The sequence below is a fragment of the Eurosta solidaginis genome, chromosome 2 (genome assembly GCF_040869045.1).
Source record: "Eurosta solidaginis isolate ZX-2024a chromosome 2, ASM4086904v1, whole genome shotgun sequence".
Taxonomy (NCBI): Eukaryota; Metazoa; Arthropoda; class Insecta; order Diptera; family Tephritidae; genus Eurosta; species Eurosta solidaginis.
In genome coordinates, this window is record NC_090320.1 from 305,264,732 (window position 1) to 305,408,910 (window position 144,179).

Genomic DNA, 144,179 nt, shown 5'->3' on the forward strand with positions numbered 1-144,179 from the left:
AAGGTAACCCTATCGCCGGGGCAAAACTAAAAGACTTCAGAAAAATGTGCAAAATCTGGTTGTATATTTCTTTATAAAAATCTAAAGGGCAACAGTGACGCTTTACCCGAACCCAACATTTCAGAAGATTCTGATTCCAAAAATAAGAACTAGTTCTAAGTTTGCAATAATATCTTAGATAAAAACACATTAGTGTATATGACATTTAATTTAATTTCTAACTTTTTTCATTTACATACTTTCTATAAGTCACAGCCACGGACGTTTTCCCAAGTATTGTGATGCTATGAACCCGAATACGCCAACGGAATTGGCCGCAGAAATTTGTTTACGTCTTTTGAAGTTAAGGCCATACCATGACCAGTTGGGCCAATTCCTATAGCGAATTCGGACTCTGCGCAGAAAAAGACACAAAAGACATGAGCCGCATTACGTGATCCGACTACTTTGAATTTTTTTGTATAGCCGTGTTAACAAAAAATTAGATCAGTTTTTTAAACTTTTGTTGTGCCAGAAAAATGAATGTGCTAAATCTCGGAGAATAAAATGGATGCGGGCAAAACAGTTATATCAGGTTTCTAAGGCGCGTGATTAGAAGTTTTATGCAAATTTTAACGACTGCTATGCGGAAAAATAATTTACATCTTCACACCAATTTCGAAATGCATAAAAAAGAATGAATTATTAATTATAATATACAGACAAAAATAATATTTTAAGTGCAGCAAAATCCGAATGGAATTCATTTTTTTTTTTTTCTTTTCAAAAATTAATCGATTCGAATAATGCCGCCCCTCAATATTGCCGCCCTAGGCTCTAGCCTATATGGTAAATCCGCCACTGGATATAACTACCATATACAAATATTTACACATATGTAAATATGTTTGTATGTATAAGAAAATATGTACATTAGACCGTATTATACAAATAATACAAAATGTTTCCCCCTCAGTTGAAGAAGTTTCTTGTGATTATTTTAAAAATTGCAACGGAAACTAAGCGTTTATGAAGGTTTTCTTTTGCAAAAACAACACTCTCTATTGAAGGTTTTTTTTTATTATTATTAGGCCTGAAAGAACTGCGACCTTTATGTAGATCTATTGTGCATGACCTTTCTGCCTAATTTTGTACATATGTGGAGGCTTTTAATGTATCTAAGTACCTCTTCAGGCGTTTTACTCCATATCATGAGTGGATTAAGAGTCACACCACCTAGATGGCAGAGTCTCTGTCTTGCCAAAGCGATGTAATCGCAGAGAATGTGAACCGGCGTTTCATCCAAGAGCTCACAGAAACGACAAATTTGAGTATCGCATAGATTTAACTTACTTAGGTTATATCGTAGACCACAATGTCCCGTATAGTACCCAGTGAGAGTTCGTAGGTCCTCCCTGCTTAGACCCAACAAACATTTAGGTTAGAAAACGATTAGAAGACGAATCGAATTCTAATGTATTTCTCTAAGGTAGAAGGTTAGAGGACGATTTGCGAAACTGTCGCGAATTATAGCATTCTCGACAAAAAGGGGACTTCGTTCTCGATATCGAGAAAAGGGTTAGAATTCTAATCGAATTCTAACGTCAATTGCTAATGGGTTTCTAATGAGAATTTTTAAGTGATGCGCAATTAAGTTCAGTTATTTAAAATCAGCGAAATTTTCATTGTTTCATTATATCAGATACTTTTATTTGGTTATAAGCTTATAAATTATAATAAAATAAAAATAATTAAAAATCCTATCGTATGTTTCACAGTTTTCAGTACTAGTTATTTATTATGTAGGAATTTTCGCTTCCACTTATTTCCTCAGGATTGAGCTCGGCATTGGTTTGAGGTACGGATGAGGAAGCGTTTTCTTCATGCCATTCAAATAGCCCTTTTTAACTTTCTTGCATTCATTTTCACTTACTAGTATTTATTATTATAAATAGAAAAACTTATTTCTCAGCTTATAATATTTCCACACAACTTTTCACTATTTTTATTTTTTTGTATAACACTGTGACTGGTCATGTCGTGCAAATAATCGATAACTGTGACAGTAATCATAACATCGCATTTCTAGTGTTATTCGAATCGTTTCACAGTCGAATTCTAATCGAGTGCTCTAACCTAGTTTTCGATTCGAAATGCATTAGAGAACTACATTAGAAGTCTAATGTAAAACTACAATATTTCTCTAACGTTAGAAACTGTGTTTGCTGGGGATTAATGAGTTTGGCTGATACTTTCGTTTCAGAAATTTCAAACAGTTTGGTCTGTCTTTGCCCTGGGTAGTCAATCCAGTGACATCTGAATTGTTTTGTTTCCCAGTTACTTGTGGTTTCCCTGGTGTGTGCTTTTTTGTGTCCACATAAAGGCTCTGGACCATAGAATGCTGTTGCAGCACCCTGCTTTGCTACGTAATCTGCATGTTCATTACCTTCATGTCCCTGATGTCCGGGAAGCCATCCTAACAAAATCTTGTTTATTGAAGATACATATATAAACTATGTGCACAATGGTGGTGGAAAAAATAGCTGTGTTTTGTTTTCATGCATATACATATGCACTTAAACTTTATATGGGCTGCTTGGTGCATAACTTTATCAACACTTACGAAATTGTTGCGCAAAAATTAGTACAGCTAAATTTCAGTATGCATTATGCTCAGTTGCAACTTAAATGTGTCTCTCCATTTTATCTCTACACTATTCTCCACTTCTAAGTGATGATAAGCGTTGTTTCAACGCGCAAATATAGGTGTATATACATGTGAAAAAACACCCCTATTATATAACGAAATTTGGCTTTTGCTTTGCTTCCTGTATAACAATATATCATTTATGGATTACGCCGTAATATGCTTTAATGACATTAGACTGGGTCGAAAAAAGTAGCAAAAGTCTATGCCTAAATTTCAAGCGTTACTGAAATATTTTAAGTTAAAACACTGAAATTGGTTTTTCCTTCATAACTTATCAACTGATCATTGATTTCAATGTGTGGCACACTGTTGATATGAAGATATTTATTCCGAGTACAATTCGTTCCAAGAAGTCAGTAACCCATTTTCCTACTTTTACTTAAAACCGCCACCCTTTATAAAAAAATATTAGAATAAAGTAAAAATAGATACAGATTTAATTATCTGAGTGAAAAATTAATACAGAAGATGTAGAGCAGAGGTTAATTTTGCTGCTTTCACAGGGTGCCGAATTATAATTTTTTATAAATTTTGAACTCTTCACACGGTAAGTATCAAAACCCGGGGGTTTATTTCACATACAGCAGAGAAGTGTAGGATATTCGGCATTATTTATTGGTCGTCTTCAGAATTCGTATTGGATCTTTTCAGAATGGCAACTTTTTCGATAACCTTTTTTTATCGACGATAAATTTATAATATTTGGATAATAGATCGATAACTATCTGTACCTCGCCGATAACAAGCCGATTGCTCTTCGATGATAAATCGATAACTTTCAGCTAGAAAATCGACATATTTCGATAATTCTTCAATATCAAATGGATACATTTTCAATAACAAACCGATAATTTTCCAAAATCTAACCGAGACAATGTTTTTTATCGATCATAAAGTTATAACACTTCGAATAACAAACCGAAAACTTGACGAAAAGACAGGATAACACGTCCATAACTCGCTGTTAACAATCCGATAACTCATTGGATAACGGTTGTTATCGTTAACAAGCCATTAACACATTGGTAATAAATCGATAGCACGCAGGCTCCGGTTTCCGTTTTGGTTTCTCATCTCTCCTTTCCTCTCCTCTCGTTTTCTTTTTCCATTGCCTCCCACTACTACTACACTATGTATGTAAGTTTACACAAATAGTGTAGTAAAAATATTCGAAATGTAATTTCCATAGAGCAAAAAGAGATAAAAATATACAATTTAAATATATATCTCATAATGAAACTATTATGCGAATTTTTACGTATGTGTGTGTGTGCGTGTATTTCTACACTTTTTCCAAGAATTATTCTAAACTTGAAAAATTCACAACCAAAACACGCAAATAGTTATAAATATTGTATCTAACTACATGTACCGGTGTCCGTATGTACATATATATGTCTGTATGTATGTTAAGTATTATACTTTCATAATGCGGGAAATGTGAATTTGTTCGTGTCACGCAATGATTCCATTTTCATCATTTCTGTCATAAGATATGGACTTGCATAAATTTGCCCCTACTTTGCATACAAACAAGTGTTGCTTCTGCCCATTCATATGAGAGTATGTGTGTGTATGTATGTACATATATGTTGCATGTTTGATTGCAGGCACTTTGGGATCTCGTAACCAAAAGACTATCTTTAATTACTCAAAGAGTCCGACTGATGACTTGCGCGCGGCGCTACAAACCAAACAACTAACCCGGACTGCCCCTTAGCTCTACAACAGACCTTGGGAGATAATGATCGCACGCCGATTGCTCGCAATTGATACATATGCATAATTAACTTTATATATGCACACACATATGTATGTACTTACAAATATTAATTTGTTGGAGAATATGCAAAAATTTATGAACGTACAAGCGATTTGTGTTTGTTTACGTTTGAAGTAGTCACATTTTATATTTGCATAGCACTTTTGCAGGCCAACAGAGTGAAACGATCTTAATGAGCTTGCTATTGAAACCCCCTATTATACTAGTAAACATACATACATACATACATATGCACATATTTACATACTACATTCAAGCTTATGAACATTCATAAACTTTGTTATTTTTGCATAAAAAAAACTGTGTATTTATGTGTACATGTAAGTAAACACCTTCCAAAAAAAAAAACACAGGAAAAAATGTTAGCCTTTAATAAGACTTATTTCAAAGCGTATGGCATCAGACCTTAATTCCATAAGGAATATTAGTTGTATGGCGTATTCCTTTTAATACTCCTTAGTTTTCTATACATTTGTCATCAAGCATAAGGTTTATCTGAAAGATACCGTTATGCCTAAGGCTTATATGCAATGCAAAATAAGTCTTATATAAGGAATTTGGTCATTAGGTAGAATATAACAACCTTATGATAAGGCTTATGGACCATATAAAATAACGCTTACATCGCAATGTAATGAATAGTCATCGGTAGTGTTGTTCCTATACGAGTAACCTTGGTCAAGTACCGAGTATTTTTCGAAGCCGATTACCTCGTACAAGTAATTAATTTAGTGACGAGTACGTGCGCACAGGATCAAAGAATCGAATACTCATGATAATCACCGCCAAATTTAATTTCGAATACTTTCACTCGATATTTTTTTATTTCGATTAATTTCCCCGATTCTTTTAAATAAGTACAGGGTGGTATCGGAATAACATTAGTCATCGGTACCATACAACCAATGGTTCGGGTAATAAGATCAACGTCGTAACTCCCTCACATTAATTTTCTAGGGTCATGGAACTTTTTTGGGGATTTATCAATCAATTATATATTTGAGATTTGTTGAAAATATCGCTAATATATCGAGCCATAACCGCAGAAAGGGCTTAACCGGCATAAACAAATTTGTTCAGTAGACGCTTTTTTTGTATTTATATTGCGATTACTTTAGATAGTAACGTGAAAGTTGGTGTGTATATAAGACTATATAATTGACGTATACTAATGTGAGATTTTTTTGCATTTCTTTAATTAAAATGATGCATTTGCCGCTTACGCCCTTTTTGCTTTCCAAAAAAAACAGGACATTATTACTTGAAAATGTTGGTTGAGCGAAAACTAAAATACTAAAAAATACACATTTGAAAACAATAAAAAACAGTGGTTGGTGATGCAGATCAATATTTTTATTCAGATTTCAAGACGGAATTCATATTTAAAGATGCAGACTGGTTAACAAATATTTTAAATTTACAACTAAACTCAGTTTTTCTAAATAAAAACTATATAACTAAGGTACAATCAATTCATTTCACATTGCCGTCTTCTACATCAGTAACTGGTAATGTATCTGTGATAAAATAGTTGTGTTTTAAGTTGAGGTACTCTCTGTGGAAAATTTCGGGAATTATATTTTTATCACAAAGTGATTTCAAATCTTAATAATTTAATTTATCTCTGTAAACTCCTGTATTAACTGAAGTAGAAGGTCCCTACTTTCGTAGAAGTCTTTTGGGTAGTGGTTTCGGGATTCTCCTACCTCGTTTCCCAACACAAATATCTGCTTCAACTATTTCCTCTGAAGAATCGGTGTCGCTGTATGGAACTAGTGCAGCTTTATTTGAAATCTGCAACAATAATTTGGCTTATTCATTATAATCCTTATTAAGAAAAATTTTAATCTAAAAAATAATCCGTGGTGTGATGGTAGCGTGCTCCGCCTACCACACCACAAAGCGACATCAAAATTTTAGAAATAAGGTTTTTCAAATTCAAATTTTTCTAAGCGGGGTCGCCCCTCGGCAGTGTTTGGCAAGCGCTCCGGGTGTATTTCTGCCATGAAAAGCTCTCAGTGAAAACTCATCTGCCTTGTAGATGCCGTTCGGAGTCGGAATAAAACATGTAAGTCCCGTCCGGCCAATTTGTAGGGAAAATCAAGAGGAGCACGACGCAAATTGGAAGAGAAGCTCGGCCTTAGATCTCTTCGGAGGCTATCGCGCCTTACATTTATTTTTTATTTTTAAAAAATAATCACCTGTGTTTGTAACAAGTCCAAATTTAAATTAAAAATTACGAAATATGCATACCAAAATGTAAAAACTTTGTATTAAAATGAAAAAATTTTCTCGGAAAAAAATATAAACAAAGTGATTTGTGCACTTGAGCCAAATATGGCTTATCTATAACTTCGTATCGGTATTTCGTAGGACTTTGATTTTTTTTGGAGTTGGTGCATATGGTAATGGCCTTTCGGTTTCCATCAAAAACAAAAAATCAAAATTAATGACGCCCTTTGTGCGGTTATTGCTCGATATGTTCAAATGTGGTTTTATGAAATTTCAGGATCACAATCTTCGGCCGTACACTTATTTATTGTCATAAAATTACCTTTCCTTCGATGAGAGAAGCCTTGATAAATTTAATACATGTCCATGGATTTTTTTCATGATTTTATTTTACTGCAATAAATTTACTTCATATATATATTTTTTTTTTTTACAGAATTAATTATTGTGAAGATTTTTTAATAAACCGCTACTTATTATCACAGTATTAAAAGAAATAAATATGTATACACTAAATGTTACTAACTTAATTACTAAATATATTCACTTACAAACAAACGTACATATGTATGCATGCATGTTTACTAAGATCATGGTCGGGCACAGTGCACTAAATCGCCTAGCCGGATATTGTTAGCAGAGATCTCCCGCCTAATATGAGACTCACTTGTTTCAGCAGAATTTAATTTTTTGTGAAATGGTACAGAATATTTTAAGTTCAGGTGAGCATTTGAGACGTGAGTTGTTCCATGTAGACTTAGTATTTCTAATTCTGGAAGTACTTTGTTAGTGTAGAAGAAGTAGTGAGATGCACTGAGCTATTTCGTGCACTATGCGCTGCTATGATACGGATGTACTATTTTTTAACTTACGCTTAACTTGACTATATTGATTTTTGCTTAAAACTTAATATTCAAATAGTAACTTCATTTAATGCGCACATTTTATTTATTCCATATTTATATACATACATACCCTGTTTGATCCAGAAAATTTGTTTTTTTTTTTTTTGGTTGATTTTTATTATAAATCTAAAAGTGTTGTCACAACATACATAACACCGGCTGACATTGTTTGAAGCGTAAAAACTTGTCGACAATACTTTCACAAACGAGCCAATCAAATCTGTGGTTCTTATGGCGGCAGTTGCTTAGTTTTACATTTGCCTGATTTTCTGCGACACATTTTATTGTAACATACGAATGTACTTACATATGTAAATACGTATACACCAGTAAACAAACAACCACTTATATTAATTAAATAAACTTAGTTTGCTAAATTTGCACACAAGGAATATATCAGCTAGTTTTCTGATATATCTAAGTATAGGATATAACATATCGACAGTGATGAGTGCAACATAACTCTATCTCAGCTGCCGTTTCGAATGCGCTCTATATCAAAATACTTTTCAAAAACGTACGATGCATATTACAATTCGGTTGAAGAACGTCCTGTCTCTGATTTCAAAATGAATAGAATATTTTATTAGAGAGGGTTTTTGAAACAAATTCCTGGTTAAAGTCTGAAACAGGGCCCCACACAGCATTTAGATGATAAATTTTTGAACTTTCCTTCATATCAATACAATTTGACTACTCCTTGCGAATAAATACTGAGTTTTCATACAGTTGAACAAAATAAATAATAAAATAAGATTACTTTTAATGATCAAAAACTGAAAATCATTTTTCGATCACTTTTTGAAATAATTTTCGAATAACTTTGATGAATAAATTTTAAGATTTTATAAAAATGAACATAGAGAATAATAAAACTTGTTTGCTTTTGATGATCAATAACTGAGAACAATTTTTCAATCACAATTTGGAATCATTTTTGAATTTAATTTCTTTAACTTCGGTGATCAAAAATTTAAAATCATTTTTCAATCAACTTTCTTAATATTTGCAGACTACCTTTCTTAAATAAATGATGAATTTTTTACTTGTTAAAGCTATACTTCTCATTGAAAATTTTATTTTTCTTCATTAGCTCACAATTTTTCAATCATAAAATCCAAAAAAATTACAAATATACAACACATATTCAAGACTAAAAGTAATATAAATGCTGCTGCTAACCTAAGATGTCTTCTAGCATTTTTCTAGATGCGGCTTCCCAGAAAAGACATACTGGATGGAACCGATGTACGGAAGTTGAAAGCTGTTTAACCGCTGGTAAGTTAAGCTTGATCGACACGCCTGGACCCGGCTTCAACATCCTCCATGAGCTTTGATTGTCGAAGACATCTAGTTATATTTAAAGAATGATATGAGACATTGTAAAATCGTGATTTTTAAAGTGACATCGTTACCATGATCTAAGATGATGATCATAGATGATGTTGGATGTTGTAGTCGTGTGTGTGTACAACGGTCAAGTTAATTACTACCTGCGGTTCAAAAAGCTTACTTCCGAGCTTCCAAATGCTTTCACCCCCTGATGAAATATGATCTTTATATAGTATTTAGTTATGTATTAAATATGATGGAAAAATGAATCACAATCTTATTCACAAATGATTCCAAACCATCATATAATATGATTGAAAATTGTTCTTAAATGTGATCAAAAAATGACTGTGAAAAGTAATCAAATGTTATTCCAAAAGAAGTAAAGTACAATCTTCCAGTAATATCAAGTATGATAAAAAGATGAATAAAAAGTGTTTCGAAATATGAATCATAAATGATTATTCAAGAATAATCACATTTATGGTGCATTTTTCTCCCGACGATACGTTAATTTTCGAACAGAAAATGATTTTAAATTTGAGCGTTTTTAATCATCTTGGGGTATGATATTTGAATATTTTTTTATCAAAATTTTCAAAAAATGCTGGCTGGGGCGTTTTGTTTAAATATTCTAAAATAGGGCGTATTCGAAACGTCAGCCTAGATAGAGTTGCGCTCAGCTGTCGATATATTTGCGTACTCAAAAGTATTTTGGATTCAAAAAATTACAGAACAGCAGCTTAGAACTCATTGTTGCTATTTGAACTTCGCTGTAAGCAAATTTAATAGCAAATTTTGACATTTTATAAATTACTACATAGTTTTTATAAGAAAAGTAAGTATAATTTTACAATCTTTAAACCTAGCGTTGCCAACCAAATTTTATTTATTTATTCGATGCATCAGACGAGGCACCCGGATGCCGGATGTTAGAAGGATGTGAAGCTAACCTACAGCAATTAAATTGTTAGTTTCCTGTGTAAATAGAAAAGTAGTAGTGTAGTGCACCACTATGTATAGTAAGCATTAGGGTGAGCAAAAAAACCAAATGAAATTAATGCTGTAGAAATTAATACTTTTAATTTAAATGTTAAGAGGAGCCTGTCGCGATTTTCCTTTTGCAATATACATAAGTTGCAAGGCGAATTTTAAGTTTTTGTTTGACGTTTTGTTTCTCTCCAACATAAGAACTGCGGTTAATACCCAAAAAGTTCAGTTTTAGCCTCAAATCAGTAAATTAGTAACTTAATAAATAAATAACTAAGAAAATATGCATTTCAAACCTTTTTTTTTTTGTAGGTAGTTCAGTTTCCTACAAGAATAATTATTGTTTTCCATGACAGCACTATTGGTCAAAGCACAAACAAATACAAGATTGGCACATCGAAAGGCGTAATTAGGTGAATATTACATTTAAGAGCTGTCATTATCACAGACCGCCTTCTTGAGTGTTCTGAACAATATTTTCAATATACCACAGGAAAAAAGGAAGCATTCACTATTAAGCTCACTCTAATACATTCGCGGTCATCTGAACCCTTCGAAGAAAACTTGGCAAAAATCAATACGAATTTTGAGAGACCGATAACTTTTAGTTTGGTTAAAATAGATTTGGCTGTAAAGCTGCATATACAAAAAAATTCTTAAAACTCAAAATAAAATTTTCGAAATTTTCTTTAAACTATTTTGAACTTTCGAATTTTTGAAAATTTGTTTACATAGTTTACTAAGTTTCAAAATTCATGCAAGTTCTTACTTCAGATATCGAAAATAAATAAATAGGAGCTTGAAAAATTTGCACCTGCTATTTTCGTGTCCACTCTGTTGTTGTAGGGCACTAAATTTCTTTTTCCCCAACCATTTAAAATTGTTTAGCCCACTGTACGCAAATATGATTTCTGTAATAATTGTGGTATTCAGACACCCGAGTACCTCATTTGGATTCCCTCTCCAAATGAGCAGTTATTAGCTAATATTCGGTCAAATGTACATATAGTCTGAAATCCAGGTATTTATATTTTCAGATCAATGAAAAAAATTTGTTGCTCAAAATAAGTATTCGAAACACATACAAATGCACAAATGGAGATTTTCTTGTTGTTAATTTTGCTTTAAAATTATTGCATACCGACAGCTGAGTGGAATACCACACTATTTCAGCAGCCAGTTTGAAAAAGCTCTATTTGAGAAAAGTTCTCAATAGCACCCTATATCAGAATTTGCTTCAAAAACGCCATATCTCAACATTTTTTTTTTTTTTATTAACACCCCATCTAATGTTAAAATATATTGAATTTAAGTTTAGATAGGACGTTTTTAAAGAAGAAAGAAATATGGTGTTATCCAAAAGTTTTAAGAAATAGAGCTTTTTCAAAACGGCAGCCGAGATAGGGTGATGTGGAATCAGCAGTCGAAGTACATTCAAACAAAAACTTGCTGTCCTAAATGGGAATATTTTTTCGCCTCATGAATGTCTCCCTTTAAACAAAGAAATGTTTCTTAATACATTAATAACTGTGTTATAAAAGTGGACATTATTTTTATTATTAAAAGTTGCGTATACTAAATTGGGAGACAAATTTCTATGGCGAAAGACCAAACCCTCCGAGGAAGTGTTTTTGAGTGTATGCAAGTAATGTATTTTATTTATATGTACATAAAATCGGTTTTGTTTTTAAATATATGTATTTGTAGGTTTATTCTAAATCTTACTTAACTTCTTTATTGCAGTTCTTTCTAGTGCATCATCATGTACGGTGATTCGCTGCCATTGTCACCAGTTGGACTATCCATTGAGGGATTGATCCGTTTCTCCTTTTGGCGTCGATTGCAGAACCACACGCGAACAACTTCTTTTTCCATACACAAACGATCGGCCAATTGACTGATCTCTTCACTGGTCGGTTTCATATTCATCATGAAAGCCTTTTCGAGTGCGCCACGTATCGAAGTTTCGATGGATGTACGCTTTTTTCGTCGACGGCCCATGACTTCGGGCGTACTCACCGTTTGCAAGGCAGCAGGATCGAAAACTCTGTGAATAAACGAAAGCAGATCAATCAAAAATATGAAAACTTCATAAGGGAAAGATAAGATGAAAAAGAAAGAGGAAGTGACGCAATAGGAAGCGAGAAAGTATGAGCAGGAGATGGGGAGGTTTACTGTCGCATGAAAACAAGATTTACTTACCCTCCAGTCGCCTGTATCGTCCGATCTGCATCTTCCAGCCATTTCTGCAGCAGTGGCTTCAATTTGCACATATTCTTAAAACTCAGATTCAAAGCTTCAAAGCGCGAAATCGTTGTCTGCGAGAAGTCATTGCCATACAATTTGCCCATAGCCAAGCCAACATCGCCCTGCGTAAAGCCCAACTTGATGCGACGCTGCTTAAAAGTCTTAGCAAATTGCTCAAGCTCTTCGAGATCTGTAGTTTCCTCAGGTGACGGTTCACCACCCAAAAGCTGAGCTGCGCCCGCATGTTTGAGCATTTGCGGTGTCTGAGGTGCGCCACTAATTGTATTCGGTGTTAGAATACCACTCACTTTCAGACTAGAACCCGAATTAGGTGGCGTTATTTGACTGTGCGAACTCACATTGAAATTAGTTTGCAGCGGCAACGGCGACGAAGCAGGACTTTGCGCTGGTGTGTGAGGAGTAGGCGTTGAAGTGTGCACGCTACGAGATTTCGGCGTTTCATCTAGTTGATGTTGGTGCTGTTGCTGTATTGGCAGTTGTAGTTGGGTTTGCTTTTGCAACTCTTGCTGTTTCTGCAGTGACTGCAATTGTTGCGTTGCCTGAGTGAGCGCTTGAACGCGACTATGAAATAGGAACTGTGCAGCGGCGATTTGCGTCGCTATGCTCGGATCATCGGGCGCTATACCCAACGAACCGCTACGCAATATATCAATATAATTTTGGAACTGTTGATGCAATGTTGTTTGTTGTTGTTGCAGTGCGTGCTGGAACTGTGTGAATTCTTGCGTTGATATCGATGTACTTAGGGGGAGAGGAAACAAAGGCGTGCCGAGCCCAAGACTTGTACTAGCTGCCATAGCAAGTTGTGTATGTTGTGAGGATATATTTGGCATGGGATATGTTATTGCGTTGGGTAGCGCGTGAGACGCTGATGGCTCTACGGCGACGGGCAACATAGGCGATGTGCGGCAAGCACGCAGTGATTTCAACGAAGGTGAAGGAGATTGCAAACTTTGACGCAAACTGTCACTGGTTAAGTTTAGAGCGCCAGACTCAGCATCCTTCATGGGATCGACGTCATGCGTGTCAGAGAATTTACATTCCATCGCATTTTCACTGCGATGTAAAACGTCCAACAAATGTGATTTCAGTGCGGGCAGTTTGTTATGTTGTTGGTGTTGTTCATCTGGCGCAACAAATACTGGTGGACTTTGTGGTGTTAAGCAGCGATCGCTTGAATTGCCCGTCACTGAGGTGTTGTCCCCACAATCGGAAGCTGAAAGGGTAAAAAGCAAAAAAAAAAAAAACATAGGAAATAACGGTTTAATTTATGCTTTAACTTAACAAATAAATATAAATGCAAATGCAAATAGCAATGAAAATGGAAATTGTAACAACAAAAAAAAATATACTTGGAAAACCTTTCAATTCGCACGTGGCCCCTTTGATGATGTGAACTCAATCGAAATGTTTACTTATGCTGAACACATACAACAATTTTTTTTTTCCTTCGTCGTCGGCCTTTGGTTACTTTCTTATAAATGACCATTTTGTGTTAGTTTAACGCTTCATAAAAATTCAACTTAACTATGCAAAATTGTCTAAAATTGTGGGAGCCGAAATACAAATACGTTCCTATGACGTGTGTGTACGTGTGTGTGTGCATCGGTAACCCACACATGGGACAAGTGGTTGAAACGTCAAAGCTTACACCTTTTGCATAATTTTAGCATAAGTAAACAAAAATTTCCCTATGCGAAATACGGGAAAAGGGAAAACTACAACAATTCTTTTTTTTTTGCTTCTTCTTAAATGTGGTCAATTTCATAGTCCACTGAGTTTTCCACTTTAACCCTCCCCTATTGGGTGAGCTATGTCATAAGTAAGTGAAAATCTCTTACAAATATCCAAAATAAGTTCAAAACCAACTGAGCCCACACAATCGGCAAACGGCAGTTGTTTTGTGAAAATGTGCATATTTTTAGATTTGAGCTTAACTGAATTGCATGGATAATAGGGTGGTACAAAACGCAATTTTGGAAAAAGCAATTTTGGAAATGTTCTCTGATATTGTTGTGGTTGTAACGATACGGACACTTCCCGAATGTAGTGGGGAGTGTCATCGATGTTGATGGTCCTTTGACGGATATAGAAGTTTACAAACGGCGATGGTTACTGGGACATGTTTCTGAATTTCACTTCTTCTGAGTATTGAACTCGAATTTAGGCCAAACCCTCCCTCCCACCCCCTAGAACCATGAGGAACTTATGGTCGGCAGCGCCTCGGCTGCTAAAGAAACAGGATTTTCCACGGATAGGTGAGGTTGACAATTGTGTTGAAGAACCTATAAATTACGCTGGCAACCTCTTGAAAGGCTTGCGCTACACATCCCCCCTTGAATCAATTTGGTAGTTTAGTCACCCCTTACGACAAGCCTACCTTCCGCGGGTATAATCTAAGGCCTCTAACCCTTTCTGCTCAGTGATTTGACGTAAAAGGTTCAGTTCCCGGCTAAAGCAACACCAAAAATGTAGAAATAAATTACAAACAAGGTTTTCGGGGGTCGCCCATCGGCAGAGGTTTGGCAAACACTTCGAGTGTATTTCTGCTATGGAAAGCTTTTCAGTGAAAATTCATCTGCCTTGCAGCCGCCATTCGTAGTCGGCATAAAACATGTATGTCCCACCTCGCCAATTTTTAGGAAAAATCAAAAAGAAAATTGTAAGAGAAGCTCGGCCTAAATCTTCTCGGAGACACATCGCGTCAAGTACTTATTATACTCAGCTGAGCAGAACTCACGGAGTATATTAATTTTGTTCGCATAACGGTACCCCGCAACGGCATTAACTAATCGATATAGATATAGACTTCTATATATCAAAATGATCTGGGCGAAAGAAGAAATTGAGGGGATGTGTGGAATAACGGTATAACTCAAGAATCAACCTTTAGAGAAAAGTGAATAAAACTTAACAATGCAGGCAAAAATAAATTTGTAATAATCCTACTCGATATGATTTTGGATAGTATGATTCTTTGATAAGAAAAGTAACAAATTTTATATATAATAATTTTATTAGAAGATGGATGATTTCTTTTTTTTTTTAGTTATACCGTTGTTCCATAGATCGAATATCAAATATTTTGATTGAGATACTTTATTAAACAAAATAGTAGGCACATTAATAACCATTGTTAAATACATTTTATTCTATTATTTAGATGTGCTAATAACTATTTGTTATTTCCTTTTGTTGTTTTTAGCAATCTTTTTTTTACTAGTTTTATCATTTTTAAACTTTTTCTATTTTTAACAATGGAGTTCTATGTCTGCTTAGTCGTTTTTGAAACCACTTCAATTCCTTTATTTTTCAGTTCTTTCTGGTCTACGACATTGAACTTATTTTCATGCCATTTCGATGCTTCACCACTGCAAAATTTTATTAGAGAGTTATACCGTTTTTCCATAAATGAAGCTAATATCTTTGTTAAATATCACTATTACTTTCTAAGATTAATATGGTATATGTATGTAATCGTGCTCTTTTTATTTAGTTGATTTATGAAAAAACGGTGTAACTCGACTTATACCATTATTCCACACACGCCTCAATTCATTTAGCCATGTCCGTTCGTCCGTCTGTCCGTAAACACGATAAATTGAGTAAATTTTGAGGTATCTTAATGAAATTTAGTATGTAAGTTCCTGGGCACTCATCGCAGATCGCTATTTAAAATTAATCAAATCGGACTATAACTACGCCCACTTTTTCGATATCGAAATTATAGAAAAACCGAAAAAGTGCGATTTTTTATTACCAAATACGGATAAAGCAATGAAACTTGGTAGGCGGGTTGACATTATGACGTAGAATAGAAAAATAGTAAAATTTTGGACAATGGGTGTGGCAGCGTGGCACCGCCCACTTTTAAAAGAAGGTAATTTAAAAGTTTTGCAAGCTGTAATTTTGCAACTGAGTATGTAATGTTCGGTTACACCTGAACTTAGCCTTCCTTACTTGTTTTTATTTTATTTTTTTTGTATTAAACTATAAAGCAGAAAATTCAAAATGCATGTATGTTAGAGTGGCTGTGTAATTAACTACCTTTTTGAAACACCCTAATGACTTCAAATTGGTTGCCAGCGATTTAAATGTTTTCTTTTCATTTCGCCATTCGATTCATGAGTTTCTTGAATTTAAAATAACTGTAGTATAAAACACATGATTTGTATAAATTTGATGGCTAAAAAAATGCTCATATATTTTTGTGGTACTTTTATATGCATATTTTTTTATTACAATCACATGCTTATGAAAAAGTACGTACGGACATCTTCGCCGAAATATATGTGTGTAGTAGGCCGGGTCGATTTGTGGGGAGGCAAAAAAATCGCACATTGCTCTGTGAAAATCATATTCTAGGGTTCAAAATAAGAAACTTTGCCGAAGGAACCATACCTCTAAAACGAATTCTGATGGCCCCCCCTTTGGGCCGTAGGGGCAAAATTTGAAAAATCCCACTTTGAAATGCCTATGTTTTTTCTTTTTGGAGTTTAATTTTCTCTTTAGAAATTTATTTAGTCAGCACATATGTTAATGAAAAAATGAATTTAACTTAGTAATAGAAAAGAAATTAAAAAAAAATTATTAGAAATTAGCGTTTTTACAACCCCCTTTTAAAACCAAGGCATCACTGTGATGCATTTGCATGTCGTAAACATAGTTGTGTAGGTTTTTATATAACCATTTTAAAAAATGAAGGTATCACTGTGACACAATTGCAGATCGTAAAATTGCTTGTGTTGTTTTTTTTAAGCCACCACAAGACACAGCAGGTAGAATTGAAATTGCCCCTACCCAAAAGTTTGACCCAAAGGGGGGGGGGGGGGGGGGGGGGACATCAGAATTCGTTTTAGAGGTATAGTTTCTTCGGCAAAGTTTCTTATTTTGAACCCTAGAATATGATTTTCACAGAGCAATGAGCGATTTTTAAATCGAGCCGCCCTAGTGTGTAGGTATAATATTTGTATAGATGTGTATGTAATTTTAAGGTGGTTAATTTTTTAAATTCAAGGATCAAATATTTGTATTTAGGGGTATTATCCAACTGAAGAAAAAGGATTGAACTTCCGTAAAAAATTTAGTGACACAAGTCAAAGTAACCCTATTATTTTGAGGTAAAACACCATACATCAGCTCTTGTGTGCTGCGAAAAGCAGCTTCGCATAAGAACCCAATTGATAAAATGGTTCAATTCCCATTAGTGAAGCTTTGAAAAACTGAAATGTTTTGGAACATTATCAAGCTCATTTAAAAGAGTCCAAACGTAATGGAATCAAAATTTTCTGACTGTTGAAACAGTCAATTCAGAATTAACAACTTGTGCGAAGTTTTTAAAGCGAGGGATAAAAGGTAACAGAAATTTCGGTTGATTCTACAAACATTTTTCTTTCAGGGTACATGGTAACAAAAAAGTAGTGGATAACTGTTCGAAATATATCACCTTATGCTGATTCTATCCAAATCCATGAGAAATTTTTGTAGGAAGTACTATTCACACATACATATGTACATGCAAATATATAATTTATTATTTTCATCTTTTTCTCATGTCTTATGAAAGATATTTCCATTCTGCATATATAAATTTACAAACATTCACACGTACATATATATGTCATATGCAAGATAAATCCTTTTTAGATTTGATGACTTACTTGACCAAATGTCCGAAGTTGCTTTGAATGCTGAATGGGATGAGTGAGTCTCATATGTTGTTGGACATTTGGAAAATTTTTCTGTTTCTTTTTGCATATCCAAACGTACGTGCAATATTTGGTATTCAGATGATGTGCAAATTTAATATGCTGAAGAAATAAAGACAGAGGCGGCACTTGTTCTATGCAAATTTTGCCTTCATTGAGGTTCCTTTTGCTGAAAATTGGAAGCTCAGGCAAGAACATTTTCATATTGCAACTAAACAGGCTTACTTTATAATATTTCCTTACAAAATGCTTGAAAACGAGTTTTCCAACACGCCACTGCATTTTGTACCCATAAAATCAAAGATTGGTCAGTGCGAGCAGAATGTGGCCGAAGTTTGCAGCTCGAATATTTCAATGGAGTTTGTGCAATCGTAAACGAAGCTGGGGAAAAAATATGTAAATTTGATCACATAGCAGCAGAAATTGCCAAATCTCTGCTTGTGAGGCAATGCAAAAATGTCATGATTACAAATGTATCCTAACTAAACATATGTAAGTATGTATGTATGTATGTATGTATGTAAATATTGGCGTATGCTGATATGAAAATGTACACGACTCCATTCCAAACTTACTGCCACACGCACAAATAAATGTAACTACCCAACAAGAAAGGCTGTAAGCGATGAAAAGTATTAGAAGAATTAAAAACAAGTAAGGAAGGCTAAGTTCGGGTGTAACCGAACATTACATACTCAGTTGAGAGCTATGGAGACAAAATAAAGAAAATCACCATTAAGGAAAATGAACCTAGGGTAACCCTGGAATGTGGTTGTATGACATGTGTATCAAATGGAAGGTATTAAAGAGTATTTTAAGAGAGAATAGGCCATAGTTCTATGGATGGACGCCATTTAGGGATATCGCCATAAAGGTGGACCAGGGCTGACTCTAGAATTTGTTTGTACGATATGGGTATCAAATGAAAGCTGTTAATGAGTATTTTAAGAGGGAGTGGGCCTTAGGTCTATCGGTGGACGCCTTTTCGAGATATCGCCATTAAGGTGGACCAGGGGTGACTCTAGAATGTGTTTGTACGATATGGGTATCAAATGAAAGGTGGTAATGAGTATTTTAAAAGGGAATGGGCTTTAGTTCCATAGGTGGACGCCGTTTCGAGATATCGCCATAAAGGTGGACCAGGGGTGTTTCTAGAATGTGTTTGTACGATATGGGCATCAAATGAAAGGTGTTACTGAGCATTTTAAGAGGGAGTGGGCATTAGGTCTATAGGTGGACGCCTTTTCCAGATATCGCCATTAGGGTGGGCCATGGGTTACTCTAGAATGTTTGTACGATACGGGTATCAAACGAAAAGTGTTACTGAGCATTTTAAGAGGGAGTGGGCATTAGGTCTATAGGTGGACGCCTTTTCGAAATGTCGCCATTAGGGTGGGCCAGGGGTGACTCTAGAATGTGTTTGTATGATATGGGTATCAAATGAAAGATGATAATGAGTATTTTAAAAGGGAGTAATCCTTAGTTCTATAGGTGGACGCCTTTTCGAGATATCGCCATAAAGGTGGACCAAGGGTGACTCTAGAATGTTTGTACGATATGGGTATCAAACGAAAGGTGTTACTGAGCATTTTAAGAGGGAGTGGACATGAGGTCTATAGGTGGACGCCTTTTCGAGATATCGTCATTAGGGTGGTCCAGGGGTGACTCTAGAATGTGTTTGTACGATATGGGTATCAAACGAAAGGTGTTACTGAGCATTTTAAGAGGGAGTGGGCATTAGGTCTATAGGTGGACGCCTTTTCGAGATATCGCCATTAAGGTGGACCAGGGGTGACTCTAGAATGTGTTTGTACGATATGGGTATCAAATGAAAGGTGGTAATGAGTATTTTAAAAGGGAATGGGCTTTAGTTCTATAGGTGAACGCCTTTTCGAGAAATCGCCATAAAGGTGGACCAGGGGTGACTCTAGAATATGTTTGTACGATATGGGTATCAAATGAAAGCTGTTAATGAGTATTTTGAAAAGGAGTGATATTTAGTTCCATAGGTGGACGCCGTTTCGAGATATCGCCATAAAGGTGGACCAGGGGTATCTCTAGAATGTGTTTGTACGATATGGGAATCAAATGAAAGGTGTTACTGAGCATTTTAAGAGGGAGTGGGCATTAGGTCTATAGGTGGACGCCTTTTCGAGATATCGCCATTAGGGTGGGCCATGGGTTACTCTAGAATGTTTGTACGATATGGGTATCAAACGAAAAGTGTTACTGAGCATTTTAAGAGGGAGTGGGCATTAGGTCTATAGGTGGACGCCTTTTCGAAATGTCGCCATTAGGGTGGGCCAGGGGTGACTCTAGAATGTGTTTGTATGATATGGGTATCAAATGAAAGATGATAATGAGTATTTTAAAAGGGAGTAATCCTTAGTTCTATAGGTGGACGCCTTTTCGAGATATCGCCATAAAGGTGGACCAAGGATGACTCTAGAATGTTTGTACGATATGGGTATCAAACGAAAGGTGTTACTGAGCATTTTAAGAGGTAGTGGACATGAGGTCTATAGGTGGACGCCTTTTCGAGATATCGTCATTAGGGTGGGCTAGGGGTGACTCTAGAATGTGTTTGTACGATATGGGTATCAAACGAAAGGTGCTACTGAGCATTTTAAGAGGGAGTGGGCATTAGGTCTATAGGTGGACGCCTTTTCGAGATATCGCCATTAGGGTGAGCCAGGGTGACTCTAGAATGTTTGTACGATATGGGTATCAAACGAAAGGTGTTACTGAGCATTTTAAGAGGGAGTTGGCATTAGGTCTATAGGTGGACGCCTTTTCGAGATATCGCCATTAGGGTGGGCCAGGGGTGACTCTAGAATGTGTTTGTACGATATGGGTATCAAATGAAAGGTGGTAATGAGTATTTTAAAAGGGAGTAATCCTTAGTTCTATAGGTGGACGCCTTTTCGAGATATCGCCATAAAGGTGGACCAAGGGTGACTCTAGAATGTTTGTACGATATGGGTATCAAACGAAAGGTGTTACTGAGCATTTTAAGAGGGAGTGGGCATTAGGTCTATATTTGGACGCCTTTTCGAGATATCGCCATTAGGGTGGGTCAGGGGTGACTCTAGAATGTTTGTACGATATGGGTATCAAACGAAAGGTGTTACTGAACATTTTAAGAGGGAGTGGGCATTAGGTCTATAGGTGGACGCCTTTTCGAGATATCGCCATTAGGGTGGGCCAGGGGTGACTCTAGAATGTTTGTACGATATGGGTATCAAACGAAAAGTGTTACTGAGCATTTTAAGAGGGAGTGGGCATTAGGTCTATAGGTGGACGCCTTTTCGAAATGTCGCCATTAGGGTGGGCCAGGGGTGACTCTAGAATGTGTTTGTACGATATGGGTATCAAATGAAAGGTGGTAATGAGTATTTTAAAAGGGAGTAATCCTTAGTTCTATAGGTGGACGCCTTTTCGAGATATCGCCATAAAGGTGGACCAAGGGTGACTCTAGAATGTTTGTACGATATGGGTATCAAACGAAAGGTGTTACTGAGCATTTTAAGAGGGAGTGGGCATTAGGTCTATATTTGGACGCCTTTTCGAGATATCGCCATTAGGGTGGGCCAGGGGTGACTCTAGAATGTTTGTACGATATGGGTATCAAACGAAAGGTGTTACTGAGCATTTTAAGAGGGAGTGGGCATTAGGTCTATAGGTGGACGCCTTTTCGAGATATCGCCATTAGGGTGGGCCAGGGGTGACTCTAGAATGTGTTTGTACGATATGGGTATCAAACGAAAGGTGTTACTGAGCATTTTAAGAGGGAGTGGGCATTAGGTCTATAGGTGGACGCCTTTTCGAGATATCGCCATTAGGGTGGGCCATGGGTTACTCTAGAATGTTTGTACGATACGGGTATCAAACGAAAAGTGTTACTGAGCATTTTAAGAGGGAGTGGGCATTAGGTCTATAGGTGGACGCCTTTTCGAAATGTCGCCATTAGGGTGGGCCAGGGGTGACTCTAGAATGTGTTTGTATGATATGGGTATCAAATTAAAGATGATAATGAGTATTTTAAAAGGGAGTAATCCTTAGTTCTATAGGTGGACGCCATTTCGAGATATCGCCATAAAGGTGGACCAAGGGTGACTCTAGAATGTTTGTACGATATGGGTATCAAACGAAAGGTGTTACTGAGCATTTTAAGAGGGAGTGGACATGAGGTCTATAGGTGGACGCCTTTTCGAGATATAGTCATTAGGGTGGGCCACGGGTGACTCTAGAATGTGTTTGTACGATATGGGTATCAAACGAAAGGTGTTACTGAGCATTTTAAGAGGGAGTGGGCATTAGGTCTATAGGTGGACGCCTTTTCGAGATATCGCCATTAAGGTGGACCTGGGGTGACTCTAGAATGTGTTTGTACGATATGGGTATCAAATGAAAGGTGGTAATGAGTATTTTAAAAGGGAATGGGCTTTAGTTCTATAGGTGAACGCCTTTTCGAGAAATCGCCATAAAGGTGGACCAGGGGTGACTCTAGAATATGTTTGTACGATATGGGTATCAAATGAAAGCTGTTAATGAGTATTTTGAAAAGGAGTGATATTTAGTTCCATAGGTGGACGCCGTTTCGAGATATCGCCATAAAGGTGGACCAGGGGTGTCTCTAGAATGTGTTTGTACGATATGGGAATCAAATGAAAGGTGTTACTGAGCATTTTAAAAGGGAGTGGGCATTAGGTCTATAGGTGGACGCCTTTTCGAGATATCGCCATTAGGGTGGGCCATGGGTTACTCTAGAATGTTTGTACGATATGGGTATCAAACGAAAAGTGTTACTGAGCATTTTAAGAGGGAGTGGGCATTAGGTCTATAGGTGGACGCCTTTTCGAAATGTCGCCATTAGGGTGGGCCAGGGGTGACTCTAGAATGTGTTTGTATGATATGGGTATCAAATGAAAGATGATAATGAGTATTTTAAAAGGGAGTAATCCTTAGTTCTATAGGTGGACGCCTTTTCGAGATATCGCCATAAAGGTGGACCAAGGGTGACTCTAGAATGTTTGTACGATATGGGTATCAAACGAAAGGTGTTACTGAGCATTTTAAGAGGTAGTGGACATGAGGTCTATAGGTGGACGCCTTTTCGAGATATCGTCATTAGGGTGGGCTAGGGGTGACTCTAGAATGTGTTTGTACGATATGGGGATCAAACGAAAGGTGCTACTGAGCATTTCAAGAGGGAGTGGGCATTAGGTCTATAGGTGGACGCCTTTTCGAGATATCGCCATTAGGGTGAGCCAGGGTGACTCTAGAATGTTTGTACGATATGGGTATCAAACGAAAGGTGTTACTGAGCATTTTAAGAGGGAGTTGGCATTAAGTCTATAGGTGGACGCCTTTTCGAGATATCGCCATTAGGGTGGGCCAGGGGTGACTCTAGAATGTGTTTGTACGATATGGGTATCAAATGAAAGGTGGTAATGAGTATTTTAAAAGGGAGTAATCCTTAGTTCTATAGGTGGACGCCTTTTCGAGATATCGCCATTAGGGTGGGCCAGGGGTGACTCTAGAATGTTTGTACGATATGGGTATCAAACGAAAGGTGTTACTGAACATTTTAAGAGGGAGTGGGCATTAGGTCTATAGGTGGACGCCTTTTCGAGATATCGCCATTAGGGTGGGCCAGGGTTGACTCTAGAATGTTTGTACGATATGGGTATCAAACGAAAAGTGTTACTGAGCATTTTAAGAGGGAGTGGGCATTAGGTCTATAGGTGGACGCCTTTTCGAAATGTCGCCATTAGGGTGGGCCAGGGGTGACTCTAGAATGTGTTTGTACGATATGGGTATCAAATGAAAGGTGGTAATGAGTATTTTAAAAGGGAATGGGCTTTAGTTCTATAGGTGAACGCCTTTTCGAGAAATCGCCATAAAGGTGGACCAGGGGTGACTCTAGAATATGTTTGTACGATATGGGTATCAAATGAAAGCTGTTAATGAGTATTTTGAAAAGGAGTGATATTTAGTTCCATAGGTGGACGCCGTTTCGAGATATCGCCATAAAGGTGGACCAGGGGTGTCTCTAGAATGTGTTTGTACGATATGGGAATCAAATGAAAGGTGTTACTGAGCATTTTAAGAGGGAGTGGGCATTAGGTCTATAGGTGGACGCCTTTTCGAGATATCGCCATTAGGGTGGGCCATGGGTTACTCTAGAATGTTTGTACGATATGGGTATCAAACGAAAAGTGTTACTGAGCATTTTAAGAGGGAGTGGCCATTAGGTCTATAGGTGGACGCCTTTTCGAAATGTCGCCATTAGGGTGGGCCAGGGGTGACTCTAGAATGTGTTTGTATGATATGGGTATCAAATGAAAGATGATAATGAGTATTTTAAAAGGGAGTAATCCTTAGTTCTATAGGTGGACGCCTTTTCGAGATATCGCCATAAAGGTGGACCAAGGGTGACTCTAGAATGTTTGTACGATATGGGTATCAAACGAAAGGTGTTACTGAGCATTTTAAGAGGTAGTGGACATGAGGTCTATAGGTGGACGCCTTTTCGAGATATCGTCATTAGGGTGGGCTAGGGGTGCCTCTAGAATGTGTTTGTACGATATGGGGATCAAACGAAAGGTGCTACTGAGCATTTCAAGAGGGAGTGGGCATTAGGTCTATAGGTGGACGCCTTTTCGAGATATCGCCATTAGGGTGAGCCAGGGTGACTCTAGAATGTTTGTACGATATGGGTATCAAACGAAAGGTGTTACTGAGCATTTTAAGAGGGAGTTGGCATTAGGTCTATAGGTGGACGCCTTTTCGAGATATCGCCATTAGGGTGGGCCAGGGGTGACTCTAGAATGTGTTTGTACGATATGGGTATCAAATGAAAGGTGGTAATGAGTATTTTAAGAGGGAGTAATCCTTAGTTCTATAGGTGGACGCCTTTTCGAGATATCGCCATTAGGGTGGGCCAGGGGTGACTCTAGAATGTTTGTACGATATGGGTATCAAACGAAAGGTGTTACTGAACATTTTAAGAGGGAGTGGGCTTTAGGTCTATAGGTGGACGCCTTTTCGAGATATCGCCATTAGGGTGGGCCAGGGGTGACTCTAGAATGTTTGTACGATATGGGTATCAAACGAAAAGTGTTACTGAGCATTTTAATAGGGAGTGGGCATTAGGTCTATAGGTGGACGCCTTTTCGAAATGTCGCCATTAGGGTGGGCCAGGGGTGACTCTAGAATGTGTTTGTACGATATGGGTATCAAATGAAAGGTGGTAATGAGTATTTTAAAAGGGAGTAATCCTTAGTTCTATAGGTGGACGCCTTTTCGAGATATCGCCATAAAGGTGGACCAAGGGTGACTCTAGAATGTTTGTACGATATGGGTATCAAACGAAAGGTGTTACTGAGCATTTTAAGAGGGAGTGGGCATTAGGTCTATAGGTGGACGCCTTTTCGAGATATCGCCATTAGGGTGGGCCAGGGGTGACTCTAGAATGTGTTTGTACGATATGGATATCAAATTAAAGGTATTAATGAGAGTTTTAAAAGCGAGTGGCCCTTAGATGTATATGTGAAGGCGTTCTCGCGATATCGACCAAAATGTGGACCAGGTGATCCAGAAAATCATCTGTCGGGTGCTGCTAATTTATTTATATATGAAATACCACTAACAGTATTCCTGCCAAGATTCCAAGGGCTGTTGATTTCGGCTTGTAGAACTTTTTCATTTTCTTCTACTTAATATGGTAGGTGTCACACCCATTTTACAAAGTTTTTTCCAAAGTTATATTTTGCGTCAATAAACCAATCCAGTTACCATGTTTCATCCCTTTTTTCGTATTTGGTATAGAATTATGGTATGTTTTTCATTTTTCCTAATTTTCGATATCGATAAAGTGGGCGTGGTTATGGTCGGATTTCGGCCATTTTTTATACCAATACAAAGTGAGTTCAGATAAGTACGTGGGCTAAGTTTAGTAAAGATATATCGGTTTTTGCTCAAGTTATTGTGTTAACGGTCGAGCGGAAGGACAGACGGTGGACTGTGTATAAAAACTGGGCGTGGCTTCCACCGATTTCGCCCATTTTCACAGAGAAGAGTTAGCGTCATAGAATCTATGCCCCTACCAAATTTGAGAAGGATTGGTAAATTTTTGTTCGACTTATGGCATTAAAAGTATTCTAGACAAACTAAATGAAAATGGGCGGAGCCACGCCCATTTTGAAATTTTCTTTTATTTTTGTATTTTGTTGCATCATATCATTACTGGAGTTGAATTATATTAAATTAAATTTTTTGTTAAAATTTGAATTTAAAAAAAATGGGCGTGTTCTTCATCCAATTTTGCTAGTTTTTATTTAGCACATATATAGTAATAGGAGTAACGTTTCTGTCAAATTTCATCATGATATTTTCAACGACTGCCAAATTACAGCTTGTAAAACTTTTAAATTACCTTCTTGTAAAAGTGGGCGGTGCCACGCCCATTGTCCAAAATCTTACTAATTTTCTATTCTGCGTCATAACGTCAACCCATCTACCAAGTTTCATCGCTTTAACCGCCTTTGGCAATGAATTATCGCATTTTTTCGGTTTTTCGAAATTTTCGATATCGAAAAAGTGGGCGTGGTTATAGTCCGATATCGTTCATTTTAAATAGCGATCTGAGATGAGTGCCCAGGAATCTATATACCGAATTTCGTCAAGATACCTCAAAATTTACTCAAGTTATCGTGTTAACGGACAGACGGACAGACGGACGGACGGACGGACATGGCTCAATCAAATTTTTTTTCGATGCTGATGATTTTGATATATGGAAGTCTATATCTATCTCGATTCCTTTATACCTGTACAACCAACCGTTATCCAATCAAAGTTATTTGCCCTTCTGCTAAGTTCGAATCACTAAACTGTTCAATAAATTACTCCAATATTTAATAATGCAAAATGGCCTTTATTAAAGTACTTCACAATAACACTCAAACTTTGCAACGAATAGCTTGCTTAATAACCAAACTGATTGATAGCTCAAATGAAACTCTACTATTCAAAATAATACTGCTCTTGCTCGCTAGATAGCGTCTTAATCGAAATCTCAAATCAAACGCCTCTACAATTGCCGCCTTTTATACTCTTTGATTTCAACCTTCTCATCTTCTAGGCGCTTCCAGAATCTACTAGTCCAGTAGCTCTCAAACTTCTCAGCTGTAGCTACAATTGCACAATTTTATAGTTTTTCTCATTGCATACTTATAGGAGTATCTCAGATATATGCATGTGTTTGTGCATTGACTCTCCGCTGCTCGTATACGTACATGGTACATATGTGTAGACGCAATTATTGTTTCGTTTATGTAGATACATAATGATTGATCTATGGATGTGAATTCACGTCACTGCTTAGCATCGGCTTAGAGACGATAGCATCACCCCTTAGTTTTGCTAATATTCGTAACAATATATAAATAAATTAGCGGTACCCGACGGATGATGTTCTAGGTCACCCTGGTCCACATTTTGGTCGATATCTCGAAAACGCCTTCACAAATACAACTACCACCACTCCCTTTTAAAACCCTCATTGATACCTTTAATTTGATACCCATATCGTACAAACAAATTCTAGAGTCACCCCTGGTCCACCTTTATGGCGATATCTCGAAAAGGCGTCCACCTATAGAACTAAGGCCCACTCCCTTTTAAAATACTCTTTAATACCTTCCATTTGATATACATGCCATACAAACACATTCCAGGGTTACCCTTGGGTAATTTTCCTAAATGGTGATTTTCCCTTATTTTGTCTGCAAAGCTCTCAGCTGAGTATGTAATGTTCGGTTACACCCGAACTTAGCCTTCCTTACTTGTTGATGTTTGCTTTTTAGCGTGCAGTATTGTTTTTTAATGGTTTAAAAATATAAAAAAATTGATATCGATCAAATATTAAGTGAAATTTTTCCCCGGCCTGATTTTTGGATGTTTTTCCAAATTCATTTGTGTTAATAATTGCATTAATCACACTAGGAGAAACAAAATACTCTTCATCAGATGAATCCATTTCTATATACAGAAATTTTATAAACACAAATGAACAACAAGACTAAATGACATAAAAGCCAAACACATAGAATAAACAGAATTTCAGCGCTGATTTTCGCATTCACTTTGTTATATAAAAATTTTCTTCCCGCATGAAAATAAGCGTCAATAAGCTCGGCTCGGCTCGGCATCAGCGCTTACTCTGTTCGCACCTTTAAGCTTAAAATATTCAAGAAATAAGTTTTGATTTTACAAAACGAGCTCCAAGGCATTTTGTGGTTTTTTCCTTTTAAATTTCTATAGTCTGGTGTGTATTCTGTTCTTCTATCCCGATGAATCCGGCCAATCAAATGTTTATGCCAAGATATTTTTTGTCAAATGCTAAAAAATTTTAATTTGGATTTAACAAACCATAGTGAAGTTGAGTAGAGTTTACGATTTCTCGACTTTGTTCGAGAACAATTTTCTCACGTGTGTCGGCTTCTCGCAAGATTCTTGGATCTCGAAATACTCGTAAGGCTCGCGAGTTTCTAGACATTCTACCTAATCAGTGCATCGGTATTTTTATATAAAGCTTAAAGCTCCGTCACATAAGCAGTTTTTCATACAGATGCGTTTAACAGAATGTTATGCATTATCAGTAGATTGCACGTATTTTTATGGAGAACGATAGATTGAGCGACACTGGCACCATCTGACATGAAATAATGGCCAACTTCCAACTTTTGTTGCAAGCAAAGCATAAGAAGAAGAATATGACATTTTCTTTGGCCAAGGGTGCTTTCACACTTTGCAAGTGAATTTATTATTCAAACTTGTTGCTACCTTTCTAAAATGTTTACACTAAGCTGAGCAGAGCTCACCGAGTATACTAATTTTGTTCGCATAACGTTACCCTGTAACGGCATAATCTAATAGAGATAGATATAGCTTCTATATATAAAAATGATCTGGGCGAAAAAAGAAATTCATTTAGCCATGTCCGTCCGTCCGTACGAAAACACGATAATTTGAGTAAATTTTGAGGTATCTTAATGAAATTTGGTATGCAAGTTCCTGGGCACTCATCCCATGCCCATTTTTTCGATATCGAAAATTTCGAAAAATCGAAAAAGTTCATTACCAAAGACGGATAAAGCGATGAAACTTGGTAGTTGGGTTCGCCTTATGACGCAGAATAGAAAATTAGCAAAATTTTGTACAATGGGCGTGGCACCGCCCACTTTTAAAAGAAGGTAATTTAAAAGTCTTGCAAGCTGTAATTCGGCAGTAATTGGAGATATCATGATGAAATTTGGCAGGAACGTTACTCCTATTACTATATGTGTGCTAAATAAAAATTAGAGAAATCGGATGACGAACACTTTAAAAAAAAATTTTTTAAACTCTAATTTTAACAATAATTGAATATCTTTACAGTATATAAGTAATTTATGTCAACATTCAACGCCAGTAATGATATGGTGCAACAAAATACAAAAATAAAAGAAAATTTCAAAATGGGCGTAACTCCGCCCTTTTTCATTTAATTTGTCTAGAATACTTTTAATGTCATAGGTCGAACAAAAATTTACCAATCCTTGTGAAATTAGGTAGGGACATAGCTTCTATGCCAATAACTGTTTCCTGTGAAAAAGGGTGAAATCGGTTGAAGCCACGCCCAGTTTTTATACATATTCGACCGTCTGTCCTTCCACGATAACTTGAGCAAAAATCGATGTATCTTTACTAAACTCAGTTCACGTACTTATCTGAACTCACTTTGTATTGGTATTAAAAATGGGCGAAATCCGACTATGACCACGCTCACTTTTTCGATATCGAAAATTTCGAAAAATGAAAAAATGCCATAATTCTATACCAAATACGAAAAAAGCGATGAAACATGGTGATTGGATAGGATAGGGCGCAAAATATAACTTTAGAAAAAACTTTGTAAAATGGGTAATATTAAGTAGAAGAAAATGAAAAAGTTCTGCAGGGCGAAAACAAAAATCTTTGCAATCATGGCAGGAATACTGTTCGGGGTATTACATATATAAATAAATTAGCGATACCCGACAGATGATGTTCTGGGTCATCCTGATCCACATTTGTGTCGATATCTCGAAAACGCCTTCACATTTACAACTGAGGGCCACTCCTTTTTAAAACCCTTATTAATACCTTTAATTTGATAACCATATCGTACAAACACATTCTAGAGTCATCCCCGGTCCAATTTTATGGCGATATCTCGAAAAGGCGTTCACCTATATAACTGTGGCCCACTCCCTATTAAAATACTCTTTAATACCTTCCCTTTAATACCCATGTCTTACAAACACATTCCAGGGTTACCCTAGGTTAATTTTCCTAAATGGTGATTTCCCTTATTTTGTCTCCAAAGCTCTCAGCTGAGTATGTAATGTTCGGTTACGCCCGAACTTAGCTTTCTTTACTTGTTCACAGTTAAGAACTGCAATTTAGCAAATGAATGGGACATAAATATGTAAGCAAGTATATTTCTTTTATAGTGAGAATGATTATAATAGTAATTCGCAAAATTTTGTACGTGAATGGGCAAAGCGAAATAAACGTCTGAAGTTCCTTCATATTTACAAACGTAACATCTTGGGTGATTGTGGCGATGTTACTGGAATGCATAAGATTGCGTTGAACGCTTCTGTATGAAAAAAACTTCATTGTGTCTCAGCCATTACGACTTCTTCTCGCTTGTCTCTCTCTATATATATGTATATAAGCTGTGTTTTCTTGTACATCTATAAACATATACGCTTAAAGCAGAAAATTAGTACTCCTAAATTTCAATACGCATTATACTCAGATGCAACTGAAATATGTGTATACGAGCCGGACCCGTGTGCATCTTACGCAACCAATATAAAAGATCAAATAATAACAGAAATCAGCTGTTATCTAGCATATGGCATGAACTGCCGGTAATGCAGTGCAAATATTCCAATAGTGCCGTAGTACAACTAGGTATCTTTGTGTGCTCACAATCGTTTATTTTTAACAAATTATTTTAATAAAATATAGCTAAACAAAAGCACTACGACGGAAATTGCCCAAAGCTCGCTAATAGCCCGAATCTACATATTTACAACCAAAGCTTTATTTATATATTTGCATTCCAAATAAGAGCGAAAAAGGGACCCATACAGCAATTAGAAATAATATATATGATGTGTCACCTCTACACTACCTCTATGTATTACCTCTACAAATGGTGTGTGTCCACTATTCACCGCAACCGATTCAGCTATGGGTCATATAAGATATGAATGAAATACTCGTAAGCCTTATGGAAAAGTGTAGACATTTTAAGTTTGACACTCAAGGACATATAAAATAATCAATCCGAAGCAACGTAAAGAATATCCAAATTGGGAAATATCACATTTGCTTATGGAAACGCAGCCAAGTGTGAATTGCAAATTCTTGACCCCAGACACATACAGGCACAGGGTTCGGTTATGAATAATAATGAACCAATTGAATATTTAATTTACATACAACCATTTATTTAGTATATTTACATATGCATTTCTAACTAGTTGATTATCTACAAATGTACATATATATTAGGGTCTTCGATTATTCAACTTTTTTTCTAAAACAGGATGGCGAGTTTTTCGCAAATAATTCAAATTCAAAGGTGTTCGAAAAGTACCTATGTCTGACTTGGAATACTTATCTATACATCAGTCAGTATGTTTTTCTATAACAAAAATTATTTTGATTTATACAGATTCGCTGCACAGAATTATCCAAAACGGAGTGCAGTGTTGGTGCAGGAAATTTCTCTAAGCTATGCATGTACCCAGATAGACTAGCAGGTCTCATAGCGTGAAATATTCATGGGGGATCTCTCCACAGACGTAAGAAGGAGATTGATTCACGACTAAGCAAACTTAACAATCATCACACTCCATTTATGGCAATGAAAAATGGGATAAACTAGAATGGGGGCCCTAGCATCGTTAGACATCACTGAAAGAGTCTCTTGTTCACTCCGATCAATAAAATTTTACCTGCATAATTGATAAAAGAAAACTGTCATTCGAAATATGTAGGTACTCTACAGAGACCTATAATATACCCAAACACACTTGGACTAGAATAGAACATAGAGTTTGTTAAGTAAATCATGCAAAGAATTGTTTAGAATTAGAGCCATAACTACGGGACACTACCGGTGGAGCGTGCACACGCAAAGCATTGGAGGCCCCTTCAATGACGGGTGTAGGAACGTCGGACAAGAGGGTTATAAAGAAGCTCTCACCCGATTTAGTGAAAAAAAACCAATATTATATGACTTTTATTTTCTTCATCGTTTAAATTAACTTCGTTCAGCTGACAGAAGTTGTGTGTAACTACATTTGTATTTCAAAAATCAAATCGGCAATGAATTTTGTTCACTGAGCAATTAAATCTTAATACGGGATACAAAAACGAAAACCATTGTGGATAAAACAAGTGTGATATCTTATCCGTCAACTGCCTGACAGGATGTTCAATATGGCTACTTTTTGGCGTTTTGGCAGCGTTTTAACAGGATGTTCAATATGGCGGCGCATACGGTCGCCTATTTGCAGCGGGTGATAGAAATAGATACAGGATGCGAGCACGATTACTAATTACCCCGTAGGAAGGTCAGTAACTAGTGATGTAAATATGTGTCTTATTCAGAACTTGCCCTATATAGTAGGTTGATTTTCACTTCTTCGGAACTATAGAAAAGATAATGCAGCGCGGGATGATTCCCACCGCCTAGGACGGTGCCAATTGAAAGCATATAAAAGAGATTTTGGGTTTCAACTCGGAAGCGTCAGCTATCCACAGCTAAGCAAAAAATATGTTTAGGCTTGGTTTGGTTGAGCTGGAGGGATGTCTTGACGCTCCCTTGTTTGAGAACGTGGGAGGTTGGGATGGGCAGAGCATTCTTGGGCCTGTCTTAAGGATAGCCTTTGTCCTCCCAACATGAAGTGGCAAATAGTTTTGAAATACGTTATACTGTTTTTGTGCCTGGCGCGGTGCCATTTAAAAACCAAAAATTAAGATTGTTGCGAGAAATAACGGAGTTTAAATATTATTGAATAACGGAGATATTGTGAATAACGCAGGAACATGTGAAATGAAACGACAATCTAGAAATGCCATTTTGATTTTGTACCTGGCGCTTTGGTCATAGAACCTTGCCATTAATCCCAAAAAAAAGAGATTAAGGGCAAACTGGTGTTGGTACCGAATGCACTAGAAGCGCAACGGTTTGGAACTAGATATTTTCCGCACAGGATAACTGTGACATTTTCTGCCCTGCACTGTTTCACATTCTTTGTGCACTAATCGAATATAAGTAGTATTTTATTATATGGTTGAGAGTTGCGGAAGTATGCAAAGTAAAGAAAAATAATAAAAATAATATTCATAGCTTTAAATATGCGTTTAAATTTAAAAATTGGTTATTATTTTGATAATCCTATAAAATCCATTATGAGATTAATTTGGTGCATGTATGGTGTACGGTTTTTGTTTTTGTAACACCCCTTCGCACAAGCACTCTGCCTGTTTTGGATAAAATTATAAAATTTCAACACAATTTAGTTATAATTTTTTTTTCCTTAATTTGTTTTCGTCATCTCATCTCCGCTGCATTGCTTTTGGTGTTGCTGTGGACAATGCATTCTGATGTGTGATAAATTTACGATTTGTCTGTTCAATCCTACACCATATGAAAATGGTAAACAGACCTTCTGTTGCACGGAAAACATCTGCTTTAATACTTATTCTTTCACGATACCAAAATTACATACATATATGTACATATGTATATGTATTAATGTTTGTATGTAGTCAGGAATGGACTTTGCGAGGGCTCAAATAAAATCGAAATGAATCAATTTTTGTAATTCATATTGTTTTTAAAGCTGAATGGATTCATGTATTTATTTTGTAGTATCAGTTTTGGACTTGTGTGTGTGTGTGTGTTTGTGTACTACACGCAGATGTGCACACGTACTTAAAAGTATTTATTTACTGACTTTTCAACCCTTGCTTAAAGTACCTACAACACAATCGGAGTATATGTCTATATTGTAATAAATACTGCAGTAACATATAAACATACATATATGAAGGGTTTTGGAATATTGGCTGGACGCCTTCTGTTCTCTCTTAAATCGTCGTACAGGACACGCGTCTTTCGCACTTTCGATTTAGCACTCGGTTGTTCTTGGCAAAAGGAAATTTTATGTTTCTTTGTTTAATGTGACTTTAAGAAGGTTTAAATATACAACATACTTCAAGTACAAGTAAATAGGTATGTGCGGCTGTGTGTGTCCTCATTTTGGGTTGATTAAAAGATGTTCTCGTTAAGAGGCATTAATCGTTTTTAGGTTGTTTAAGAGCTTAACACACATAACCCCATTGTTTAACTAATCAAGCAGTAATATTTTCTGTTGTTGATATTAGAGAAAAGTTACAAAATTTGCATTGGTTACTAGGACATGTTTCTGAATTTCAGCTTTTCGGGTGCTAAGTTTTGAACTCGAGTACATTCTTATTGTTGTTAAGTCATGTCCAGCTGCTCGCTTTACAGTTTGTCTATAACTTTTGTCATTCGGTCCATATATACAACATGTTTTTAAGTCAAATTATGTGGAATATTTTTCGTCGATCTCAACAGACCTTAATCAGTGACATTGGTTTTATGGAAATGCGATGTAAGCTTTTCACCATTATATCGAAATTATTTATATATATTTGGTTAATTCTGTGGGCGCGGAGAAAATTTATATGAAGCAAAGAGCCTATCTCTTCAGTCAAACAGTAGTATTTAATATTTCTCGTAACTTTGTCCTGCAAGTGTTACTCAAACTCGTAAGTTCCCAACATACCAAAAAACTGCTAACTTTGTTCTGTTTTGCCACAGAATAGGTGACATAATTGATGGGGTCTTCCTGACTTGGTTAATGGATTATACTAGTCATTTAAAAGTAGTTAGAATATTATTTCATCAATAGAAATTTTTATTTTTAAATGCATGGCTGGCAATAAAAGGCAGCCTTGTATTAAGAGTAAATAAAAAAAAACTTAAAAAATACACCGCAAAACAAGGATACACAATGAAAAGCAGTGAAAATGAGATAATCCACTGAAATCTTTTATGAAAATTATATATGGGGTATTCCATTTTTACAGAAATGTTTTTATGTCCCCTTTTCTTTATAAGAATAAGTGAAGAAATTATGATGGAATGTGAAATTCATATTTTAAAGCACTTTTTTAACTTAAAGAACTTTTAAAGATAAATGCCCAATGAATATTTTGGCTTTATGCACATAAGATCTGAAGTTAATGACATAATACCTCCCAAATCTCAAGTATTGTTTCTCAACAATGACTCAACTTGGAGTTCATAGCGTTCTCAACAAAGAGTGCACTTTTTTTATATGGCAAATATGTATGCTGATTCCCATGTTCACGAAAAAATCGTTCTGAACTTGTAATTGGACTTAAATATAAGATTCCAATACTAAAGTATTTTTATAAGAATAAACAAAACATAACTTGTTTACTAACAGTAAACAGCTGATGGCTTTTATGATGCCTCCTTGGAGAACTTTTTTATTTTGAACTTCACCTCAACTCGAATGTGGAATATCAACTGGAGAAGTGTTCTGGATATAGATTTGAGAACTATAAATGTCTTAAAATTTCTCTAAGGTTGAAGGATGATTTTAAAATGACGTTGGAGATCAACCCGGGAACTTCAAATTTCACAAGGATGAGAGAACTTTATATTTCTCGAAGGCTGGAGAAATATTTTTCGATGTTTTTTGGGTGTATTAGTGTAAGGTTTCTCAGAGGGCTTTCCAAGTTTATTTCGAGAGCTGTTTTAAGTTTATTCTTCCTATCCTCTTAAAACAGAAATATTTAACTAATACTATATAATGAGGTCATAACTCACCAGCATATTGGAGTGGCGAAGGCGATCGGGTCAACCGACTAATATCTGAAAATGAGAAAGAATTTAAAATTAACGAATTACGTATCAAACTTTTTGAAAGATCAAAATGCGATTATATAGTCAGAAATTTAATGTTCTTGCGATCTTTGGACTGCGCAAGCAATCGAGAAGTACAAATATCTTAAATATTATCAGTCAGTGTCCGTTGAGTTCACCATAAATTTCTTCGAGAATGAATATGCTTTTTCTTATTTATTTAATCACAGTTTTTTTCGAAAGCTTACAAGTAAACCCACTATTGCGAACATTAACGACCGAGGACACTTTAAAGGACACCGTCCAACAAATCTACCTGAAAGCATTGCTGTGATTCATCGCAATAAACATTTAAATATGCAACTATGTAAATGGCAGTATTAACAAAGTATTTTACATTTTTACGACCATTTTGGAGTGTCCTACAATACCCGTTAAAATATGAATGTCTTAGCCTTCGCAGCACAAAGGACTAACAATGTTGCCAATTTATGACTTCCTTCGAACCAACAAATACAAATACAACTTATGAATATAAATGTTCTTCATCATATTTATGTATGCTTCGATGAGTACTAAAATTTATTGCTTTTCAATAAATTAGCTCAACTACTTCCATTTGGTTATTGCTTTTACAGTTGTAGTTTGAATAAAAAATTTGAATAGCTAAAACTCAACAGTGAGGGTGATGGGAAAGTCGACTTCCACTACGAGGTTATACGTAAAGTCTTACGTTTAAAACCAGAGCGATTTGGACATTGTAAATGAGTTATTCTATTTAATGAATTTTTGAGGCAATAAAAGATAAAGTTAGTTTGGGTTTTTCCTATTCCATCGATTTGAGCTGTTCTGGGTTTTTAGAAGTGCGAAAACTATATAATTTTAGACCGAGTTTTTGTTGCAATTTTTGGCGCGATATCTTTCAAATATTTCTGCAAATTGATGGGACCTACATGTTTCATGGCATCTGTATCATATTGTAACCCAAATTTCATTTCTACAAAATCAAATTTAAATAGAACAAACAGAAAATAAACAAGTAGGGAAGGCTAAGTTCGGGTGTAACCGAACATTACATACTCAGCTGAGAGCTTTGGAAACAAAATAAGGGAAAATCACCATTTAGGAAAATGAACCTAGGGTAACCCTGGAATGTGTTTGTATGACATGTGTATCAAACGAAAGGTGTTAATGATTATTTAAAACGTAGTGGGCCTAAGTTCTATAGGTGGACGCCTTTTCGAGACATCGCAATAAGGGTGGACCAAGGGTGACTCTGGAATGTGTATCGTACAAACAATGGGTAACAAATTAAAAGTATTAATGAGGGTTTTAAAAGGGAGTAGCCCTTAGTTGTATATGTCAAGGCGTTTTCGAGATATCTACCAAAATGTGGACCAGGGTGATCCAGAACATCATCTGTCGGCTACCGCTAATTTATTTATATATGTCATAACACGAACAGTATTCCTTCCAAGATTCCAAGGGCTTTTGATTTCGCCCTGCAAAACTTTTTCATTTTCTTCTACTTAATATGGTAGGTGTCACACCCATTTTACCAAATTTTTTTCTAAAGTTATACTTTGCGTCAATAGACCAATACAATTACCATGTTTTATTCCTTTTTTCGTATTTGCTATATAATTATGGCATTTGTTTCATTTTTCGTAATTTTCGATATCGAAAAAGTGGGCGTGGTCATAGTCGGATTTCGGCCATTTTTTACACCAATACAAAGTGAGTTCAGATAAGTACGTGGGCTAAGTTTAGTAAAGATATATCGATTTTTGCTCAAGTTATCGTGTTAACGGCCGAGCGGAAGGACAGACGGTCGACTGTGTATAAAAATTGGGCGTGGCTTTAACCGATTTCGCCCATTTTCACAGAAAACAATTATCGTCGTAGAATCTATGCCCCTACCAAATGTCACAAGGATTCTTAATTTTTGTTAGACTTATGGCATTAAAAGTATTCTAGACGAATTAAATGAAAAAGGGCGGAGTTACGGACATTTTGAAATTTTCTTTTGTCATTGTATTTTGTTGCACCATATCATTACTGGCGTTGAATGTTGACATAATTTACTTTTATACTGTAAAGATATCAAATTTTTTGTTAAAATTTTACTTAACAAAAATTGTTTTTTAAAAGTGGGCGTGTTCGTCATCCGATTTCGCTAATTTTTATTTAGCACACATATATTAATAGGAGTAACGTTCCTACCAAATTTCATTATGATATCTTCAACGACTGGCGATTTACAGCTTGCAAAACTTTTAAATTACCTTCTTTTATAAGTGGGCGGTGCCACGCCTATTGTCCAAAACTTTTCTAATTTTCTATTTTGCGTCATAAGGTCAACGTACGTTCCAAGTTCCATCGCTTTATCCATCTTTGGCAATGAATTATCGCACTTTTTCTGTTTTTCGAAATTTTCGATATCGAAAAAGTGGGCGTGGTTGTAGTCCGATTTCGTTCATTTTAAATAGCAATCTGGGATGAGCGCCCAGGAACCTACATACCAAATTTCATCAAGATGCCTTAAAATTTCCTCAAGTTATCGTGTTTACAGGCCGACGGACAGACGGACGGACATGGCTAAATGAATTTCTTTTTTCACCCAGATCATTTTGATATATAGAAGTCTATATCTATCTCGATTAGTTTATGCCGTTACGGATTACCGTTATGCGAACAAAGTTAATATACTCTGTGAGCTCTGCTCAGCTGAGTATAAAAAAATATTAAGCATTTCCTTCATATAAATGGACAAAATCAGCGAAAAATTTATCCCTAATAAAGACATATATAAAGGCACAGAAATTTTAAAAATATTTATGAGAAATAAAAATATAAAAGTGGAGCGCACATTACTTGGATTGGAAAGTTGGCAGAAAAGGAGTCAACTTATCAATTTATAGTCAATTAATTGTGCTCCACCTTTATATTTTTATTTCTTGTAAATATCTTTACAGTTTCTATGTCAAAATTTTAAAGTCAAAGTTCAGCAAGAATATGTCTTTATATAAGGACACATTTTTCGCTGATTTTGTCCATTTATATGAAGGAAATGTTTAAAATTTTTTATTTTCTTTTTATTTTCTACTTTTTAGTTTGTATGTATACAATAAAGTACATATCAGAGGAATACATAAACTACATTAGTTTTTAAGCTACTTGAAAATTGTCCATATATGCCAAGCTTGAATTGCTACAAGTGAGTATGCGGATGAAGTCCCAAGATTGTAGCTCAATGGGAAGCCTCTTGAAAATTGATCGCAAGATTCCCACCGTTCCGTACGTATCCCAATTCGTGCGCCCCTATAGAAACTTTTTGTATTATATTTTATACTGCCATCGACCTCTGAATTAAGTTTCTAATTATTTCGATACGTCCACCACCTAACAGAACTTTCCCCTTTTTATACTCAGCGTGCTTTGCACACAGAGTATATTAACTTTGATTGGATAACGGTTGGTTGTAAAGGTATAAAGGAATCGAGATAGATATAGACTTCCATATATCAAAATCATCAGTATCGACAAAAAATTTGATTGAGCCATGTCCGTCCGTCCGCCCGTTAGCACGATAACTTGAGTAAATATTGAGATATCTTCACCAAATTTGGTACACGAGCTTATCTGGACCCAGAATAGATTGGTGTTGAAAATGAGCGAAATCGGATGATAACCACGCCCACTTTTTATATATATAACGTTTTGGAAAGCACAAAAGATCTGATTATTTTGTAAATAATACACCTAGAATGTTGAAATTTGACGCGTGGACTGATATTGAGACTATTGATAAAAATTTAAAAAAAAATGTTTAAATGGGCGCGGCAACGCCCACTTGTGATAGAAACAATTTTCTAAATATTATGAATCATAAATCAAAATTCGTTAAACCTATCGTAACATAGCTCGGCAGAAAGGAATGCTTTGAAGAAAAATTAACGAAATCGGTCAAGGACAACGCCCACTTTTATATAAAAGATTTTTAAAAGGGTCGTGGACGAATAAAATAAGCTATATCTTTGCAAAAAAGAGCTTTGTATCAATAGTATTTCATTTCCCAAGTGGATTTATAACAATAAATAGGAAAAACTTCAAATTTTCAAAAATGGGCGTGGCACCGCCCCTTTTATGACTAATGTTTCGGCAGCAATAACTCGAAGAAAAGTTAACATATCGTAATGAAATTGTATACTTAATCCACTTGCTGCTTCTGGATCTGACAGCTGTATCACTTCTAATAGCGGGATTCTTAGCCTGGCAAGCGCAGGGCACGAGCACAGAACGTACTCGATCGTTTCTTCCTCCAGCCCGCACTTCCTACATCTACTATCACTGACCAAGCCTAATTTAAAGGCATGTGACGCCAGAAGGCAGCGTCCAGTCAGAATACCCGTCATGAGTCTACAGTCCTCTCTTTTTAATGATAGCAGCAACTTTGTAATTTAAGGTTGTAAGACCTACACATAATCTTCGACACTTTACAGCCCCGTGCTTGAACCCACGCCTTTCCTGATTGGTCGATCATGTACACCTCTCGCCTTCGCTTAATCTCGGCCAGCCTAATTGGGACGTCTACGGAGCAAGGTTCAAGGAATGCGCCCTTTTTAGCTAATTCATCCGCTTTTTCATTCCCATCTATTCCCATATGCCCTGGGACCCAATATAGATGTATACTGTCCCGATTCTCTCCAGGGACTGCTTACATTCTAACACGCATTTAGATGCTGTGATATGCGAGATTATTGCCTTAAATGCTGCTTGACTGTCAATATAAAAGTTAACTCGATTGCAGCTTAAGCTATTCTATTCTACGGCTACTATTTCCCATTGGAAAACGCTACAGTAATCCGTCAGCCTGTAGGATCTGTTTATTTCCGGATCAGCACAGTATACCGCAAACCTTACTTCTTCCACTATTTGGAACCATATGTGTACACATGTATAGCCTCGTCCGTCATTTGAGCACCCTTGCGCCAACCGCCCACCTCTATTGTGGCCTTAAGATCTCCCTCGAAGCGCAGATAGGGAATCAGGTAGTCTGTTCGTTTTGTGATTAATGACGCTATACTACTATGGTCGTATGGTCGGCGCTCATGCTGCCCCGAGGCACCGAGCCTGGTTGCAGGTGTTAACGCTATGTTCTTTGCTACCAGGTCTACAGGTGGAATGTGCAGAATGGCATACAGTGCAGCCGTCGGGGTTGTTTTCAGGGCTCCCGTAATACTAAGCAATGATAGTCTGCATACCCCCTCTAATTTTTTGAGGTAGGTTGCTTTTTGTGTGGCTGTCCACCAAACTAGAACTCCACATTATAGAACAGGTCTTACAATCGCTGTAAAAACCCAATGATAAAGGGAGGGGATAAGCCGCACGTACACCGCAGCATTCTTTTACATGCATAAAGTGCCGTTGAAGCCTTCTTCACCCTCTCCTCCACGTTGAGCTTCCATGACGGCTTACTCTCTAGGATGATTCCTAGATATTTTGTGCAAGGTTTCTCCTGTAGGGTCACACCTTCTAACTTAAGCCTGATCCAATTTGGGACCTTGTGCCTCTTTGTAAACAAGACCATATCCGTCTTTTCCGCGTTGACTTTCAACCCGGCATTTGGTGCCCAGGTATGAATATCCCAAAGCGCCCGATCCATCAAAGAGCTAATCGTTGGAAGGCACTTTCTCCACTTATGACAATTGCAACGTCATCTGCGAAAGCCGTAAGTTTTACGGGTCTCTCATCGAATCGCCTGAGTAGTTAGTTCATGATCAGCCTCCACAGCAGAGGTGATAGCACCCCTCCCTGCGTCGTTCCCCTGTCCACTGAATTCGTGGCCTCGTACAATCCCCATTGTGATGTAATCTTCCTGCAATTTAACATGCAGCCGGTCCATATCGTTAAGGCTGGATGTACTTAGTGTAATTAAGACCATTCATAATCGCCCATTCATAAGCGGCCACCGTGGTGTGATGGTAGCGTGCTCCGCCTATCACACCGTATGCCCTGGGTTCAACTCCCGGGCAAAGCAACATCAAAATTTTAGAAATAAAATTTTTCAATTAGAAGAAAATTTTTCTAAGCGGGGTCGCCCCTCGGCAGTGTCTGGCAAGCGCTCCGATTGTATTTCTGCCATGAAAAGCTCTCAATGAAAACTCATCTGCCTTGCAGATGCCGTTCGGAGTCGGCATAAAACATGTAGGTCCCGTCCGGCCAATTTGTAGGGAAAAATCAAGAGGAGCACGACGCAAATTGGAAGAGAAGCTCGGCCTTAGATCTCTTCGGAGGTTATCGCGCCTTACATTTATTTTTTTTTTTTTTTATAATCGCCCACTTAGAGACATTATTGAAAGCCCCGGCAATGTCTAAGAAGACTCCTAGAGCCCTTATATTCCAGGGATTTCTCTATGCTTATTACCACCCTATGCAATGCGGTGTCTACCGGCTTGCCTTTGGTGTTCGCATGCTGTGTTGTGGAGAGCAACTTTTCATCCACGTTGGACCGTATGTACACATCTATCAGCCTCTCAAAGGTTTTGAGCAGAAATGATGTTAAGCTAATGGGTCTATAGTCTTTGGAATACATGTGACCGATCTTCCCCGCCTTTGGTAGAAAAGCTACACGAGCAGTTCTCCAAGAGTGCGGTACATAATTCAGTCTTATGCACCCATCCAATATTATTTTAAGCCATTCCACGACCGCCCTACTTGAAGCTTGTAGCATGGCCGGGAATATACTGTCTGGGCCCGGCGATTTAAACTTCGAAAAAGTTTTCACTGCCCATTTGATCTTGGTATCGGTCACCAATCCCGGCACTACCCGCTCCTTGATCGAAGTGTGAGTGCCGTCTGCTGGCTCTTCTAAACCATCTCCCGATGGGAAATGTGTACCGAGAAGCACCTCAAGGGAGTCCTCACTATTACGTGACCATTCCCCGTTCTCCTTCTTTATTAGTCCCTGAACTACGTTTCCCCTTGCTAGGACTTTTCTCGCCCGTGCTGTTTCGCTGGTGCACTTTATGTCCGTACAGAAACTTTTCCATGAGTTTCTCTTCACATAATAAGCTATAAATTAGCAAAAAATAATTTTGAATCAATGATATTTCACTTATCAGGTTTTACTGTAAGAGGAAATGGGGAGACATTTTTATTTTAAACGGGCGGTGCCACGTGTTATGTAGAAAAGTAGTTTATCTGAAATGAATTGTACAATTGAAGCTCACACTGAGTATATAGTGTTCAGTTACACCCGAATTTAGACACTTTTACTTGTTTTGCATTGTCTCGGTGTCTTAACCTATATGTGAAGTTTCACGTTTGTAGCTTAATCGGAAGTTACTTAAAAATCGATTGCAACAAAAACAAAAAAACATATTGAAAATGCGTACAAACATTCAACCGACATAATATAAAGGAAATAATAATAATAATATAGGAACTTTGCTATCGATTTTGACGAAATCTCTCTTTGAGCTTTTCATATGAAACTGGAGCTCAGAATCCGGTTAGATTGTAAAATTAAAGTGGCGCACGGATCGAGATATTTGGAAAATCGATTGATCTTGCACTAAAGTTTCCCGTTCAGTTCAGATCCCGGTGCAATAGAAACACAAAGGAGACAAATTTAGATAGATGGCGCACGAATCAAAATATTTTTAAAATTCGATGTAATATTTTTGTCGGAGTTTTAGTAGTTTTTCAGTGAGGTAGATATCTAAAACTTAGACAATCGTTCAGGACTTTGGAATAGCGCCAAATGTGACAAAGTTTAGTAAAATGTAAAACCGACCTCTTCTATTAAAAAGGTCGCTACTTAAAAGTTTTGTTAACGACTAAGCATCTCAGTAATTCTATTTCAGGAGACCAGTTAAAACGGTTGTAACTCAAAAATTAGTTTCGTTACAGGAAAGATTCCTTTTCACATTTTGTAAAGGACTTAAGTCGATAAAAAAAAAAATAAAATAAATGTAAGGGGCGGTAACCTCCGAAGAGATATTGGACAATCCCCCCCCTCCCCCCGGGATCATCGGTGTGGTAGGCGGAGCACGCTACCACCACATCACGGCGGCCGCCGACATTATAAAAGATATATGTATGAAGATGATATGAGATGGTTCTTATTTTCAAGTCTCTCCCCTTAGAACATATACATTTTGGTCCCGACAAGAAATAGCTAAGCAGTGTCGCACAGAGACTTAAGTAATTTCAATATATCGAGTCTTCATAGGGCAATCTAGGTTTCCAATGGGGCTCAAATGTTATGTGTTAAGTCTCAAACTATAGTATTATCGATTTTCGGTATTGAAAGTAAAAAAATGTTATTTAAATTCAATTATTTTACAACATGTCTCTGAAGTTTTCATGATAGGTCTCGAATAATTGATGAGTAGTTTGAATCGAAATGAGATTGAATTTTGGAATGGAATTGGTGTGCTTTCTTACCAAATTTTATGCCTGTACCTTTAGTAATTAACATCTAGAATTAATAACTCAAAAAACCTTATAAAGGCGTTAAAATTAAAAAAAAAAAAAAATCAAGAAACAAGACGAGAAACATTATGAAGTGAAATAGTTCTTGAATAGGATGTCCTTATAAGGCGTTTTTAAATCCACAACTAATGTAAAATGATGTACTACTCAACAGTGGACGTATTGGAAATTCTTAGACTTGGGAAAATCGAACAGAGTACACCTAAAATGGAAGGCGGAAGAAGTAGGATTTCTACACTAATTATGCTGGAACATAACTGATTTACTTAAGTGGCACTTAACCGTTTAACTAGTTATGGTAGTCACATAAGGCGCACCAGTCGCTTCCACTCTGTGCTAACTGGCGCCAATTGGTCATACAAAGGAAATTCAAATCGTGTTTCACCTATGTTTCCAGAGGAGTGGGAGCCGTCCTCTTCCTCTGCTTCCATAGGTGGCTTCCGATAAAAAATACTTTCTTAGCAGGACCATCATCTTCCATTCGCATAACATGGCCTAGCCAGCGCAGCCGCTGCGTTTTAATTCGCTGGACTATGTTGGTGTTTGCGTAGAGCTCGTACAGCTCGTCATTAAATCTTCTTCGGTAGTCGCCATCGCCAACGCGTAGAGGTCCATAAATCTTTCGAAGAACTTTTCTCTCGAAAACTCCCAAAGCCGCTTCATCTGCTACTGTCATGGTCCATGCTTCTGCCCCATATGGCAGGACGGGAACGATAACTGACTTGTAGAGTATCATTTTCGTTTGCAGAGAGGACTTTACTTTTCAGTTGCTTACCTATTCCGATGTAACATTTATTGGCAAAAGTGAATCTTTGCTGGAACAATTACTAAGATGGTATATTTAAAAATTTAGCACAATAATTAGATATTTCCGATAAATGGAAACAAAGTTAAGTGATTAAATTTACCGTTGTTATCTTTCATTAATACACTTTCATTGAGAAGTGTCCAAGTTTTTATCTTTGTTATTATTATTTACAATTAAAAAATGTGATTAATTTCACCAAAGAAATATTATTTACTTGCAAAGTGTTGCTCCTCAACTTCAGCAAATTTAACTGGAAATCCAAAAAATTGTCAAAATAAAGACAATGAACTAAAATGAATTTATTATTAATTGAACTTATCATTTACTGCATCAAATAAACCAAAAAGTAAGCTAAATGAAAAATTTGATCACTGCTACATATTTACACAACGATTGCTTATTTTAAAAACCGCATAACTCAACAACTCAAGTCTGGAGAAAAAATCCATAAATGAATACAAAAAAAGCCGAATTTGTTGTTAAAAAATGTGCTATTTTTACCTAATTTTAAAAAATAGAATATTTATATTTCTTTTTTAATTTTGTGGTTATAATTTTTTAATTCTCAAGGTTAACAAATAATATTTTAACATTTAAGTTAAGCCAATAAAGGCAAACAAAAAAAAAGACAAGCATACACACAGAATGATTACTTTTTTAAGATTTTTGTTTTTCATATATGGAAATCAACCCCTAAAGCCCCGTCACATAAGCAGTTTTTCATACAGATGCGTTTAACACAATCTTGTGCGTTATCAGTAGATTGCACGTATTTTTATGGAGAACGGCAGATTGAACGGCACTGGCGCCATCTGGCATGAAAAAGTAGCCAACTTTCAGCTTTTTTTGCAAGGAAAGCATAAGAAGAAGAATTCTGCATTTGCTTTGGCTAAAGGTACTTTCACACTTTGCAAGTGAAATCATTTTTCCAACCTGTTGGTACTTGAACAAGACGCAAAATGTTGTATGTGAAGGCGAATTAAACTTCAATTGCCAAGTCTGAAGTTCCTTTATATTTACAAACGCAACATCTTGGTGGAATGCATAAGATTGCATTGAACGCAGCCATATGAAAAACTTTATTGTGGCTGGGCCATTAGGTTAAATAAGCCTTCAAATGCCCGATAAGAATATCGAGATTCATTTAAAAATTTTTATAAAAAAAAAAGATAAGTACAGTTAGTTGCGCGTACGTGTGTGTGTGTGTGTTTACGCGTGCTCTAAATGAAACAAATGACAAATGACTAACGGTTAAAGTAATCTTAATCATATTGCACAAAAAGTGTCAACACATATTTTTTAAATATTGATTGCTCATATTTACAATAACAATTGAAGCTCTTTTTATGTATTTTTATTTATTTGGTAATTGTCAGATATGGCACACAGCAGATTTCTGTGGTCACAAGCCATAACAGCCTAAGTCTAAAATCACGCCATCGAAGAGGTTTTAGAAAAGGCTTCAAAACTTCAATATAAACATTAAATTTACAGAAATAATATTCAATAGTCCCAATAAGGACCGTTAAAAATTTATGAAATCTGACATCGTTTGTCTTTATTTTGTAGGTAGAAAATACAATCAAAAATTAATTTTGCTAATAATCCCACATCGACTAAGGCGATTATGACTTGCGACCATAGAATTTATTACTTATTACTAAAATTCAACAAATAGTCAGTCACGTTAGACTGTTTCCAAGTGTTTTGAGTTACTTATAAGTTGTTACCTACCGAAGTATGGACTCTTATAAGCCTAAGTACCCAAGGTACAAACTCTAGACATCTCTTCCAGTGACCCTATATATATCTATTTTTATACTCAGCTGAGCAGATCTCACAGAATATATTAACTATGTTCGAATAACGGTAATCCGTAACGGCATAAAGTAATCGAGATAGATATAGACTTTTATATATCAAAATGATCTGGGTGAAAAAAGAAATTCATTTAGCCATGTCCGTCCCTCCGTCTGTAAACACGATAACTTGAGTAAAATTCGAGGTATCTTGCTGAAATTTGGTATGTAGGTTCCTGGGCGCTCATCTCAGATTGTTAGGTAGGTACGTTGGCCTTATGACGCAAAATAGAAAATTAGAAAAATTTTGGACAACGGGCGTGGCACCGCCCACTTTTAAAAGAAAGTAATTTAAAAGTTTTGCAAGCTGTAATTTCGTAGTCGTTGAAGATATCATGATGAAATTTGGTAGGCACGTTACTCCTATTACTATATGTGTGCTAAATAAAAATTAGCGAAACCGGATGACGAACACGCCCACTTAAAAAAAAAAATTTTTTTAAAGTCAAATTTTAAAAAAAATTTTTATATCTTTACTGTATAAAAGTAAATTATGTCAACATTCGACTCCAGTAATTAATATGGTGCAACAAAATACAAAGATAAAATAAAATTTCAAAATGGGCGTAACTCCGCCCTTTTTCATATAATTCGTCTGGAATACTTTTAATGCCACAATTCGAACAAAAAATTACCAAACCTTGTGAAGTTATGGTAGGGCCATAGATTCTATGACGATAACTGTTTTCTGTGAAAATGGGCGAAAACGGTTGAAGCCACGCCCAGTTTTTATACACAGTCCACCGTCTGTCCTTCCGCTCGGCCGTTAACACGATAACTTGCGCAAAAAACGATATATCTTAACTAAACTCAGTTCACGTACTTATCTGAACTCACTTTGTATTGGTGTAAAATATGGCCGAAATCCGACTATGACCACGCCCACCTTTCCGATATCGAAAATTACGAAAAATGAAAAAAATGCCATAATTCTGTACCAAATATGAAAAAAGAGATGAAACATGGTAATTGGATTGTTTTATTGACGCGAAATATAACTTTAGAAAAAACTTTGTAAAATGGGTGTGACACCTACCATATTAAGTAGAAGAAAATAAAAAAGTTCTGCAGGGCGAAATCAAAAGCCATTGGAATCTTGGCAGGAATACTGTTCGTGGTATGACATATATAAATAAATTAGCGGTACCCGACAGAAGATGTTCTGGGTCACATTGGTCCGTCCACATTTTTTCGATATCTCGAAAACGCCTTCACATATACAACTAAGGCCTACTCCCTTTTAAAACCCTCATTAACACCTTTAATTTGATACCCATATCGTACAAACACATTCCAGAGTCACCCCTGGTCCACCCTTATTGCGATATCTCGAAAAGGCGTCCACCTATAAAGCTAAGGCCCACTACGTTGTAAATAATCATTAACACCTTTCATTCAAACATATTCCAGGGTTACCCTAGGTTCATTTTCCTACATGGTTATTTTCACTTATTTTGTCTCCAAAGCTCTCAGCTGAGTATGTAATGTTCGGTTACACCCGAACTTAGCCTTCCTTACTTGTTTTTTTTAGGGTCTGAACGACTCAGCCATTTAAAAAATCAATATAACAGAGGAATTTATTTTAAGTCAGAACCTGAATACGGAATTTACCTATTTGGCGAAAGAGTAAGGGGTACTTGAATTAACAGCACACAGTGGTTAGGAGGAGGCATGGTCTCTTATCACAAAGGTTCTAATAGCCAAGTCATCAAGTAAGTAAGTAAGTGCATCTACATATATTACCTCATCCGGAATACAACGCCAAATTAACGTGATTATAAACCGTTTGATAACTAAAAGACCTCAGCGATTACCTATAAAGATTTAATAAACTATGCGCTATATTAGCTTAGTGCAGGCATAGACATCAACGAATCATAACCAAGCAACTGAACTGGTTATGCGTTATGTTCTTCGTCGGAGGGACCATTAGGCGAATTCAGTAGTTTTTAACGGGGCTTGTCAAAAAATTGTAACTAGCGATTTTTCACTTTCGACGACGATTGTGCTGTTTACTTACTTAATTCTGACATCGCTATCGAGGTGACAATTTTATGGAGATTAGATGGAAGAAATGCGGCTTCATATCAAATACCGTTGAAAAAATTAAATAGCTAGACTCTTAAAGCCACAAAAGAAGTGGATGGTTGCCTCAAGGGTGCCCAAATGGGAGACGAGGCGATGCACGTGTACACGGATGGTTCCAACGTGGTGGAAGAAGTAGGGTCTGCGGTATACTGTAGTTTTCCAGAAATAAACCAATCCTACAAGCTGCCAGATCACTGTATCGGCTGAAGTAGTTGCCGTAACCAAAGCAGTAGAAAGACTGTGCGAAAATAGCTTAAACTGCAGCCTCTTCAGTTTTTATATTGACAGCCAATTAAGGGAATAATCTCGCATAGTACAGCATATAAAAGTGTGCTAGGGTGTAAGAAATCCCTGGAAATAATCGGGACAGGGAGAAGCATATATCTTTATTGGGTCCCAGGGCATATGGGAATAGATGGGAATGAAAAATGCGGATTAAATAAGTAAAACAGGCGCATCCCTTGAAGCTTGCTCAGTAGACGTGCCAATTAGAGTGGGCGAGTTTAAGAGAAGGCGAGAGGTGTACGTGATCGACCAATCGAGAAAACGTGGAGCCAAGCGCGAGGCTGTAAAATACCGAAATCCATATGTCGGTCTTACAACCTTAGACTAACAAAGTTCCTCCTATCATTAAAAAGAGAGGACTGTAGACTCTTGACGGGTATTCTGACTGGATCTTCTCGCGTGACATGCCTTTTAATTAGGCTTGACCAGTAATAGCAAATCTGGCGAGCTTCTCCACATTCAATTTAATCACAGTATTAGTTGTATTCCATATATTCCGGTTGTTGTGTTAACAGTGCCTCGCCCCATTCAATGTGTGCAGTTTCAACAGGGGCAGATCGTAGGAAGTTTGGTGTTAAAGACGTAGGTTCCACATTACAATTAAAAAGATGGTTGGTCATGTGTGGGGACACATCGTATACATCACGAATGTCGGGGTTGATTCTGGACAAGTTCGAGTTTATCCTCGTGTCTTTCTTGGTAGAGTGCCATCTTCTTCTGCAAGAGTAGCACAGCGCGTTCTGACAAAAGCGTTTACCGATGCTGTGTGGATTTGGCCTAGCGCCTTCTCGTGTTCGTCTGGTTCAAACGCCTGTGTTGGCAGGAGCCGAATGTCATCAAAGTGCTTATAGAGATGTTCCCTTAACCGCCGTGGAGGTGGGACTAGATCAAGCAGTTGTATGCTGGGGTATTGTGGTTCGTGCCTCGCTATGTAGGGGATATTCAGGGGTCAAGAGGAGACGTCCCGTGGCAGTTCTGATTGCAGCATTTTGACAGGCCTGCAGCCTTTTCCAGTATGTGTTTTTAAGACCAGGCGACCAAACGGGTGACGCGTACCACATGAGCGGCCGACCAATAGCTTTGCACTTATAACCAGCCACCCTGGAGAACACGTTTAAATTCAATTTCACCTCAACTCGATAGCTAGATATAAATTTGTGAACTATAAATTTCGCAAAATTTCTCGAAAATTGAACAATAGTTGGAGAATCATATTGGATATCGAATTGAGAACTATAAGGTTGGAGAGTACAAAGATAATGATGTTTATATCAGCTCTCGAGGGCTGGAGAAATATTTTTTCGATCTTTGTGGGATTAGCGTTAACGGCCCCAACTATTTCAAAATAGATCAAACGATTGGTGTAAGGGGCTATATATTATCTACTTAATTAAAGGTCAAGCGATTCTGATGTAACACATTTCTTTACCTAATTTTGAAGACCCGCTAAAATGTGGCGGCCCCATTATAATTTTGTGTTAACCTATCGTAACAACCCTGCAAAAAACGCGATTAATCTTTTGTCGATTGTGCGTCCTTTTGCTTTTAAACTACTACGGATACTGTCGGCTAGCTTCCTTTTCCACTCTCCTTTATTACCTTACGAGTACTGTTCGACACGTCCTTTTTATACCCCTACGGGTACTGTCAGACAGATCCTCTTCGTAACCCTATGAGCACTGTCGGACAAGTCTTTTTTCCACCCGCAATCGAATACAATATATGTAACCCGGTCTGTGAAAAGGTGGCTTATGGCTTAAAAAAGAAATTGCAAGAAACAGCTGTTAAAGATAAACAATGCATTTCTTCAGTTTCTTAGTAGTTTTTCTTTTGCATTATGAACAGTCATGCCCTAAAGGCAAAGCACAAACCAGTTTCTGCCCGATATTTTGGCTCCATTGCCATCGAAAATAATGCTATCAAAAAAATCTGAGGATGCTTCACCAGCCACGAAAGTGCTTCATCGTCTTTCATTTGTGCTCTTCTTTTTCTACATTTTTAGTACACTTCTAAGCAAGTTAGGACTTTCTAGTTTTCACCACGTGAAAGAGCGTCTCAAAAACTTTCGAAACCAGAAAAAAGTGGAAAAAATTGTTTTTAGTCTTAAGCCACCTTTTCATAGACCGGGTCACATATATGTTTTTTTTTGTACTGGTATTCTAGAAAAATAAAAATTAAACAAATACTACGATAGTGGAATTTATGATCTAGTATTTTAGGTTCGGTGTAGGGCCTCGCATTTTTCTTAAATAATTCGCTTCAACTTCATAAATATTTTTTTATTTTACCCATGCCGTTTTTTTAATGTTTCTTAAAACTGGCTACATAAATTTGAAACTAACCATTCTCAACTGTACATAACTAAGAAGGACTAGAAGCCATCTGTTATGCCCCAATATAGACAAATGAGATCAATCGCAGAACACTCCCCTTAGGGACTAATCGCACAATTTTTTGCAAGGAATATATCAGCTTTGTAAGTTTAGATTGGAACAACTGCCAATGAGCTAAACCGAATCGATCGATGTCAAATTTACCCACGGGCCTTTGGCTTTGTTGAGAAAAATAAATGTCGCTGCTGTCTATTATGATCTAATAACAATTCAAAACTTCACATTCTCTACACAGTACATATACAAGAAGTATACAAGAAATAAAAAAGTGCAAATGTGTTTAAGATATGTCCTTAATGCATCATATTTGTTCTATCCGACCTGCTTTGCGAAGTTTTTGACTTTTTTTTCAAATATTAAACAAAAAATTTTTACGATATTTAGTAAACACTTCCATATATGTACATACATACATATTTACTTACATCTATTCTGCATAATATGCCCACTTGTTGGTGTTTTCAACAAATCATGATTCAAAGAATTATTATTGTCCTTAGGTCCCGTACTCCAACGTAACTCCGACATAACCATTTTAACAAATTATTGAATACCGAAATATTTGACTGTTTTTCAATTGATAAAATTTTTTTGCTAATAAAATATTTACTTAGTCTTGAAATAGTTGTTTGCACTGATTTTTTGTTACATTAATGTTTATAAGCGATTGAAGAAATTTTGTATATTTTTTCATTGATTGTTTTGTTTTTTCAACTCACTCGCGTAGTTTCTAAGTTTTAACTCAAAATTCGGCTGTGTGAGTTGCGCTCTTCGATATCGGGCATGTCCTAACGCACTAATTGTACACAGAAAACTGAAAGGCCGATAAGATGCGTTCCCATAAAAAACCTCAAAACCATCGTTGGCTTTAACTACGATAATGTTTACTAATGATTTTTTTGTTGTTTTTTCTGTTCAATTTTTTCTATTATTTTTTGATTGCCGTAATTCTTTATATTTTGGACGGTGAATGAAATGCGCGTTACAACGGATCGCATCAGATGGTAGAATCAATTTGTAGGCAGAGACGGATATGTTTTTAAATAGTTCGGAGTTTATTAATGTGTTTGTGTTTATGTGTGCGTTTATAAGAAATACCAGCGCAATCACTTCCGGTTGCTTTGCACGCTCAGGTTGCTTTTGAGATTGATATAGTTTTATTTATTTATTTTCAACTAAATCTTTTATAACTAAATTTTTCTTATCTTAATGTTTTCAAAACCCAATTTTAAATTTTTATTCAAAATAAGTTGGCGTCCGCTTCAAGTATTCAACGTTCTGTTATGAAGCGAGTTTAAATTGCAACTGTTTTGTTGGCCGGTCTTCTATTCTGATTGCCATAAACTTTATTTCTTGGCTTTGTACTACAATTTGAATTAAATGCGTATATTGAATTGTATGTTTGGGCGTTTGTGTGCAATCGCATTTGCATTTTTTCCCACTTGATTGAACACTTTCCGACTCGTTGGCTTTACCAAATTCTCATTTCTACCCCAAAAAATTAGATTCACCTTTTCCCAAACGATTTTACTCTTTCTTTCTTTTCCTTTCTTTGTTTGCTTTTGCTTTCTTTCTTTAGCAAAATTTCATCGTATTCTTCAAAATCAAGTCATTTCATGGGGAGAAAGAAGCATCTCCGTGTGCGAGAAGTTCTATTTTTCGGGGATGAAATCCACAAAATAACAATAAAAAAAACAAATAAAATTGCGCTCACAACCGGCGTACTACACGAGTGCTAAGTTGCTCTGCGACTTTTGTCTTTGCGTATTTTCGTTGAGAATGCGCGTCACACAATGCGTTTAACTGGTTTAGCGATGTAACCCCAACTGAAAAGGTGGCTTTTGAAATACTCCACATTGGTGCAGTGAATGAATTATGAGTGTATGTATGGGTAAAGAGGGTATATCCTGATGGGAGCATGAAGAGCGAATGAGTAGCAGCGAACGGAATTTAGCATTACAGAAACATATTTTTAATTAAACAAACTTGAATATTTCAGCAAACAAATAATCGCCTTTTAATAAAGGAATAAGAAAACAAATACTCATTAGATGTAATCGTCTCCATATAACCTCCATCACCTCTCTGACCAAACAGATTCCACATGCACAGCAGTACAATTGAGTGAGAATACTCAGAGCATACAACTTCCACGTCGAGCATTTCATTGCATTTGCGTCTGAGTGCATTTCGTGTACACGAGTGCATGAGTGAGTCAAATTTTAGTCGTGCTCCCATGAGTCGAAAGAAACGCCAACAACTTATATTAGTTAGTATCTCTTTGATTTTAGAGCTCTCAGCAAAATATGCAATATGAAACCGAAGTTTTTTTTGTTTAGCACGGCATTTGTTTACATGGATGTTTTTGTGTTTGTGTATGTGTGCGTGTGGATTTATGCTCGTGTGGCAAATGAGATTGTTAAGCACGCGCCAACAACATTTTATACATTTTAAAATTTTACTATACCCATTGGATTGTGAGGCCGTTAGCTGACACAGTGGGTGTGGCTTAAAATTTAAATTTACTGATTTTATTTGCTGAGGCTGTTTGTGCGCACAATGCTACATATCTACATACACACATACAAACATATATGCATACATAAACGGAGAACAAAGAATCTTCAAAGCGGAGCTCACCAACGCCATTCGCCATGTACGTTTGGAGCAAATGGGTAGTGCTGTTGGGAGGGGTACTTAGTGTTGTTGTAGTTTGTGCACTTGATGTTGCTGCTGCTGCTGCCGACGGTGACGGATAGCTCGGTGGCTGGACGGCGGTGTTGTCGCTATTTGGGGCTGTATTTTATACTTATTTACATACACATGCCTATTTGTATGCATATTCGCATACACTAACCCATGCACACACACCCAAATATGTATGCGTGCATTTACCTATGAACATAAATGTGTAGAATCTACACCGTAGATATGTATGTATATTTCGCATTATAAAAATTGTCCTTAATATTTATCTACATTTATATGTATACATATGTATGTACTATGTAAATATAGCTACCTCATAGGAGCTTTTATGTACAGCAAATACATGTATGGGATTAATGTACTACACTAGGGCGGGTCAGAAAAAATCTCTTTCTTTTTCAAATGGGTATAATAAGAACGTTTTGCTAGATATCTACAAAATATACCTACCATAAGCCGGATCTTAATACTAATGAAAATGATACCGCCGCGAAAACTAGCGGTCCTCCCGACTTTACCTAATCGGAGTTATTCTAGACAGGAAGCTTGACTGGAAGCGAAATGTGGAGGAACAATCCAGGAAAGCCACAATGGCTCTCTACGCTTGTAAGTCGGCAATGGGGAAGAGATGGGGTCGACATCTTGCGTTTCATTAGTCAAACGCGCTGGTTTAGCCTCACTGGGGTCTAAACTTTCTTCTTCTTCGAAAGTAGGGTAACAGGAAATAGGGCCCCCCGTGTGGTAGCACAACGGGCCACAAAAGCCTACGTGAGTCTCCGCTCGGACAGCGGAGGCAGCCACTTTAACCTAACCTAACCTAACCCGACTTTACCAGCAATGAGTTTTGACTTTTTCCATGTGTTAAAATGAAATGTATATTCTTATGATAAAAAATTTACCTACATACATTTATTTCGCCTGGAGATTCTAAAACTCCTCAAATTATAACCAAACGCAACAAAACGCATTTTTAACTTATTTTCGCTTATAACTATTTGAGTATTATGATGGCAATACGGCTTCTATGAAAGAATTGTAGATGTTGCCATTGCCCAAAAAATTATTTTTAACATATTTTCATATTCCCTTTAGCTCACGAGATATACTCCAAAAACGACCCGCCGTTATTTTCAGGATAGCGACCTCGGCACACAAGATCTGGCTTCGAAAATAGAAATTTAATCTTATGTTGATGAGTTTTAGCGAATGCATAATAAAGTCGTTGCCTCGTGGAAATGCAAACTTAGTACATTTTTCGGCACCTTTTTACTGAACTTTAGATAATATTTAGAAATAGCAACTTTTCACATTTTTACGTACTTATCATCTTCAGTAAGCTTATTATTATGCCTGTCTCCTCTTGTTACCTCTTTCTCCCTAACTAGCTCACTTTGATCCTTCCTCTCTCCATAGCGCTGATCTACCCTCACCCTTACGCCCACTTGCACGCCCATTTCCACACGCTATCCCACTTTTTCTTCGAGTTTCACTACCGCTCTCTGCTTCTAATCATACCTCCCCAACACAATGTGCTCATTTAAAATATTTATAACAAATATTGGATACCGCCTTCAAATAATTGCAGGAATACAGCAAATTTACCCTTTGCCTAATAGAGGGCGGCACACCGTCTACTTTTCTAAAATTTTATACAGATTATATGGCCTGGAGTCGAAAGAAATCAGCTGAGGAATATTTTATTGGCAATATGTATACTACTTTTCTTGTAACCCTTGAGCGAAAGTCTGAAACTGTGAAGGTACATAACCTTCACATTTATATTAAATGCCCATATCTCAGGACTATATTCTAGAGGAACCTAGGGACAAGTTTTTTTTTACTTATTAAGGAAAAGCCTCTATTATTTAGACCCACCTTAATACACTTAAATACATACATATGCATGTAGGGGAGGTATGATAGGCATGCAGAGACTCATATGCTTTATACTTATGATCATACTTGACACACATGCATATGTTCATGTGATTTTCAAAATGTATATAACCCAGCTTTAGTTATGTGTGGAGACTCTCCATTCGCACTGCGACTGAGTTTTTCATTGGTTGGTATATTAAATTTTTCAAATAAGGCAAAATTCTTTTTTTTTTTCAATTTTCTATTTTATGAATTTCAGATTGTGCTTGGCATTTCAGAATTATTGATTGTGTGTTACCTCATAAATTCACAACCTTTAACATATTTGCACTCAAATTGTTAGATTTCATATTTTATTTTCAAAAAACTTCGCTTCAAAAGTTTACACTGTTTTATGTAAATATTTGTAGCCAAAGTCAGTGCCAGATATAAGGTATGCGTTAGATTCCGGGTTCCAGGTCCCCTTGAGCTCTGTATGAAAAAGTTGCTGATATAATAATGAACAGTGCACAGATCACACTTAAAGCTCAAAATCTTTCTTAAAATAAGAAAGTTTCCAAATCAGTTAAAAATTACAACTTTCAAAGTTAAATTTATACTTATACTAGAAGAAACGGCAGACGTTGTCATGCCCTAAATTTGACCAATCTGCATACATTTTAATAAGCTTTTTCCGTCTGACTCTGCCCTCCCCCCTCTTCACTTTTTCCTAATCCTTTTATTCACTCCTCCCTCCGTCTTTTTCGCTTCATCTATCTCCATCTTCATCTCATTCTATCCCTTTCACAATCTCCTTCTCTTTTTTCTCTTTTCTCCTCTTTCAATTTCTTCTCATTATTCTGCATCCCTTATTGCCTGTCCCAGAAGGTGGTATGTATTTTATTCCAGTCCCAGTCCCAGTCCCATTCCGAGTCTCAGTCCCAGTCCTAGTCCCAGTCCGTCTCTGGATAATATATTAACTCTGTACTAAAGCACTCATCAGCAGCTTTAATTTGATATCTACATTCTATAAACACATTCTAGGGGTACCCAGGTCCACGTTTTGGCCTATATCGCGAGACCCTAGTCACCCAGTCACCTATCCTATATTTCAAGTTAGATCAAACTACACACGGGGTGGAAAAAAAATTCAAAATCGGTTCAGTAGTTTAGGAGTCCATTGGCCTCAATTATGTGACACGTGTTTTTTATATATTAGGATACCGGCATCAAATCTGTGAAATATTGCAATCAAGTTTGATTGCAATCACAAAGTACAACGAATATTGCAATCATATTTATATAATTTTAAACACTTGTGCTTGTATTTTTAAATTATAAAAAGTACAACCTAAAATCACTTGCGAGTATTTGATTGCAATCACGGTTTGCTTACAATCGTTCAATTGTGCCTAAAATAATTGGTTGTATAGAATTACACTTCGATAAAACTACATATCAGAAGTTCAGAAAATATATCCGTATTCCAATTGATTGCATATTTGATGAGTGCAATCATAGTATTTGATAGCGTCTCTAAATTGATTGAAATTAATTCGATTGCAAACGGCGTGCTTACCATCGAGTTGATTGTAGATTATAACTTTTATTATGACAGAAAAGCAAGTAAATTAGATTGCAACATTTGATTGTAGATTGTAAATTAAATAATCACAAAAAATCAATTAAATTTGATTATAATCAAGTAAGTGGGGCATTCAAAGTGATTGTGAATTCCTGCAGCTCTTGTTTCTATTCTATTTTCGAAGAGCTACATCGACTTAATTTTGCAACTATTTAGGAAACTACAGATTGTTTTTATCGATTAAAGAATCGATGACAAGCGTGTACCATTATTTTTAAAATCAAACCACAAAATCTATCGTCTGTATGTTAAGCAAAGAGAAAATATTTTTAAATAGTAGTTGAAGGAAATGATTTTGGTATGCAAACTAAAAAAGTCATTTCCATTCTATGACTTATACGTTCTTTTTTTTTTGTGATGTGTCCATGAAAAACGCAAATCCAATGGCTAATTCTCTTTCATAGAACTAACAAAAAAAAAGAATGACCTTCAGAAACTAGTGTTTGTATGCTAACAAATTTCACGACACCAAAAAAAACCCTACTTTTTATTCAAATAGACCTAATTGGACTTCAAGCGAAATGCAATAAAAAAAGAATGAGCAACAACAACATACGTACATATCTAATTGTAAAACAACGCCTAAAAGAATTCACGCTAGAAAGTCACTTTTTATTATATTCACCTTTTTTATTTAGATTTGTTTAACTTGTAAATGTTTTAAGCAAAAAAAAAACTAAAACACAAACAAAAGGAATTGAAATAAGTGAAAAGATTTTGGGCCTGAACTATGCAAGAATCGTAAAAATTTCCAGAAGCCATAAAAACTGACTTTCAGTTGCAGGTAAATTGTTGGTCAACCACGACGAAGCATCCTGTGCAAATCCATTTTACTAACTACAAATACAATGCAATGAATGCGAACACATACACATATATACCTGTGCATTACATGGAGGTACGTGCGCACGTGTGTTTGTTGCTAGGCCTAGTCTGCTATCTAATTTATATACCAACAAGTAAGGAAGGCTAAGTTCGGGTGTAACCGAACATTACATACGCAGTTGAGAGCTGTGGAGACAAAGTAAGGGAAATCACCATGTTGTAAAAGGAACCTAGGGTAACCCTGGAATTTGTTTGTATGACATGTGTATCAAATGGAAGGTATTAAAGAGTATTTTAAGAGGAAGTGGGCCATAGATCTATAGATGGACGCCATTTAGGGATATCGCCATAAAGGTGGACCAGGCCTGACTCGAGAATTTGTTTGTACGATATGGGTATCAAATTAAAGGTATTAATGAGGGTTTTAAAAGGGAGTGACCCTTAGTTGTATATGTGAAGGCGTTTTCGAGATATCTACCAAAATGTGGACCAGGGTGATCCAGAACATCATCTGTCGGGTACCGCTAGTTTATTTATATATGTAATACCACGTACAGTATTCCTTCCAAGATTCCAAGGGCTTTTGATTTCGCCCTGCAAAACTTTTTCATTTTCTTCTACTTAATATGGTAGGTGTCACACCCATTTTACCAAGTTTTTTTCTAAAGTTATATTTTGCGTCAATAGACCAATACAATTACCATGTTTCATCCCTTTTTTCGTATTTGGTATATAATTATGGCATTTTTTTCATTTTTCGTAATTTTCGATATCGAAAAAGTGGGCGTGGTCATAGTCGGATTTCGGCCATTTTTTACACCAATACAAAGTGAGTTGAGATAAGTGCGTGAACTGAGTTTAGTAAAGATATATCGATTTTTGCTCAAGTTATCGTGTTAACGGCCGAGCGGAAGGACAGACGGTCGACTATGTATAAAAACTGGGCGTGGCTTCAACCGATTCCGCCCTTTTTCACAGAAAACAGTTATCGTGCTAGAAGCTAAGCCTCTACCAAATGTCACAAGGATTGGTTAATTTTTGTTCGACTTATGGCATTAAAAGCATCCTAGACAAATTAAATGAAAAAAGGCGGAGCCACGCCCATTTTGAAATTTTCTTTTATTTTTGTATTTTGTTGCACCATATCATTACTGGAGTTGAATGTTGGCATAATTTACTTATATGCTGTAAAGATATTAACTTTTCTTTTAAAATTTGAATTTTAAAAAAAAAATTTTTTAAAAGGGGCGTGGTCGTTTTCCGATTTTGCTAATTTTTATTAAGCAGACATAAAGTAATAAGAGTAACGTTCCTGCCAAATTTCATTATGATATCTTCAACGACTGCCAAATTACAGCTTGCAAAACTTCTAAATTACCTTCATTTAAAAATGGGCGGTGCCACGCCCATTGTCCAAAATTTTACTAGTTTTCTATTCTGCGTCATAGGCTCAACTCACCCACCAAGTTTCATCGCTTAATGCGTATTTGGTAATGAATTATCGCACTTTTTCGATTTTTCGAAATTTTCGATATCGAAAAAGTGGGCGTGGTTATTGTCCGATATCGTTCATTTTAAATAGCGATCTGAGATGAATGCCCAGGAACCTACATACCAAATTTCATCAAGATACCTCAAAATTTACTCAAGTTATCGTGTTAACGGACAGACGGACGGACGGACGGACGGACATGGCTCAATCGAATTTTTTTTTTCGATACTGATGATTTTGATATATGGAAGTCTATATCTATCTCGATTCCTTTATACCTGTACAACCAACCGTTATGCAATCAAAGTTAATATACTCTGTGAGCTCTGCTCAACTGAGTATAAAAATTATGAGTTCGTGAAAATCGGCAAAACGCTCACACAAAAAACCAACTGTTGGTCTTATTTTATGACTTCTCTTTTCGCTTTACCAATTAGCTCTATGAAAAGAGCGAAGGATGTACTAAAAAAGGAAGCCTCACATTAACATTTAATAGAATGGTTATAAAAGAGTTTTCACACAAATGTTCCAACTCATACGAAGTCAAATCGTTGTGTGTGTAAAATGAAAAGATAACATAAAATAAAATTTTGTGTTTTCAATGATATCAAACGGTTATTAACGGGAAAGTAAAGTATAAATTTATAAGTCCGTTTCTTTTTTCCTGAGGAATAAGTGATTATTGCAATACATAGTAGGAATAGATTCAGCCTATTTTTGCTATCGAACTGTTTAGCCAATCAAACCTAGCTTAGGCCACTATACAAATTTTGAAAAAAAATCAGAAGCTACGAGTTCTATACTTCATGCTATAGCTTACGATTCCATATTAAACACAAACGATAATTTCGAGACTCGAGAAATTAGCTTTCCGTCTGGCTCACAAGCTTTCAATATTCAATTTAGTTAACAGTACAGACTGCTCTCGGGAGAGAGCGCGAAATTTCCTCGCGAACAAATTCGAGAAATCGTAGCTCTGCTTCATGCTTTAATTATGTTAAAAATGCAAGTCCACACTGCACTTCGCTAAGAGTAAATCGCCTGCCCTTCCCAATTCATTTGTCATTGGTCTGGCAGAAGCAGATCTAATAACATCATCTAAGGTCCACTTCCAAACAGAAAAGTGAACTTCTTTTCTCAGAGGTAATTTTAAAATTTGTCAAAAATGTATGAGTTCTCATTCTTAGCTAACCCTCTGAAAAAAGTTTACTTTTTGTTTTGCCAGTGGGCCTGTCAGATATCGATTAATTTCAGATAAAAATTAGAGAAGTGATCGATTTATGGTTAGTTCGCTTTTGGATTGGGAGTGGAATTTGACATAGACAGTTCAGCTCTTGGCTCAAAACTGAATAAAGAATGAGAGATTGAACTAAGAATGAAAGTCTCAGTGTGAACATACTATAAATAAAGGAGTGTGATACTGGGTATATAAATACAGTTCAAAGAGGACATGTTTTAATAACCGTAAAGAATAAATATTTTTGTATTCGTAACTTAGAAACCCCTTTTTAGACCACCCTTCAAACCATAGATCCCTATTTTATCTTTGCGGCGCACTTTTCTGAAATTTTGTTCGACTTCTTCTCGCCGAGATTTCGGATGTTGAAAAAATTATGATATTTGTTTATAATCATCAGAGCTGGGTAAATTCAATTCCATTACATTACCCATTACATTCCGCAGTAATTGGAAAAAGTAATCAATTCCTTTCCTCCACGGCAAAGGAATTGATTACATTTCAATTCCTCAAAAAAAAATACCAAAATTAATTTCGTTTTTTGAGGCTCAAGTACAAAAAATTGTTTGCTTGTAATTGAAAAAAAAAATACTTTGCTCAAATGTAATTTCTGCCCCAGTACTTTCGAAAGGAATTGCAAATGTAATTGAAAATTTTCCAATTACATTACAAGGAATTGAAAAAGTAATTTCGAATTTCCCATTCCATTCCTCAAAGGAATTGCGAAAGTAATTGAAAAACTACAAGTGTATAGGAACTTACGCGGGTTGATGTGGGTGACTTTTCGGGTCACACTTTTCATTATTTCATCAGATTTTTCTTTTGAGTGGTAACTGGTAAGGAATCTCCTCTCCTTCCTCCGCTATCAAAGGGTAGTGGCTATAGGTAAGCAGCATACTTTTCAATTCTCTTTGATTCATTCGGCTGGCATAACGTAAATACCAATAATGTTCTGGAAAACTTTTTTCTCGTATTCTTGATCTTTTGATCCATCAATAGTTGCCTCTTCTGAACCATATTGTAATAAATAATATTAAAGCAGACAATGACAAATCGTCCGTATAAACGTATAAAACTTCAGAAGCATTTGAGGTGAAGTGTAGCTAAGGTATAGCGGCACCAGGCGCTACTAAATTTCTCAATGCCAAATGCTTCTTAATATTTAAAAGTTTGCTTAGAAATGGTGCATCCCTTCGCCTCCTTGTTTGAAAAGTTTAGTGGTCAGATGTTCTTCTGTGCCTCATTGATTTTAAGTCGGGATATTTGCATTTCCACCTCCTCACAGTACGATGTTGTCCTCGCTTTTGGCAATAAAGCGTTACGCAAAATTTGTGAGTTTTTAAGTAAGGGTATCCCCATTCTTCCAGGGGCTGATACTGTTATTCCTTTTATAATATAAGTCCTTGCAAAACTATTAATTTTGGACTTTAAACATATTTGGATGAAGAAAAAAATTATTTTTGGGGTTTTTATTTTTTGAATCCGATAGAACTAGTTAAACTCGGACTTTTAAAAATAAAAGTCCCGATATAAAAGTTAAATCAAGACTTTTATTTTTTAAGGCCGAAATAAAAGTCCCGCTTGATAACGAAGAAACGACTATCCGAATTAAAAAAATTTGGTACCAGTCGATTATCCTGGATTCCTAAAATTTAAAACCTTATGGACTTTTGAAAATTTCTGTTAATAATACTAGAAATTTATCATAAACAAACTAGATCGAAAATCTCGGTATCTGGGTCTGAATGTTGGTTAAATTTTGTCGGCCTGTGTAATTTATCCATCGCCTGGCGATACAACTCTTGTGACTCGAAGAGATGCGTATGCGGTTTTTGCCGGTATTTTTTGATGCCCGGAATTTTTAATTCCCCGGATGAGGTGAACATAGACACAAACACGACGTGTGACCCATTACCATCACCGCACAGAGGTTGAAGAATCATTGAAAAGAGCCAAACCTTCTAATTCAATAGGTCCAAATGGAGTAGTCATGCCAATGCTAAAACATCTTGGCACTGAGGAAGAAAGCTATCTGACGCACGTTTTCGAGCCTGGGAAACCGGCTAACGAAGGTGAGTTATAACGACCGGTATTACTCTGTTCGCCAGTAGCGAGGACATTAGAAACCTTCCTGCTCCGTTTAGTGCGAATCTTCGCCTAGCCACTCATCAGCATGGCTTCCGCAAAATATATAGCACTACCAGCACTGTCAAAAGCTTTTGACACAGTCAACCACGGTACTATACTCCAAGATATAGAAGATTCACCCTTACCCCTTTGTATAAAAACATAAACTGCAAATTATCCGAACCTAGCCGACCAAATCCACGGTCACTGTTTTGCGACGAGGAATATTGGACGTTGACGTCGATGGTGTTGCGTTACCGATTGTCAGCCATTAAAATATCTTAGGAGCAACATTCGGTCACACTCTTACCTTCAAGAAGTATGCCATCGAAGTTGTATCTAAAGTACAAATCCGCAACAAAATCCTCAAGTCGCTTGCCAGTAGCACTTGGGGAAAAGATGAAGAAGCATTGCTAGCCACGTACAAAGCAATTGGCCGGCCATGCAACAGAAAATCTAAAATACTGTAACGAATTTACTTGCAAATCCTCTTATTTGCAATCCTCTGCTAAGTTCGAATCACTAAACTGTTGAATAAATAACTCCAATATTGAATGATGGAAAAATGGCCTTTATTAAGTACTTCACAATAACACTCAAACTGTGCAACGAATAGCTTAATAACCAAACTGATATCTTAAAGGAAACTGACTTTAAAAATAATAGTGCTATTGCTCGCTAGATATCGTCTTACTCGTAACTGCTTGACAATTCAAATCAAACTGAATTACTTCTTACTCGCTGGCGCCGCTTTTATAGTTTACGCTGCATACTTCTAGGCTCTTCGATTTCCAGAAGTTACTAGTTGTTTCGGCTACAAAATCGCCAGCCACAACTACGTGCACAAATTATTGCTCTCTCTTGTGACAACTCAGATAAGGTATATGCATGTGTTTGTAGTTTACAGTCTCCCGCACACACATAAGCGTATAAGTAAATTCATCTGTGTGTGACATCTCATCTTTCGCTGCCTTGTATGTAAATGTTGCTCGTCGGAATGTGTACATATGTGTAGACGCAATTATTTATTCGTTTATGTAGATACATAATGATTGAATTATTGATGTGCATTCACGTCACTGCTTAGATCGGCTTAGAGCTGGCAGCACTCCTTAGTTTTGCTAATATTCGTAACAATACGATGATACAATCTTACCATAACCCTCCTCATATATGGCGAGAAGAAATGAATTGCAAGTCACTGAAGGCAGTGCTTGTGTTTTAAAAACATTTTGTTATGGTCCAAAAAGTTACAATGGCCTCATAAGATCACCACTTGAATCGCAAAAATATTTTTTACACTAAGAATTCTTCAATTACTTTTGCAATTCCTTTGAGGAATGGGAAATTCGAAAGTACTTTTTCCATTCCTTGTAATGTAATTGGAAAATTTTCAATTACATTTCCAATTCCTTTCCAAAGTACTTGGGCAGAAATTACATTTGAACAAAGTATTTTTTTCTCAATTACAAACAAAAATTTTTTTGTACTTGAGCCTCAAAAAACGAAATTACTTTTGGTATTTTTTTTTTGAGGAATTGAAATGTAATCAATTCCTTTGTTGTGGAGGAAAGGAATTGATTACTTTCCTCAAGTACATGTAATGGGGAATCGACGGGTACTGATTACCTAAAGTAATCATTACTACCCAGCTCTGATAATCATCGAATTCTCATAGAAAAATAAGGTGAGTTCGAAATGTTTACTGAATTCTAATAGAATAAATAGTCAATTTAATGAAACAAAACTATAGAACATGTGGAAAAAATATTTTGATTATTCTTGATTAAAAACATCTATTTTTGAGATACTCCAAAAAGACTTCTATCCGAAATACCGATGTCGGGAAAACACGGCGTGACGAGTGGAACTAAATGAAATTGAGTAAGGAATTTGCGAAAAATATGGCAAAAACAAAGCCACTCAAACTGGATCTTAAATGAATATGAAGAGAAATTTCGCAGGAAGATCTCCAGCTATTACTTGCAATAGTGGGAATAAGTTGTTATTAAAACACACAGTAACTATCACAACTTTTGAAAAGAGAAAAATTATACTTCAAAGTTTCTTCATATCTTTAATCCGTACAGTTCCGGACAAAAGTTATAACTACGAACACATTACCTTAATTACATTCTAAAAACATGTTTTTTTCCGGACGAAAAGCCATTTCAAAAAACAAAACCTTAACATATTTGTATACACAAAAAGGCTCCGGGTACTAGGAGCGGTAAAGTTGCCAGATCTGGAGGCAGCAATTAAACTTGGTCCTAGAAAACTTCTAGTATTTGCCAAGAGTACGGATAATTCTATAACATAAGTCTTGGTGCCTAATTGAACCTGTCTGTATGAGGTCTTTATTGACCAGCCAGCTCAACCTAACCTAAGGCCTGAACACATTGGACTTTTGCGTCGCTTTTACGCTTACGTTGCGTCAATAGCTGATTACGTATGTACGCGTCTTAATTGCTATGTGCTGAGTGCAAAGTAAGTTTTTGAACTCACGTTTTCGCCTGCCTTGTCGGTTCGTTTTTTTTTTTCAAAGTTGGAAAACTTCTTTCTACCTCCATTTCTTTTAACGAAATATCTTCATTTTCCAACTGAAAAAATTGTTATTATTTTTTTTTTTATTGGCAAAAAATCAAAATGTGAATTTTTTGCGTTCGTTGTGATAACTCAAGAGGGTCGAGTAGGCTGGATTATGTACTTCCTCTTCGGTAAAAGCTGCACATGATTTAGAGCAGAAGGTATGTGGAAAACCTTATACGCCCGGTGTGTCACTACTTTTGAAATATCCCTAGTCAACATTTTTCAGATCCGTTCTTATATGCGACTTCATAAGCTATGTACGTGGCTTTTGTACCATATTCGACAATATGCATAGAAACACAAACTTATGTAATAAAATAAGTAACAACTCTTGATAATCATAATTTTTTTATTAAGTAGAGAGATAAACCTTCATCGAGAATATTATCCTGCGCTAAAGAAAAAAGAAAATTTATGCCGTAAAAATGTTTGGGATTAGTGCAAGGATTTAAAAATCGACATAAATTACAGACGAAACCCATTTTTTTCTTTTTTCATTTTGTGGGCATAAAACCTAAAGAATCGTGAGAAAAGACGTTAAAAAATCATAATAAAATATTTTCAGTAGATTTTCTACCTTAAAGGGACACAAAGACATTAAATGAGAATAAAAAACGGTAAATGCAATCTATGCATTTTTCGCCTTCTAAGACATACATACATACATACATACAAAAATATCCACACACACACACGATACCTACTTTGTCGACAAAATGTAGCAGGACAAATGCATAAATCTACCCTCTGATTGTGTAACAACAACTGCAACAACAACACAATCAGCTCTAAAACAGCGCTGCTCGTCAACGCTCTGCTCTAACTGAAATTGTGAGCCCAAAAGTGCATAAATGAAGAAGCCAACAAACAAAAAACGACAAAAAAAAAACAAAAAAAAAAAAAATAGACACAAGAAAAACTCCGCAGCAAATTTCAGAGAAAATTGCAATAAAAAGCAAATCAATGTAAACGCTGGCAGTTAGAAGGAAAAGCGTTCATAAAAAATGAGCCATGAAAAAAATTTTAGTTTCTTAAGAAATTTTAATGCCAATATGATGATTTTCCTCAGTGCCGTCACGGTTGTCACGGTCGTGTTGTTGTTGTGGCTCTGCTACTACCTGAGTTTGTTAGAACCGTTAAAAAATGCTTCTTCTGCATTTACATTCCCTTTGAACTGAATTTTACTTTTTATTATGAGTGCAATAAACGCACATATACACACACACACACACACATTTACTGACACACATATATATGCATGTGTGGGTAAAACCATGCAAACGTAACTAATGACGAAAAAAATGCAAAAAAAAGGTGGTAAAAATTGATGAATAGTCAAAAATAAGAAACAAAAACACAAAAAATTGCAAGTTTGCTATGTAAAAAACAAAAAATTAAGGGTAGCTTTCGGGAATGACGAACGCTCGCTCGAACTATTGAGCCAGCAACAAAATAACATTTTTTTGATTAAATTTTGCGCCAAATTTCATACAATGCACTGATATATTAACTGATTTCAATATGCATGTGTATGTGTGTGCACGTGTGTATGTGTAAACTTTGCGAATTCTTCCATAGGTTTCTTTAGATACAATAACAACAACAAAAAAGTGTTATTTAAGGCGCTTAAATCTCAAGTGGTTGTGCAATGTAACGGAATATTTCACACACACACACACAAGCATACACGCTATAATACATTTGTGTGTATGTTTGGTGTGAAAGTAAATACTCAAGGGGTTTATCGAACACGATTGAGGTGTTGGAAATTTCGTTTAATTCAGTTGCAAATAAAGTTTTTAGGCAGCCATCGATATGTTAATAATGCGCAGCGTGAATATGGCTGTGCGCCTTTATGTATACATATGTACATGCGAAGGCAAATGCGATGAATTGAAAATATTATTGACGTTAATTTTGACATGCAGTAGTAACTCGATTCGTGCACATACTCGGTACTTGCACACCTCGATTCTTCCAACATAGAAAATAATTTATCCTTTACATACTCAGTACTTGCGACATCCAAAAATCTGAACTCGATACTTGCGACATTGCCTTGTTTCTTTTGGTAACGGTTCCTTAGATTCAATAAAATTCGGGGAAAGCCCGATTTATTTCGCTAATGAATTGCTGTGATTGAATAATTCTCTTACGCACGTGTATTTTGGGACATTTGAATCAATTTTAACTGGCGTTTTATTGAGTGGTGCGGTCTCATAATAGCAGTGAAAAAATTTACGCTGACATTTTATCGAAGCTAAGTCGGAAGAGACTAGATCAGCATGCAATACTTGCTTAGAATGGGCTGATCAAAATAACGCATCTTTAGACGATATTATGACGCTCCAAAGACCTATTTTCCAACCAAATTCTTTCATAAAATTGCTTTTTATTCCATACGAAAAAAACACTTGGTACTTGCGACAACCCCGAAACTTGTACCGGGCCGGTTTCCATTACGTGCAAGAATCGAGTTACTACTGTATTTTTCAGTTTTCTATACGATCATATTCTTCAGTAAGACCACCAATCTCCGATTAGGAACATCTATATATATAAAATTCAAATTATGTATGTATGTATGTATGTAGGTATAGATCGGGTTGCGTCCTAAAAGGATCGACCGATGACAACCAAATTTGCACAACCCACTTGAAACCTTCCAGGGACGGTCATAGGCTAAAAATAATTTCGATATATAAAAGGGGCGTGGCACCTACCATACAAATGGAATCTTTGATACTGCATAACTCTGAAGGTATTCAAGCTAGAACATTTAAATTCAGTAAGGAGTTATATGAGGTTAATCCCTAACACCACCAAGAAAATGTGGAGTGAGGGAGAAGGGGGCGTGGCACCTCCCATACAAATGGAATATATCATACCTTATATCTCTGGATGTAGTAATGGTAATGTAATAAAAATTGGTAAGGAGCTATATGACGTTAAGTCCCAACACCTCCAGTAAAATATGGAATTAGGGAAAAGCAGGCGTGGCAACTTCCCCACAAATCGGATTTTTGAAGACTATGGCTGCCGTACAAACTTAGGTTATTTTAACAGCTAAAGTTTAACTACAGACTTGAGTTTGACTGTTATTCCGTTTGGACGTTTAGTAATCTGCCGCCGTTAAAATTATTTGTTAATTTCAGTCTGTCTACATCTTCTATATCTATATAAAATTCAAACAAACGATATTACTTATCAATCCATTGACACAGTCGTGGAAGAATCGCAAGCTGTGTATTGTCCGGTTGAATTTCTTAAATCTTAGGGTCACCAGGAATTCCTCCTCATCGATTGATCCTTAAAAAAGGGTCCATAATATTATGCTTCGTAATTTGGATCCTCCCAGCTTATGTAATGTGACAAGGCTTATCATCTCAAAACTTCCAATGTGATTTAAGTAATGATTTGATCGTGAAATTTCGAAAACGGGTTACCCCTTTTATCCCCAAATCAAAATCCCCAAATCAAAATCCCCTAAATCAAAATCCCCTAAATCAAAATCCCAACACGAAATCCCCATTTTCTGTGTGAAAAACATTCAAATTAGGTTTAAAATCGCGGCGATTTTAACACTTCAATATTGATGATTTCACAAATATTTAATGGGCACATTAAAGAAAATACACCGCAACGCAATAACTTATAAATACAAATAATACAGTATTTACATTAAAAAAAAATTCAAAACTCATTGCATTGCAGATAAACACTGAAACATTTTTTTTTTTGTTTTTACAAATTATAAATACATACATATGTACATACATATATTTTTATGTACAAATTACATTACAAAACCCTGCCAGCAGTTTTCTGATAATTTTATCGTCTATCGCCAAGAAGTAACTAATTCGATACATTTTGCAGTTGATAAGGCGATAGAAATTCATTTGACAAACAAAACTTATACTTTAACGGAATTTTCTCTCCAATAAGATATTTAGGCGATGGAGATCTGTAACGTTTTGAATTTTCCTTTTTTCAATTATTTTGAGAACTTTTGCAGTTTGCTTTCGTGGTTTCCTTCTATTCAATAGCTATGTTAATGATATTATGCTAATTTTGCGATATTTTCTCATCGTCGTAGCAGATCTAAGTTTTTCATTTAAATTTTTTAATATTTTTTGACATTTTTTTTAATAATTTTAATTTTTTTAATTTAAAATTTGGGGATTATGTATTTGGGATTTTTTTTACCAGGGGATTCTGTGTTTGGGAATTTTTTTTTTGGAATTTAGGGGCACTCCCTTCGAAAACAACTAAGTTTTCATACCAAGGATTCAATTAATATACCGACAGATATGCCTTTAAATTTCAAGCGCCTCAAATTTCCTATTAGGTTGGCTTTCACAGGGTCTATCAATAAAGCTCAAGGACAGCCACTAGCTGTAGTAGGAGCCAATCTTACCAACTCATGTTTCACCCATGGCCAATTAAAGGTAGCCTACTCCAGACTTGGCTCATCAAAAAATCTTTTTATTTATACTCCAAATAATTTACAAAAAATATTGTATATCCTATTGTTTCAACAGTACCTAAAGTCGCAAATATACATCATTAGAATAACTTTAACTAACCCACTTCAATGAGTAAAGTTTGGTAAAGTGAATGGCTTCCTAATGTGCATTTTTTAAAGTGCTGCCGAAGTCCAAAGTACGTTTAAGGTTTTTTTATTTTGTTAATAAGACTCGCTTTATTGTAACAAATAACACGTTTACAAGTCGTTCATTGAATCAGTCCATAGTGTTACCAGAAGTTTTCTCAACGGCCAAACTGACAATCCCTACAAACAAAAACCAGAGCCTGCGGTTTAAAATGAATCACTCCTTTTGGCAAATAGTATACGCTTTCTAGGGCATATGCTAATTGTTGCTTCTAGACCTAATAGCTGTGTCACTCCGAATGTCTGGAGTCTTATTCTGTGGGGTGCAAGATACGAGTGAAGTCGTTTACTACTCTAACCTCCACTTTCTACTGCTGATTTCACTGATGAAACCAAATTTAAAAGCATTTTACGATATAGGAAGATCATGGGCCTACAGTACTCTCTTTTTAATGATAACAGTAACAATACATATGTTAGTCTCATGTCGTAAGACATGCACATTATCTTCCACACAGTGCTGTTCCGCGCTTCGTTCCCCAACTTTCCTACTTGGATGATCATATATAGTTCTCACGTTCTTCTAATCTAGCTATTTTCCTCCAGTGTTTCTAATGCGACACAGTTCAGTTTTATGTCCCCGTCGAATATTATGTCAAGCCATTCAACGATCACTGTACTACTTCAATACTATGTGACCAATCCCTGTTCTCTTTCTATATTAGCCCCTGGACCGAAGCATGTTTGATAGGAAGTTATTGGATTATTACAGTTCTTCTATAGGGGGTTGTCCCAGCGTTGTTTTCAAATGTTTATAGAATTTGGTCCAGCTTTTTGATTTTAGGTTTCTATAGGTTCCTCATTTTTCTCTCCTCTTTAGAAGCTGAAATTAAAGCTCCACCCAGGAAACTAAATTCTAAAAGATTTATTTTATTTCGAAACCTGTTGACTGACCTGCAGCTTTACTAGACCAGAACCAAACAATATTTGTTAAAACACCTCACGTTTCATCAAAAACGCTGGCTGATTCATTGAATATTTTCACATTCATCATTTCAGACAAGGGAAAAGCAGAATAACGGAACAGAAAGTGGAATCGATGATTGTCCTTTTGAAAATTCTTCATTGTCGCTGAGTGGACAAATATTGCTGATGTGAATTGTCAAATAATATTTTCTGCTTTATAGCTCAGCAAATTCAAAATTCAAGCTTTAACGTTGAGCATTGTTGTTGTGATAGTTTGTCTGAAATCTTTGTTGGGTTTATACAACCAAAAATAATTTAAAACAAAATTAGTATATTTCTCACAGTAGTGTAAAAAAATGTAATTGACTCAAGTCTTAAATCATCATAAATTCGGCCTAAACTCCATTTTGAAATTGTTTTCTTTTTTTCAAATCATAACAAACCCAATATGTCGCTGAGATTTCAACTTTAAATGTGTGTGTATGTATGTAGTTATGCACTTCTTTGCGTGCGTTCCACATTTATGAGCTCTTAAAAAGCAGCCAATCACCAAGTTTCATATATAAATATACTCATACACATATTCAAATTCAAGCAGAAGGGTTGAAAATTTACATAACCAAGAAATATTTATTCACGCCACTGTCATACGCGCACATCCCAACAAACTAATGACTACAGTTTTTTATTCAAATCACAATCAGACGTCGTCTCTTTCACGTGCCATAAAAAAGCAAAGCAAAAAGGATATAAACCCTTTTTTGCATGAATGTGCGTTTGGGGAAGTGCACACATACATCTACAAATACAGCCACATATAAAAAAAAGTACGCAAAGCAGAGTCGGGTATATTCCACAATGCTCTCCAAAAGCCTAAACGCGCTATGGCCGCCCAACTACCCAACGAAAAAAGGGGTTGATTTACATATTTACATATTCACATAAAAAAGCCTAAGTATGTGCAGTAAAAAAGCAACAAAACTCATCCCTGAAAGGGTAAAAATGCTATCAAATCAAGATCGAGCGATAAAAAACTCCAATCAAACGACGTCCGCCTCACAAATACTTACACATGTTTATGCGCCTTGAAATATGCATGTGTATGTGTGTGTGTGTGTGTGTGTGTATCTATGTGAATTATGTATGGGAGTAAGAAATGGCATAAAAATTTCAAGGTGGCGACGTTGCCGTTCAAAAGTTAGAACATAAAATTATATATTTTTTAATTACATTATACAACAATTCTGAGTAATTTGTTATGAATTCGGGCGTTTCTTTCCGCTAACCGCTTTTGATTTAATTTTTTATTGAAATTCATTTTCGTTGTTTAAAGAAAGTGAAAACAAAAACCGAAAAATCTCTTTTGACCCCCGAATTCAGCTGCTGCTTTGCTTTTGTTTTCGTTGACGTAAAATTAAAAATCATCGAATAGATTTGAGACCTGCAAAATCAATTGCACAGAACTGCACACATACATACATAAAAACCCCATAAACACAAAAGTAAACACAATTGAAAGATTGCTATTAATTTGGTAGCATAAATAATGCAAAAGGTCACAATGCGATTACAACAAAGCCAACAACATTTACTTGGTTATGGCCAGGTGTAAATCAAAGTCAGCAAACCAAATAATGATAGCAGCAAAAAACAAAAAAACTGCATCGAAATTGTAAAACAACAACAACTCAAACACAATTGTCAGCTCGTAAATGTAGCAAACACCTTGTCAGCGTGAGAACGGCAGGTCTTTCTTGAAAGACAAAAATTGGGAGGAACCTCAACGAAACGCACACGCATGCGCACTTACAAACGAAAACGCATGCGTGTGTATGTGTGTGTGTGTATGTGCATCTCATGTTTACTTTTGTATTTTGCACTTCTATTCATGCAGCAAATGATTTACTCCTCATATTATCCTTGCTTTTGTATATTTTTCTACAAATATCCTGTTCTTACAGTAATGCAGGACAATGGACAATGCAAAATACTTTGCCTTAGAATATTATCAGGTGAATTTTTTAAATGCCTGCAATGAATTTTTAAAAATGTTCTCACATTTATTACGCAAATTGTAAGATTTGTCATTGCAGTTCATTATATAAATGTAAGGCATAATTTTTTTTAGCAATCTGCATGGATCGGTCCCAGTTGATTATGGAATGATTGACAGAAAATATATATAAAAGTATATCTACCGGAATGTGTAATGTTTAAATGCTATACACTGTATAATGGAGAATAAAAGTATGTTATATGTAGACATTTATATTGGGTCCCTACGCAAATCAATAGACGTATGAGCTAGCTAAGCAAGGCGCATCCCTCGAAGCTTGTACTTTAGACGTTCCAATTAGATTTGGCCATATCAAAAGAAGTCGAACATGGTCGACCACGCAGAAAAAACGTGAAAGCAAGTGCAGGGCTGCAATATGTCGAAGAACAACAACAACTAAGGCATGACGTAGCTGAATGCGTTTCAACCATCGTAGGAGTGCGGGTTCGAATCCCACTCCCGGGAGAAAAGGCTTTGAAGAGATTTACAAGGTATAATCGAAACAGCTGTCGCCTTGTTCGTCTTGATGTCACGTTGTTTAAATTTTTTCCCAAATTATTAAATAAATTATTAAATAGAACATGTGCAGGGCTTATAACCGCACGAGTGCATGCCCGAAATGGTCTTTGCTCAGTCCACAAGAAAGTCGGCGCCAACTATCGCTGAATTAGCTTTCTTAATATCGCATATAAGGGCCAGTTAAATATATTTTGCGAAAGGTTGAAGCTCACCATGCATCGGCTGACTGGACGTTATCACTGCGGCTTCAGACATGGTAAATCTACCATCAATTTTCACAATGCGCCAAATCTTGGAAAACCCCCGCGAAAAAAGAATTGACCCACATCACCTTTTCGTCGATTTTCAAGCCACCTTCGACAGCACGAAAAGGAGCTGCCTATATGCCGCTATGTAAAGCTTATTCGGCTGTGCAAAATGACGTTGAGCAACACCATCAGCTCAGTCAGAATTGGGAAGGACCTCTCTGAGCTGTTCGAAACTGAACGAGGTTTCAGACAGGGTGGCCCCTATCGTGCGATTTCTTTAATTTGGTGCTATAGAAAATTATACTAGCTGCAAAACTTAACCGCTCTGGAAAAATCTTCTATAAAAGCGTGCAATTACTGGAGTATGCTGTGGTTAACTTGCGTAAAAAGTTTAGTTTCAACGTTCTACATTTTAAACGACTGAACTTAGCAAATAATAATAATTTAGGACGATTTTTTTAGAGCGTTAAATTTTATGTATGTACACTTCATTGCATTTCAATTTTATCTCAAGTATCTATGCTAAAAATGGAGCTGCAAGCGCTTGCGTAAAACTTCCAGCTTTAACTTGGGATAAAGCTTGATCCAGATCATTTATCGATTTCTTTAGGGATATTTATTTCTCATTATTATAAATTAACTTTATCAATAGAATTTTCGGAACAATATCAGGACCACTCTGGGACTATTTGAAAATCATTTCGGGAAAGCTTTACAATCATTTCGACACTGTTTCTGTACAATTTTGAGACGATTTCGGGATTATTTCGCGAATATTTTAGCGAAGTCATTTGCGTTCCTGAAGTCATTCCGAAACGTTCAAACATTGAATGTACTATTCAATTACAGCTCCTACAAAATATTAAATTTTTGCTATAGAAACTTGAGCCTGAGCCAATACTCGCGTTTTATGCATAATGCCCAATATTTGTCTCTAAAACTTAAAAGTTGGAGGACGTCTCGTAATAAATTAACAATATGGTCTCATTAAGTCTATGTGAGGTCCTCACAGAGCGGTGAGTTCAACCTCGCAAAAAATTCTAATTTGATAAATGGCGGACACCCTATCACTCAACTGTACATGTTTAAACAGTAGCAGCAAATAAATAAGTAGCGAAAAGGTAATATAGCAGCATGTTGTTAAAGGCGCATCAAAATTTACAAATATGCAAAATGTTGAGCTACATACATACACACACACATACATATATAATCTTACATATGCCTATGCATGTTTTTATAGCTGTTTTGGCGTAGTTAAAAATGCATTTAGTGCATAAATTTATTGCATTTATGTTTGTACCAGCCGTCCACACTCAACGAAGCGCGATTTCATGCGTGTTAAGTCACAATAACTTAGTGCTTTTGTTGGACTTTTTTTTTTTTTGCTAAGCCGCCGTTTTTTTTTTTTTTTTTTGTTTAGTCATAATGCGAGTAATGAATATAAGAGAAATTCGAGACAGAGAATTAAAGTTGTTAGGGACGACCATTTCTAGACAAAAATAATTAATTAGCTTTTAGTGGTTTAGAGGCTTATGAACTTACACGCACACGCGCACACACACACACATACACAAGGAAATGTTTTTAGAGCTTTCTATGCAAAATTATTCAAACTCTACGCTTTCATAATCAAATCAATTAATCAACAATAAATTTTTCATAAAATTTTATATATATGTGTGTGTGTGTGTGTGTGGTTTGGTGTTGTTTTGTACGTGTCGTAATCATGTTGCATATTTGGTTTAACGCAAAATAATTTGAAATGAAATTTGCTGTTGAAAATGTGCAAATTTAAACAGAAAAAAAATTGGTTTAATATTCCGCAGGCATATGAAATTTTGTAAATTTTCTGTGTTTTCTTTGCTTTGTTTGAACTAAAGAAAAAACAGCATTTGCGCATGCGCAGCTAAATGAAAGCAAAGCGCAGCAGCTGCACAATAACTCATTTGATGAAACTAAAATAAAAATGGAAATGTTTTAAAAGGGTGGCGTGGAACCACCCTTTCTACGAACATTATATCAGCCGATGAAAATCAACCCTACTTTGCATTTGACTCGGTGATTTTACTTGCATACTTACGCACATATTTACGTACAAAAAAAAGCATAAAAAATGCTGATGCAGCGCAATTTGAAAGGATTTCCATTGCAAATTGCAGCCAATAGGAATTCAAAAATTAAAAAAAAACACAATGCTTTCTGTGCATGTGTTAGTGTATGTTAATGTGAATGTATGCGTATTGGAACCTTTTGTACGCAAATCGGCAGGCAATTGCATATCTCAACATTTGAAATTTTTTTTTTATATTTTGAAATCGAAAATTTTTGATTGAGCATGCATTCAATACTAACACCAAAATTCAACACACACACACACATACACACATCCTTTAAATACCAAGTTTAATATATTTTACCCTTTTGAATATGCGCAGTGTTAAATGATCATTACCCATAAATCTTATGATTGCAACAATGTTCAAAGCGCACGACAAGATGAAAAAAGGATTCAACAGCAGCACATAAAAGGAAGCCAAACCAAACAACAGCAACAAAAGACAACACACAAACAAAAGACGAATCGAATAAGCATCGTACGCGCGTCTCCAACGCTTTGTCACATATCTACTCTCATCGTTGTTGCTGCTGTTGTTTGTTGTTGATGCAGTGTTAGTCGCGTGGTTCCTGTGTACTCGCGAACCAGAGATGCGATCATTTGAAAAAGTATTGAACTCGTATTTAAGGCGTATTCAGAAAAGGGAAAACCACTTTTACTATCAAACAAAAATTTTAAACTCATCTGTACCATATGTCAACACGATCGCAAGGATTTTCAAATGTTAGCCGATGCAGGCTGGTTTGCCTTGTGCTACGCATGCGCAACTGTTTGTTCGTTGGTTTGTGTGTATAACCTTCATATTGCTAGCTATTATGTAACCCAATACGTTGCGCACGCGCTTTATTGACTATAACTAAATACCACATTTCAAGGGTTACTCGCCATTCATTTAACGTCATTGCGCATGTAACAACAACAATATAACAAACATAGCAAAAGCGAAACGATAAAAAGGAGTAAAGGTTTAATGAAACCAAAAGTGGATACAACGTGTATCGTCCATACATATGTATGCATGTATGTGTGCATGTATGTTTGGCATGCTTGTTTATTTCTATAGGCGCATCTTCATAAATGTTTGGACGTATATGTGTGTGTGTATGAATTCAATTGAATGCATTCTAAATTTTATATTTTGGCCATTTATCTTCATTTAACGTATGCCACTGTCTATATAAGTATGTAAGTATGTACATATGTGCTTATTATACCTTATGACGTTCACATGTGAATGTAGATATGTACAGTAACGAAAGTAGTTTATCCTTGGTATCGTCTGTGGCGCGTGCTAAGCACGTAAAAGGATTGTGCTTAGCATCCTTACAAATACAAAGTAGTACATGTAAATATGTACTTATGTACATCCAGGCGTATTTATAAATTCTGTTATTTGTACAGCAGTGCTTTATATACTTCAATGCAGATGGTATTTTTGAGATTGTTTGCATAAGTATTAAATTTCGCGCACCAGAACTTAACACGAAAAAATATTAGATTTACAAACATTTATACATATGTATGTTCTTGACGACAATGCAACGTGAAGGAGAAAACTGTCGCTAGGTGGAGCAGGTGTTGTGATATCGAAAAACTCGTTGGAATTTGGAAATTTTACGGTTGAGCTTTAAGCAACTTCCCGATAAGCTAGAGACTTAAAACTTTGAATAAAGAACAAGATAAAAATGCAATATCTAGTTTACAAATATCTTCTATCTTCTACATAGAGCAGGGATTGAAATATTTAGAGGCCTTCAGAAGACCCATACAGAGCAGGTAGAATTTTAAGTTATTTCCCAGTGGGTCAGAGACTGGAAATTTAAAATGTACCACAGAAGCTATGCTCACAGCATTAGGATGATCGAATTTCGAATTTTTCTTAAGCTCAATACAATTTGATCACTTATTATGGCTTAAATTTGAGTTATCATACAATTAAACAAAGGGAACAATCAAATATGCTTACTTTGCCAAAAACCAACAAATTAGTGATTTTTCCCAGTCCCTTTAAACGATAATACCAATGTTGAAAAAATTATACATAAATTTTGGTCCCCATTGGAGACAGTTAAATGGTGTCGATCAGGGGTCAAAGTGATGATTTCTCTATAGAATATCGATAATATTATAGTAGGCGATATCATATATACATTTGGGTTACGATTGTATACGGTTAAGGGGTTGGAAACGGTAAGGGGTATTTTAATATATTGAGTTTTAAAACGTAATCTGAACTTGAACGCCCGACACGCCTTAACCGTTTTCAATCGGGCCTACAATTTATATGCTGACGACGTATTATTAATGTTGGCTTGAAAAAAAAAAATAACAACAAATTTGCGCATAGCAAACTCTCGGAGTCATACAAGAATCAAAAAGTAATTCGACCTGGAGCGTAATCTCCTTATGAGCTCATTTTGGAGTTTGATATGAATGTTGTTTTTCTAGCGATAAAGATACTCCCGAAATTTTTTGGGGGTGTTATCGATGTTGATGGTTCTTTGCCGGATATAGATACGGTAGGTTCCTGTAACAAACACCAATACCGTACAAGCTCGACCATCTCGGGAACGATTTAATATGACAGGAAAGAAGAAAACTACGAGAATGTTTGCAGAGAAAATTAAAAAAATTTCAAATGAAAAATATTTTCCAAAGTAGAAATGAAGATGTATGCGACATACCGTTGTTTCCAATGGGATATGTCCTGAGAATATCGCCCTTTACCCATACCTTGTCAACAAATTCGGCTACCCATGTACCTTAGCAGAGCTGCAAAAGTTGGAGCTACTTGAACCGCAGGTAAGTGGTAATAAGAAACTTGGCCGGCATGCGTGGACTTCTGCTCTGAACTTCAACATTCCGCTTCAGCTACGATCAATTAAACTATTAAATTATGATTAAAACTGATAAGAAACATGGGTAAACTTGAAACCCAAATTGGTATCTTAACTTCAAGACTAGAATATTATGGTTTACGGCGTCAAAGGCTTTGATAATAAACACAACGGATTAATACCCTCCAAGGACCGCCCAACCGACACGAGGAGCGCATCCGCATGACACACGAATTTGTTTTTGCCGAGTTGTTTATAGCCGGACGCTTGTTAAGCGTCGAGATCTAAAACTGCTCAGCTATAGAATAAAAAATCATCAGCTGAGCATTATATACATAACAGTTGAAAATTATACATACAGTAAATTGTTAAATAAGTTAACGCTTTTAGCATATAAAGATTTTTATTTTTTATTTTTATTTTGTTACGAGTTAAGATAGGATAGGACAGTTTTCCTTATAGTAAAAAGTGAATCCGTTATATTAAATGAATTCGAATGAGAATGACACAAACACCGGAAAGGTTCATTTAATTCGAAATTAGTTCTGCACTGCCTCAAAAGAAGAGGTTTGTAATCTCTTGACGCTCGTGATGGGACATTGAAGTTTACTTCGTTCAAAAGAGAGGGGCTAGAAATTATTCCATTCAGTAGTTTAGCCATAAATAATACGCCTAGCATTTCTCTACGACTAGCCAGAGTTGGAAGATTGATAAGCTTTAACCGACCAGTATAAGGTGGGAGATTATACGCAGAGTCCCAATGAAAATTTCTTAAAGAAAAAGGTAAAAATTGCTTCTGTATTGACTCAAGCCTATCTGCATGAACTTGATATCGCGGATTCCAGACTATTGATCCGTATTCTATTATCGGTCTAACTAAAGTGGTAAAAAGGGCTTTGGTTACATAAGGGTCACTAAATTCTTTAGACCATCTCTTCACGAATGATAGAACACCTCTAGCCCTATTGGCAGTAGTCACAATATGAAGGTTGAAACTAAGTTTAGCATCCATCGTGACTCCCAAATCAACAAAATAATTTACTGATACAAGATCTCCGAGAGAGGCACATGACCTTACATTTTTTGAGGTTCTGCGGCATTGAATTCGCGTTGCCCCAAGCAACTAAGCAGTTTAAATCCGCTTGAAGCAAGGGACGTTCTTCAATAGACGCATAGGACCTAAAAATTTTACATCATCAGTATACATAAAAATTTTTAAATATTTTATTATGGTACAGATATCATTAATATATAGCAAGAACAGAATTGGACCGAGATGACTGCCCTGCGGAACATTAACGACATCTGAAAGAGTATTTTTAACAACTACTTGATGCGTTCTACCGCAGAGGTACGAAGATATTCACTGAGTGAGACCAGGTTGGAAGCCAAGTCGATCCAGTTTGTGGATAAGCAATGAATGGGAAATTTTGTCAAATCCTTTACTGAAATCAGTGTAAATAACATCGGTGTGAAGATTTTCTCTAAATCCATTAAAAATATGAATTTTCAATTCAAGTAGGTTTGTAATGGTAGATTTGCTCTTAAAGAATCCATGTTGAGCGTCTGCAATCAATGCAGAAATGGAAAATGTTAGCTGATTGGTAAAAATGGCTTCAAATACCTTTGGGATGGCAGACAATTTTGCAATTCCTCGTTAATTTTCTACACATGACCTACTGCCGTTTTTGTGGAGGGGTATTAGAAAAGATTCCTTCCAAGCAGCAGGAAAAACTCCATGTTTTAGGGATATGTTGAATAAATCAGTTAGGGGCTGATAAATGTGTTCTGCGCATTTTTTGAGAAAACATGTGGGAATTAGGTCAGGACCGTACTTATCAGATTCCTTCAAAGAAGGTAAATATGTGAGAACCTCTTCTGGAGATATTGATGGAATATTAATTGCGTTAAGTGAGTTAAGTTGATACGGGCATTCATTAGACAAAGAAATTAATTCAGCGGAATTGTTAGATTGAAAAATTGTGCAAATATGTTAGCAATATCTTGATCGTCGCTAGAGAAATCATCACGGTATTTTATACCGAAATCATAGAAAGCTTTCGGATTGCAAGTTATTTTCTTTTTCATCGCACAGAGATAGGTACTGTAACACTTTTTATTTAATTCAAAATATTTATGACGCAATATAGAGTACTTCAAGTAGTCGGAGTGTGAACCCGTCTTCTTGTACAGCTTGAAGGAACGCGATTTTTTGTTTTTTAAAGATTTCAGTTCTTTGGAGTACCATATTTGGACTAGTTCAGTGGAAACACGTTTGCGCTTAGGTACATGTCTTTCCAGGATAGCGCGAATGATGGCATTGAAGTCAGAAAAGTTTTTGTTAATATCTGCGCCATATTTGAGCCAAACTATTGTAGATAAAATTTGGTTGAGTTTATTAAAATTAGCCTTTGCGAATTCGAATCTAAAACTAGAGTCGTTTTCTGTGGTAGTGCAACTCCGAGAACGTTCTTCCAATTCGTAAACTATTTCCAGCGAAGGATGGTAAGGGTCCTCAGGTACAGTAAGAGGTTCACCCCTCCTAAGGATGGATTTTGATGTATCATCAACAAATACCGGATCAAGTAGGTACCCTCCTTCGAGAAATCGAGGAGCATCAAAACCGTAAGTAGCTTCCGATCAAATGAAAAACGGAAGTCATTTATTACGTATAGCAGTCTAGCAACTGCGACCCCCCGGAATAAGCGAATTATTAACTAACTTGTTGGTAAAATCATCTTAAGTTGCCAAGTGGAGCTTAGATAATGACAGGAATGCATACATACTTATATACTAACGGTTTTTAATTATTGAAATGAAAAAAACTGACTTGCCGGTGCGTTGGAAGGCCCGTTTCCCGTCAAGTATGTATGTATCTTTCTAATACTTTCCTACCAACTTACATATTGACAAACATGCACACAAACATACATAAATAAATAAGTGCATTCAAACATGCCCGCACAGATAAATATTTGCATGTACATACATAGATAAACTGCAACTTAGATTGTATTACAAAAAAATTCTGGCAAAAACAAAAACAAAAAAAGAGTGGTTGTTGTATTCAAGACTGTTATTTTACAATTCGCTGCACACATTTTACAAGAAAAGCAACGCACATTTGCTTTCAGGGTTAAATTTCATACTTTTAATTACTAAAAAGGAAAAACGCATCTAAGTATCTATGAACATATGTATGTAGATATGTGTGTGTGTTTGTGTACGTACGTATGTATTTACGCTAAACAAAGCAGCGATTGAAAGGCGTACAACTTATTGGCGGTAATTAGCATGCAAAATGATTAACATATAATTAATTATAGCGGAGACGAGAGCTACTCAAGTGGCAGATATATGTATGTACGTATTAGTACACAAATTAATACCCATCAAAAATTGTGTAAACAATTATAAGAATACAGACCAGTCTTGCCATCTTGGTGCTTTTATAGCCAGATCTAGCCCTTTTTTCTTGCGTTTAGCTCCAAAAATTCCGGTTTAGGCCCTAGCTCTTTTTTTGGTCCTCTTTAAAATGTTTTCCCCCTTTTTGGTCCAAATCTATTTCGGCAATGCGTATTGTGAAATCTGTAATGTGTTTTATGTGTTTCGAAGTTTTATTTTATTTGTTTCGTTATGTATGATGTGGCAACTCGGTACACAACTTATAAAAAAAACTTTAATTGGTAAACTGTGTCATGAGGTTTGTATACATGCTTTCCAGCTTGTGCAACAGCATAGTGTCACCTTCTAAGAGTTTCGACCTTTTAACTTCAGATTATAATCAACTTTTTTCTCCCGTACCTTATTTTCATTATATCTTTGAAGAATACATATATACGAATTAAAAAATATGATAAATGTATAAACGAATTCATTGAAAGAAAGATGCGTAATATATTTCGCGACTTCATAATTAAATTAATAGAGCAATTAAGGCAACGCTTGCCGCACAATATAAAAACGCTTAGCAAAATAGATTTCTTTTCGACTGCTCAAAGGTTTTCATATTTCACAAATGAAAAAAAAAAACAAGTACACTCAGAGAAAAAATCGTTCTAAAACGAACGAAACAAGTTTAAAATTAAGAACATTCGTTGACAAAAGTCTGTTAAGTACGTTTTTTCTTAACTCGTGACCGATGGGTTTGTTTTAAGAACAGTTTTTCCAAGCACACCGTTCGTATTTTATGACCAGTTTGGTATTGATGTGTGAAACTTCTGTGCTAATTTCAAGCACTATTTGTGCTTAAAATAAGATTTTTCGTTCTCACGCTTCGAGAACGACTTGTGGTCGATTTAAAAGTTTTCGTTCTCAATTCAAGAACGGTTTGGGCTTGATAATTGATTGGAGGGGAAATTATTTTTTTCAATAGGTACCCATTTATTAAACTCAGTTGAGCAGAGCTCACAGAGTATATTAAATTTGATTGGATAACGGTTGGTTGTACAGGTATAAAGGAATCGAGATAGATATAGACTTCTATATATCAAAATCATCAGTATCGAAAAAAAATTTGATTGAGCCATGTCCGTCCGTCCGTCTGTCCGTTAACACGATAACTTGAGTAAATTTTGAGGTATCTTGATGAAATTTGGTATATAGGTTCCTGGGCACTCATCTCAGATCGCTATTTAAAATGAACGATATCGGACTATAACCACGCCCACTTTTTCGATATCGAAAATTTTGAAAAATCGAAAAAGTGCGATAATTCATTACATACTCAGCTGATGCAAAATATACATTTTTTCTTATGTTTCTCTTATTAAGAAATTATTCTTGTTTGAAGATGTAATCTGCATATATACTTAAAACATTTCATAACAAATTTGAGAATTATCTGTGCATAAGTGAATGGAAAAATAATTGAACAAAAAATAAAAGTTAAAAAATTGATTTAATAAATTTTATAGTTTGTGGTGATTGAACTCGCGCCACGCGATCGCAACCACAACCTCTGAGCCACTACGACTGCTTAATAGTACACACGAATTTTACCGTTTCTTTTTACTTGAACCTAATTTAAGAACATTGCTTTTAATTTAAGAACATTGTTCTCATTAATAGAACATTTGTTCATATTTTAAGACCAGCCGTTCTCTTTTCAAGAAAACAGTTGTCAGTTCAAGAACAAGGTTGTTGTTTTGAGAGCAGGTCGGTCGTGTTTCAAGAACAAAAAAGTAAGAACATGAAAATCTTGAATTGAGTCCGGTGGTGCTGGATCTTAGAACGGCGTTTTTCTCTGAGTGTATAGCACTGATGAAATAACGAGATTACAAATGCAATGGAAAAATATCTATCTCCAAAATTGGAAAAATGTGACTTCAACATTAAGTTTTCGGTTTGATGTTAAAACGCTTGTCGATTTTGTGCTGCCACTAAGTAATGCTGAAGTTGCAGAACGTTTTCGAACATGAGTTTGATTAAAAGCAAACACAGAAGCAAAATGAATTTAGCTATGTTGAATTTGCTTCTGACAATAAGAAGTGGTCCTAAACGGCTGAGTAAATGCTGCCATGACTTTGAAATAAACAACGATCTCTTAAAATTAATGAACACAAAAAATATTTATGAGTGTAGCAAAAATAATCATTCATCTTCTGTCAATAATGGTAGATACAATTCGTTGAGGGCGCGTGCATTTGGCGCATACCTTCCATAATTGGTTCAGATATTGATACCATAAAACATTACGAAGATCCCTCCTTGGAACATTAAAATTAATTTCCACAAGAAGGACAGGACAGTCTACATCTCCGTGGATAATGCCAAAGAAGAAAGTCAAGGAGAGAATAGATCTCCTGGCTTCCAGGGATTTAAAATTCAAAAGAAGTAAACGAGCAATATATGCAAGAAGAGGGTATGTAAACCTTAATGACCGCAAAGCATACTTAAGAATAACTGTTTGAACTCGCTCAAGCCTATTGATTGAGAATTGTTGGAAAGGTCTCCAAATGATGGTAGCATACTCAATATCAGAACACACGAATGAGGAGTAGAGTACTTTTAAAGTACACGGGTCAGAAAACTCCGAACTATTACGCCGAATGAAGCCTAGCATAGCATAGGCCTTGGCAATGATGAAATCAATATGGTTCACGAACATAAATTTTGTATCAAAGACAACTCCAAGATCGTCCCAACATAAACTTGAATATCGCACACGTGTATTTTAATGGTGATTCGTACACCCGTAGGACGTTAAAAATTTAATAAAAAAATTGGAAAGAAATTTAAGTTAATTTGCGTTGGGCAACATTTTGGCAAGTCGTATTTTTGGCAGTAGTCATTGTAGAAGTGTGAAAAATACTTCTTACTTTTTAACGATACCTTACCGCCAAATGGCAAAACAAAAGTTAAAAAAAACGTATTTTTGTTATTAAAAAATATAAAATTAATTATAAAAACAGTATTATGTATGTACCTCTTTGTACCTTATTTTTTTTTTTTTTGTTAATTTTCTGTACCTTTTTTATAACTTTGTTAAAGTTTGATTTTAAATAAATGTGAAAACTTACATTGAAAAATATACATATACTTTTAGCTCTTTTTGCAACGGGGTTTGGATTTTCTTGAAGAAATTTAGCTCTTTCAAGCCCTTTTTTTCTGGATTCTAGCCCCAAAGAAATTTTTTTCTGGCATCACTGATACAGACTCAATGTTGCTACGCGATGTGAGATATAGCGGCATTTTCATGACAAATTAAACTTTCTTCAAGTCAAATCAAAATTTTTTTAAATCAAATGAAACTAATTTCATTTCCAGCGAAATTACTTTTGGGCTTATGAGCTCTACAGGTTTTGATCATTAGTTTTACACCCAAATACTATTGCAATAGTGTTAATGGAATTAAAGTCAATTGACGTTGTTTCTCTTTTGAATGCACATTCAATTCAGTGATATTAATTCTCAACCCGAAAGAGAATCAATGTCAATTATCATTGAAACGTTCGCGGTCGCCCAAGCAAAGAGCAGCTCGAGGTTAAGAGACTGAATAACGTTGCGCTGGTTAAACCGGTCAAAAAATAATGTTACTGAAGTGCCTTCGGCTTGTTTACAGCTTGTAATCGCGCAAAAAAGCGACGTAATAAAAAATTTTTAATAAAAATTCGCGCGACTTATTTTCAACAGCCAAAAAGCACTTTCATTTGAAACGAAACAAATTTCATTGTATTTAAAAAAGTTTCATCTGATTTAAAAATTTCATTTGATTTTAGCAAAGTTTCATTTGGCTTAAAAAAGGTTTTATTTGAATTGGAAGTGCTTCAATTGCAATCCATTTGTTCAAAGTTTAAGTTACGAGAAAATACAAGAAAAATGCTGTACAAAGTGGTGTCCTTCGGGAATGGGATTGCAAAAATTCATTCACCTTAGCAAACGCCGTTCTGGTGCGGTCCAGATGGTTTCGCTGTAGAAAAAATTAAAAAGCAACACACTAACTATTGGAGGATAACGGTTCGCAATTTTTTTGTGGGTATGAACGTGCATACAGACAAACTTACATGCATAGATGCAGGGGCGTAATTGGGGCAGTGAATAAATGTAAAGAAAAAACAAAAAGTGAAAAGTGCATGTTGCGCACTTTTAAATATTTGCTTAAACACACACACACACGCAGCCATTAGCATAGTTACATACATATTTTCACAAAATCTACATGCCTTTCTATGTTACGAGGAATCGTAAATGAGTTACGCAGGCACCTTTTGGGCGGTGGGTCCATCGAACTCTCGATTCTTGCATGCAAAACATTTTCATGTTGTTGCCAACAACAACTTTACGCACGAACAACAAGTGATTTGAAATGCAATTGGAACATTTAATTAAAATTTTGTTAGAAGTAAAGAGAAAGTTTTAGTAGTGTCCTAATATTGGAATGAACATTTCTGTGAATACGAGTCTATCCCTGATTTTCGGCCAGGGCCGCATAATGGCCAAGGTTCCTTGATCGTCTTTTATGTTATACTGAGTGTCAAACCTACAAACATTGTGAAAAAATATGTAATGCATTATTGGCCCAGAGAATTCCTACCTTTAGTAGGTAGTTCACTACCATTATGAGGCTACCCGGCTAGAAAATCTATCCATATATTCTTTGGGGGACCTATGTAGCTAGATTATTCTAAGCGTTGCCCGAATGCCAAATTCTGTCAAGGTCAATGGCCTACTTCGTTTTTTTGGAAGACCCATAATATTAAAAGGGAAAACTTAGGCACGCCCTTGGCAAGGTTAGGTTAGGTCACATAGACTGATTGAGTCCGTAGTGTTACCAGAAGTTTGTTTAAACGACTAAACTGAAAAACCCTATCAAAAACCAGGACTTATGTTATAAAACAAGTCCGCCCTCTTGGCAAATACTAGAAGCTTTCTAGGACTTAAGCCACTTGCTGCTTCTAGATCTGACAGCTGTATCACTCCTAAAAGCTGGAGTCTTAGCTTGGCAAGTGCAGGGCACGAGCCCAGAACGTGCTCGATCGTCTCCTCCTCCACCCGCACTTCCTACATCTGCTATCACTGACCAAGCCCTTGGCAATATCGAGCCACATTTTCTGGCCGAGTAGGTACAAAATTTAAATTGGATCAAAATATCATTAATTGCGACACAGTTTTATATTCAACGAATGTGGTTTGACGGAACGACAAATCGCTTCACTTGGAATCCAGTTGTTAAGACTATTGCTACCAGCTATACAGCCAACATCAGCCTCATCAGCATCAGGACCAGCCGTACAAGTGATTAGCGAAACAGTCCCCATCGACCTATTAGTACTGGAAGGAGAGAGCATGAAAGTCGTTAGGGCAGAACCGTTAAGGTTGTGGAAAGAATGGTGGAAAACTTAACAACGAGACAGATGGAAAGCGAAAGTAATAACATATGTAAAAACATGGAGCACCAGAGCTTTGGCGAGGTAAGTTACTTCAAAAAATATTTGCACATGATAAAAAAATACCGGAAATTTTAAGTGCATTTAAGGCGATACATACCAGGACGACGCTGAACACTTTTTCTTCCAATTCTCGCGATAAAGACAAAATCGACAAATGCTCGCCCAAAGAGCCGGCCAAATCACTGAGCCGCCCAGAATAGTGGCAATAAATCAGTAACTTCATAGAAACCACACTCGGAAGAAAGAAGCGTTACCTGGACAGAAGGCTTTAAAAAAGAAGACATCTGGAACGCTACCCTGAAGTAACTCGACAGCAGTCCGTGGATAGGCGGCGGTTCCAAATAGGGTGGTTCTTAACACACGATTAAATAAAAAAAATTATTTTAATATCATCATGCACTGGATCCAATGTTTTTCATTGATTACAACTTTGATTCTACAATTTTACATTACAAATCAATCCGTATATACGTATGTATATAGAGTACGTTGTTGAGTATGGAGGTGTGTATTGAAACACAAATTTGTTCTAATTATTAGATACCTGCCTGTGGTTAGCTAAGTATTTACATGCTTAACTCCTGTCATACATACATATCTACATAAGTTCACTCTTACAAATCTGCTATAATGATGGAACATTGAAACTTTTTCAATTGGAAGTGGCAATTTGAGTAAGAGCGCACTATGCAGGGTAACCCTGCAAAAATCGCGAGTACTCCATGCATGCATGTATGGAGTACTCGCTATGGACCAAGCGAGTGCTCCAGAATTAACCACAATTCATACAAAAAATATGGTCCAATTAACATTGCGATGTCCTAGGACTGGACCATATACACCAGCTCAGCATTACATCAGAGTAATCCATGGAGTACTCACAGTCCAATAAAAATCGTGTAGTGACTACAATCGTTAAAAATTAAATTAAAGAAAAAAAACTTTTTTAAAAATAAGCTTTTATTATTGGTTAATAAAATTAACTAAAAAGTAAAAAATAAATTGACTGTAAAGACATATAACACTTTATAAGTTCATTGTAACCTTTAGCGATAATTAGGCTTTTTCTTCTGCGACAAAAAATTCCATATTGTACATAATTATATATTTTTAACATTAAAACTGTACACCTAAATTATTAAATCTTACAGTTTATATCACAGTCCTAATTGTTCTAATAAAAGCGTGTTAAATTTTTTTGGTATAATTAAGAACATTTAGGACCTCCTTTTCTTGCTATCACAATGTAACACGCACAAAGCGAAGTTACCTGCGTTCTTGAGGACTTAGGCTTTTATTCCCATGTGAATACAAATATTTACCGATAACTCTGTTATCGATTAATTTATCGAATTCTCGCAAAGTAATATTGCATTTTCATCGGAGTTATACATGTGTGCCAAATTTCAGCTCAATCGGACACCGGGAAGTGTATCAAATTTAACTTGCAGGATTTGATCACAGACAACAGCCAAGTGAAAGTAAATAAAAGCTTATAAAAACGAGCAATGATCGATCGGCTTACAATATGTTCGCGTAGAAACATGAGTTAGTCCATTGCTGCATTACAGTGGAGTAGAAAGGTAAGTACTCCAGTATGACATAAGTGGACCTCATGATCCAACAATTTTTGCAGGGAATAAGAAAAGGCGTTTGCTTTTATATGCAATGTCTGCTTTTTTTTTTATTTGCAACAACAGCTACTGCTATTTGCATTGTTGTTGTTCACAAATATTACTATGTAGTAGTATGGCTTGGCTTTGTGTTCTCTACGCTTAACTAATTACCCTGCAGAAATAAATAATTGTTGCGATCGTCGTCGTCGTCTTTGCTGCCAGGTTGCAAATTATTGTCTCCTTTATTTATGCATTCGCTGTTGTTGTAATACCAACAATACGTGCAACACAATGAAATGCACTTCACCAAACGATTCCATTTGCCAACTTTGCAACAATTCGACAAATATCGCCCGTCGATTATAATTAGTTTTGGCTCTTGAACATTTACCAAGAAAAATTACAAACTGTTAAATGCAAAAGCAAAGCAAAGGCTGCGTGTCAAAGACATTTTTTGTGTTATTTTGTTATTGTTTTGTTTATTTTTTTTGGCTTATTATTTCATGCAATTTCAACATTGGTTTTTAGATGACAACATACAACGTTTACAAATATTTATACATGTATGTATAAATAAAAAGTGAATAACAGAAAATATAATTAAACTACATATTTTTGTCTTTTTTGGATTTGCATTAACGTCCCGAATAACAAATTTAAGAAATGCAAAGTTTGTGTGCAAATAATTCACTTTGGTAACAACTAAGAATTTTTAAAGATCGTTAGGGATATAATGAATGGCCCTGTGTTACGTTTTTGAGTTATGCTGCTAAGAGAGAACAGTTTTCGCTCGGACACATTTTATTATTTTTGATTTGATAGAAAAAGTACGAATTTATACTTGTATCTAAGTCACCAGCTCTTCTTCAGTTACCTTCGCTGCTTCTACGATAAGAATACATATAATAGATGTTTCGGCCCTGAACTTTGACTATCGTAAGAACATACTCCCAATGTAACAACCGGGCAATTGTGTTGTGATTTTAACCATCTTGCCTTTAAATCAGGGATCACCATTTAGTTGAATAATTATTGGCGCCGCTTCACACGTATTATTGTTCTCTTTTGTCCAGGGGCTGAAACTGTTATTCCTTTTATAATATAATTCCTTGCAAAACTATTCATTTTGGACTTTAAATATATTTGGATCAAAAAAAATTATTTTCGGATTTTTATTTTTTGAGTCCGATAGAACTAGTTAAGCTCGGACTTTTTTAAAAATTAAATTTAAAATTAAAAAAAAATTTATTTCGGATAAGCCGTTTCTTTGTTATCAAGCCGGACTTTTATTTTGGCCATAAAAAATAAAAGTCCGGATTTAATTTTTATTTCCGGACTTTTATTTTTAAAAGTCCGAGTTTAACTAGTTCTATCGGACTCAAAAAATAAAAATACGGATTTTACTTTTATATGTGGAATTTTATGGAAAAAGTTCGAATAATAAAAAGGATGCATGATTCGACATGATATTGCCTGGGATATATACCTGGGAACTCAAACATTTTCACCTAGGACAGTTTTTTGACCAGGACTTTTTCGACGCCGAAAAAAAAATTATTATTTTCCGTCCCTGCTTTCGCCTTTATTCGACTTTAAGCCGGAGTCATTGGTGCCGTATGTCGTATCGCTGTATCCGTATCCCTAACGTAATCAGCTGTTTATCGTTACGACGGTAAACCAAAACCCAATTGGTTGGCTACGATACGGTTACGACCTTAGCGGCACCAATAATCGATTGCATTGATTCTTATAAGGTTGGTCGAATCAGCTGTTATAAGGCTACCGATACGGTTACCGATAAAGCACCAATGTCTCCAGCTTTAGCTCTAAATTTGTAATTTAATGCGGCTTGGTTTAACAGCTAAGCAGCAGCGCTTATTCCTCTCTCAAGCGTTGCGATACCTTTAATAATTTGAGAGCGAGACGGAGATTTATTGAGATTTCACAAAATTTGTAGGAAACACCTGTAAGAGAAACATGTGGCAAAGCGTGAAAAAGGCCGGCATCTAAATCTGCGGTCGGCAAAAATTAAAATGTAAGTGTATTAGTGAGAGCGAGAGCATGACCAACCCAGCAGGAAATTAAAGTTAAAATGGCAACGTGCATTTATTTAAACAGTTATCTCTAACTTTTTGGAAATTTTGATTTTAGATTCAGAAATAGTTTAAAATATTCCCAAATCCTTAAATGTACCAAGTTCTAGTTGCCTCGAAGAATAGCCGATATTTTTGCGTGTAAATGTACATGAAACTGGCTTATTAAGGAGGCTTCATACGCCAAATAACGCAAAATCTTTCGCTTAAAACATATGACTTAAGAAAAAAAGCATAAAGATTGCTTCATTTTAATTTTTTGACTGTTTTGCTAAGTTGCTTTATACATTCTGTACTAATTTTTTGCAGAGCAAAAATTTTATTTTTTATTGGCTCAGACAAAAAAACATAAAAAAAAATAAAGTAAAAAAAAAACTTATATTGATTACGTATAACAAATCAAAAAAGGTAAAAGTCCACTTGAACATGTTTAGACCATGAGTTAGTAACGCACGGCCGTCTTATCAGTTGAGTTTCCACATCATAATATTTCTCACAGGGAGTCTTAACATTTGTGCGACAGCCGTGCGCATTATTTATCCGTTGCTGTCTCGCTAACGACTGAACAATGGAGAGTAAGAATATGTGTTAGGCAAGTATGGCTCAATTGATCTATGGCACGCCGACCACTGATCTAAATACTCTTTCTCTAAGACAATAAAAAGCACAAAATGATCGATAGCGTTAAATTTGTGTAGGGTGAGCCAGGCGGCAATATTTGGAATGACAGTTGAGGCAATCAGATTCCAGCACTGTAAAGATAATAAAAAATCCTGATGGTGATCGAGTATCTTGTATACATATAAAAACTCGGTCGCGTCATCCAGCTAAGGAAACCGTACATTACCTAATGTATTCCTAATATCCGCAATTCACTCTGATCTTGGTAAGAGGAATGTTGTACATGCGATATCTCTGTACATACGAGAGTTCGCAAAACCTCCTTATGCAGTGTCCCCAAGTAATAAAAACGATCTTTTTCAGTACGCTCTGTTATGCGAATCTATGAAAGGGACACAACTTTTTCACGGGAGAGAGATCAGGATTGGGCTTAAGTTTGAATACAATAGAGCCCCACGGGGCCTTCAAAATCCATAAACTTCAAGGTTCTAGGCATGAAAAAATCGATTCCGCGGAAAACGTATAACCAAGGTAAACAAATAAGAAGGCAAGCAAGCCACAATTATGTTTTCGCTTTTGCGGTTGCCTTAAAATAATAGTAAAAACTCTGTGAACGCAGAACCATTACTAATTTGTCTTATATCTATTTCATACGCTTTTAACTGGCGTATTAAACAAGGCGACGTCCTAGGCACTAGAAAATGTCCCCGTTGCATTACCTTGTCTGAAGTTCCGAACTGGATATATATTTCCACATTAGAACTTCTTGGTTTATTGGCACTATTTATTTCGATTGTTCCAAACTACTAGTACCTATTTGGTACTTTGGGTCAAGTTCTGACATTTTTATCATTAATTACTAACTTCCCTTCAGGGAACATTTTGCATTAAAACCATGTTAATTTGACACGAAAAATAATGCAAATTTTGCATGTTTTTTTAAGCAAATTCCACATTCAAAAAGCTTTTGCATTTGAAGAAAAAATAATTTGGAGTTTGCATTTGAAAAAATATATAATCCACATTTTGGTTTTTACTGTGTGTAATCGTCCATTTTCAATTCATTTAATTTTCATTTATTGATTACAAGGGCCGTAGAGAGAAAATACAGTCTCGGGACTAAACATTTTACGGGCCCCTATAAAAACTCCACTATTACATTTGACTGATTTGAATTATACATGTTAAATTCCAATTAGAATTAGCATTTGATGCAATTGGTTTATATTCTCTAATTAATTAAACAATTAGAAATAGTTCAACTAATTCCCATTAGATAATTGAAATTTTTATTCTAATGGTAAATCTAATTGCAATTAGTTGCCATTAGCAAAAATTGGTTTACCTTTACAATGAGAAATCTAATTGACTTCTGCATATGCAATTAGATATTCCATTAGCTCGAATTAGAATCAATTATTTATATTTATTTACATCATTATTCGTTCGCTTCAATAATTATTTGAAAAAAATTTATTTTTATCAAAATAATTGATTCTAATTCGAGCTAATTTAATATCTAATTGCATATGCAGAAGTCGATTAGATTTCTAATTGTAAAGGTAAACCAATTTTTTTTGCTAATGGCAACTAATTGCAATTAGACTTACCATTGGAATAAAAATTTCAATTATCTAATGGGAATTAGTTGAACTAATTCTAATTATTTAAAGAATTAGAGAATTTCGCAAATGAAGGTTAATTAGCAATCTTTAGCATTATCTAATCATTACTTAACATCTATGATTTGAATTAATGACGTCTCATTCATGAATCATTATTGATGGATTACATAAAAAAAAAATTTTGCCACATCAACTAAATGATTTTTGGACTAAGAGCTGAAAATAAAATTAACACAGAATATTTACTATTTATAATGTTTTATTGTAACGTACAAATAAAATTCTCGTTTAACAGCCACATATAGTTTCAAATAATCTTTTCTAGTTAGTTTTCGTACATTTCTGATAAATAAAATGATGATTATAAATTTTAATTATTCAATATAGAAGGTTCGGATATCAAAGAGTGGCTTTTCTTGCTTTTTTCGCTACAACATTTTTTATAATAATATCAAAATTTAACTGTCTTGCAAAAACGGATTCAACACAAAGCGTGGCAAGTCGTGAAACTCGCTCTTGAGATGAACACGATCTATAAAAGGTTTTGATTCTTGCATGGACGCTGAAAGAACGTTCTGCACTAGCCACAGTGACAGGTATAGTGAAAAAGATACGTAAAGCAACATAAATGTTGGGGAAAATCGTATACAGATTTTGAACATACGTAAATGGCATTTAGCAATTCCAATGATGACAGACCTTTATCAAAATTTTCTTCGTAAATGTGTTTCAAGTGAACTATTTCGCATTCTAAGCTCTGAGAAACGTCCGACATGTATTTTTCGAAAAATTTTGCAGCGCTCGCCCGAACCGTAGTTTCATCTATGTCTTCAAATTGCCACAAAAAGGAAAACTTCTCGTTCAAATTTCTCATAGCTGCAAATCATTCAGTAATGCCAGTGATTACCGAATCAACAATCAGCAAAAATGTATTGTTTTTAAAATCAGACTCTGGATCATCCGTAATTATCTCATTTTCATTATCTTCAAAACGTCTTTTGGGGTTTCTCTTTCGAATGTCCGGAAACTTTGGCGAGAGGTTCAATTGAATAGAAACTGTTTTGCGTTCGTTTAAAATTGTTTCCCATTGGTTCCTGATCAACTTCAAATCAGCTAATATGGCATCTAGATGTCGGACCTCAACAGCTATGGTGGCGTCTCTAGCTTGGAGTACGACGTTTGTTTCATTAATGGTAGTCAGTATTTTGAACCAAATTAAGGACAGCAAGATATATTCGAACTTGATGGTGTACTTGAGAATGCCGGTAACATCTCCGTATGCTTGTGCAGTTAAATATAGCTTAAGTAATGGGTTTAGTGCTTGTGTTACTCCTGGTACATGGTTTGCGAATGGTCTGATTGGCTCAATTCTAGCCGACCACCTAGTTTCTGAGAGACTGTGAAGCTCGGTACATTTTTTTGAAGATGTCCCATCGTTGTGGACTGCTGCTGAAAATAGTAAAACATTTTTATATAACTCTGAAGAACGTAATGGCAGCCGTACAACATTCTGCAGCATCAATACCACATAAATTCAGACTGTGTGTTGCACAAGGCGAGTAATCAGCATTCGAATTTTTGTCGAGAACGTGGCGTTGTGCTCCGTTGCAGCATCAGGCGTAGCATCAACGATAATAGCTAAATACTTGGCTTTCTTGCGTTGATCTAATATTGTTTCCCTCACGTGATTTGCACAAATTTCTATAAATTAATTCGGAATGTCTGGGGAAAGATAGTGAACCTGTAAACGTTTGTGCTACTGTTTTGAAATCCTAACTTTCCCCAAATGATCTCTAAGTATCGGATCATATTGGCTTATGAGTTCTAGGATGCCCAAACAATTTCCATTGTTTCGTTCCCCCAAAAATAATAGTGTCCAAAATTCTAAATAAAATTTCTTTCCACTTTTTATTTTCAGTGATTAGCTGTTCATTAATAAGGGCATCAATTGTAGCCTCCTTTTGAATTAGAGCTTCAACTGATTAGTGATACGTTGAAAACATGTTTGCGTCTGTTGAGTAATAGAAATTGTGTTTTATAAACAGCGTTCTGAGCCAGCTGTCAAATGAAATATGTATTTATTCTTAAATTTTAAGGAAAGGGACTTTTCAAATTATTTTTCACACTTCACTATAATATTAAAACGAAATGCAGATATTCGTTGCGTGTGAAATTCGGCTTAAAAAGTGCACATGGAACAACTAAAGACTCTCCTGAATTAAAAAAAACATGTGTTAGTACCTCTAAATCGCAGGCCCCCTCAGACATCCCGGGCCCGGTGAATCCCCCATTCCTCCCTCCCTCTCGAGAGGGCATGTTGATAAATCACATTAGTACAGTGAGATCTATGATCTCTTATAGTACAACAGTATATGGAACAGCAAAAATACGGATAATTATTAAATCTAGTTATGGTCATAACATAAGGAGAAAAATGCAGATATTGTTGCATATTAAAGCATGAAGTCAATAATCGCAGATAACATATTATTTAGATAGCGAAACTTGTGAACAAATCAACTTGAGAGTATTCATATATTTCACCGGTAGTAAGCATATAAAACTGCCTTAAAGTTGCTTTTAGTAATACTACTGCGAATGGACATTGGTAACGAGTTCCAAGTACGAATGGCATTGACATAACATTTTTTTTCCAAGGTCTATTCAGAAAATTCTTCGTTCTTTTCTGGATGCAGTCAGACTATGCTCAATGATTTAACACGTATCCGTAGAATACCAATTAGGAATTGGGAGCTCCTTGGGACTGGTAAGTATATCTCTCTTTATTGCTTTAGTGGTCGCTGCAACTTGACTGCCTTAGTGATGCACCGGCTAATGCATCCATCCAAGACCCATGAATCAATTTCGATTCACCTTACATATGATTTAAATCCTCAAACCGCTTAGCAAATTCTGATATTTGTAAATTAAATAATTTTTTTTTTTATATGTCAATGCGTTCATGTCAATGTTTGTCATCGAAGTTAAGAGAAGTAAATGAGATCCCTAAATCGAAATAAGTCTTCGAAGATAGAAACTGCAAATTTTGCTATATCATTAACCAACACAAAAGAGTAAGAACTTACTAAAATATCTTTAAAAGTGACAACCGGAGCAAAACCGCATACGTCATAACACACCAATTTTTTTCTCCACTGTTGCCATATGTTGAATTATAATTATTATTTATTAAGTTACTTAAATCATATGTGTCAAATAAACTGCTAATACATAGTTTTGTCAAATGAATCTAACTTCGGCATTCGCTCCTCTTTTACATCAAGCGGCCCAACGCTTATCGCACTTCTTTCATAATTTTGCTCATATTTCGCTATGCACCCAAACGTCATGTTTCTTTGTAATTATTTTATTTTTGTGTGAAAGTGTGTATGTGTGTGTATCTTCGGCAGGCATGCTTAACCAACGAAACGATATCATTTCGTTACGATAATCAACGTTAATAAACGAAACGAACTCATTTCGTTTCGTTTATTAACGTTAAGATCGTCAAATTAACGAAATTATTTCGTTTCGTTTTCTGCCATATCAAAACGAAATCAAATCGTTTATGTTGATTATTAATTTCAAACTATGCTGGCAAAGCTGATTGATGGCGGAGTCATTAAAGGTGAAAGCATTAGCCAAGCTGATTGCAACTTTTCTCTTGAATTTTGACAGTACGAACATTTCTCAGAGTATTTTTGACGTTACCACCAACGAATTACACAAACAAATTATATGGAGTTTGTGTGTGTATGTGCGCTCGTTGTTGCCACCTTACGGCTTCACCATGGCTGTAGCATTGCCAGCACAATTCAAACATAAAGTATCACGTTTTTGTTAACGTTTTTAACGTTAACGAAAGCTTTTCGTTTCGGTTAAAAACGAGATACAATTTATTTTGATAATTTCTTTATCGATAATATTTCGAAGTGTTTCAACGGAAACGGTGGAAATTTTTTGATAAACGATTAGCTTAACGTTAAGGTGCATCCCTGATCTTCGGTAAGGTTTCTTTCAACAGTCCTCTGCCTGGGTTTTGTATGCCGATGACGGATCGTCATTGTGTGGTGGCTGCCGCATGGAAGCTCTCAACTGAAGAAACTCATCTAGCCAAATTGCATGCATCAAATACAAAAACAACAATTGTAATGGAACAGTTAACGAATAAAAGTGGTAATTTGCGCTCTGCGAGTAAATATCTCAATTTGTTTATGGATGACGTGCGAATTTGTATTTGAAGTTTAGAAGGAGGGAGAAAAATGCCGGAGTTTTAATTATTGGTTTTTTTTGTTGTTGATAAAAAATGTTACGCTTTTGACTCATTAAATAGCCGATAGGTTGGATTTTACTATGAAATGTCTACCTTTTTCGTAGACAGCCAATCTTCCAATGCCTTATCTGTTTAGTTTCCCAGTAACTTATGGTATTTTTTGCGTGCGGTTTGCAAACAAAAGATCTAGACCACACATTATCTACCTAGCACTCTATTTTTCACGCTGGTATGCCTATTAATTACCATAATGCCTTACCAACAAAATCTGGCTTTTATATTGCAGACATTTAAGGATTGTAATGTAAGTGCCGCTCCAGGGGGTTAAGGGGCTTACCACATTGTTATATTCGCAACACGTTCATTAACCTTCAGGGACCACATGACACATAACATTCCCAACCACCTAAAATGGTAAGACTTGAGGCATGATCTAAGAGATTTAACAGCCTAGCGCTTGTTCCAACATATTTGCTTATGGGTTGGGGGTTTAGGGATTCCTGCAATGTATACGCGCCACTGGCAAAGACTACTTCACTCATTTTCACGGGAACAACTTGTACTGCAGAGCAATTGTACTCTTGAATCTCCATCTAAGCTGAAGTGTAACAACAAGACTTTAGTAATTAATGCCTTCATCTCCTTCTGGATTACTATCACCCCTTCCCTACTCTGTCTGCTATGCAGCTTTCCAAGTACATGGTTGCTTGCCATTGCTAGTCCCTCCAATGCTCTGCCTTGCAAATTTTTAGGAGTTATCGCTGCTAGTTTTTCTGACGATCCTTGGGCTCTCCTTCCCTTTCCGCTTCTTTAAAGTATACTTGTCGCCTTCAATCGATCGCTTGCTCTCCTTGCTATCAAAAACCTTGCTATCCTCTGTCCAGTAACAGGATGGAGCACTGTATCAGCAAAGTTCTTGTCATAGAATTGTCTTCAACCCACCATGGAGGGGCCTCAAGGATCGAATACAGTGCCCAAGCGATGAACAATTCATTATTCGGCTCGTGGTTGTCTCATTCCACTCTGAACTCTATTTCTTTATCTGCATTTTCGATCGCTCCCTTGCCGAGTTCACTTATTCACCGCTTCCTTCGAGCCACTTTCTCTATCCATATTCTTAACGTCGTTAGATGTTTTTGCGTTTAGCATCTGGACCGTACAGTCATACACCCTACATGGCAGGCTCAATGGTCCAGTATTAAATGTGATTGGAAAAAGCTCGGTATCAGGAAAGGCTTATGAAAATACAAACGAATATAGCATCTGGTTGCAAATCATGCAAAAAGAATCCCCGCCAATTATACGTTCTTGCTGGCCGACATCATAGGAGGCGATATGCTCATTCACATACTCTGGCACTATGGTATTCGCCTAAGCGCTCACACCGCTGATAAGGAGCCTGCCTTGATGAGGACTGTGGTGGCAAAAGTTCTGCTAACACCCTTAAGGCCTTCAGGTTCTAACCATCGCAAATACTCAACATTTTTATACGCATTTACAATATTACATACATCTAAGTACCCACATACCTACTCACATACATATCCATATATGTGGCATTTTGGCAAAATAATCTATCTCGAGTTAAGATAAAAGTGATATTTTTGCTTCCGTAACCCTTGAGCTAAATGGCTGCTTCGAAATGTTAGAAAGCACAGTGATGAGTTGCTGGTGGTTTTTTGTTATAGGTGAATGTATCGCCATTATCTTAACTCGAGATAGGTTGTTTTGTCAAATTACCACGAATGTCCGGCATTATTAACATATGTACGATTGTACGATCAAAAGATAAGTACAAGAATAATATTCGTCATAATCATAATGATAGGCTTTCAGGCAAAGAACAAGAAGACATACAGCCTTCACTTACAAAGAAGCAGTAAGATTATTACCCCCTCCGTACTCCGACACATTCATTGAGTGGCATCATCCCCATAAACTGAACTCCTCCACTGGCACTTAGATGAAGAAGCTGCAAAGTAACTAAAAGTCAAATCGTTCCATTGGTCGTACGTTACCGCCCAAGCAAAACTCTACCATCAGACAGTAAGTTGCAACGCACGAACCCCACCAACGACCAACGATCAACGAGCACATAAGCAATCGAATGAGAGTGCATCAACAACATTTGCATGTGTTCGTGTGTGAATGTGAGTGCTGCCAAGATCAGGGCCAACCAAGAACCGTGCACGTTATGGTGCCGCACGTTTCATGCAAATTAAATGAAACGTACGCGTACAACAGAAACAAATATTCCCATGGCCGATCTTGTCGGAGCTGAAGCAGTTGACGCAATGAAGGCAGGCGGTTCTCGGTTGATGATATGTAGATACGTATTTACTTGTTCTGGTGGCGTTGTTGGTGGCTTTACCCGCTTTTGCTGTGCTCCTTAACGAAATGATCGTGGCAGCGACTGCTGTTATTGCTCACTTTGCTTCGTTCCCTTCTTGTTTAGCTTCTTCTTATTTAATTCATTCATGTCGAACATTCAGCAATGCAAACCACTAATACATACATACGAACGTACATCTTAGCTGAGTGTCATAAGTCCTGTTCGCAATAGTAATGTGCACCTTGCTCTTGCACGTACAATAACTTAAAAGAAATTTATTTAAAAATTCAAGTTCAGTCTAAAGGTTGATATTCAGTATTGCCACAGAAAATTACTGGTGCATCTGCATATCTTCATACATTCATACATATTAAAGGCAACCAATCGCGGAATCCCGTAATGACGGACAGTTTTTGAAATCCCGAACTGTGCAACTGTGAGATCGTGAGAGTTCTACTGCACTTTTTCATATATGAGTACATATTACTTAGTGTTCAGCTGAACTTTGTGAATCGTTTTTATTTCTCTTTGATCACATCTTTAGTTCCTATTTCGACATGTGAAAATCTTAGTTAATTACCCTTTCCGATTTTTGTTTATATTTAATGGGTCTTAATAAGCAAACTACACAGGCACACTAGGCCAGATTTTATGTGACGCCGTGACGTCTTCCGTCTTAGGCACTCATATTCACATTTACCGTTATAAGAGTTGCAGCTGATTGGTTACAGCACAACTTTTTTTGTACATCCTGTAACGGTGATACTAACAGTCGTCGATTTTGGATATTTTCTCCTGAGAGTCGTATCACCATGAATAGGCGTACTTTAGTAAGCCTCAATAGTTTTGATGAGCACTTAGAGTCGCAACAGACCTGAAGGGCTGGTGTAAGGTGGTGGTAGCCCAGTTCTTGCTTAACTGACTTGAGGCTACATAATCAGAAGCAAAAAGCAGGGTGGGCAGCGAAATCCCAAAGTCTTCACTGGCAGCCACGTTCGGTTTGCAAGTGCCAGTTCGAGAGATCTACGTGACAGTTGGCAGGGATATCCTAATGAAGTGACTCCTGGATATTTTTTACAAGTTTTTCTACTGATGCCACTGCTCGCGTGGTCTCGCAACAAGAGCAAACGCCAGTGCACAGTAGTCTGTTCTGCCAAGTATGAAATTTTAGCCGGTCAGAATGCTGAGTGCTCGTAATTCACAAGCAACTGTTCAAAAAATGTCTAGTGCTATCCACCAGATCAGAACTCTGTGAAAGGGTATTTTTCCTTTGCTACTCGATAGCAGCGCAAAGCAATCCAAGCATTTCTAGTTCTTTACTCTACATTAAACTTGATTGGCAGCCTGCTATCTTGAATAGCTTGTTAAACCGCACCAGAGGTACTCCACCAAATTATGGTGGTACGTATTTGGAAATATTTTACCTTCGTGAATACTGAACAAGCTAATTTTTCCAGTGTTGACAGCTATTTCTGATAATTCAATGGAACTGGTCACAACACCCAGCTATTCCTGTAAAAAGTCTATCAATGTTTCCAAAAACCTCCTTGACAAGGATTACACAAGCCACCACTTGCCAGCCCCTACCCTCAAGATTCTGAAGCAGGTCGTGCTCAACCGCGGTTCAAAGGCGACCGCTATTTCACTTTTTTTGCAAGCTTCATTCCCCATCTCATGACATTGTGGAAGGCTCTTTAAATGTCAATAAATGCACGAAACACGAATTTCGTGCTCTCGAGTGACAAATAGTTTAACAACTGGAAGACCAGCCCTTAAAATAGGTGGCTGAGTTGCCGAACGAAAGAATCCTGCTCCGACCTTCGCCGGAAGTGAAGCATATACCTATGCAACCGGGATATCCTCATATTTCAGGCACCTCAATGGAGCATTATTCTTTGAAGGGCTCTATCTCAGCGTTGCGGACACATTACACCCTTCTACGTAATCCCCTCAAGGTTATCCAGGAGTCCCGCTCCTAATCTTATGTTTAAACATACCAAAATCCACACCGTAAATAATCTGCCACAGATGCTCTTTCCGGTAGTTCCACCATCTTGCAACGATACAATATCCACTTGGTTCGTTTGGGATTCAAAAATCAAATTTTATGGGGACGTGGCGTCGAGAGCGAAATATATGTGGCGGTGGTCAGTTAAGGTGTGCCCTAAATGCAGAAAGTGGGATTATCGGAGATACATAAATCCCTGCTTAAAATAACACCAACCTAACAATTACTGGCGTATGCTGATGATATTGATATCATCGGCCTTAACACCCGCACCGTTAGCTCTGCTTACTCCAAACTGGAAAAAGAAGCGGTAAAGATGGGTTTGATGGTAAATGAGGACAAAACGAAGTTCCTGCTGTCATCGAGCAAAGAATCAGCGCATATGCGCCTTGGCAACCACGCTACTGTTGGCAGCCATAATTTCGAAATAGTAAAAGGCTTCGTTTATTTGGGAACCAGCATCAACACTAGCAACAACATCAGCACTGAAATCCAGCGAAGAATCAATCTTGCCAATAAATGCTACTTTGGACTAGGTAGGCAATTGAAAAGTAAAGTCTTCTCTCGGCAAAATAAAATCATACTCTACAAGTCACTTATCGTTCCCGTCCTGCTATATGGTGCAAAAGCATGGACCATGACAACATCAGATGAAACGGCTCTGGGAGTGTTCGAGAGAAAAGTTCTTCGTAAGATTTATGGACCTCTACGCGTTGGTGATGGCGAGTACCGAAGAAGATTTAAAGATGAGCTGTACGAGCTCTACGCAGACATCAATATAGTCCAGCGAATTAAAACGCAGCGGCTGCGCTGGCTAGGCTATGCTATGCGAACGAAATATGACGCTCCGGCCAAGAAAGTGTTTCTATTGGAACCCGCCTATAGAAGCAGACGTAGAGGGCGGCCCCCACTCCATTGTAAGGACCAGGTGGAAAACGATTTAAACTCCCTTGGTGTAACCAGTTGGCACCGGTTGGCAGAGAGAAGGAGCGACTGGCGCGCATGATTGGACAGCCATAACCGGTTAAACGGTTAAGCACCAATTAAGTAAGTTAGTAAGTAACAATTTGCAGTAAAAGCATGTTTTTTGTTTTTCTTTTTAAAATGTTTCATGAAGATAGGCCTGCCACATCGAAGATCCCATCATCTGCTTTAGCAGATCCCGTTCGGAGTCGAATGTAGATCCCATCGATTTGTGCAGCAACCTGAAAATTATAGAAGATGCTGGTCCCAAGGTCTCCTCATAGTTTACTATCTCTAAGAATATCTTAACATCCCAATAAGCCACAAAATTAACACGCTTTGGGCTACTTTGGGCAATCACGGAACTCAATACCTTTCTAATTGATTACAACAATAAGAGTTTCGATATATGCTGTTAGGGTCCACTTACTAAACGGCAAATTAGCTTTTTAACATAGAACCTGACATGAGGGGCTAAACTCATAAATTTTTAACAATTTTTTTTTAGATTAACTCTGAGCTAAAAAATAACTTGGCGCTTTGCAAGTGGACCTAAGTACTTTTTGTAATAAAACTATAAAACTGTTCTTGCTGTAAATATGCCGGCATTCCGAAATAACAATTTTTCGAGTCCCGAAATCCCAGAGCTGTAAAAAACTGTTCGGTATTGAATGCGCTGGAAATCTTAAAAATACTTGCATTACAAGGACGTTACTCTGTTCCTATTCCTTGTCGTAAGTGAATTGTCTCTACAACTTTCCCCAAAGTTATCTGCCGACACTTAACAACATCCGTTAGCTAATTGTAACCACATTTGAGGAAAGGCCCTGAGACTTTGGTGGGTGATTTTCCCACCGTTTATAAAGCTCTGGAGTTTTTTACTACTAAAAGAAAGAAAACGTCTACATACATCCGAGCTGTTATGAACACTATTCACTCTTCGGTGATGACGAAAAGCTCAAAAAATTAATTTAAAAGCATTGTTTCGCAGAATTGTTGTTTAACTTCGCATTCGAGGTGTTTTTATTAGAGAGTTACACCTCCAAAATTCGCTGGACAAACAAATGAAGGTCAACCAATTTGCATACAAACAGGAATCAGGCAATCTTATATATGAGAAAAGCAACAACAACGCCCCAAAAGATGCCGCTTCAACTATGCGCTCACATACATACATGGACAAAGATTTACTTATGGAACTTATGTTTGTATATATGTGCATTAGGGTGGTTACAAGGTATATGGTGAATTTTAATTTTTGTTCAATCTTTCGGGGCACCCTCCTGAAATATGCCAATAGATCAGAAAATCATTATTGCAAAGTTTCAGGTCGATCCGATGATGTTAACACGTGCCTCATTGAGGCCAAAGTTAGGAGAAACAGCGATTTTTCAGAAAAAAATTTAGTGTTTCGTCAGTAAAAGCGAAACCATTTATGCCAGGAACTTCACTCGTATATCATTCGATAGTTAATTTTATTTGTATTAATTTTGATAATATTTTTATAAAACGGTTATTTTTGGCAGTATTTGGCATTTATCCGATCAGGGTTACCTATCGAATGATATACACTAAAATTTTTTCTGAAAAATCGCTGTTTCTCCTAACTTTGACCTCAATGAGGCACGTGTTAACATTATCGGATTGACGTGAAACTTTGCAATAATCATTTTCTGATCTATTGGCATATTTTAGGAGGGTGCCCCGAAAGATAGAACATAAACTAAAATTCACCATATACCTTGTAACCACCCTAATGTACATGCATATATGAATATGCAAAAAGTTGTGTTAGCGTGGTGGCAAAATGACTCTCAACATCATAATCATCATTAACTGTGATAATGAATATTTGAAATAACTTATCGGTCCGAGTTTTAAGGGCGTAAACGTTCGTGGTTAACAATGTGTAGGCATCGTTTGCTAAAATTGTGCAAAGTGTGGGAAAATTATTCCTAAAAAGTCCGCATGCAAACAAGATGAACCAGATATACATACGTGCATATGTAGGTACAAATGTAGTTGTGAAACAAAAAAAGCACAAGGAAAATTAAAAAAAATCAGTTAAACGAGCCGTCAATATCTATTCATCCCAATTTCGGGAGTTTTTATAATTATTTTTTGCAATTGTTTTTGTTTTTATCGGCCTATTGATAAATCATTCAAGGTTCGAATCGAGCTCAAGGCCAGAACAATAATTTTTTTCTAATGATAATCCATTGGATCTATCTGCGCAGCTATGGCAGGTTGTCTGAAAAAAATTTTCTACTTACTATTCCAAAAACAAAATACAATTTTTCAAATTTAGAAAAATTAAAAAATAACAATAATTATCATTAGAAAAAAATTATTGTTCTGGCCTTGAGCTCGATTCTAACCTTGAATAATTATTTGTTGTTTTAACGTAGGTAATTTTTTATACAATATTAGTATCGGGTGCAGGATCTCGCCTATCTTTCTGCTATCTCAAAATTTTGGCGCAACCCTAAACCAAATCCTGGAATCTTATTGTTATAGGAATTTTCACAACTGGATCGGTAGTGTTTTACATTAGTTTTGTTTTTATAAAATTATCGGATTACAATTTATAAAAACAATATACACGTAAAAAGCAAGTGAATATTGACAAATAGTACTTTGTGAGTTAAGAGAAATCGCGATGATGATGAAAACGTTTTCGAAACCGTTATTTGAAAAATTCCTTCTGGGAAATTGGATTTTCGCCTTTTAATCACTAACCAAAAATCTTATTAGAGTCTTATCAAAGAGTCTTAACAGACGTAATTAATGATACGAGCCGGAGCCGTGCGCACCTTGCCCAACAAATATAAAAGTCTCATATCAAATATCAACAGAAATCAGCTATTCTATCAATCAAATTACATGCGCTTGCGCTGCCATCTGGCGAATGCTAGTAACTGCCGGTAATGCAGTGTTAGTTCTAATCAAATATTCACAATAGCGCCATAGTACAACTATAGTTCTTTCAATCGTTTATTTTTAACAAATTATTTTAATCAAATATTGCTAAGACTAGTAATGCCCAAAGTTCATGTGGAACACTGGGGTCCAGTTTTATTGTACTAGAGAAAAAATTCTTCACCAAGATCTCAGGGATTTACAATGTTACTTTAGAGATCAAAATAAAATTTCGTTTTGATCGGATGATATCTTTAACTCTTACTGCTACAATCTAATATTGTGGATACAATTTTTAGTTTCTGAAATAGTTTTGAAGTACATTGGCTAGTTCATATTAAAAGGAAATTGATTACCATAATCCTGCAAAGCTACAATCTTTAACTGTTAGTTTACGATATACCACTCGTTACTCTTTGGATTTTTCTCTTTGTGCTGTTTAAGTTATTTTTGTAGTAACAAGATTGATGAAAACAGACAACCCGTGCCACAGCCGAGATCCATTTCCTCTCTCACGAAATACTCATCTTGGCTTCTTTTCAGAAAGTTCGCATAAATTTTAAGCTGAGAGGTAGCTAGAGGCCAAAAATATTCCATTATATTACAGGCAGTCCCTTGGAACCCAACGTGCAACAGCGCTTCATTCTGAGAAACGGAAGCACATTTTTTTATAGTTGTTGCTTTTACCAAGTTTGTGAAACTTTTTCCAACTAACTCTGCTAGCCCTAGAGAAGGTAATTGCTACTCTTGAGAAATACCTTAATTATAATAGCCAACCAAGGCGCATAATTAGTGATCGACTTATTATCTGAACAGAATATTGGCCACGTGAAGGTGGCCGTCGCATCACTTAAGGCAAACGGACAAATGCATCGGGTGAATAGAATCTTTAAGAAGATGTTGGGGAAAATAGCTGACCCCGTACACCATTTCGATTGGTGTAAAGGCCTGGTGGAAGTCGAATAGGCTTTTAATTCAATTAGATTCATAGCTCTTATCAGAATACTCCCATCCGAATCTTGTTCGATGTGAATACGCCTTCAGTGCTCTGGCCCACAATAAGTTCTGGGACTAGGAAGTATGAAGTAGGTTCAAACAACTTTATAACTAACACGAGTGTAAGAGTTAATTAAAAATGTGTGCATCAACACAAAGGCTCTTATGTTATGCACAAGGTTTTAGGAAATGATCGATACTTTATTCGACACATTGAAAATTGTCAGTTAAACAATTTTCATACGACGGCGTAGTAGAGGCTCATCGTATCCGAAGTTGGCAAAGTGAAGAGAACAATTCCGGCATAAGTGGAAACAGCACGTGACGGTGCATTTTGGAACTAAATTAAAGCTAAGCAGTCTTTTTGATATGATTGCTGTCGATCGATTGTTAGGTTAGCCGAGCTGTTAACTAGCATAAGATAATTTAAAGTTTAGTTTAAACCCTATATAAAAAACGTTTAGGGTAACTCTAGCAATAAGTTGATATGCAAAATAGATTGACAGGTCTAATAAAAGGATGAATCTAAGAACAAGAAAAATCGTTTTTGACAAGAGCTTTATTTAACGCTACATGAAACACTAATGATTTATATTATTTAATGAGAAATTGCTTTAAAAATGTTTTCATTAATTAAGCAATAAAGGGCATTTCCCGTAAAGCAACAACAACTATCATGCATAACTAATTATTCTGCTTTCAAAAATATAAAATTTTTAAGACCCTGCTAGTTGTTTGTATAAAAGTCCAAAAATAAGTAAGCAAAACCCTATTGTACCCAGTCAAATACAAAAACTAGGAGAACTTGTTCAGAGCAAAATCTATGAACACGCTTATCGCTGCTTAGCCATCTCAGATCGAACTGATTACTCACTGACAAGCTTGTTCACCTGTTTTGCTCTGATGCCATCGTAACAACCAACTATTCGCAATTAAAATATTTTAGCTGTTTTCAATTGAGAGTAAATTTGCGTTCGCTTATTAAAAATGGAGCCAATAAAATGTTTAAAGTCATTGAATAAAACTTAATTATGATGCTGGGCTGCTTTTTAGCCAATTCATAAAAGCTGTAAAACTTAAACCAGGTGTTTCATAAATCCATTAGCGTTAAATGGCTATGAAAATGGCATATCCACGCATTTTTACTTACGTACGAGCGTATAGAGCTAAAGTAATCATAAGCACACAAGGATATGTAGATGTCAGAAGACGTCAAAATCAAATTAGCTTTTATTTTAGCGCGCTACTCAAATTAATTACACGGCGCCGCTTTCAACTTTGAAATGGATTGTACCTTCCGCTAAGCGCGAATTGGCAGGACTCTATACAGACGTTCATACATAACAATATATGCGAATGTGTGTGTGTATGTTTGAGCATACATCAACATGACATAACACAATGCACAAGAATTACGAACCGGTTGAATGAATGGTGTTGAAAGTGAAGGTAATATTGACGGCTTGAAAAGTTTCGATCTGATGCTTAGCCTACGCGACGCATGAGCGCAGTCGAGGATATTAGGGCGCAACGACTGAGCTAAAAGTGCTGCCGCTGCAGCCGTAGAAGCCATTATCAAATATATGGGCCGACATCATAATTTAACGCTCCCAGAATGAATTGATGCGGTGTGCGGTTCATTCAGAGATTATGAAACGATTTTTGTTGTTGCCTTCACCTTTTTTCATGCGAATGATTTTATAATTTGTTGGTGCAACATTTCATGTCATTTAGTTACAAACACAAATAAATTTTATTAATAAAAAATTATGTATAGAAATTTCTTCAGAGGATGATCAAGGTTGTCTGTGCAATCAAATAGAAATAAGCGATTTATCTCAATTATCTTTTTTTGTGTTTGCCATTTTAATTTGAATAAACATTTTACTTGCCATAATTCTCTCAATAACTGATTGTTTGATTCTATAACAAATGCACACACACACATACACACATGCAAATAGTTGTACGAAAACAGTTCCTTGTTCGTATTCGATTCCTTATGACTTTGAAAATGATTGGCTCAGTTCTAGAAAACAGTTCGAAACATGGATAATAATAATAAAAAGCGGAAATGCTAATAACAGGTTTGGGCAAACATCGCCGCTTGATCGCTCCAGCCAATATTCGTAGGTACTTGGCCGTCGTCTTTGGCTACGGTCTACCCGCTTTTATTTAATAGCCATCCGGTGGCTCACAACTTAGCAACCTCACAGCAGCAGCCTTTTGCATATGAACAGAGCGTAATCGTCCAACTCTTTTACGATTTATTTTGGCGCTATTATTTATGAAGATAATTTGTCGTGTACGCACGTTTCCTTTGAATTGTTAATACACCAACAACTTCACATCTGTTATGCATGTTATTTGGGCCAATTTTAGCAGTCGAACACATGGAAATTGGCAGAAGAAATTACCATTACGACAACAACAAAAACATGAACGTTGCATAGAATCTGTTTGTATGCGAAGGCGCGGGATTTCTTAAGAAATATTTTCACTTCATTTTATTCTTGTATAATTTAGCCCTATCAATGAAGATGTATGAAATACATTTCGTTACGAATACAGTAATAAATTTTGTAGGGGTGTGTATGCGATATAAAACAATAAAGTAGCAAAAGACCCCCCTTCATTTGAAGTTATTATTGCAAAATTTTTTTTTTTTATCCTTGCAAATGCTGGAAATTTTTTTGAATAAATTTTTCATTATTATTCCTTGTAATAATGTTCTGTTTACTTTTAAACATAGTCATTTCTTTCATCGCTTGGTGAAACAAGAAGCATACTTTAAGGGGCCACAAGCTGTGTGGCAGGAATAGCTACATACATATGTGAAACAAATTGCAGAGCTCAAAAGAACATTGATTTAAATCGTAGAATTTTTGAGGGCCCAGCGATTAACATATGGATTATAAAAATCGAATTCAAAAAGACAACAGTTCGGCTAAATTTGCAAGGATTATAAAAAAATTTCGCAACAACAGCGTTATCTAAGCTTTAGTGGTTCCGAGAGTGAGTAGTTAATTGTAATAGGTTTAGTATATGTTGTTTGAGTGGACTGTGTGTTCTTTTATTTTGAGAGTAAAGCTTCTCATTTCGCTGTGAAACCAACTTATTTGAATATTTTACTAACCAGTTGAGGATTACGAGCGCACTCATTGCATTATGAAACAAACGACAGTTCAAATCATAAAAGCTTTAATATAAATAAAACTATTGTTTTAATAACAACAAAAACGCCATATATATTCTGTATACATAAATTTGTAAGGATTATCTCACTTTAAAATTTGAATTAAATGATCTAAAGTTTTTTTTTGAAACTGAGTCGAGAACTGTGCGTGTGAATGTGCGAATTTTCACCGATCAGCTGTTAGTTCCGCTACTTGGTAAAATTTACAATGGTTAGTGTACACTTAAGTGTTAAGATGTACCATCTACTGTTCTGTCGTTCTTAGCAAAAAAAAAGCTATAAAATGCAAAAACGTATCTGCATCAAAATTCCTAAAAGGCAGTCACTGAATTTTACTGCCTTTTTGGTAAGGATGGCAGTATTGTTCGTACTGAAAAACGCCAATTATTTTTATTCAAAATTTGAGTGTATTCATAAGACAGATTAGTGAAACGTACCGCTTCAGAAGTCGAATAATTAAATAAGTTCAAAATATTGTCGAATAGTTTCCAACCGAACCTGAAGCTAAACACTCCCGAAACTTTGATAGAAGCTGTATATTAATTGGCTTAATGGAACATGGAGATCAAACTTTTATTACACCTAAGCTTTAACGTTGTTTTGTACAAAGTTAGAACATTCGTAGAAATATATCCCAGTCAACCGGAAATGCTGGAATATTTTAATTTGGGTTGAATTCAATCGAAATCATAATGATAAATTGTTCGCGGAGACTCGATAAAAACTTGTTGTTCTTGAGGGGATGGCCTTTTTAAGGACTCTTTCATGAAGAATTTGACAATTTCGTATTTGAAAAATTATGATAAATCTGCATCATATGTTTTCATGCAATAAACGAAAGCAGCTTAAACTTTAGTGTTTCAAAAATTTTAAGAATAAAGAATTTAGCAAAATGAAAATAAGAGCAAGAAAGACCTTGGGAGAACTTCTTTAAACCACAAATGCAATGAAAAACAATTTAAAAAAGAAGTGAAAGAGATATTAGCTATCATCCGGTGGCAAAATCCTGAGCCAGATAAATAACTTTGCATGTAAATGCAACAACAACGATTTGAGCCAGATAAATCCAGATAGAAGTCTGGTTCAATTTGTTAATTACTTCTTTTTATGTTGGCAACGCGGCCTTTAATATACCTACTTTTTCAAAAATAAATGTCGCTGCTTAGCTTTTCGCCGTATGAGTTAACTGAAAAACAGCAGCGAGATCTGCCTATCACATTTCACGTGTTCGAAAATTTCACGACATCTGCTTCTCAAGTCTCTCAATGATCCAGAGCATTCCCGTGAGAATTGAGCGTGAGCCGGAGCTGTAGAACTCACTGAAAGACGGAAATTATAGTAGTAGATATCCAACAAAAGTATTTGCCGTTTTAGAAAATTGTAATAAGAAGAGGAAGATTTCATGCGATTGCCCCGATTGGATAAGGTTGAAACCTTGCGCTCAGGGGTAAAAACTCTATGAAAAATTATAAAGTAAAACATTTTTTTTATTTATCGAATAATCGATTGTACTATGCTCGCACATCATAAATATTTAAATTTAGATCCGAATTGGCATTCATAGAATATTGTGAATTTTTCCAACTCTGCAGCACGACTTAACCGTCTCCAATCAGGACCAAAATTTTTTTTATGTCTCTCACCTTGTTATTGTTTTACCAACCATCCTAATGTACATAATTACATACATAATATGCTTTCAAAGAGAATATACTTATTGGCAATACAAAATTCTAAAGTTAAAATTCCACAATTAAATAATAATAAAATTCGAATAAAAGTGCAGTTGTTTATGAATAAAAATATTTAAAAAGCAATAAATGATACAACAAAATATATAAAAGATGCATAAATATTCATATAGATTTAGGTTTTAAGCGTGCGAGGTGTTTATAACACCATGCAGACATACAAACATGCATACATAAACTGGAGTATGTAAATATGTATATCAAAATTTCGCATTATAGAGTTCATTCTGCCAATCATTAGTTTTACGAGCATCTTTGCTTCTATGTATGTATGTACATATGTATGTATGTATACATATCAAAGCTTTGGCTTCTTTTGTGCTCCTGTTGGGCGTTTCGCTAACCATTTGGTGCATGCAAACATATTTACATATAGATATAGAAATAAATGTAGATTCACCAGACCGGACATCACACTACATAGTCTGGGTTCTTAATTAACGTCTCTGACTATTTCGATGTGTATCCCCACCGGCTCATTGTCTATTCCGTCTTTGAGAGTTAGATACTTCGTGATATTCTCTAATCCCCTGCACCGCCCTTCAAGTTATAAATGGCATAATATTAATAATTTTTAAACACGCAAACTTAACAAATGTTTCGCATTCGTTTTTGATTTTATTTTTATTTTTTATTTTTTTTTGTTTTTTGTTTCATATTTCTGATTGTTAGTTGCAATCACATATGCATATATAGACACATTTTTGTAAAGGAGTTACCCTCTAGGATAAAACCGGATCAGTTAAAATTACCGTTTACGTTTGATGCTCGTCGATCGAATTTCAGCAAATAAATGCGAGGGTACTCCAAAAAGAAAAGTCGACATTCTTTCGACAAGTTCGCTACATCAACACTTTTTTATACAATTTTTTCTTGTGCTTATTCAATAAGCTTAAATGAACCAATATTTTTAATGTGCCCCGAAGAACTATTGACTTTATGACCTTTTAGAATTTGACAGAATGGGCATTCTAGAAATACCCGCTTGGCGTTATGTAAAAAGACTATAGTTATATTTTTAGTAAATTGCTACCATAGCAAAAACATAAAAAATGCATTTGGGCTGAATAAGACGTTAATTTGGTATAGTTTTTTATCCGATTTCCCATTGGAGTAAAACCCGAACAAAGGTTTTTGTATTCGAAAGAGGATTTCTCATTCGAAATTTTTGTTAGGCTTTAAGTTGAATAAGTTCTTCTTATTTCAAAGATATATATCGAAAATAACAAAAAATAACTGTTAGTTCACCATATGCTAATATTTTGAAAAGTGCAAAATATAAAAGAAAATATGAGTTGACTTTATGACCATTACCGAAACGCAGAGTGATCATAGTATGATATTTGCATCGTTGACATTGTAACCTTTTTAAATTTGACGTTATGACCACTTCATATAGTCATAACTTAAGATGGCCTTGGGGCTATTTGAAGTGGTCATAAGTTCAATTGACGTTATGACCGAACAAAAAAGGGTTTGTACTTCCAAACCGTCTATTGAAAATTACATATCGCTCATTTGCTGCAACGTCGTCATAACTCAAAAAACACAATTTTTCAGGAGAGCCATTTAAAGATTTTAACTGCCATATGTTGCGCATATAAAGGCATATTTTCATTTTTATATCACGTGCTAAATTTTTAACTGATCATGAAGATTTTTTTATACAACATAGATCATGATATTGGGTACGTTTATATGTTATTAACTCAAAAGTCGTGTTTTTTGAGTTATGACGACGTTGCAGCAAATGAGCGATATGCAAAATAAGCTTATTATTATTTAAATAATATAATTTGATTTGTCTCAAAACTTCCTACAGGGCTTGTTTATGCATACTCACGTACACAAATACAGATGTACATACATATGTGTGTTGGCGAAAAAGTTTGTTGCTTCATTTTATTACTTTTGGCAAGTCTGAATCTTATTCGCATAACATCATTTACATATTGCATTAATTATGAATGTATAAAAAGATAATTGTATTTTAATAAGCCAATTCTAGGCTACATTGTTAAATTTTATAGAATGCATAGATTTTTTGATAGACACACATATACATAAATATATTTGAGCTATAGTTTTGAGCTCACGAATTAAGTTGAATAATTGATTTTTCTACGAATTAAATTATTAAAGTCAAGTGGATAATAGCTCAAGTATGTGAACATGCACATGTAGTTATATACATTAGAGTGATCTTCAAAAACCTAAATTAAATTATTTTTCAGGTTCACCCTCTTAGATCCGGGTTTTCAGTGTGAGCTTAAGCCACAGTTAAAGTTGGCAAGAGTTTAACCCAGCCACTTCGACCGCTTAAACTGAGATGAGCAGCAAAACTTTCTATTATCGAACAAAGTGGCAAGGTTAAACTCTAGCCAACTTTAACTGTAGTTTAAACTCGCACTAAAAGCCCGGCCTTAAGTGGCAATACTACGGTCATATGTATAGGACGTCAATGTTCTGACTATGAGGACACATATTGTTATATTGTTGATCATAGTATTGCCTCTTCAAGGGGTAAGATCGAAAAACTTCATTCCTTTGATATTTTTGGGGCCATCCTTATATATTACTAATAAACGCATCTATGATCGAGTTAGTCGGATTTAAGTATAATAATATCTTTGATGAAATCCCTTTATATGTAGAGCTCATTGTGAAGAGCTGTTAAAAAGATGTGCTTATGGGTATGCTAGACAGGATTTAAGATATTTTAACGAATTTAGTGCACTTCCGCTTATTTTCAACCTTCTGCTAACGTTCGAATCACTAAACTGTTGAATAAATTACTCCAATATTCAATAATGCAAAATGGTCTTTATTAGACTACTTTCACAATAACACTTCTACTTCTCAACAGATAGCGTGCTTAAATCAAACTGATTACTGATTCTCAGCTTTACCTCCTTTTATACTCTGTGATTTCCTTGTTCGCATACTTCTAGGCGTTTCTAGAATTTAACTTAGTTACCAGCTATAAAATTACCAGCTATAACTACAGATGTACGTTATAGCTTCTCACATGCGCATGGATATGTGTGTGATACTTGCACAAATGATTGCCTACTTTTGTGAGCATCTGAGATAAGATAAATGCATGCGTTTGTGCGTTTCTTTCCGATGCGTGTACGTACATACATGTAGACATAATGATTGATTAGTTTATGTATATATAAGTAACTGCTTGCTTTATTGTTGTTGTGGCTTTATTTACTTAGTATCAGTATAGTGATGTGAGTATCACTTAGTGTCATTAATATTCGTCACAATATTTTAAGTATTTTCGGGAAAAAAATTAATAAATTCGAAATAAGAGGTCTGACAATTACAGTTTTCTTTATATGTATCTATGGTATTTATATTCGACAGGTAAATTATATCATCAACGATATGAAACCCCACCCGCTTCAATCAACAGATTTGCTCCAAAGCTGATTTTAAAAAGATGGTCCAATTTATGGAAATTCTTCAATGCCGACCGAAATGAAATCCCAACCAAACGACAAAACGGACACAAGAAAAACGAAGGAAAAAATATTTAAACTTTTGTTTTAACTTTTATAAACTCTGAAATAAAGAACAGAAAATAAAATGTTTAATGAATTATTTTTCCTTAATGTTTTGCCAAAAATTTATCAAAACCCGATGTAGTTTCCAAATTCAGAAAAATTGTCGGCAAATTGTTTCAAAGATATCCCGACCTAACCTAACCTAAGATTGGATGGAAGAAAAAATTAGTGAAAATTTTTGGAACCTGTTTTGAATGGCAGAAACGGATGTTAAAATTGCAGTGATATTCGCGAGGTAAACTCCGCTACGATTAATTATCGCACCTTTTTGCAAGTATAAAAGAAAGGCGTTGACAAAAGGTAAGTGTTTTGTGGAATTGCCCTTGTGTATATATACATACAAATATACGTGTAGGTAACAAATTGTGTACTAACCATTAAAATTTTGCATGCTGCCTTTTGTGCTTCGCTTGTTTTGACTGGCAATCGCTGACGGCTGAATCGTTGTTGCCGCCTCCACTGCTACCAATTTTGACTTTTCTGCTACCGCTACCAGTGGTTCTCTAGCTTTGATTCGGCTTTTACCTGCAACAGTGGCTATAGTCGACATATTTGTTGAAGCTGCAGGCGATTTTGGCGCAGCATATCTTATTTCATTACTCGTTGCTGCTAATAAACCTGCGTGCCCCGAATCGAGGATATTCATTGATGAATTACGCATATCACCTTCAAATATCAGCGTTGAAAGCACCGAATCTTTTGTTCCGGTAGCTATTGTTGTTTGTGTTGCTGGCGTTAAAGCATTAGATGTAGGCGCTTGAAACAATTTACTTTGCAAATCAGTAGTGATGACGTCACCGGTACACATTGATAGTTGTTGTTGTTGGTGCACTTTTTTGTAGCATTTTCCCAACTTTGGCGCTATTTTCTCGCCACCATAGAATTCTCTGAATATTTTCTCATATTGCTCACGCTCAGACTGCATTGCAGCACTAAAATATTGTAAACTATTCGTATCGAGCATTCCGCTTGAGGAAAAGCCTGAGGGGGATGATGCTGTCAAAGGAACTTTTAAGCCAAATAAATTATTTAAATGCTGCAACGGTGTTGTATTTGTGCCAGCATCATCGCCTGGTTGCAACATTTGTTGTTCGGCTTTTAAATTTTGGTTTTGCATATAATTTTGTTGAAATGAATGACAATTTTGCTGATATCCAAATAATTCTAGGGAGGAAGTGGATGCCGTCGGTCTCGGCTCACCCATAAACGAACGTTTCTTAGCATCTTCAGTGGTCTTTTTTGTTGACAGTTCATTGAGATATTTGCTTTCCGGCTCATCATCGGCATTTAATCTATTCATCACGTAAATATTGTTGTAGTCCAGGAACATGCCGTACGCGAGTTGAGCAGCACCAATACTCGTCTGATGATTTGCTAACAATAATGGCATAACGACATCAATTACTCGCATCTAATGTTTAGTACTTGGCTAAAATAATGGCAGTCATTCTGCAGGAAATCACAATCAACTCACATTTCATAAATATATTTGTCTGAAAAAAGAGGATAGAAGAATACGTCCTTGAATTCAAATTTGTTAATTCAAATTTGATATTAAGAATGAGTAAATTTTTTATTTGCCTTCGAAGTATTTCTTTTTCTGTATTCTTCGTTTAAGCTTAAGTGGCAAAAATCGTTCCGATGGTGTTTGGCAGAGTTGCAAACTTGTTCGAGGCCGAATAAAACCACGAGATAAATAGTGGAAGGAGGAGCGAGGAAATAAAAGATTTAAAGTCAAAGCCGATTATCAATTTGCTATCGAAGTGTTAACAGTCTGTTATCGATTAGTTATCGATTTGTTGTAGAGGGGCTTTCAATTCATTATGGAAAAGTTTTTATTTATTTATAGAACAGTTATCGACATTTTATCAAAAACTTATCAATTTGTATCGAAAAGTTGGCTATTTTTGTTCGAAAATCTATCGAAAAGTTAACGAAATGCTATCAAAAGATTATTGATTTGCTATCGAACTACCCCTTTCTTTCAGACCGCGCCTGAATGGAGTGAGGCTTAAATTTTCAGGAGAGTGTAAATACATCGACTCTCCAGTTAACAATTCCACAACTGAACTAGGAGAGCTATAGCTGCCTTCTATGTTTATAAAGTAGGAGGTGGTTAAAATGTGGAAAGTTCTACGGCTTAGATATATCCAGGAACACTACATCGACGGAAGAAATAAACGAGCTGGTTATGAATCAGAATGGCGATATATCTCCCTGCCACTGAACAGATCGTGTTAAACCAGCTGTCCGTTTGGGGCATACGGCGAACGTATGGGGATCCCAACGAATGATTTATGTCAGAGCAGTATTAATGGAGAGAATTATGAAAGTTTAAGCTCTTTCTTTACAGGACAAGTCTGGTCAGGTACTTCTTTGACTGTTTAGCGCAGCTTAGCTCTGCTCATCTCAAGAACATTCTACATACAACTTGGATCACTTTTCTACATGGTTTAAAGAGGGAAGCCTTTTGTTAATCCAGTAGTATCACAAAGCGCCAGCCGATTTAAACGTGTTCACAAGTGTGTAAGGGTCACGTGTGGACTGCAGCCTACCGGGTAGGTGATTGAAAGCGAGTGGTGAGAGGTATTAAATTCGCAAATAGCCATAAAGATAATTCGAACCCTTGGTGTTGATGGTTAGGTTAGGTTAGAGTGGCCACCGGTGCGAGCACCAGTGCACTTAGGCCCGTAAAGGTCCCGTTGTGATACCACGTAGATCTCTCCCCTACTCAAACCAACAGGACGATTTAGCAAACGCCAGGGATTTCGTAGGTTCCAAGTTAACCAGACCACAAAGATCGTCAAAGAAAGGAGATCCCAGAATTTCCTTTCTCTTGTGCCAAAGCGCCGGAAAATCGCACAGAATATGCTTGACTGTTTCTATCTCCTCTTCGACTTTGCTGTGTCTGCAGTTATCATTATAGGGAGCACCCAGCTGTTGTGCATGCCTCCCGATTGCTATGTGGTCGGTTATAAGTACAACCACCAGAGATATGTCCTCCCTTCCAAGAATAAGGAGAGGCATGCACAACGGCTGGGGAAGTTTGCTCAGCTATCTCGTTGAGAGATTTGCGGCACTTCTCTACTGTTCTGGACTTGAATGAGACCGATCCAAGCGCTTTTAGAGCAGCTTGGCTGTCAGAGTAAATACAAATTTGGTTATAGCCGTGAACAGCATTTGTCAGGTGCTCGACGGCCTCGTTAATAGCAGCTACCTCCGCCTGAAAGACGCTGCAATGATCGGGTAGGCTAAAGGATAGATTCCACCCTAGTTGAAGTGCAAAGACACCGCTATCCACCTTATTATCCAGTTTGGAGCCATCACTATATATCTGCAGCCTATCGCTCAGGTTCGGCGGCTCCCTCAACCAATAATCCCTGTCCTGGATAACAACCTCGTACTTCATATCGAAAAAGACAGTCGGAGCGCAATAGCCCTACGAAGGCGAATCCAGATTCTTAAGGGGGGCTGCATGGCCATCCACATTGTCCCTCCAGCCGGATAACTCTCGCAGCTGCAGAGCAGAATAGGCCGCACATTGCTTGGCCTTTAAATCTATTGGCAACACATTAAAAAGAGTGTCCAGCGCCTTCGCAGGGGTGGAGCGCAGTGTACCCCCACGCAGACCAGAGCACTACTTTTTACCTTCTGGATTGTCCGTAGGTTTGATTTAGTATCTAGGCTCGTCCACCAGACCAATGCCCCGTATAAAAGGATTGGTCTAACCACAGCAGTGTAGAGCCATAGGATAATATCCGGTGATAGTCCCCATCTTCGCGCAACAGCACCCCTACATCTGTAGAGTGCCACCGTTGCTGTTTTCACACGCTCCTGAGCGTTTTCCCTCCAGTATAGTTTCCTATCCAAAATTACTCCTAGGTATTTGGCAGAGTCCCTCAGCGTCAGGGTAGTACCTGCTAGCACCGGTAGCTGCAACCAGTTCAGTTTTGGCTGAATTGACCGATAGACCTTTACTCCTGGTCCAGTTCTCCACCAGGGAAACTTCCCGCTAACTAACAGCGCGAGGTCATCTGCATATGCGATTACCTTGCCGCAACCGTCCTTCTCAAGAAGAACCAAGAGCTCAATAAGTGTGGCAACCCATAGAAGTGGAGAAAGTACCCCACCATGTGGGGTGCCTCTACGTATGTGTTTGACCCCCGTTGAGCCTGCGAGGTCGGCATGCACCTTTCTTGGCAGCAGTAACTTCTGAACGAGTTTCACTAGCCTCGTATCGGCCCCAAGCCGATTAGTGCATCAGTTATCGGAGAGGGCGTAACGTTGTTGAAAGCTCCCTCAATATCGAGAAAAGCTATGAGCCTGAAGTCCTTATGCGCCAAGAATTTCTCGATCTGGGAGACGACCGAGGCAATTTCCGTGGACTTTCCTTTCATATACGCATGCTGCAATGTCGATAACTTTCCCTCCAAGGACTTCCTTAGTGTAGAGTCCATTAATCTCTCGAGTGTCTTCAGCTCGAAGGATGTCACACAAATCGGTCTGAAGTCTTTAGGGGTCACGTGACAAGTCCTTCCAGCTTTTGGTATAAAGGTGACCGTTCCAACCCTGTGGAATATGGTTAAGAGCACAAACTCCTTTGAAAATGTCATACAACCACAAAGAACTCAGCTCGATTGCTTGCTGGAGTTGTACCGGGGCCAACCCATCCGGCCCTGGTGCTTTGAAAGGCTTGAACGTCATTATAGCCCATTTAATTTTAGCCATAGTAATGAACTTCCTCACATACGGTTCACCAGTATGAGTCTCCCTCCAGTTCATTACTTCATCACTACCGCCCGGAAAGTCCGTACTCAGGAGCAGGCAAAGGGTGCCCTCCGCCGAAGCCGTCCCTGTCCCATCAGATCCTTGCAGGCATCCCGACGTCCTCTTCGATGACCTTAACAGTTTCTTATAATCCCCGAGAATCATTTTGTATTAGTCCCATTTTTCAGCCTCCCTGGAGGCTTTAGCAAAATTGAATGCTTTCCGACAAGCCTTACTTAGATTATCTCGGTCCGCGCGTCACCATGGTGGTTTGCTCTTACCCCTAGACTTCGTTCTTAGACAGGCCTTATCAAGAGCCTCCCCGCATGCCTTCGTATACGAGTGAACCATATTATCCAGCTCTGCACAGTTCTGGGGAATATGAACACTAAATCCTGACAGCCTCTTTTGAAGTTCCTCACAGTAGATGCGCCAGTTGGCGTTTTTAATGTCCCTATGCCAGACAGTTTTGACCGCCACCCCACCAAGGTCGAAGCGGACAAATCTATGATCCGAAAAATAGTGGTCATCAAGCACCATCCAATTTTGTATCATAGTTTCCCCGCTGCCCAAGATCAGGGTGACGTCCAGACCCTCCTGTCTGCTCTTAGAGTTCTCAAAGAGTGACTCACCCCTTTCGTTTGTGTATCCACTGCCCCACGCTTCGTGGTACGTGGCATCTCCCGCCCCTTCGCATCCAGAGCTATCTTGCTGACTAGCTCAGTGGGATCCGACTCCTCGTGAGGAAAGTTAAAGGACGTCAGTGTTGATACTACTCGTAGTCAGGAAAATCCGTCTCAAAGTTGACACGCAAACGGCCAACGAAATTTATACGGTCCACAATGCGCTGTTTCTTCACTAAAGGCGGAGACCTATTTTTCATGCACTGCTTGTCAACATTGTTGAAACCACTTGCCAAAGCAGCTGGGAGTTAGGAGGAATCATAACTCCATGTCAAATAGCAGCGCTTAATATTAACGGGCTTTTACTTCAAAGTCGCTAATATGACTGTCATAAAAACTCGCTTTTCCTGAAATTTGAGACGTGAAATAAAAAAGTCAGAACTGAAAAGAAACGACTAGGCTGACTGCTTTATGTCTTTTTCAATTAAAAATTGCATTTACTGAAAAATTGTTGTTAGTAATTCTTATTGATTTTTTTGGTTTTGAAAATCTCCAAAATCATATTTTTCTGATAAAGCGCGGTTGGGAGAGCAGAGAGGTGAATTATCGTATTTATTTTAGTTTTTTATATCGTGACTTCTGGAAATTTTTAAATCGCATTTGGAGAATGACTGTCATTGAAAAAAGAACAACAAAATATGATTACTCACTGTGCATCAGTAAAAATAATCTTAGCTTCCGATTATTTTGAACAGAAATCAAAGAGTTGTGTAAGTTCGTTGGCCCGATAACAAAAGAACAAAAATATGCTTTACACATTTCTCAGCAAACGATTTGTCATTTTAATTAGTTCAGGATTTAAAAAAGATATCGAACGTGTCTCAAACTTAGAAAACACAACGTAAGATAACTTCAAAGCCTAAAACAGAATTTTGGTTAAAATTATAACAACAACAAATGGAAAAACTTGCAAGAAATAATCTTTCATGTTGAAAAAAATCACTTCATCGGAGCAAAACAACATTCAGAACATTCTTAATAAATGGGAAATACTCCAAAGTCATTGTAATTATGTTTGTCTGTCTGTTTGCTTTTTGTTTGTTTTGTTTATGTACACAATTTATCGCATTTAACTGATGAACCAATAAAAGAATGTAGCACAGTAGTCAATTCAAATTAACGTTTCTCACTTTTCAATTAAACCTACTTATAATCAGTTAGTGCATGGATATATATTTCATCTATTCTAAATACATATATACACGTATGGGCATATGCACATTAGGGTGGAACAAAAATATGTTGGAAGAATGAGTGTGCTTATTTTTTGAAGCCATGTATTTCGGGAATGCCATGCGAAGAATCCAAGCGACGAATCAAATAAGCTGCTTTTATGCAGTAAACAGTCACGAAACGATACCAAAATAGTTCTAAATTTATCCGCGAAAGGATCAGAAATAAAAGAAAGCCTTGAAATGATCCAAAAATGGTCTTAGGTGAATATATTCAGAGTTATTGCGATTAAGAAAAAGGTTCCAGGCACAGGGAAGGAACGAGTCACTGTTATGTATTACCTATAAAAGAAATATAATTCGTCTACATAAAATACACGTAGGTTATCACTTCTTTTAAAAACGGTTAAAGGGGAGGATTGTGGTTGGATACGATGCCATTGCTCTTTTTCGAAATTGCTGTAAACTCTATTCATGGGACAAATACACTAAGAGAGGAAAGGGGATGTCCCTGCAAACTTTTAGAAAATGTTTATAACTCTATATATGGTACCTAGCCTTAATATCACTGGTGAAGTTCAATACGCTTTATGTTAAAACCGTTAGAAATAAGTAAAAGGGCACAGTATTCAGCAGCTACTCGTTTTCAAAAATATATATAGCCACTAGATAATTCCAGACTGTTATCCGCCTATTAAACTGCATCTACGCCGTGCTAGCCGTCCCGACGCTAGAAAGTTCACATTCACAGTAAAAATAAGATCTGAATAAGATTTGCATGTTTTCAAAGTTGGCAAGCATGTAAAAAACGTCCACTGCTGTCCCCTTTAAAGGCTCCGAAAGAGCGCAGCGCGCATACTCCAGGCACGCATAGATCCACTACACACCTTCCAAAGACCAATATTTCTAGAGGCCAAGTGCTCGCCCCCAGTAAATTTGTATGTACTTACAAGGTATACCAGGATGCTAAGCAATCCGCTGTTCTTCCACAAAAACAAACAAATAAAACTCTAAAAACCTGTTCGCCCTCCCAATAGGGGGACTCATGATAGCATATAAACTTATAAGGTGTAAAATTATATCCATTTACACACACGGTTATATGAACGCACCTAGTAATACTCTTGATAAACTTGATTGTTTTTCAGCTGTATTATTGCCAAAAAAAATTTTTTGATTGTTATACAAATTAAAAAATACCAAGATTAAGTGAAAAATCAAAACTAAAACGCCTTTACTTGCTGATGTTGGAGATTTCTGATGAAAATGCCGGCTGTAATGTCCGCAAGGTTGCATTCCTTTGAGTTTACCGCGTTTACACAATGAAATGTGCGCGTAAATTTATACAAATTGTGTAAATGATTTTTCATACAAAATTTGACAGCACGTGCGTAAACTAGATAAATTTATACGTTTACACACTTTATAAGGCATTTATACGGTTACATGAGTCCCCCTAATATATATTTCTATCATTCCTAACTGACTGTATTATTATACTCAGCTGAGCAGAGCTCACAGAGTATATTAAATTTGTTCGCATTACGGTAATCCGTAACGGCATAAACTAATCGAGATAGATATAGACTCCTATATATCAAAATGATCTGGGCGAAAAAAGAAATTAATTTAGCCATGTCCGTCCCTCCGCCCGTAAACACGATAACTTGAGTAAATTTTGAGGTATCTTGATAAAATTTGGTGTATAGGTTCCTGGGTACTCATTTCAGAGCGCTATTTAAAATGAACGAAATCGGACAATAACCACGCCCACTTTTTCGATATCGAAAATTTCGAAAAACCGAAAAAGTGAGATAGTTCATTACCAAAGACGGCTAAAGCGATGAAACTTGGTAGGTGAGTTGGCCTTATGACGCAGAATAGAAAATTAGTAAAATTTTGGACAATAGGCGTGGCACCGCCCACTTTTAAAAGAAGGTAATTTCAAAGTTTAGCAAGCTGTATTTTGGCAGTCGTTGAAGATATCAAGCTGAAACGTTACTCCTATTACTATATGTGTGCCAAGTAAAAATTAGCAAAATCGGATGACGAACACGCCCACTTTTTAATAATAAATTTTTTAAAAGTCAAATTTTAACAAAAAATTTAATATCTTTACAGTATATAAGTAAATTATGTATACATTCAACCCCAGTAATTATATGGTGCAACAAAATACAAAAATAAAAGGAAAATTCAAAATGGGTGCGGCTCCGCCCTTTTTCATTTAATTTGTCTAGAATACTTTTAATGCCATAAGTCGAACAAAAATTTACGTATCCTCGTGAAATTTGGTAGGGGCATAGACTATATGAGGGTAACTGTTTTCTGTGAAAATGGGCGAAATCGGTTGAAGCCACGCCCAGTTTTTATACACAGTCGCCCGTCTGTCCTTCCGTTCGGCCGTTAATATGATAACCTTAGCAAAAATCGATATATCTTTACTAAACTTAGTTCACATACTTATCTGAACTCACTTTATATTGGTATAAAAAATGGCCGAAATCCGACTATGACCAGGCCCACTTTTTCGCTATCGAAAATTACGAAAAATGAAAAAAATGCCATAATTCTATACCAAATACGAAAAAAGGGATGAAACATGGTAATTGAATTGGTTTACTGACGCAAAATTTAACTTTAGAAAAAACTTTGTAAAATGGGTGTGACACCTACCAAATTAAGTAGAAGAAAATGAAAAAGTTTTGCAGGGCTAAATCAAAAGCCCTTGGAATCTTGACAGTAATACTGTTCGTGGTATAACATATATAAATAAATTAGCGGTACCCGACAGATGTTATTCTTGGTCACCCTGGTCCACATTTTGGTCGAAATCTCGAAAACGCCTTCAATATACAACTAAAGGCCACTCCCTTTTAATACCCTCATTAATACCTTTAATTTGATACCCATATCGTACAAACGCATTCTAGAGTCACCCCTGGTCCACCTTTATGGCGATATTTCGAAAAGGCGCCCACCTATAGAACTAAGTCCCACTCTCTTTTAATATACTCTTTAATATCTTCCATTTGATACACATGTCATACAAACACATTCCAGGGTTACCCTAGGTTCATTTTCCTTAATAGTGATTTTCCCTTATTTTGTCTCCAAAGCTCTCAGCTGAGTATGTAATGTTCGGTTACACCGGAACTTAGCCTTCCTTACTTGTTTTTTTTTTTAAGCTTAGCAAAAAAATTAGTGGCTGAACCCAAAAAGGAATTTAAATATTTCAATCAAATTAAATACAATTCAGAAAGCCATTAACTTTAAATATTAAAATAATTATTTGGACTGCACAATTATTTTATTTGGTTATTGATAGCCCACTCATAAATGCACACTAAGGATACTCATTTATCCTAAAAATTCCCTAAGCTGAAAACAAATATCGATCGGTAAAAAGTGGGAAACGCGACAGTGACGAATAGAACACAGACATAACAATAATTTCCATTTAGATGGAACGAGAGCGTTTTTGCTTTTTTATTTATATTTATGTATTTACAATAAGGTAAGTAAACAAATAATCTGATAACACCAGCGTAAAGGAATAAAAAAAAACAAGAAATATTTGTTGCATTCATGTTTACTCGCACATACAATGTAGGCTCTCTTGCTTGTAAGAAAATGCTCTCCGTATGAGATTCGTCGAAGACTAGTCGAAAGGGGACTTGAAACTAGTAACTACCACTTTAGATTTGATGTGCAGAATGGAGTATTTCTTTTTCTACAAACATGTCCGAAGTTGGCCCCTACGCTCAGAGTCTCACTTAATTTTGAGGTGTCCATTGGGAAGCGAACTCCTTGGGAAACAGGGAAAGTATACGCTGATTCTGATGGAAAAACGGAAGATAGTATCTTTGGACCGAACTTCAAGAAATCGATACCAATGGGATGTTATCACACAATTTTTCAGACAGAAATTCATGAAATTGAAGTTTGCGGTGGAGAGTGTCTACAGAGAGGTTTATCCTCAAGATGTCGGCCTTCGGCCTTGTGTGCTTTGCAGTCTTACACAACTACTTTTAAGCTAGTGGGTGAATGTATTGAAGTGATCTGGCAGCTAAAAAAAAGAGTTTGGTTACTATGACTTCCCAGGCATCAGGGACATGAAGATAATGAAAAGTTACACCACCTAGTCAGGCAGGGTGCTATAACAGAATTATATGGTCCAAGGCCCTTTCTTGGACTCACAAAGGGACACACTAGAGAAACAATAAGTAATTAGGAAACAAAAGAGTGGACGGAATGCCCAGGACAAGGACAGGCCGAATTCGTTGTACTTCCAGCAACGAGAGTATCAATCTAACTCATTAATCAAAGCAAAAAGGACTTATGAACTCTCACGGGGTACAATACGGGACATTTTAGCCTATGATAGCATCTAAGTGTATCGGATACACTAATCTGTCGCTTTTGCGAGCTGGAGGATGAAACACCGGTTCGCATCATCTGTAAATGCGGCGCTCTGGCAAGGCAGATACTCTCTCATCTAGGTTGTGTGACTCCTTATGCCCTCATGATATAGAGTAAAAAGCCTCAAGAAGTAGTTAATAAATTAAGAACCTCCATATACAGTAATAAACGGAAAGGCGCAACACAACAGATCTGACTAAATGGACGCAGTCCATCGAGGCCTAGTAATAATAATAATTAATTAGTGCTCAACCGACCCAATAAATTCTTTACCGCGACTACTCTCCCCAGAGCCTAGTCCCAAAACTTTTAGCACGGTTCTTTCATTGACTTACATACATACATACATGCATACGTCTTTAAAATTTTCAAAGAATATTCATAGCGAAAGATAAGGCCGACAAACTAGTGGACTTCAATGGAAATCATATAAATATCGAACGGAGCTGATTAAATTTAAATTTTTTATAAATAAAGTATAAACAATGAATTTATTGTAGTGAGCAATGTTAAATATTCAAAAGTAAAACATAGACAGGTACATTGCACACGAGGTCTAAATATAGAGTTTTGCTAAGACCGACCAATAAATTGACAAGCAATGAGAAGTAATGACAAGTAGATATGATTAAGCGTATTTTCTATGAAGTCTTGTATTCGATCGACGACAGTTTATTTAAATTAAATTTGAATAGGCTCAGTGTCGCCTTTGGAAGTTATTTATTATTTCATATTATTTTTGTTGCAAATAAGAACAATTGTATCGAAATTGGTAAGATTAATGACATGCGAAGAGAATTCCTATTTAATGAGGCGAAGCACTGCTACAAGAAGAAGAAGAAGTAGAGTTCCCTGAAGAGTGTCACCTGAACATAAGCATAGAAAGATTCTGGTTAATGCCAGTTGAAAGACCGGCGCTTCGGCAACTTTACCAACAGAGTGCTTTGTCGTTATGATAACAACAAGAACTTTATCTTTGGGAGGGTCTGTTGCCCTTTCCACTTTGCTGCGTAGCGTTTGTTAATCATCATTTGGAAAGTATGTCCAGTGGTGGTCTACACTGTGAACTTTATTCTAGTTTTGTTGTTTTCTTTAAATTCGATCGTATTAAGTCAGCATGTGCAGAGATAACTAATATCATGAAACGATTCTAAACAATTGGAAGCAGGGGCTTAGAGCGTCTAGCTCCGGTCTAGAAGGACATATACACAATTTCCGTGTCCGACAGGCGCTCCATGCCATTCGAGAATAGAGTCAATGGTAGCCTGGTGGAATGATGGAAGTGCTTCGTCGCCAAAGTTGATCCAAATCGAGACTGTTTGGAGAAAAGTCAAAATGTATGTGAAGGGGCACTCAACCATGACGCAGACAAACGGGCGATATGTTGTGGAGCAACGATTCTAATACTCAGAAGTATTAGTGGATGGAGCGAAGTGAACAGAAACTGGAGGAGGTTCGCCTTTACAATTGACGGTTTCGCATTTGCAATTGACACTTTGTCATTTTCATACAGCACTTCCACTTTTACAACTGAATCATTAACCGGGAAAGAAACTACTTAAATGACATGAGTCTGGTACGCTCCGATACTAGCACCTTCTGATACTAGAACGACTACTACGGAAATGATTTTTTTACCTCTCAAACCAGTATTGGTTAGTACTAATCGAGAAATTGCTTTCACCCTTTAATCGCTTCCTTTTTAAACGGTTTTATTTAGCTTGACTTGAAAGGCGGTTGTGAACGAATTTTGTAATTAAAGTTTAAGTAACTTCCCGATAACCTACAAACTTGCAACTTGGAATATAGTTCGGAACCCGATAACAAAGCAATAATAAGATAAAAAATCGCCGCTAGGTGGCGCAAGGATCGAGATATTAAAAAAAATCGTATTTGTGTTCCGATTTGGCTCATATTTGGAACACATAATACATACATGAATAGAAAGCGATCTATGAAAAAAAATCGCCATAAAAAATATTACATACAGTCCGGTAGAAGTGACCTCAAAATACTTTGGAGTTCGAGGAGGGACAAGCATACGTGGCGCAGAGTCGAGTAAAGTATTTGGAAGGATTATGTATTGAGGACTTAGATTGTACCAAATTGTCAGGAAAAAGTCCTTGTAATAATGAGTCACTAAATGAACTAAATAGAATGAGAAACAATAGGCAATTAAAGGCGAAAAACCTGAAAATAAAATAGTTAAAAACAAAATTTAAGTTAAACGGTTTTATTAGAAACAATACTTACATTAAGTAATAATAATACTAAAAGCTAGAAAATATTTAGGTAGGTCCTAGGTACTAGTCATCCCACTCCTCATCAATCTAGGGCGTTGATCACACAATTAAATAAAAGCGTCGTAAAATGTCTATTGATAGTCATATATAAGACCAACTGAACCTTAATCAGGTTATGCTACGCCTCACATTTTTAGAAATTTCACTCGCCCAACGCTTTTATTGAATTGTCTGATAAACGGCCTAGATTTATGAGGAGTGGGATGACTAGTACCTAGGAACTACCTAATTATTTTCTAGCTTTTAATATTATTATTATTTCATGTAAGTATTGTTTCCAATAAAACCGTTTAACTTAAAAATTTTTTTTTAACTATTTAATTATATGTCCGGTTATCTGCTGGTCTGGGTGTCCGATTCCATTATTGCAAAATACTTACCCCGACAGCATTGAAGCAAGAATTGATGTCTTACCGAGCGACAAGTAGCGTCAATATGAAGATGACGGCTTGAAAGTATCTGTTTGTGTTATAAGTTCTTTGAAAGGTCCTGAATTTTTTTAACCTTTTATTGGGGGTGATTATGTTAGTAGTAATAACTCTCATAAAGTCTCTCTAAAGTCTCTTGAAACCTTTATCAATTTCTTGCTCGAAACTTTACTTGCAATAGCTCGGGACAGCTCCAAGATTGTAAATAACAGACGAGCTAGCGCGTGAGGGAACCCGTTAGGTGGTTAAGCTTTCCACTGATCATTTGAAAACTGATATTGGATTAGTAATTGCGTGAGGGCATAGCAATCGGCGGGTCAGCACCGCAAAGTGTAAGGAGGTGAAGTTCTTCTTGTCAGTAAGATGCGCCAACCGTTTAGTGGAACTCTTGGTATTGTCCGATTTTAACACGAGTGAGCTCTGACTAGACATTACCGATAATACCTCATGTATATACTTATGAGTAAAAGCTATTTTAAGGTGAAGCATGCGATTTTCGCGGCCGGAACCGTAAGATTACCCGTATCACTGAAATCGATAAGAAAATCACTATAGAAGTTAAAGAACTTTAGCTGCCCAACGCTTCATTGCCCATACATACCATGTAAGGCATGGGTATTACTGCATTTTTTGTGGTACTAGTTCAAAACATTAGAGCGATGGCGCAGTTAGCACATAACAACGTCTATTATTTTACAACATAACAGTGTCATCACTAATATTAGGGAAACTTCACTTTTGATACCACATTATTTTGCAACCTATGAAGCAATCATTTTAAAGTTCTTTGAGATTGTATCTGTATTGTTTTGGTATTCGAATCAATTGGACTCCGCGTTGTACGAGCTCTTTTCATTTCTTGACGATATCGCATTCACCTCGAACTACGGTTCTAGGGCAAATTCGTAGCGCCGTGTTAACCACGCCTTTGTTATACATTTGTATGACGATTTACCCTGACAAATGCTATGTAAATTTATTCAAAGAATTTTTAAATCTTATCTCCTTATCGTCCCTTATTTGTTTACTTAAAATAACCTGTTATTTTCTGAAATTAATGTCTCGAGTACTTATACATACATACAAACACACATAACTCTAACATACTATGTATGTAGGTTGTTTATATACCATATATTTATTTATATTGATTGTCAGTAATGATGATAATAAATTATAAGATCTGATATTCTGGTTAGTAATAACAAGCTACTAGCTGCAGAACTTAACCCCACTGGAACAATATTCTATAAAAGCGTGCAATTACTGGCATATGCTGATGACATTGATATCATCGGCCTAAACACCCGCGCTGTTAGTTCTGCTTACTCCAGACTGGAAAAAGAAGCGGCAAAGATGGGTTTGATGGTGAATGAGGACAAAACGAAGTACCTGCTGTCATCGAGCAAAGAGACAGTGCATACGCGCCTTGGCAACGACGCTACGGTTGGCAGCCATAATTTCGAAATAGTAAAAGACTTCGTTTATTTGGGAACCAGCATCAGCACTGAAATCCAGCGAAGAATCAATGTTGCCAATAAATGCTACTTTGGACTAGGTAGGCAATTTAAAAGTAAAGTCCTCTCTCGGCGAACGAAAATCATACTCTACAAGTCACTTATCGTACCCGTCCTGCTAAATGGGGCAGAAGCATTGACCATGACAACAGCAGATGAAGCGGCTTTGGGAGTGTTCGAGAGAAAAGTTCTTCGAAAGATTTATGGACCACTACGCGTTTGCGATGGCGAGTACCGAAGAAGATTTAATGATGAGCTGTACGAGCTATACGCAGACATCAACATAGTCCAGCGAATCAAAACGCAGCGGCTGCGCTGGCTAGGCCATGTTATGCGAATGAAAGATGATGCTCCGGCCAAGAAAGTGTTTCTATCGGAACCCGCCTATGCGTAGAGGGCGGCCCCACTCCGTTGGAAGGACCAGGTGGAAAAAGATTGAAACTCCCTTGGTGTGATCAATTGGCGCGCCTTTTTGGACGGCCATAACCGTTTAGACGGTTAAGCGCCAATTAAGTAAGTAAGTAATAACAAATCAACCAGTTTGAGGCCGGATATCATAAACAGTTTGTGGCGTGTTATTCCATCAAGTTTAGACTGTCCTCAGTCCGAGTTTTCTGTTCTCAGTCTGAAGAAGAGTACCGACAGCCAAATAAAAATCGCAGCCTTCTTTTGGCTGATTGTAGCTTTCGACCACTTCGTGCTTCTTTTAACTAAAAGTAAAGAAAATCATATCAATATCCCCGAAAGCATCCAACCCCGATATAATGTAATGTATTTATTTATTACGGCTTTCCTAAGCCTAACTTAAATCTATTTTACATGTTTATAATTGTCTTCTGGACTATGCAATCTAGAATAGTTACATCTATGTCCTACCTTGGAGTACTATGGATGGGAGACTTCCAGATCATGCGAACAAAGCGTTGTGCTTGTGTAGTATGTAGGCATTTTACGCATGTTAGTAAAGCGCGAAGGCAACATCTGCACGGCGATGCACTGAGTTAATCGAGTGATGCGCTTCAGTATGTGCTTCGGCAACCTTTTTTGTATGCGTACAAGAGCTTGGAAGTCTTGGCGCTACATAGCAGTATAGTTTCGCTGCACTTCTATCGATGCTATGGAAGTCCGCCTGTCCAGTACTAAATTGGTAGTGTTCTGCAATAATTGTACAATTTTTTTTAAATTTATTGGAATGACATGATTTAATATCATTCAGTAGTTCATTATAGGATTTAAGACCTTTATAATACAGATTACATTTGTCTGCTTCAGTTTTATAAGCCGGCAGATTAAAATCATTTTTATTACGAGTATTTACAGAGTGCATATCTTTTAAATATTTTATATTAGTCCTCAAATACGCAGGCAAAGTTCCTTCTATTATGTTTTTAATAAATTTTATGGTATAATAAAAAAGTTGCTGTCTAATGCTAAGCCAATTAAGAGAGCATAGCATGTCTCTGATAGGTGTGTCATACCGTTTTTTGAGAATGAATCTCATAGCGCGGTTCTGTTGCTTTTGTAGCTTGTATATCTGACTATCTCGCAAGATGATAAATATAGTTGGGCAATAAATAAAATGAGGTTCGATTATAGATCTGTAGACGATGATTTTATACCTTCTATTTAAATATTTGCAGGTTCGTTGTGTAAAATATAACTTTTCCGCTATTTTTCCTACCGTATAATCCACGTGCTCGTTGAAATTCAGCTTATCATCTATTTTTATTCCCAAGTATTTTATGGTGCTGACTTTTTCAATTAGTTCGTTATTTATATTTAAGTTTTGTAGCTCACTGTTTTGAAAATTGCGTCTAGATATAACCATAAATTTCGTTTTATTGACATTCACTTTTAGTCTGTTTACGCATAACCAACCATATACGCTGTTAAGATCTTCTTGCAGCTTAGCATATATTTCAGTAATATTGTTCCCACTTATCATCAGCAAACAATTTTATTTCACAGTGCTTAATGGAGCTAGTTATATCATTAATATATATACTGAACAGTATGGGTGCCAGCACAGACCCTTGAGGTAGACCAACAGGTACCTCCCTTTTATCCGATACGGACGTTCCAATCACTGTTCTTTGGTATCTGTTAATTAGGAAGTCTTGAAACCATTTTAGTTCTATACCAGAAACGCCAATGCAAGAAAGCTTTTTCAGCATTAAGTTTTGGTCGATCGTCTCGAATGCACGCTTTAAATCCAAAAACACAGCTAATATGTGTTTTTTCCTGCTTAAGTCTTCTTTCCAGTTAGCTACAACCTAATTCAAAGCACTTTCACATGAATGTTTCTTTCGAAAACCAGATTGTTGAGGTATAATAATTACAATATTTTCTAAATATTTTACCAGCTGATTTTTTACCACTGTTTCCAAAATTTTTTCATCACAATGTAACGTGTTAATAGGTCTTATCTCCTCAGCTTTGATGATATTTTTAACTTTTTCTAATGGCACAACTATAGAAGATTTCCATAAACTAGGAACGAGACCTTTATCTAAGCTCTCATTAACAAATTGAGAATAGAAAAAACCTGTATACGTTATGGAGTATTTAATGACTCCTTCCGACACAAGTTTCTTCCCTCCAATTTTATTTTTAAACTTACTTACTATATCAACTATCTCTGAAGTGGATACTTTCTGAAACTTAAAAACATTAAGGCCATTTTGCTCATCTATAGTACCTTCATTACTAAAAGAAGTAGGAATATTCATGCTAATCTCCAATATACTATCAATGAAATAGTCATTCAAAGACTGCGCTATTTCATTTTCCTCTGTGTAGAGTTGGTCGTTTATTTAAATTTTTTTAATACCATTATTTTCTTTAGCCATGCTTATGGAATTTTTCAAGTTTTTCCACATGACCTTACTATCACCAGCACTATGGTTGATTTTGTTTTCCATGTACTTGGCTTTTTTTTATCTTAATTAGCCGTTTATATTGGCGTTTCGCACTATAATATTCACTCCATTCTCCAGTGGATAGGCTGATCTTGTAAAGATTTAGCTTACGTTTATTTAAGTTAGCCAGCTCAAAATCATACCACTTGTTCATAAGTTTGACACTGACTTCTTTAGAGTATGTCAGGGTGGTCACTGCGCTTGATAGCGTATTATATAGGAATGTTGCCTTATTTTCGATGCTCAGTTTTTCAAAGTCAGTGTAGTTAAGCGGTCGTAATTCATTAGCAAGGCTGTCGCTTGTATAATTTTCCCAGAAAATTATTGTTCTCTTCGTTCTCATCTGAAATAACTTATGTAATTTGATTTTGAATTTAATCGTTTCATGATCTGAAATCTGAAACTCTTCTAATTTTAAACATGATATAGAGCTACTATCTGTAAATAACAAGTCGATCAATGTATCTGTCTTATCGCCCTTTCGTGTATAAAAATCTATTTTTTGCTCCATAGCAAAGGATAGAAATAAGTCAACTAACTGTTTACTATAAGTTGTGCTCTTGTAAAGGTTTATATTGAAATCGCCCACGAAGATAATATTATCCTGTGTTACGCAGTTATTATTTAAAATGTCGTATAAGTACGTTATAAATTCTGCATCACTTGAGCTCGGTGAGTGATATATCAGAGCTATTTGATATTGGGGGAAAATATTTTTAACTTTTAGTATAATACACCAGATGTTCTTGTTTAATGTTCTGTTGTAACTTATTGAGTATTCAATTGTTTCATTTATATATATTAGCACACCGCCTGTGTGCCTGCTGTGGGAATCGCACCGTACAATTTTATATGTTTGTATCTGTAGCTCTTGATTCGTTATTTCTTCAGTCGAACAAGTCTCCGAACAAAATATTAAATGTGGTTTATATACATCTATCAGACGCTCTAGTTCAGCTTTATTGGCGACGATACTACTAATATTTAAATATATACAACTTAGCTCCTCTGGTATTCGTTGCTAAACTCGTGCCTTATTTCTTGGCTGCGAATATTTTTTATACGCAGGACAATCTTTGCTGAAAGCGTAATTGCTAACATCGACGTCAATAATTTTTTTTGAACAAGTTCGCTACAGTTTACACATTTAACAATGTTAGATGTGCACTCTTTGCTATCATAGGGTCCAGCACATTTGCTGCAAGCTACTTTATTCGTGCACTCAGCTGCTTTGTGTTTATATCCCAGACATTTAAAACACCTCAGAACACTTATATGCTCGTAAGCGACGCAAGTATCCCACTCTATATATAGTTTCTTTTGGTGCAACACATTATCGAATGTTACTGCATCTGTTTCCACTAACGCAATGTAGCTTACTTCTCTACGATTGGTATTTTCATACAGTTTTAACACTTTAAAATCCTTTCCGTTACATGAGTCATTTTGCTTAGTTAAGCATTCTACCAAACGCTCATTGCTAACTTTTTCAGTTAAACCAACAAGTTTTATTTTCTTTTTTATTTCATCCTTATTTTTTGTTTTCTCTGCTTCGTAATCATTTCCAATACCTTCTCTTACCTTTAGCTGGACTTTTTCACAGGCGTCTTTATTTTTACATTCTACAATAGTCGCACCACTATTAACTTCTTTAACATGTTTAACAAGGCCTTCGGTAGGTTCGAAAACTTTTTTTAGAGCTTCCTTGGTTTCCTTAGCTTTTTTGCCCTTCTTTTTCGGTTTAATGACAATTTTATTTATTTTTTTTTACAGAAGCGACCTGAGCATAAGATAGTTTTTCTGGCTGATCATTTGCCACGCGTAAATCGTTAAGCAATTCATTTTTAATTCATTAGATAAATCTTTTACTATCTCATTCTTCATTGCAATCAATTTTACTTCTATGTTATGCTCTAAAAGGGAGTTGAAGTCCGTAATAATGCTACTTTTAATCTGGGAGAATTTATTACAAAATATCTGCTCGACTATCTGTTTAATATCAACGGCTTTCATTTTTGTTTCTTCACATTTAATATGTACATATGTAGGCAAATGCAAAATATACTTCGGTAAGTTTTGAGTGAGCTATGCAGGTGCTGAGCAGACAATATTTATGCCAAGGGGGTAGGTACATATTACGAGAATTACCTAAGCAGGGTTCAAGCAATAATCTTAAAAATGTGAATACGGCAAATTCAGCGAAAAATTACATTTTAAAAAAATTTCAAATTCTCTCTGTACTCACATTTTTAATCTTGTGGTTTTATTTTGTTCTCATTGCATAAAAAAATAGCACAAACAATAGTTTTATTTTTTTAATTTAAATGCACGAACTATTTTCACAAAAAATTTGGAATTTTTTAGTAAAAATCGTTAAAATATTATTTTTGGGGGGAAAGCCGCATTACGTCCATGCGCAATCCCAACTCTTTTGATCTCGTCCTGATTTTGGGAAACATTGTGAATGGACAGCAAGGGGGAAAGTTTCATGCCTCGGTGGGTTAAGTGGTGTAGAATACTCCTGGGGCAAGGCATGCCTGCCGTATAGGGCGACTTAAGTCCCAGAGCGGGAAGTTCTCTATATTAAAGTCTGTAATGGTAGGGATAATAAAAAAGGAGTACGACCGAAATTGGAAGAGAAGCTCGTCCTAAAATATCTTCGGAGGTTATCGCGCCTTACATTTATTATAATTTTTTTTAATGGAAAGCCGAACTAAATTCCTCCAAACCGAATCTTCAAAAAAAAAAATAAAGCATTTTCGACTTGCAAGAATGTGCGATTTATCCCCACATTACACAATGCCATTCAAACAGTGACTTCTTTATGGTATGATACTGTGGAAACTATTAGTTTCCTTGGACTATCGTAAAAGGACTTTTTTGAAAATTCCTTTTGTACTCTAACCTTATGAGCGGAATGATTGTTACAACGCCGCCAAGTTCCGTCGACGCCAAAAAGGACAACTTTTATAATAAACTAGAAGATATGCAAGATCTGTTTGACATCAAAATCTGACTTTCGAAAAGGGTGTCATTTATCGGAAAGCTCAGCATCAACAAATCACCATCCCTTTACTAGAGGAGTTGAATTGGTGGTATAAAAGCGTTTTATATTTCTGCTGGGCTGAAGGAATTACGGTCAACCGAGAAGCCACTGTGTCATCCAATTAAACAAAGCCAAGTAAATTATTGCCGTTGACCACTATTTAGTATTACATCAGTTGTTATGGCCGGGCTTTTCAATCGCCAGTATATTCTCCATCCCTCGAGGGATAAAATTACAAGCCATCGAATACCAGCCAAAAAGTAAAACAGAGGGCACTATTTTGCATCAGATAAGTAGAGAAAGTCCTAAAAAAGTTTAATTTGCAAAAAGAAAAACATGTCAAACACATACAAATTTCTGTTAGTTTCTTTTGGTTTGGCCCAAGGCGAATCCATACCAGGTGGTGGCAAAGCGAATTCAACCTGTAGCATCGATAATTGTTGGTAGTTATCGATAAGTATAATTTGTATCACCACTATGCAAATTACTAAATAATGCAACACGGCGCTGCGGACAAACTAATAATTGAAGTATTGAAATAAAATGGAATTAAGATCAAGAGAAATAAAAAGTCCAAAAGTAATACAAAGTAAAAACAGAGTTATTAATAAAGAAAAGCGGACAGAGAAATTAATTGATGTGATCGTGAAGAAAAATCCACGCCACCCGATTTGGAAATTTAAAATTTTTAAGGATGCCATTCGGTATTAAATCCGGCCTAAGATATTTCAAAAAATGAACCACGGAAACTTTGGTGATCTGATGAATGTGGTCGCATACATGGATGATTTATTAATTATAGGAAAAACGCGGGAGGAGCATGATAAAGCATTGATTTCAGTCTTAGAAATATGTAGCTAGGAAAAAGGTGCGAAGTTCAACAGAAGTAAAGTTGAAGTTAGTTATTTAGGCACCGTTTTTTCAGAAAATTAAATCACGCCCGATCCAGAGCGAATTAAAGCAGTTGTAGAAATGGGAAAGACCAAAACCAAAAAAGAGTTAGAAAAATTTGTGGGGTCATAAATTACATGCGGTCTTTCATTTCAAACTTATCTGAGCTAACAGCTCCGCTTCGTGCTATGCTTAAAAAGAATACAATTTTTAACTGGACTGAACGTCATACAGAAGCTTTTAATAAGATTCAAAGACAAATACTTAACATGCCTATTTTAGTACCCTTCGATGAGAAAAAAAGCATACAGATACAGTGCGATGCATCGAAAGATGGACTTGGATGCTGTATATTACAAGATGGCAAACCCATTGCCTTCGCGTCTAGACGTTTGTCGGAAGCTGAGAAACGTTACTCGCAAATTGAAAAAGAATTTCTTTCTATTTTGTTCGCTTGTAAAAAATTAAAATTTTACACTTTTGGAAAAAAAGTCAAAATTGTTAACGACCACAAACCATTAACGGTAATTATAGAAAAAGAAATTCACAAGATTCCATCCGAGAAACTGCAACACATTAGATTGAAACTGCTAAATTTTGAAATAGAACTTGAGTACAGACCCGGGAAAACAATACACATAGCCAATTACCTTTCTCGTTATGCTGCAAAAGCTACGGAAGAAGATTAAAAATAAAAAAAAATAAAAAGATTATGACAGTGAATTAAATAGCTATGTACTTAGCATAAATGTAAGTGATGAACGCAAACTCCAATTTCAAAGAGAGACAGCCTCGGACCCGATATTAAGTACCATCAAACGCTATTGTATAAATGGGTGGCCACACAAAAAGACAAAATACAGTGAAAATACAAAGTTTTACTTTAAAAGCAGGAACGACAATTTTCTAGATGACGGCATATTATTTTTTAATGAAAGAATTGTGGTAACAGTGGCAATGAGCCAATTAGTGTTAGAACAACTTCATGAGACACATAGTGGAATTACAAAAACGCGAAAGAAAGCTAGAAATGCAGTTTATTGGCCTGGAAAGGACGACCAAATCGAAAAAATTATTAGCACGTGTAGGGCCTGCCAAGTAAATGCTAATAAAATTCAAAAAGAGCCGCTTATTGCTCATGAAATACCGAAGAGGCCCTTCGTAAAAATAGCGTGTGATATATATCAATTTAACAATAAGTCGCGGTTCACTATTTTTCGAAATGGATAGAGTTAAGAGAGGTTAAAGCCAAACAAGCTAAAGATGTAAATTTGCAATTGACCGAAATATTTAATAGAAACGGAATACCGAATATAGTAATAGCAGATAATATGCCGTTAAATTCCTTTGAATGTAAAGAGTTCGCGAAGTTGTCAGATTTCAAATTTGAAACAAGCAGCCCCCATTATCCAAAATCAAACGGACTATCTGAAAAAATCATCTAGTATTCATGATCTGTATTTAGCTTTATTGGTTTATAGAAATACTCCAACAAAATATGTATCATTCTCTCCATCGCAATTAATGAGTAGGGTTTTGCGTTCAAAATTACCAATGTTTAAAAATAAATACGACCCTCACATTTATGCAAATTCCACAAGTCAAATCAAGAGCAAACAAGAAAATGTTAGAAAATTTTACAACCGAAATGCTAAAAGCAGAGAGAGCTTTAAATTAAACGAAAAAGTGTACGTATGGACAGGCCGTTGGGAGGAGGGCATAATATCCAAAGTTTGGCACACACCTGGATCATATGTGGTGAAAACAACAAACTGGGAATATCGACGAACAGTAGAGAAATACGCAAACGTGTTGTTTCGGAAATTCCTGGCCAAGACAGCTTCCTTCCTGACGGGAAATCATGTACAATTGACAAAATTTTCATTGATTCCGACTAACTGCCATGTTAAAGTAGAAGGCGTTGTATGGAAAATAATCAAGAAGAAGCAATCTGCTGTTGGTATAACAACACCTGATTCTGAATTCCTGGTTTGAATGCCTTGGTTTGGCCCCAAAGTTTTGGAGAGTGATTTTAACATTTTGTTTTTAATTAAGAAAGAAATATGGCCGCCAAGAAGAGAGAATGGTTTTACCTTCTTATATCTTTAAAGTTAAAAATAATGTCATCTCATCAATATAATTTGTAAACTGAAAGTGGTTTAGAATAGAAAAGTGCTAAAAAATTGCTAAAAACACTTTTTTCTGTTATACTCCTTACGCTCTTATATTACGAAAACTTCTATTTATTACAAAACCACATATAAAATTTTAAAGTGCAGCTATTTTCCATGAAAATATGGTTTTATTTTTTGGAAGGCTCATTTGCCATTTCAGATGTTGTATGTACTTCAAACTATATTAGGTTTGGTATAATTTCTTCTTCCAAAATATCTTCACAAATTTGAAGTCTACTTTTAGGCACGTAAGTCCCTTAATAACTGCATATAAGCGGGTATAGCATGTTCAAAACAAAATTAAATTAAAATTATATCAACTACTAGCCCAACCATCTCGGCAACGAATTATATGACTTGGAAGCATCCCGCCCCCAACCCAAATTTTGTCCGCCTGTGTAATTAGTCGGTCTTGTTCTTATTAATAGCCGTGTTTTTTACATGTATTTACATCTGCATTTGCGACTAATAAACGCTTATCAGCACTTAGTAATGTTTAGGATACCCATCTAGCGGCATTTATTGAAAACTCGCAGCAGTGGTTAAATAACTCGCTACAAGACAGGTTTTGTACTGAATAGCGGAGACACGCATCTCCGTTGGTCATAGTAGCTGAATCGGTTGCGATGAATAGTGGACATTCGCACTTTGCGGTGAAAGAAGTGGAGAATATTGTAGAGATAAACTGAAGAGACACATTTCAGTCGCAACTGAGTATAATGCATACTGAAATTTAGCAGTACTAATTTTATGCGCAACAATTTCATAAGTCCTAAATAAGGTTAGCAAACTTAGCAGTCCATATAAGGTTTAAGTGCATATTTTTTTCCAGCACTGGGTCCACAACTACAATGCAAGTTCTCGAAACGTCAATGACACTGCCGCAGGTGGATAAGAGCCTTGTAATTATGCATAACACAAAGTCCACATGTGCACAATTACATATATATATACATATGTACATGTGTAAGTATATGCGTATATACATAAATATATTTAAAAAGAATTCATATTGACGCATTTTATTATTTACAACAAAAATCAAAGATAAATAACGTAAATAAGCATAACCAAATAAAAAGGCAGACACTTGAAAGTATATAAAAAAAAAACAAAACAAAACAAAATAAACAATTAAACCGATAATGAAAAAAATAAAACTGATAATGATGAAAGAAGAAATATTTGAATTGCACCGGTGAAACGGTCTTTGGTTGTGGTAATTGGACACTTAAAGCGTGCATCGAACGATATTACAGGTATATACGACTACATTCATACATATTTACATACATAAATACATACATATATGATAATTTATATAAACATAAATATCGATGCATACAGACATACATATTTACATATGTATGCGTTTGTGTAATTATTTATTAAGCTTTGCATATATCAACACGTATTTATGTTTAAGTTTATAACATTGAGCAAACGGATATCCACACACACACACACACAAACATGCCTCGGGTGCTACAAGTGTTCTGTTTATAAAAAAATTATTATCATTTATTGAACTGAAGAAAAATGAACGATTCTTTATGAAATTGATATTGTGCATGCATTTGTTTGTCTGACAAAATAAATTTGTATATATGTGCGTGCGCGTCAAATGTAAATACCACAAGTTGATATTCTTATCTTTTATTTAAAGTATTTGAGTTTTATTGAACGCATTTCTTGTTTGTTAAAAAAATTTACATAGACATTTATATATGAAAGTGACATATTTATTGGCCTTTGGACAAGTGTGTCTGAAGTAGGAGAGCCAATTTCTACTTTTCCCATCCATGAATCTCGTGTGATAATTCTGATGGCCTGGATGAATGACATATACTCTATCGTGTGGCGGTCGCCTTGGAAAGGGTCAGTAAACCTATCTGCAGTACTACAGAAAAACCTCAAGGAAAGTGCATACATACATATCGCTTCCCCGGTTCAATAATGACGCAATTGTAAAATATTAAGCTCTATTCTACATTTCGACTTGGATTGGAATTTTTTCGATTTGGCAATTTTGGTATTCTGTGTTCCAATCTCTTTCGATCCAACTTCGAATCGTTCGATTTTTTTTATTCTGCATTCCGATCGTAGTTCCGTTTTTCTATGTTGCAAATTAGTTGGCGGAAAAATATTTTCTTTTTATTTTTTTAATAATTTATTACAGAATTTTTACAAAAATGTAAGTAAAACTTGTTAAGAAACGTAGAAGGCTTGATGATGATTTTTTCATATGTTTCCAGGTCAAAAACAGCATGTCGATGTCGAAGTCCTTGGACGTATTTGGCCCGCAAAAGTATCTAACACATACTTGAAAGCATCCTTATTAAGTCGAAAGTTTTTTTTTGAACCTAAATAAGAAAATATGGCATTAAACTTTACCACTTTTAAGTTCAATTTCTTACAATTCGTCTCTCATACTCATCTCAAATGGATTACACAAATCTCGCAATATTTGCCTTTCCATTCTCGCCTGGCCATTTTCGTATGCGTTGCTTTCCAACTCCACAAATAATGCCGCGGCTATTGATTCCATTATAATAGACAGCTATAATTTGTGTCTGTTCCTTGGGTCCAGTTATACGCCAAAGCAAGCTGCCGGAGTAGAGGAAGGTGAAGCGAAAACGTAAACAATCCTTGCGGAAAGAATAAATAAATCTTCATACAGTATTTTAGGCCAGTGCAATGAAATTAGCATCCATAAAATTCAGAAAATGTCAACTATATTCGTGCAGGAATCCGTTTTAACAAAACTTGGTGGCCACGGCACGGAATTGGCCAAAAGAACGACAAAAACACACTTACAGTTATGAAAGAACTTCACTCAAAAAAATATAACACGGCGGCAATATATTCTATTCCCTTTCTTTGTACAACATGGCTTGGATAATAAAATATAAACGTTTTTCAGTATTTTTTACAAATTTTCTTTAATTAATTTTGTTCCGATGTTCACACATTCCGTACAAACAGCTGATTTCGAAAAATCATTTGCTCTTCCTCTTCTTGTCAAGATTCCATCGCACAGTGTTTCGACTATAAGGCGGCAGGTGGGAAAAAAGTCATAGTATAGATAAAAGCGAAAATGTGTTTATGTTAAAAATTTCGGGTAATTAGCTGCAACCAATCATCGACAAACGGTGAATTTGTGTGGAAATTTGTGAAATCCGGGTGATATTGATTGATCGGTTTAAGTGCGTTTAGCGGTAATAAATTTAATATAAACCGTAATTTTTTGAACGATATCTATTCAGTACGAGTCATGGATAA

At 36.2% G+C, this 144,179-nt stretch overlaps 1 protein-coding gene across 2 annotated transcripts; it reads right to left on the reverse strand.

Annotated features, from left to right (window-relative positions):
• Positions 1–7,124: 7,124 nt before the first annotated feature.
• Positions 7,125–117,966, reverse strand: nub (nubbin). 2 transcript variants are annotated; one of them, XR_010949984.1, is made up of 5 exons: positions 116,952–117,966; positions 35,909–35,953; positions 12,134–13,415; positions 9,025–11,978; positions 7,125–8,959 (listed from the first exon to the last, which is right to left on the reverse strand). XR_010949984.1 is itself a non-coding variant. In XM_067768917.1 (4 exons), exons 1-4 carry the CDS (start codon positions 117,964–117,966, stop codon positions 11,681–11,683), a joined length of 2,640 nt encoding a protein of 879 aa, XP_067625018.1. In that variant the 3' UTR covers positions 7,125–11,680. The 2 variants fall into 2 exon arrangements, 1 of the variants encoding a protein (XP_067625018.1); XM_067768917.1 differs by having other exon boundaries at positions 7,125–11,978.
• Between the last annotated feature and the right edge of the window lie 26,213 nt (positions 117,967–144,179).

What these genes read in the sequence shown, in the direction of transcription:
- nub (XM_067768917.1), bottom strand. Translation starts at nt 117,966, where the DNA reads ATGCCATTATTGTTAGCAAATCATCAGACGAGTATTGGTGCTGCTCAA. An exon ending in TTCGCCACTCCAATATGCTG is followed by an intron (nt 13,416 to 35,908) that starts GTGAGTTATGAC and finishes TTACCCTTTCAG; the next exon opens with CTTCCGATTGTGGGGACAAC. An exon ending in ACGATACAGGCGACTGGAGG is followed by an intron (nt 11,979 to 12,133) that starts GTAAGTAAATCT and finishes GTTTATTCACAG; the next exon opens with AGTTTTCGATCCTGCTGCCT.